Source organism: Sturnira hondurensis, unplaced genomic scaffold, assembly GCF_014824575.4.
Source record: "Sturnira hondurensis isolate 20B ecotype Veracruz unplaced genomic scaffold, ASM1482457v3 Scaffold0006829, whole genome shotgun sequence".
NCBI lineage: Eukaryota > Metazoa > Chordata > Mammalia > Chiroptera > Phyllostomidae > Sturnira > Sturnira hondurensis.
Genome location: NW_028079460.1, coordinates 1077820 through 1202638, shown reverse-complemented (window position 1 = coordinate 1202638; position 124819 = coordinate 1077820). Strand labels below are relative to the sequence as shown.

At 47.1% G+C, this 124819-nt stretch overlaps 2 protein-coding genes across 3 annotated transcripts in view; one reads left to right on the top strand and one right to left on the bottom strand.

Annotated features, from left to right (window-relative positions):
• Window positions 1–35420: 35420 nt before the first annotated feature.
• Window positions 35421–89074, top strand: IL6R (interleukin 6 receptor). 2 transcript variants are annotated; one of them, XM_037050650.1, is made up of 10 exons: window positions 35421–35862; window positions 54525–54773; window positions 55899–56022; window positions 58321–58502; window positions 58744–58910; window positions 59520–59661; window positions 76907–76959; window positions 77818–77884; window positions 80353–80443; window positions 88898–89074. In XM_037050650.1, exons 1-10 carry the CDS (start codon window positions 35778–35780, stop codon window positions 88911–88913), a joined length of 1176 nt encoding a protein of 391 aa, XP_036906545.1. In that variant the 5' UTR covers window positions 35421–35777; the 3' UTR covers window positions 88914–89074. The 2 variants fall into 2 exon arrangements, with proteins under 2 accessions (XP_036906545.1, XP_036906544.1); XM_037050649.1 differs by having other exon boundaries at window positions 35423–35862; window positions 85424–89074.
• A 22007-nt stretch (window positions 89075–111081) lies between these two features.
• SHE (Src homology 2 domain containing E) overlaps window positions 111082–124819 on the bottom strand; it is a 16551-nt gene continuing 2813 nt past the window's right edge. Inside the window, exons 2-6 of the mRNA XM_037050648.1 lie at window positions 124631–124757; window positions 116593–116898; window positions 115113–115269; window positions 114675–114794; window positions 111082–113440 (exon numbers count right to left, since the gene is read on the bottom strand). Of these exons, the coding sequence (XP_036906543.1) occupies window positions 113254–113440; window positions 114675–114794; window positions 115113–115269; window positions 116593–116898; window positions 124631–124757 (897 nt within the window). The 3' untranslated portion in view covers window positions 111082–113253. The remainder of the gene's footprint in view (window positions 113441–114674; window positions 114795–115112; window positions 115270–116592; window positions 116899–124630; window positions 124758–124819) is intronic.

The window sequence follows — 124819 nt, the reverse complement described above, 5'->3', positions numbered from 1 at the left end:
GCGTGTGCAGGGAGCACCAGGCAAATATTTTACTTTGTATATATTTTTGCTTTTCACCCAAAACCTTTTCCACTGGTGGCAGCCTCACAGACTAACATCTCCCTGGCTTTTCGTGGGAGTAAACATCAAAGGGGCTAAGGAGTGCAGATAAGACTGCAGGAATTCAAGGTTAGTAAGTAAGGTGAGCTCCCCTCTAGGGGAGAGAGAGTCGGGTGAGGACCTTTGTCCCAGGAGAGCTCAGGACTAGGGGCCCCTACCAATGTCCATCCACGGCCCCATCCCCCAGCCTGGTTTCCCCCCTGACCTAACCAGTCTTTTCTGTCACAGGGACGATCCCCCCCTTCTAATCCTTTAGAATACAGAGTTGCAAATAGCTCAGGACAACACCAGGTTTTCTCATGGAGAAAGTGTTAGGGGAGGGACAACACAGACCCCTGGGACACAAACCAGCCTTTTGCCTGGGTTTTCCTGGTTCTCTCAGGTAGCAGGTGATACCTGGCTACCAAGGGTACCAGTCCCCTCACCCCCAGGATGCAGAAACAGGCCTTAATCCCTTGAGGTGGATTCGGCTCCTAGCATGTTTGTCTCTGCCATCTTTCACCCCCACCAAAAGGCTGACACTCTCCTCGCCCCATGACAGACCTTCAGGGCTGTCATTCAGCACTGCCTGTGCTTTTGTCCCCACTTTGTCCCAGCGCTGACCTGCAAGGGAGGTTTCAGAGAACAGACAAAATCCTCTTCAACTGTGGAGAGAATGTTCTTCTTTGCCCTTCCTCAGATGAGCCTAGGCTCTCTGCTCACCCAAGACCCCGTTATACAGATCTGGGGGAGGGGCCAGCGTTCCTTTTATGCTCATTGCCATGTCCAGACACTTCTTTCCGCCGCCGGATAAACGTGCTTCCTCTGAGTTTCTTGCCACTCAGGTCCCCCCTTTTCTTCCCTTGATCTCCTGCTTCCTTCATTGAGGATTTGGGCAGCTGCCTGACTGTCTTCAGTCCCCACCCGCCATTACCCTGGTGCCTCCTCCCACTGTGTGGGTGAGAAGCTTCTGATGCCCTGGCTTTGTTCTTCCCCATTCTGAGGGCATTCCCCGCCGTGTACTAAGACGGCACACTCCCGTGGACATCCACTGTCCCCAGGAGTGCCTCTGCCGCTCAAGAGTCACAATCCACTACTTGACCCTCCTTATCTTTCAGTTCTTCCACCTTTCATATCTGCTCCCAACACGAACTCCAACCTCCTGCCTTTTCTTACGGTCACCCACCTCCTTTGCGTGGGCTCTTCCTTGCTTCCCAGCCCAACGCAGAGCTGACACAGGGTCTGCTGTTAGCCACTCCGCCCAGGAACACTCCAGTCATTTCCAGCCTCCGTCCCTCACTGACTTTTCCTGACCTGCCCTCGGCTCCTTCCAACACCTCCTACTCTGCTCCCAGCAGGTGGCCCGCCTCCTACATCACAGAGGAAAATAGCTTCTCGCTTCCTGTCCAAGTCCCACTGGGCAGAGGAGGGCCTGGCCCCCGACTGCTTGTGCTCTGGCTCCTGTACTCCCCGGCCTCAGCGCTTTGCACTGGCCTCCTTCCACTTTCCCCCATTTACTTCCCTTCACCTCCCTCTCTGTTGATTCTTCCTTTCGCCAAATAAGAATGCTCAGGTTTTGTCACACCTAGCCCAGTCCTCACCCCTACAAACTGCTTCGGGATCTGAGTCCATGTCGTCATCTCCCTCACTGTGCTCCGGCAGTGCAGCTTCTCCTCCACCTGCCCCCGACACACTGCCACCAAACTTGCCTTTCCTCCTCACGCGGCTGTGCCCAGTGGTGTGTGCAGGTCTGGTCTTGCAATTCCTTAGTCATTTGACTTTATTGACCACTTTCTTCTAGGAGGTCTGTCCTCTGGCTGTTGTTTTTTTTTTAAGATTTTATTTTGGAGGGGAAGGGTAGGAGAGAGGGAGAGAAATATCAATGTATGGTTGCCTCTCGTGCGTCCCCTGCTGGGAACTGGCCTGCAACCGAGGCATGTGCCCTGACTGGGAATCGAACTGCGATTGTTTGGTTTGCAGGCTCTTGCTCAATCCACTGAGCTACACCAGCCAGGGCAAACTATCCAAATTTTTTTTTAAAATCTTCACCCAATAATATGTTTATTGATTTTAGAGAGAGGGGAAGGGAGAGAGAGAGAAACATCAATGTGAGAGAGAAACATCAACTGGTTGCCTCCCACACATGCGCCGATCAGGGATTGAACGCACAACCTACTATGTGCCCTAACTGAGACTTGAATCCACAACCTTTCAGTGTATGAGATGACGCTCTAACCAACTGAGCCACCCAGCCAGGGCCTAATTAATTTTAAATTACTTTTTCTTTTTCTGTTCTGATTGGGTGTTTTCTGCCACTTTGTCTTCTAAATCACTGATTCAGTTCTCTGCTTTATCTAGTATGTTGTTGATTCCATCTAATGTAGTTTTCATTTCAGTTATTGTATGCCTTGCCTCTGACTGGTTTATTTTAATGTTTTCTATCTCTTTTCTAAAATTTAATTTTAATAATATATTTTATTTATTTATTTATTTATTTATTACAGTTTTTTTTAAGATTTTATTTTTTATTTATTTATCTTTAGAGGAGAAGAGAAGGAGAGAAGGAGAGAAATATCAATGTATGGTTGCCTCTTGTGAGTCCCCTTCTGGGAACTGGCCTGCAACCCAGGCATGTGCCCTGACTGGGAATCAAACCGTAATCGTGTGGTTCGCAGGCCTATGCTCAATCCACTGAGCTACACCAGCCAGGGCAATTTTAGTAATATATTTTATTTTTAAAAGATTTTATTTATTTATTTTTAGAGAGAGGGGAAGGGAGAAAAAAAGAGAGGGAGAGAAATGTCAATGTGTGGTTGCTCTCATGCACACCCTACTGGAGATCTCACCCACAACCCAGGCATATGCCCTGAGTGGGAATTGAACCAGCAACTCTTTGGTTCACAGGCCGGTGCTCAACCACTGAGCCACACCACTCAGGCCTAATCTGTTTTTTAATGTCTCCTATCTCTAAGTTAATGTTCTCACTGAGAGCATCTATTTCCCCCCTAAGTTCACTGACCATTTTTAGCACCAGAGTTTTGAATTCTGCATCTGGTAGATTGCTTGCCTCCGTTTTATTTAGTTCTTTTTCTGGAGTTTCGTTCTGTGCTTTCATTTGGGATGTGTTTCTTTGTCTCCTCTTATTGGCTGCCTCCCTGTGTTTGTTTCTGTGTATCAGATAGATTTTCTATGTTTCCTGGTTTTGGCAGAATGGCCTTACGTAGTAGGCGCCCTGTGGGGCCTGGTGCCTGCTGAGTCCACTCTTTGGATGCGTCATTTGTGGAGCTACTTCAGTAGGGCTCTGGTGTGCTCTGAATCTGAAGCCAGCCACCATATGCTTGGTTCTGGGGCCTCTTGGTAGGAGCTCTGGTGCTGGCCTGTGCTTGGCCTGGGATCACCTGGTAGGACCTACAAAGTGATCTGCAGCTGACAGATGCCTGCACTGAGCTTATAGGTGCCTGGGAGTGGTTATGCTCAGAACTGAGGCCGGCTGCCATTAGTGCTGGCTTTGGGGACACTTAGCAAGAAGTACAGGGCACTCTGAGGACAGCCTCTATTTATTTGGTGTTGTGGCACTTTGACAGATTTTAGGAAAGTTTATGACACAGGCCTAGGCTAGCCAGTTGCATGGATTAGCCTCTGAAAGAGATTCCATGGATTGGGTGGGGCAGGGTCTCAGAGAACCAATCATCAGAGCATCATAAGAGCCTTGTTAGTGAGTGATGGGGACTCAGATCTGGTGCCTGCACCTGCTGGCTGTGTGTTGGGGGTGGGGGGGCATAACAAAGAGACAAATGCATCTGCTGGCACTTTAGTTCCAGAGAGACCTGTTCCTGTAGCCCTCACTCTGAAGCCAGGCAATTTGGTTCCTCCGGGTATGTCCCTGGCACTTTGCAAGCTGCTAGAGCTTTCAGTGAGTGTTTGTGAGAGAATGAGTCTGTGCTTGGGCCGTTTAAGAGGAAGCCTGGGTCTACAGCAGCCGTCTGTCTCACCTGCACTGAGTTCCTGCTGATTTCACAGCCAGTTGCAGGGACTCCTCTTCCTGGCACTGGTGCTTTGGGCAGGGCAGCCTGTGTGGGGCTAAGACCCCTCGCTCCTCAGAAAAGCCTGCAGAGCCAGGACAACCCTCCCAATTCTGACCAGCCTGTTTTATGTCTCTGTCCCACCGACCAGTCTCAATGTGGGACCTTCTTTATATTGTTTGTTATGAAAGTTCTGTTCAGATAGACTTCAGGAAGTTCTCAGGGTGGTCATTCTATAATTTACTTGTAATTTTGATGTGGTCAAGGGAGGAGGTGAGTACTGCATTCACTGTGTGGCCATCTTGGCCTCCTCTGGCCTCCTCTGCTGGCTTTTTTGCTTTTTTCTATAAACATTCTATTTATTTATTTATTTATTTAGAGAGAGAAAGGGAAGGGGAAAGAGAGGGAGAAACATCAATGTGTGGTTACCTCTCATGTGCCCCCCACTGAGGACCTGGCCTGCAACCCAGGCATATACCCTGACTGGGAATTGAACCAGTGCCCCTTTGGTTCACAGACTAGTGCTCAATCCACTGAGCTACCAGCCAGGGCTCTCCTGGCTTTAAAAAAACCCTTCTCTTGGTGTTGCCACAGCCTCTCTGAGTGCTTTTCTCAGCCTTCTTTCCTGGATGCCTTCCTCTGCTCGTCTCTGCTCGTTTCCTCTAGTCTGTGAGGGTCCTTGAGTGGCCCCATCCAAACCCACAGTTTAAAGGAGGTTTGGGAGAGTCGCCGTTGTTAGCCTCCAGGTTGGACTCTTGCCTATCCCCACACACTCCAGGCCCCTGGGAGTGTGCGGGGATGGGCACACTACCCGCTGGAGCTCTCCACTTGGGTGACCATCCCAGCGCCTCACACAGCGTGCCCCAGGTAGGGCATTGCATTCCCTGATACCTGCTCCTCCCCCCGCACACATCCTCTCGTTTGGTGAGAGTCGCAGTACCCCCAGGCACCTCAGCCAGGCACTGCTCTGGTGCCACCATGCTCTGTATCATATCTTCCATCCTCCTCCATGTCAGGCACAAAATGAACTGAAAGGCCATGACCCAAAGCACTCTTTCCAGTGGCTGCGACCTGTGATGACAGACATGTTTCTGCCCCAACGAGGAGCCACCCAGGTTGGGACTCAAGACACAAAGACTCTCTTCTGCCAGAATGAATCAACACCACCACACTCCTTAGTCCTGCAGGAGAAAATGGGCAGAGACCAGGGCACTGGGGTCAGACAGGTGGGCAATGCGGCCTCACGCTGCTGTCACCTGCTGGAGCACGAGGGAGGCAGTCACTGATAAAGAGCCAGGACTATGGACTGTGGTCTGCACTTAGGAGGGGTCATCTAGTGAGAGGTTTCCTGCACGAACAGCCGAAGGGCAGAACTGAGTTCTCCCTTATCTTTGTTCTCAGAACAAAGTGGGGAGGGCGGCCTGTGTTTTCCCCATTGTGTGGGGGAGTGTGGGTTTGGAGAGCTCCATCCTAAGGTCAGGGGTGGGGCTGGAGGTGGGGGTGGTGGGTGGCTCTGACTGGGTCCAGTGAAAGAAAAGGCCATCTGGTGAAGGCTTCAGGCAGATTCTTCTCTGGGGCCTCAGTGGGCCATCTTGGAGGATGACCCCAGTGGGAGGCGCTGACCTCCTGTCTGACCCTCCCACTCCCAGTGCTGCAAGCTGCCCTGCAGAGCAGCTGGTGGACAGCTGGGGTGGGCGTGCTGTTGGCTTCATCTTGTTGGGGTGAGAAAGGGAAGTCTTTCCAAAACATTTCCTTGGGCCTAGAATCTATTAAAAACCAAAACAAATAAAACCCTATGGTGGGGTGTTTCCCCTTAGGAAATGAGTGTTTCTGGGTATCGAACATGGGTCTGCAGAAAACGTCCGCCGGCTCTGACTGCAGGGCCGGGGTCTGAGCCACTCTGGACAGGACCCTCTCTGTCTCCCGGGGCCCTGGCAGGAGGCGGAGAAGACACCCAGGTTTAGTTGACGGCCTGAAGGGCAGGTGGAAGGAAAGGACCGTGGCCCCTGCCCACTCCCTGTGTACCCCACTCTCTTCCTTGTGCTTGGCTGCTGCACAGAGACCCCTATCCTGTGCCCAGTCTCCCGGTGACACCCTGCCACAGCTGCAGCAATTCTGCAGGAACCCCTGGGTGAGGGGCTATTGTGCCTGGGTCTCCAGGTTGGGGGGCAGTGTGGGGAGAGGTTCCCAAGGTACCCACCGACTGGGACTGCAGGCCTGGCCCCTGGAATGCCCCCCAGGAGGGCAGCCAATACAGCACGGCTGGGCTGGGAGGAAGGCGGGTGGCTGCCCATGCTGGGCAGTGGCTCCTACAGCACCTAAAAACGGGGAGGGGAGGGGGGTGCCTCTAGAAACACAGGAAGTCTGCTCTGTGGAGTTATACAGGAGAGGGGAAGAATGTGGAAGACACTGACCATTGACCATGGTCTTCCCCAGGTCTGACCCCATGCCAAGCAGAGGAAGGCACAGCCTTTGCCCCTGTCTTTGGAACTGGCATGGTGGAACAGGACAACTTATCAGATTTTCCACTAAGTCTTAGCTAGCAGTTCTTAGTCGTATTGGCTCAGGGCCCACTTGGAAGTATGCAGTAAAATGATTATGTGTATCGACCAAGGGCACGCAGGCCAAGGGGCTCTTCAGCTATGCACCCGGGATGCCTCGGGATGAGTCCCAGGGCAAGGAAAAGGCAGAGGCCCAAATACTGCTGGTCTAGTGAGAAGGCGCCCGGCATCAGGTTTGCAGACCGTGGAAGTGTCTTCTGTCAATCTACCTGACAGGTATATCTTCATAACAACTTGTGAGGCCAAGTTTGGATTTAGAACTTGCCACCCATAGCTCCCTAACCCTCAGCCTGCCCCCTTCTTCCCATTCTCTTCCCTTCCCCCATTCTGCGCCGTGAGGGGCTGGCATCACACAAGTGGCCCCCCAGCCCAGAAGTCCAAACTTCACCCGCACCCCTGTGAACCATAGCTCCTGGGGCCACCATGCGGGCCAAGCATGCGCGATTGCAGGGGGGTCTGCCTGGCCGAGGACCCCTGAGGCAGAGGCTGCAGAGACCCTGCAAGTAAGTGCACGTAGGGCTATCTGGGCAGAAGAGGCCAGGGTCCAAAACATTGCTCTTGGTGAATGGTCGGTCAGCTTTTTAAGTTTCCAACTGCAATGGATCGATACTTTTGTAAAATACAGTGTATTTTAGTAACAGTACTAACAATATAATGTATTATGTTAGCATTGCTGGGAAAATGGAATATAATCAGGAGCTTTGATGTTGCAGCAAAGTCACATTGTGATAAAATGTTCTCAGTTTCTCATGCTTGCGTTCAATTTCTCCTTTGCGTGCTGTGCGCTGGGAACAGGCAGTGCGTTAACTGCTGGCAGGGAGAGGACTACACTCTGGGTGGCACTGGCCTGAAAGGAGTCAGTGGGGGCTCCAGGAGGCACATCTCTAGGCCCCTCTGATCGGTCACTATGGGGAGGGAGGCCAGAGGAGGGACTGTGGTGGTGGTAATGAGGGGCCGTTCTACGTCGACCTAGAACAAGCAGTACCTTTCTTGCCTGAGAGTCTGAGAGTGGCAGATGGCTTTTGGGACAGACTTTTGAACTGTGTGGAATTCTAACATAACTTATCAGAAAGTCCAGAGTTGCTTATGCAACATCATGGCACCAGGCCTCCCCTGGGCCAGTAGACAAGGACAGACAAGAGAATAAAAGGCAGAATACATATCCCTAAGTGAGAAAATCTGTATACGACAGAAGAGCTAACGATGAAGCGCGGGCTCTCTGGAACGCGAGTCACCCAGGCGCTGCTGGGAAGGGGTCGCTGACATCTTTGCCTCGTCCCAGCTGGAGTCGCTGTGGGGCCACCTGCCTGCTGCAGCTGGTTACTCATGCTGTGCCCATCATGTCTCTTTCTAAAACCTTAACAAAATTAATAAATTTATATATTTTTAGAGAGAGGGGAAGGGAGGGAGAAAGAGAGGGAGAGAAACATTGACGTGTGGCTGCCTCTCACGCACCCCAACTGGGAACCTGGCCTGCAACCCAGGCATGTGCCCTGACTGGGAGTTGAACCATGACCCTTTGGTTCGCAGACAGCCACACATTGATGTTTCTCACTCAAGCCACTGAGCCACACCAGCCAAGGCTATTACCTAAGTTTTATACAAGAAAGAATATTCAAAATTGTCTTTAAAAGCTATTAAAATACTCTTCTGTTTTCCAATTACAATGTAAATGCCAAACTTTCTTCATATACCTCAACTAAAACACCATATATTAACAGATTAAACCATCAGCTGTATGAGACTCAAGCTGTCCTTAATAAGCCAAAGATTAAAATAAAAGCAAAAAATGTGAAATGCCTCTCATTTGTTTTTTTCTTAAGAAACAACTTCCTCCAATGTTATTTTTAATGGTGTAATTACTATTATTTTAGAATGAGTTAATGTATACATATATATTTTTTACTTATCACCCCAGGATGTGTTTATTAATTTTAACCTCTGAGCCACCTGCCCAGGGTTAATGTATACATATTTTTAAATTCTCTTTTTTAGTTTCTAATGTGACAAATATTGTTAAATACAATCCACACAAAAAAAGCTTTCTGAGGTCCTCTATAACTTTTCAATTATAGTAAAATAGATAAACATACAACTTACCATTGTAACAATTTAAAAGTGTACAATTCAGTGGCATTAAGTACATGCACAATGTTGTTCAACCATCACCATCACCTAATTCCAGGGCCCATTTATCACCCTGTGTGGAAACCTCGTATTACTTTTTAAAAATATATTTTATTGATTATGCCATTATAGTTTTGCCATTTCCCCCCTTCATTCCCCTCCCCCCTGCACACTCCTCCCCCCACATTCCCCCCTCTAGTTCATGTCCATGTGTCACAAGTTCTTTAGATTCTATATTTCCCCCACTATTCTTGCCCTCCCCCTATCTATTTTCTACCTACTGTCAATGCTATTTTCTGTACCTTCTCCCCCCTTCTCCTCCTCCCATTCCCCTGTTGCTAACCCTCCATGTGATCTCCATTTCTATGGTTCCGCTCCTGATCTAGCTTAGTTTGCTTTTGTTTTAGGTGTGGTTGTTAATAACTGTGAGTTTGCTGTCCTTTCATTGTTCATACTTATCTTATTTTTCTTAGATAAGTTCCTTTAACATTTCATATAATAAGGGCTTGGTGATGATGAACTCTTTGAACTTGGCCATATCTGAGAAGCCCTTTATCTGCCTGTTCTCCTTTATTATTTGTTAAAATAAGTTTTCCACTTGTGGCTGTTCCTCTTCCCTTCTGGTACCCCTATAATTCAGATTTTGGAACGTTTAAAGATGTCCTGGAGGTTCCTAAGCCTTTTCTCATTGTTTTGAATTCTTGTTTATTCATTCTTTTCTGTTTGGTTGTTTCGTTCTTCCTTCTGGTCCACTCCATTGATTTGAGTCCCAGTTTTCTTCCCATCACTATTGGTTCCTTGTGCATTTTCTTTCATTTCACTTAGTGTAGCCTTTGTTTTTTCATGTAACTTGTGACCAAATTCAACCAATTCTGTGGGCATCCTGATCACTAGTGCTTTGAACTGTGCCTCTGATAGGTTGGCTATCTCTTAGTTGCTTAGTTGTATTATTTATGGACATTTGATCTGTTCTTTCATTTGGGCCATAATTTTTTGGTCAGGTTGCACCTATTATGTATGAGGGGCAGAGCCTTAGGTGTTCACCAGGGCAGGGCAACCCAAGTTGCTGGACTGTGACGCTATATGTGGGGGCGGGATCAGAGAGGGAACAATGGCGCTTGCTCTGCTCTCTCTCAGATTTCAGTCCCTTCCGCTGCTTCCCCCAAGTGAACTGGGCCTTTCTGGTGCTGATTCCCAGATGGGTGGGCTTGTGTACGTTCTGGGACCCTGTGGGTCTCTCCAACAAACTCTCCTGTGAGGCTGGTCTTCAACTCCCACAAGTGTCTTCAATCAGTGCTTTGAGGCTTTGTTACCCGGCGCTGGGACTTTGGGTTTCGTGGTTTGTCTCACTCCCCAGTTATCTACGCACAAAAGTGGGATCGCCAGGTCAGCCAGCCGCGTTGCGCGCAGTGCTCTGCTTCACAATCATCTCCTCTCTGGGTCTGCCATTGCCACCTGGTGCCCAGGGTCTGCCAGCTGCCACCTGCACGCCCAGGGTGCCTTGCATGCCCGGTGTCACTACTTCCTGTGCCTCAACCCCTCTCCCTCTCGACTCTGCCCCTCCTACCGGTCTGGATGAATGTGTCTATTTCAGCTCCTTGGCTGTTCAACTTACTTACAGTTCAATTTTCTGTCAGTTATGGTTGTTATTTTGTTTCTAAATTTTTGTTGTCGTTATTTTAGTTGTGCAAGGAGGCATAGTGTGTCTACCTATGCCTCCATCTTGGCCAGAAGTCGACCAAGCCCTTATTATGTGAAATGTTACAGGGACTTATCTAAGAAAAAGAAGATAAAAAGATGAACGATGAAAGGACAGCAAACTCAGTTATTAACAACCACACCTAAAACAAAAGCAAACTAAGCAGACAGCTAGATCAGGAGCAGAACCATAGAAATGAAGAACACATGGAGGGTTAGCAACAGGGGAGTGGGAGGAGGGGAGAGGCGAGAAGGTACAGAGAATAAATAGTATAGACGGTGGGGAGAAAATAGACAGGGGGAGGGCAATAATAGTATAGGAAATGTAGAAGCTAAAGAACTTATGACCCATGGACATGAACTAAAGGGGAGAATGTGGGTGGGAGCGGGTGTGCAGGGTGGAGGGGAATGAAAGGGGGAAATGGGACAACTGTAATGGCATAATCAATAAAGTATATTATTTAAAAATATAAGTAGAAAATCTACAAGTGGTTGAAAATTAGGCGATAAACTTCTAAATAACCCGTGAATAAAGGAAGAAATAACAATAAAATGGGAAAATAGTTTAAATTGAATGGCAGTGGGATACTGGAATTATTAGGGGCATCATTTTGAAAATTATATCATTGTCTATGCTGTACACCTAAAACTAATATAAAATATTATCAACTAATACACTACAAAATAATATTGAATGTTAATTGCAACTGAAAAGTAAAATAAATGACATTGAAATTGCAATATACCAAGACTTATGGGGTGTCACTGAAGCCATGCTTAGAGAAAAATTTATAGCTTTCCACACAGATACTAGAAAAGAATAAAGGCTACAGATCAGTGATATAACAATCAATTTTCAATATTAGAAAAAACTGCCCCGGCTGGTGTGGCTCATTAGGTTGATTTCCAGCCTGTGAACCAAAAGGTCACTGGTTTGAACCCTGTCAGGGCAAGCGCCTGGGTTGCGGGCCAGGTCCCCAGTTCAGGGTGTGTGAGAGGCAACTGATCAATGCTTCTCTTGCACATTCGTGTTTCTCTTCCTCTTCCTCCCTCCCCTCTCTCAAAAAAATCTTTCTAAGAATATCAGGTAAAAACAGCCAATTCAACCAAAAGAAATTAGGAGGAAGGAAATAACAAATCTGAGCACATGTAGCAGTATGAGTCAATAGAGCAAAAGTCGGTGTTTTGGAAGGGCTGATAAAATTGACCCCCTGGCAAGGCTGGGAAGCATTTTGGAATAAAGGCCCAAATTATTAATATTAAGAATGAAAAGGGAGATGCCACAAAAGACAATAAAAAGATAAGAGGTTATCATGAACAATAATAAATGTGAAGTTTTTAATGGAATAGTCAAATTTCTTGAAAAACACTTTTAAAAACAAACAAGTAGAAATCTGAATCTGAAGAATCTTATATCTGTTCAGGAAATTATATCTAAAAATTAAGAGCCTTTCAACAAAGAAAACCGCAGGCCCAGATGGCTGTCCCCAAACGTCTAAGAGAGAGCAGCACCAGCCTGGTCACGTGGCCTGGTGGCTGGGGTGTCCCAACAGCAAGTGTTTGGGGCCCGGAGCACCGACCGGGAGACCGCAGGGAGGCAGCGGGTCAGTGTTCGGTGTTTCTCTCTCTCCCATCCTCTCTCGCTGAAATCAAGAAGCATGTCCTTGGGTGAGTATTTTTGGAAAAGGGCAAAATAACCTTTAAAAAAAAGTAACACCATGAACACCATCTTTACTCAAACTCTTTTAATTCATTTTGTGAAACCAGCAGAACCTTGATAACAAAAATTGACAAGGACATTAATAAGAAAAAGAAGTTGCAGGCTAATCCCTCTTTCAAACATAAGTACAAAAAATCCTACATAAAACATTAGTGAATCAATTCCAACTATACTGTATCACAATAAATTTGAATTTATTCTAGGAAAGCAATGCTGTTTTATGAAACCAGGAAAGTCGGCCTTTGTGCTGCCTGTTGCTACTGGAACCAGTAAGTAGGGACAAGGATTGAATCTTTCAGGGCAGTTTTCAAATGCCAGCAATCAGAGAAGACAGCAGGTTAAGTGCCATAAAAACCTTCTTAATATCTCACCTCAAGATGACCTTTTCATAAAGAAAGAAAAGGGCAGGTTAAAGGTTTGGAAAAGGGTTGCTCAGATAAGAGTTTCAGCAGAGCAGCGATTTTTCTAATATTTCTTTACCTGCTGATCAACAATTCATACCTGCACTGTGGGCTAACCACTCCTTGGAGCACAATGACTCAGGTACCAGCTCCAGATCCCCTGGGGCACAAAGGCTGAATTCCTGGAGTGACATAGGTCATGCCTTCCAGTTCCTGGAATAACAGCTTTTCCCGTGCATTAATCACGCAAGCCAATCAACTGTAACTGAAACCTTTAGCTCTTGAGTTTCTCTATTAGTAAGAGTTAAAAACTTATTAGTGTAACTTATCACATCAACAGAATAAATAAAAAAACACAACACACGGTTATTTCAGTAGATAAATGTGTTTAAAAAATTCTATACTATTTATAATACAAGCTCTTAAAAAACTAGGAATATAAGGACAATTTCTTACTCTGATAGACAGTATAATTTTAAAAACCCTACATCTTACATCATTACTTAACAGGGAAATATTGAAAATTTTCTGAGGTAAGGATGAGACAAGGTTAACCACTCTCATAACTTGCAGTCAATATTATTGTTCTGGAGGCCAATGAAATTAAAGCAAGAAAAAGAAATTAGAAAAAGAAATTAAAGTTGCGAGTATTGGAAAAAAAGAAATAAAGTGATCTTGTTGCAGATAACATAATTTTGTATATAGAAAACTCAGAAGAATCTACAGATAAGCTATTAATATTCATAAATGAAGTAGTAAGATTATGAATATAAGGTCAAATAAGAAAAAGAGTATATTTCTCTATATAATAAATAATTAAATGATCTTTTAAATAAATAGTGCTGGAGCGATTAGGTATATATGGGAAAAATAGGTGCTCAGCCTTACAATACATACAAAAAATTAATTCAAAGTGAATCATAGACAATATATAAAAGATAAGAAAATAAAGCTTCTGTAAGAAAACAAAGAAGACTATTTTTAGGAGCTTGAGGTAGAGATTTTTTAAACAGGGCACAATGTTTTATTAACATTAAAATATTAATAAACTACATTTTATTAAAATGAACAGAACTCCTATTTACCAAAAGATAGCACTGAGAGAGTAAAAATGCACTTCAGACTGGCAAAATATATTTGTATTACATATGTTCAACAAAGAATTATATCAGAACATATAAAGAACTACAAATAAATAAGAAAGCAGACAGCCGTGACCAGTGTGGCTCAGCTGGTCGGGCACCACCCCGCAAGGCAAAGCGTCCTGGTTTAGATTCCCCATCAGGGCACGTGCTCGGGTAGCGGGTTCTGTCCCCAGTTGGGGCACGTACTAGAGGCAACCTCTCGATCAACGTTTCTCTCTTACACTGATTATTCTCTCCATCTCTTTCTCCCTCCCCTCCCCTCTCTCTAAAAATAAGTAAATAAATAAAATCTGAAAGAAAAGAAAACAAACAATTCAACTTAAAAAAGAGCATAAGACTTGAGTGGGCATTTCAAAGAGGACCAATGAACATATGAAAGATGTTTAACCACAGAGAAATGTTCATTAAAACTACTACTCCATACTACTGCATACTCACAAGAAAAGCTAAACTAAAATAGACGGGCAATTCCCGGTGTTGGCAGGGAAGTGAAGCGACTGTGACTCTTATCTTGTTGGTAGGACTACAAGTTGGTTGGTGTACTTTGGTAAACTGATAGGCAGTATCTAGCACTAGCTACTAAAGTTAAACACACACCTATCCTCTGATCAGAAAATTCACTTCTAGGTGATATAAACGTGTGCCTACATCCATCGGAAGACACGTACAAGACTGCGCAGCAACTTCATTCACAATAGCCAAGAAGTCAAAACCGCCCAGGTATCTCCCAGCAGAGCAAACAAACTGTGTGCGGGGTCAGCGGGTACACCCAGTGCTGTGGACTAACCTCATGGACATTCTGTTGAACAAGATAAGCAAGACACAAGGGACAATGTTCTGCATGACTTAATTTACGACCAAAGTAAGAAAAGGCAGAACTAGCAACAGTCATTCTCAGAGTAGTGGTTACTCTTCTGTGGGATGGTGCTGGGGAAGAGCCTTGTGCGATGTTAGAAATATTTTATATCTTGATTTGGGTGGAGCTTTCATGGACATACATCTATGTAAAAAAATCATTGAACTATATATGCTTAAGGTGGCTATAAATAATGTATTTCAATTAAAAAGTATTAAAAATGCCATTTAAAACAAGCTTTGAAAACAAATATCTAGAAATAACTCCATTAAGTGCAACTACCACAGGGAACCTCGCTCATGCCGGGCTCCAGGCACGACCCCCCGTATCCCCAAAGGTTCCTGCTGTCCCGACCCCACCATCACAGGTCGGTTTTGCCAGCGTTTGTGCTTTATATAAAATGGTCATGTAATCTGCCTGATTTTGTGTCTGGCTTCTTTTATGTTGATGAGACTCATCCACAATGTGCTGTGTAAGAGGTCAGTGTGAGAGGTCAGCCCACCAAACTTTGATGAGTGGGCTTTAGCTCAACCTTCTCTGGTTGTCTTCTGGGTGATGGGTGCCAGGGGGCAATGATCCCAGGTTGGCTCTTCCCAGAGCAGTAAAATAGCTGTACCATTTTCCAGGCCTCGTGCCTCTACTCAGCATGATCCATAACAAGGGGAAGGTGTCTGCTTGTCACCCATCATGGCTGTCCTCAAATGGGACCACGTGCCCTCTCCATCACCAAGCACTTTGACCGGTGCCTTCTGTGTGTGTGTGTGTGTGTGTGTGTGTGTTGGGGGGAGGCCTCTCGACTGGCTTAGATGAATTTGGGCCCCTCCCTAGGTTTGGGGGTGGGGGCCGATCCCATCAACCCCTGAGGCTGCTCCAGTACAGAGAAGGGCAGTGGGTGTCAAGAAACAGTCTCAGTGACCACCAACCCCTGCAAGTAGAGATTTAAGGTCTGGAGTCACTGTGTGCTAGCAGCAAGTGACACAGGAGCTTCTGTGTGAAATAAATGTATGTGTGCATGTGTGTGCACCATGGGGCTTTTCCAGTGTGGGGCCCAGGGCGAGAGCCCAACACACTGTGTAAAGCCAGTGTTCTCGAAGCGAGAACATTGTTTATTGTGGCCTGAACCCAAGTGGGGAAGAGACAGCGGCCAGAGATGGGGTCGGAGATAGAAGCGGAGGTGGTTTCTGAACTCTTTGCCCTGCCCAGGTATTTCAGCCCTGTCCTGGGAATGAGCCAGAGCCCCTGGGCTGAGTCCAATGGAAAGTCTGCCCCACCTGAGTTCAATGGCGTTTCGGGTCCTTCTGATACTGCCATTTCCTATTTCTCAGAGATAACAATAGGGCCAGTTTCCAATTCACAGTCATGTGTGGCTTGACAACGGGGATACGTCCTGAGAAATGCATCATTAGGTGATTTCCTCACTGAACGAACATCACAGAGTGCTCATACGTAACCCACACTGTACGGCACGCCCTACTGCACATATTGTCCCCAGGCTACAAGCCTCTACTGCACGCCACTGCACTGAACACTATAGGCAACTGTAACACAACAGAATCTGTGTATCTAAACACGTGTAAACATAGAAAAGGGACAGCTGACATGTTACAAAAGATAGTGTGTGCATGCACGTACGCCTGGGGCGGCAGAGGGCGGGCTGTGAAGAGACGCCCCACCAGAGGGAGAGTGGACACCAGGAGGAGGAGGGAAGGGGGAGAGGGAAGGTAAAGAGGAGAAGAGATTGAATAATACCCAGAGACACAAAGCTTGAGAAGAGAAATAATAGAAGGGTGGGGGAGGTGAGAGAGAAACGGGACTGGGAGGAAAATGGAACGACAAGTGGAGGAAAGGGAAGTGGGCCGTGGGCACAGTCTGTGTGTGCTTTCTTGTGGTTGGGGGCGGCTCCCAGGCCCCTCTGCTCCCTGGCGCACTGCTCTAGCTCCCGGACGACTTTGGGCCCTAGCTGCAGGAAGGTGCAAGGGGTCATTTATGTGAACCACTGCACGCCAGCAGTAAATTCAACATCTAGTTGGGTCTAGCCTTTCTCTCAGTGTTGCAAGCAAACTTTTTGCTTATAATCCATTATAATCTTATGGTACCACAGTTGTATATGACAGAAGTGGTGAATGACTGTATTCATTTCTCAAGTTACTCATGCTTTGGAGCTCTTCCCTTCTACTCCCCTCACCCCCATCAGCTGCAGGAAGGGCATAGGGTGTGGTGCCTGGAAGTGGAAGTGTGTGTCTCCATTGTTTAACTTGGAGGTCCTGAGAGCAGAGGGTATGGGGGCGGGGCCATTCACTAACCGCAGCTGAGCATGTCTGGAGGCCAGAGGCTGGTTCTGAAAGCAAGGAGGAGTGGTTGGCTGTACCATAGCGGGAAGAGATTCGCAGGCACATCTGTATATAGGTAGATGCAGGCTGGTTCTTGCTAACTGAGCCCACCGCCTCCCCACACCCAGGTGGGCCTGAGGCTCTCTGCTGTGGCCTGTTCTGATGCTGGCCCCATTTTTGTGTGATGCTCCAAACTTTCACAGGTTGATGTTAAATGTCCTTATTCTATCCTTATACATGATTTATATTTTGGCTGGATATAGAATTCTAGCTTAAAAACACTTTCCCATCACAATTTTGAAAGCATTGTTCCATTGCCTTCTATCTTCAGTATTGCTATTGAGACCAAACCATTCTGATCCCTGGTTCTCTCTCTGGGTTCAATCAAGAGTGATTTAAATCAAGAGTGACAGAACCACAGAGCGATTTAAACAGGAAAGTTTACTCTACAGAAATACTAAACTATGTCCAAAGAATCATTACAAAATGTAAGAGAACTCTGGTACCTGGGAGCTGAGAGAGATTTCCAAGAAAGAATAAATTTGGAAGGAATCCTTTCCCAAGGCAGGGGTTCAGACCTTGCTGCAGAAGGTGTAGTTGTAGCCCAATGGATGGTAGATAAATTTGTTGGTTTGCTGAGCCAGAGTAGGAAGCAACCCTCGCCTGTGGGCACAGGTGAGCCACAGATGCAGAGTGGGTGGGGACACCGATGCAGTCAGGGCTGCAACGGCCAGGGGAAAGTTGGGCATGCCCGGGGCAGTGTCCCAGGATGTCCTCCTATCTGCATCTCTGACCTGCAATGCAGCTGCTGAAACTGGCAGGAAAAGCCTCTTCCTTCTGCAAAGGCCCTCCAGCATCTTCTACCTGGAAAGGTTAACACTGTAATCACTATGAAGGAGAAATGCTTAAAAGAATCTCACCCAGCCCTGGCCAGTGTGGATCAGTTGGTTGGAGTGTCATTCCATAGACTGAAATGTCACCTGTTAGATTCCCAGTCAGGGCACACGCCCAGGTTGTGGGTTTTATCCCTGGTCAGGAGTGGACGAGAGGGCAGCCAGTCGATGTTTCTCTCTTTCCCTCTCCCTTGCTTTTTCTCTCTAAAAGCGCTGAAAAAATGTTCTCAGATAAAGATTTTAAAAAGGACAAGAATCCCATCCATTATCACTGAGAGGTATTACAGGGTAAATTTGGAACTGAGAAGTGATAAATTGATGACTGGCACCTTGGGCCTTTGTGGTGACTATTTTTTGTCTTGCTCTGAAAATCAGTCAAGTCTTTCTTTGGCTTTCGAGCTGCCTCACTGTGGACCTAGTTTCGTCTCTATATTAGGCACTCAGCTGGCTCTTTCAGTCCAGAAACTCATGTTCTTTAGTTCTGAGAAATCTGGAATTATTTAAATTATTTCTTTCACTCTATTTTCTCTCTTCTCTCTTATGATGCAAATGTGGACAGTGCACCTCCTGGAATGTTTCTAATTTTCTTATCTTTTCCTTTTGTATTCTCTTCGTGGTTTTTTTTTTTTTTTTTTTTGCATTACCTTTTGGGGCATTTATCTTTTAACTCTTTTACTGAGTTTTTTGTTTTTCCTGTCATGTTTTGAATTTCCAAGAGCTCTTTTGTGATCTTCGAATGTCCTTTCTCTTTTTAAATAATGCCCAGTTTTGTTTCATGAATGCAATATCTTTTAGTGTCTCTCTGAGGATATCAGCGATCCTTTTTTCAAGTTTTCTTCCTGCGCAGACTCTGTTTCTGCAAGTCGTTTTCTGTTCTGTTTCTGTTGTTGTTGTTTTGGTTTGCTTGTTTCTATCTCCCATGCTTGGGCTTTTCGAGCTGTCTGGTGACCCTCGACCCTCTGACCACTTATAAGAGGGGGATGAGGGAAGTTGTGTCCCAACAGTAAACCGACAGATGGTTTGTTCAAATTAAAGTGATTTCAGGAGGTTTTATTTTACAAAAAGGCTGAATGCAGGAAGGAGGCCTGTGACTTCGGTTGAGAGACATGGCAGCCTGAAGTGATCCATCAGAGAGGAACAGAAAAACAAATACCATATTTTTGGACTATAGACTCACTCCCCCCAAATTTGGGAGAGAAAGGGGGTGCATCTTATAGTCCGAATGTAGCTTACCTGGCTCACTGAAGGGGGGCCGGTGGCCTACGTTATTTATGTTATTAAATATTTTACCACATTTTTTGCTTCAAAAATTTTTTCCCTATTTTCCTCTTCTAAAAGCTAGATGTGTTTTATGGTCTGGTGCGTCTTACAGTCCAAAAAATTCAGTAAATGACTGACCTCACTTTCCTCCCTCCCTCCTGTTTTCTTCTGGGTTCCACATTGTCCAAACCAACCAGAAGTCGGCGGGAGGGGGAAGGGCCAGCTTCTGCCGTCCACAGCTGGGAACTTCACAGGGCAGGGGAAGGGAGAGAGGAGCTATGGAAGAGAAGAAGGGAAACACCTGTCCCAGGAACCAGAGTGCTGATTGGACACTCTGTCTTTGGATGGGGCCATTTGCCAGGAAAGTTCCCAAGTGTCAAGATCTTTAGGTTTCTCCTCTGGGGATAGTCAGATTTCCCAGGGAAGAATCTACCAATCTCCTTCCAGGAGGAAAAACATCTGGCTCTCAGTGCTCTGGTTGCTGAAAGTAGACAGAAGGTCGTGGACCTCAGCGGGCAGCATTCCGCACAGGCACGGCAGGTCCGCTGGTTTAGAAACCACACCTATGCTCTCAAGTGGGTGTGGTGTCCTGCAGTTCAGAGACCCTGTGTTTTGCCTTTTCTAGGGGATAAACCTGAGTTTATACTCTAGATAAAGTGTTGAGGTGAAGCGGGGACGGTCCTCGGCAATAAACACTGGAGGGAAGAGGTCTGGTGATCTGCTTCTCAGCTTTCAACTACACCTCCTCATTCACACACACACACCCTCAGTTCCTGGTGAGCCTTTGGAGGACTTCGTGGAATAAATCAGTAGCTTTTTTGCTTTCCCTGCTGGCAGGTTAGGATTAGCTTTTTTGTGTTGGTTAGGTCACTGACTCACAGGCTCCTCCTGGACTCTATCTGGAAATCTCAGACCTTCTTTGGATGAATGCAGAACATCTAGAGAGGTATTATGGGAAAGAGGAAGAAAAGGCATTCTGCCCAGGCTGTAAAGTGTCTTGAGTGGATTATACTTAGCTCTAGAACAGGGGTGTCAAACTCATTTTCACCGGGGTCCACGTAAGTGGTTGTGGTCGGTCCTTCAAAGGGCCAGATGTAATTTTGGAACTGTATAAATGTAACTACTCCTTAACAGTTAAACAAGAGCTCAGCGCTGCCTCGGGGTAGAAACAAGGTGGAGGGCTGGATTCGGCCCACGGGCCTTGTGTTTGCCACCTGTGCTCTAGAGGCCGTGGGTTTGGGGTATGAGCTAACAACTTAGGTCTCTCTGAGTGGGATGTGTGGCAAGTTTATTCTCCATCTGGGTCCCTGCTTCTTCTTGCTTCCAGTGTGATGACTCATTAGGGCGTGTAGAAGCAAGCAATAAACTACAAAGCGGTATGCTATGATGTATTGTCACAAACTCAGCCAAGCATTTTCCTGTTTTTATGTCTTTGCTTTTATTATTACTTCTGCTTGGAATGTTTTCCATCTTCTCCCTCACCTCTCCAGCTCTTGCTATAGAAATGGTGCCTTTAGGGGCCAGCTCAGCGTCAACCCCACTATGAACCTGCTGCCCTCAAACTAGATAGGAGCTCCCAGACTCCCAAACCTTTAATGATGGTCATGTTTTTCTCATCTCTGTTCCTGCCTGCATTGGTCAAGGTTGTCCAGAGAAATAGAACCAGTAACACGTGTGTGTGTATAAACACACACATGCTATATATATGTATAAATATATAGATAGATACACACATACATATATATCCTCAATAGGTCTATTTATATAAATGGGTGTATATTTCTTATCATGTACATAATAAATCTCTTGACATAATTTATTATATTATTGATGATAATATATAACAGATTTATTATGAGGAATTGACTCATGTGATTATGGAAGCTGATAAATCTCGAGATCTGCAGGGTGAGCTGGCAAGCTGGAGATCCAGGAGGGGCAGTGTTTCAGTTCAAGTCCAAAGGCAGGGAAAACTCCACTTTGAAGGACTTCAGACAACACCCATTTTTCAAAATGCAGATTGTAGCTTTTTGAGATGCTACTACATATAATTAGATTCTAAGGCTTTGGATGTTAAATGTTTCTAAATATTTAATGGTTTCTTTAATTTCTTGACTTGTATATGGTAGCATTGTAAACTCATAGGAATTAGTATCAATAGTAAATTTTTTTTTTTTATAATATTGCACCCTGGCTAGTGTGGATCAGTGGATTGAGTGCCAGCCTGCAAACCGAGGGGTCATGGGTTTGATTCCCAGTCAGGGCACATGCCTGAGTGGTGGGCCAGGTCCCCAGTAGGGGGCATGTGAGAGGCAACCATGCATTCATGTTTCTCTCCCTCTCTCCCTCCCTTCCCCTATGTCTAAAAATAAATAAATAAAATCTAAAAAAAAAAGAAATACAAAACACATACAATCTGGGGTTATTACATTTAACCTCTGAGAAGCCTCGAAAAGGTTAATCATCCCTTCCTTTGTAATACACTCTTTTGGCTTCCTTGGTATCACACTTTACTCCACATTTCTGGCAGCTCCTTCCCAGTTTCTTTGATAAGTTTTTCCTTTTCAACCTGATGTTTCAATGTTGGAGTTGCACCCTAGGCCACCTTTCCCTCTGAAACATTCTTTCCCTAGTCAATTTCATCACTTCCCTGACTCTCAAATATTTATCTTTAACCCAAATATTTCCTTTGCACACATGACCAACACAGACAACTGCCTACATTGACATTTCCAGTTTGAGGTCTGATGTGCATCTCAAACTTGATGTATCCAAAACTGAAATGTTACCTTCCTCTTACTGTGTGATCCTCCTCCTATGTTCTCTATCTCAGGTACTTGCTCCACCATTTGCCCATGTCAGAAACCTAGAGGCCCCCTTAACTCTTCCTGCTCCTCTTCTCTGCCATTCGGTTCATTACAGCAGCACTTCCACCCCCAGAATAGATCTCAAACCCGTCTGTCTCTTCATGGTCCCTGCTAATACGCTTGTTCAGTCCTACCACCTCTCTCTTGGACTTGAAAAATAGTGTCTTAAGCCCTGGCTGGTGTAGTTCAGTGGATTGAGCACGGGCCTGTGAACCAGACGATCGCGGTTCGATTCCCAGTCAGGGCACATGCCTGGGTTGCAGGCCAGTTCCCAGCAGGGGCCAGTTCCCAACAAGGGAACGCATGAGAAGCAACCATACATTGATGTTTCTCTTCCTCTCTCCTTCCCTTCCTCTCTAAAGAAAATAAATAAAATATTAAAAAAAAATAGTGTCTTAATTGATGTCTCCCATCCACTATTGCCCTTCAATCTGTTTTCCACACATATGCTGTAACAGTTTTTAAAAATGCAAATTTGATCACTTATGCCATGTTTCTGCTTAAAATACTTAATGCCTTCTCAGGGGTTCCGTGTCCGTCTAGTCGTCACTGTATCTTCAGCGTGTAAAACAAGTTTCCGGCACATCCTAGGTGCTCAGTGAATGTTTATGCAAGGTAAACAAAATGAGGGCTCATGATCTTGTTCCAGGAAACTTAGTTTTAATCAAATTGAAGAGGGAATGAAATTCATGTATGAAAAGCTTACTTACAGCTAACATCATACTTAATGATGAAAGAATGAAAGCTTTCCCCCAAAGATCAAGAACAAAAAAGGGTGCCCACTTTTGCCACTTCTATTTACTATCGTACTACAAGGTCCAGCTAAAGCAAGTAGGCAAGAAGAAGAAGCTAAAGGCATCCAAGTTGGAAAGGGGTAAGTAAATTTACCTCTGCTCACAGATTACATAATCTTGTTTTTAAAAAAATTGAGAATTTTTACCCCAAACCTGTCAGAGCTAATAAATGAATTCAGCGGTTTCAAAATATAAAATCAACACACAAAAATCTGTTGCATTTCTATAGACTAGTGATAAACATCAGAATAGGAAATTAAGAAAACAATTTCAATTATAATAGCATCAAAAAAATAAAGCACTTAAAAATGAATTTAACCAACAGGGCAAAATGCTTGAAAACTGAAAACTACAAAACATTGTTAAAAAAATAAAGACCCAAATAAATTAAAAGACATCCTATGGGGGGGAGAGGGAACTAAATGGTAATAGAAAAATACAATAAAAATTAATAAAATGAGTAAGAAAGACAGCCTGTGTTCATGGATTGGAAAACAATACTGTTGAGATGACAATACTGCCCAAAGTGTCTACAGAGTCAGTGCAGTTTCTATTAAAATCCAAATGTCGTTTCTTAAAGAAATAGAAAACCTGGTACTAAAATTCATGTGAAATCTCAAAGGATCCTGAATACTTAAAACAATCTGGAAAAATAGAACAAAGGAGGACTTTGGAGGACTTTCACTTTCTTATTTTGAAACTTACTATAAAGATACAATTTTTAAAAAGTGTGATACCAACATAAGGACAGATGCATAGACCAATAAAATAGATTAGAGAGCCCAGAAATAAATCCTATGTATATGGCCAATAGATTTTTTCAGCTTTATTGAAGTATAATTGACATTGCTGATTGATTTTTTAATATACATAATTTTATTACAGTTTTTAAAAAATGCCACATTCTTTTTTAATTAAAATTTTATTTTATTTATTTAATTTTAGAGAGAGGAGAAGGGAAGGAGAAAGAGAGAGAAACATCAATGAGTGGTTGCCTCTCATGTGCCCCCTACTGGGGACCTGGCCCATAACCCAGGCATGTGCCCTGACTGGGAATCAACCAGCAACCCTTTGGTTTATAGGCCGGTGCTCAATCCACTGAGCCACACCAGCCAGGGCTGTTTTTGTATTTTTTAGTCTCGGTGGCAGTACATGGATGTTCACTGTATAATTTTTTTACCTTTATATATATATACAGTCATATATATAACACATATAAAAATTAGCACATTGAAATTATATAAAGTCAATAATTACAGGTATAACTAATATTAATATAAATATGTTAATACTAATATACTAATATGTAGATTTGATATATTAATTTTCGTGTATTAAGTATTGAATATAAGAAAAGAAATAAGGATTAAAAAGCTCTAGAAACATTAAAAAGAAGGACTAAAAATATAAATATTTTAAATATTTGAAAGAAAATAAAGTGTCCATTGGATTAAGTGACTTGGAAGTTACTTCTTGGCTCTTGTCATCTTCTGTGATTATCTTTTTTCTTTGTTTGTTCTTTTGTGGGTGTTAATTGTCTCCTGCAAATGCCATCTCATGAGGGCAGGGCCTGGCTTGGTCACTGCTGTTCCTTGTGCCTAGGACAGACAGGGCTGTGGGATGAGTGGCGCCTTTAAAGAGAGCGGGTTCAGGGCAGGGGCTGTATGAGAAGGGAATGGCGGTGAGAAAGAAGAGACAGTGAGTTCCACACTTCCAATTACTAGAAGGAAAAAGAAGCTTGGCCGTAAGTAGAAAAGAGACAGGGAAGTAGAGGGAAAGTTGTTTGTTTCGCAAGCTGGGAGAGACTAGAGAAGTTAAATAGCGATGGGGAGAACTCCCTGGAGAGGGAGAGGCTGAAAACAACAAATTCAAAAATAAAAACAATCAGAACTACCAGAAAATCGAACTGTATGGAAGTCTGACAACCAAGGAGTTAAAGACCAAACATTCATCCAGACTGGTAGGAGGGGTGGAGAAAATGAGTGGCGGCTGGAGGACCGTGTGGACGTGGCAGCAGCTGGCAGTCCCACATTTGTGTGCGGATAAACCAGGAGGAGCAACCTGGGAGCTAGACAGACCTCGAGACCCAGGATTTCAGTGCAGGAAAGGAATGCCTCAAAATCTCGGACTGTAAAATCTGTGGGGGTTGAGGAGGTGGTAGAAACTCCCAGCCTCACAAGGGAGTTTGGTTGGAGAGACTCACAGGGTCCTAGAATGTACACAAACAACCCACTGGGGAATAAGCACCAGAAGGGCCCAATTAGCTTGTGGGTAGAGAGGGAAGTGACTGAAAGCCAGCTGAGAGCTGAGCAAGTGGCATTGTTCCCTCTCAGAACCCTCCCCCACATACAGTGCCACAGCACAATGACCTGTGTTGCCAGGCCCTGGTGACCATCTAAGGCTCTGCCCCTTACTAAGTAACAGGCATGCTGAGACAAAAAATTATGGCCCAAATGAAAGAACAGATCAAAGCTCCAAAAATAGAACTAAGCAATGAAGAGATAGCTAACCTATGAGATGCAGAGTTCAAAATGCTAGTAATCAGGATGCTCACAGATTTAGTTGACTTTGGTCACAAACAGAGGAAAAAGTGAAGGCTATGAAAAGTGAAATAAGGGAAAATGTACAGGGAACTAACAGTGAAGGAAAGGAAACTGGGATTCAAATCAATGATTTGGAACAGAAGGAAGAAATAAACATTCAACCAGAACAGAATGAAGAAACAAGAATTCAGAAAAATGAGGAGAGGCTTAGGAACCTCTAGGACAACTTTAAACGTTCCAACATCCAAATCATAGGGGTGCTAGAAAGAAAAGAGGAAGAAAAAGAAGACTGAAAACATGATGAAAAAGAACTTCCCCAATATGGCAAAGGAAATAGACTTCCAGGAAGCCCAGGTAGCTCAGAGAGTCCCAAAGCAGTTGGACCCAAAGAGGAATACACCAAGGCACATCATAATTACATTCACCAAGATTAAAATGAAGGAGAGAATCCTAGAAGCAGTAAGAGAAAAGGAAATAATCACCTACAAAGGAGTTCCCATCAGACTGTCAGCTGATTTCTCAAAAGAAACCTTACAGGCAAGAAGGGGCTGGAAAGACGTATTTGAAGTCATGAAAGGCAAGTACCTACATCCAAGATTGCTCTATCCAGCAAAGCTTTCATTTAGAATGGAAGGGCAGATAAAGTGCTTCCCAGATAAGGTCAAGTTAAAGGAGTTCATCATTGCCAAGCCCTTATTATGTGAAATGTTGAAGGACTTATCTAAGAAAAAGAAAATGATAAAAATATAAATAGTAAAATGACAACAAACTCGCAACTATCAACAACAGAAACTAAAAAAACAAAAACAAACTAAGCAAACAACTAGAATATGGACAAATTCTCAGAAATGGGGATCACATGGAGGGTTATCAGTGGGGAGGAGGAGAGGGGAGAAGGGGGGAAGGTACAGGGAATAAGAAGCATAAATTGTAGGTACAAAGTAGATGGCGAGAGGTTAAGAAGAGTATGGGAAATGGAGAAGCCAAAGAACTTTGAACTAAGGGGAATGCTCATGGGAGGGGGGTAAAGGGAAGAGGGGAATAAAAGAGAGAAAAAAATAAGGATTATAAGCTTATAAGTGTTTCACTCTTGCTTTGTGATCAAAACAGAAACATTTTTATATATATATATAAATATATTTATATATATATAAATTTATATAAATTTTATAAATTTATATAAATGTATATAAATTTATTAAATATATATATTTATATATATTTATATATATAAAATTGTGTGTGTGTATACACACACACACTTATTATTAATAAATTCAGATGCACTTTTAAAAAAGTTGTGTGCAGGACTTCTGCCAAGATGGAGGCATAGGTGGAAACACTGTGCCTTCCCCCACAACCAAGTTTGAATACAACAAAGGTTTAGTAAACAAAGATGCAGCCAGAGAACAGAAAATTGAACTGTGTGGAAGTCCGACAACAACGAACTGTTCAACCGGGACTGGTAAGAGGGGCAGAGCCAGCAGCAGAGCTGGGTCGGGTGGGAAGGATCCCCCTACCCAGGCGACCCAGGCACACAGGCAGCCGGGGTAGCATCTCGGACCCTGCGCAGCACACATTCTTGCGCAGATAAACCAGCAGAGAAGTGAGCAGTGAGACGGACCATGCAGGCCCCAGCGGGCGAACCCAGGGAGGGTGCAAGGCAGTGGGCTGACCGCGGTGGCACATTCACGCACAGAGGGACAGACCGTGCTGGCTCCGGCAGCGGGAGGCAGCAGAGGGGACTGCCTTTGCTTTCCTTTGACTCCGCCCCCACATACAACATCACAACCCAGTGACTGAGTTGCCCCACCCTGGTGAACACCTAGGGCCCCACTCCTCATATGTAACAGGCACGAACAGTCCAAAATATGGCTCAAGAAGAACTCAAAGCCCCAGAGCCGATAACCCTGAGCGAAAAAGAAATAGCAAACCTCTCAGATGCACAGTTCAAAATACTGGTGATCAGGATGCTCACAGAACTGGTTGATTTTAGTCACAAATTAGAGGAACATATGAAGGCTAAACTAATTGAAATGAAGGGAAATGCACAGGAAACAAACAGTGATGGAAAGGAAACTGGGGCTCAAATCAAGGGAGTGGACCAGAAGGAAGAATGAAACAACCAAACAGAAACGAATGAAGAAACAAGAATTCCAAAAAAATGAGGAGAGGCTTAGGAACCTCCAGGACATCTTTAAATGTTCCAACATCCAAATTATAGGGGTACCAGAAGGGGAAAAGAAACAGCCATGAGTGGAAAACTTATTTGAACAAATAATAAAGGAGAACTTCCCCAAGCCCGTATTATATGAAATGTTAAAGGGGCTTATCTAAGGAAAAGAAGATAAAAAATAGGAACGGTGAAAGGACAGCAAACTCACAGTTATTAACAACCACACATAAAACAAAAGCAAACCAAGAGGACAGCTAGATCAGGAGTGGAACCATAGAAATGAAGATCACATGGAGGGTTAGCAACAGGGGAGTGGAAGGAGGAGAGGAGGGAGAAGGTACAGAAAATAGCATAGACAGTAGGCAAAAAATAGATAGGGGGAGGGCAAGAATAGTAGGGGAAATATAGAATCTAAAGAGCTTGAGACATGTGGTCATAAACTAAAGGCGGGGAATGGTGGGGGAGAGGGTGTGCAGGGTGGAGGGGAATGAAGGGGGGAATAGAACAACTATAATGGTATAATCAATAAAATATTAAAAAATAAAATAAGATAAGTTTGGTGCATGGCTGGCGTTCAGTAAATATTTGTTAGAAATACAATGATATTTTCTAGCAATATGCTGAGTTAATGTGTGTCTGGAACTGTGCTAAGTGCCATTTACATTATCTCACACGTAAGCCTTATGTCTGCCCTATGATTGGGGCCTAGTGTTGGTTCTATTTTATTGATAAGGAAGTCAAATCTGGTAAAGATTAATTTACTAATACAAGGATTTTAACCCAAGCCTTCCGGAAGCAAAAGCTTTAAAAACATCCAGTTAGTTTTATTTATTCCTTTAAATAGCATTGTTAAAATATAATTTACATAATGGAAACCTCCTATTTAAAATGTACAATTTAGGCCCTGGCTGGTGTAGCTCAGTGGATCAAGTGTGGGCTTATGAACCAAAGGGTTACCGGTTGGACTCCCAATCAGGACACATGCCTGGGTTGTGGGCAAAGTCCCCAGTAGGGGCATGTGAGAGGCAACCATACATTGATGTTTTTCTCCCTTTCTTTCTTCTTCCCTTCCCTTGTCTATAAAAATAAACTTACAAATCTTTAAAAAAATAAAGTGTACAATTCAGCCCTGGCTGGGTAGGTCAGTAGTTCAGTTTGTTAGAGTGTTGTCTGGGTATTCTAAGGTTGTGGGTTTGATCCCTGGTCAGGGCACATACAAGAATCAGCCAATGAAGGCATAAATGAGTGGAGTAAGAAATTAATATTTCTCTTTCTCTCTTTCTTTCTCTCTAAAGGCAATGAAAAAATTAACGTGTATGATTCAATGGTTTTTAGTATGTTCGTAAATATGTGCAGTCATCACCTCTGTAAATTTTAAAACATTTCATCACCTCAGAAACAACACTGTAACCTTTAACTCTCACCCCCTTTTTCCCTCATCCATCCCCACGCCCCCAAGCGCTAGACAGAGAGGAATTACTTTCTCTCCCTGTAAATCTCCCTCTTCTGGACGTTCACATGAATAGAACACTAAGATACGCTGATCTCTGTGGCTGGCTTCTTTCATTAGCACAGTGTTTGAGGGGTCGTCAATGTTGTGGTGGGTGTGACTGCTTTATTCCCTTTCATAGCGCAGTCATATTCTGTCGTATGAAGACACCACGTTTGGTTTACCCATTCTTCTGTTCATGGACACTTGGGCTGTTTCTGCCTTTTGGCTGTTGTGAACGGTGCTGCTCTGAACATTTGTGTGCACATGTTTGTGTGGACGTAAGTGTTCGTTTCTTTGGGTGTATCCTTGGGAGAGAAATTGCTTGGTCATACGGTAACTCTAAGTTTAATCATTTGAGGAACTTCCATAACATTTTCCAAAGTGGCTGCCCAAGTCTGCATTCCACCAGCAGAGGGTTCTGACTTCCTCGTGTCCTTGCTAACACTTGTTATTGCCTGACTATGACATTCTAGCACACTCAAAAGCTTTAAATCTCTATGCTATGTGGCTTCAAATGTAATAAAATTATGTTCAACATGATCCATTTTATGGACCAGAAATTATATACTATACACAGAAAGAGACTATTGAAATGGTCAACATAAATAAAGTTTTTCCCTTGGAAGAAAATGTCCATTAATAGGAAAAAAATTATATGTAACATGTACCTTCTTCCTACTCCGTGGAATGGGTGAGTTTCCCCCAGGTACAGATCACTGTTGCCCTCAGGCTGGCTTTTCCTGAGCACGCACCGGTGCCAGGACTGCACTGAGTAGACTCCAGATAGTTTTCTCCGTTAACCCTCACAATAACCGCATGCAGTGGAAACTCCTTCGATTCCCATGGTACAGGTAAAAATACTGATGTTTAGAGAAATGGGTGTAGAAATCGTCCAAGGTCCCAGCCAGCCAATTGGCAGAGCTGGATTTGATGTCAGGTAGTTTGGTTCAGCAATCTGCTTATATCTAGCCATATATGACTATACGTATAAGAATGCTTGCTATAGAGCCAGCTAATGGATGTGAATGGAGCAAATGATCAGCGATGTGAAAGGTAATTATTACTTAACCCTCATTCTGCAAACACCCAGAGTGTAATGCAGCCTCTGCTGGGAAGTCCAAGTTTAGAATGCCTTCCAGGAAAGACGAAATGGCCGACAGAGGCAGTAGCTGCAGTGGCCCCAGGCTGGGACGAGAGATGACTGTTGATAGCCGAAGCAAACCCGCTGGGACTGTTAAGTCAGCCGGTAAATTGCTCTTTAATGAGAACATGGTTAAACCCAGGGAGTGAGACGGGGACTCCAAGAGCAGCTCATGACCAAACTATATTTCAACCTGCTCATTTTATAGGTAATATAATAAGCTGTAATTTAAAAACACATTCAGATGGACTCTTCTGTCTAGAAAGAAAATGTTTGGGGAAAATGTACTTATTTACATTTATTTAACAAACACTCATATAGGACTTACCATGTGTTGGGTATTGCTATAAACATTTTACATATGTTAACTAGTTTAATTCTCATAAGAATTCCATGGAGGAACTTTTATTTTCCCTATTTTATAGATGAAGACACTGAAGCACAGTGATATTAAATAAGGTAGAGCTGAAATTTGAACCCAGGCAAACCGGCCCGAGTCTGTGCACATAAAATTATATTGTACATTGTATTTTAATTGTTAAATTATTTTTTACTTAAATTTTTTAAAGATTTTTATTTATTTAGTTTTAGAGAGAGAGGAAGGGAAGGAGAAAGAGAGAGAGAAACGTCAGTGTGTGGTTGCACCTCACATGCCCCCTACTGGGGACCTGGCCCACAACCCGGGCATGTGCCCTGATTGAGAATCGAACCGGCCACCCTTTGGTTTGCAGGCCCGCACTCGATCCACTGAGCTACACGAGCCAGGGCTGTATATTGTATTTTTGAAAGTCCACTCTCAAAAGAATTTCATGTTATATCCTTTACTAACATGAATCGTCTCCCCATCCCCACTGACTCAATAGTGTATTTTGTATACCAAGAATTTTCAAGTTCCTCACTTGTTTAGTCTTATCATTGTGATGCTTCTTTAAAATGTGGTAAAACATACATACTGTAAAATGTACCACTTTAACCATTTGTCAGTGTACAGTTCACGGTGGTAAGTACGTTCACGTTGTTGCACTCCATCACTGCTACACCCATCTCTAGAATGCTTTTCATCTTGCAAAACGGACCCTGCACACCCAGCAAACAGTAGCAGCCGTTCCGGTCCCGGTCCCCACAGCCCCCGGCAACCATTCATCTGTCTCTGCGTTGTGACCACTTCGAGTTGTTAGTGTAAGTGGAATCATACAATAGTTGCACTTTTGTGTCTGAATTATTTCACTGAGCAAATGTCTTTAAGGTTCATTCATGATGTAATATGTGTCAGAACTGCCTCCCTTTTTAAGCCTGAATCATATTCCGTTGTATACCTGTGTATCACATTTTGTTTATTCATTCATCCACAGATGGAAAGGGAAACACGGGTTGCTCCCACTTCTTGGCTATTATGTATCATACTGCTATGAACATGGGCGTACAGATATCTATTTGAGTTCCTGCATTCAATTTTTTCTGTATACCCAGAAAAGGCATTGCTAGATCATATGGTAAGTCTATATATAACTTTAATCGAGCTTTTGAACAGTTATAAAATCATAATTCTATAAATATTAGAAGAAGGGGAGAAATTTTATAACTGCTTTCTGAGAATGGTGCTAAATCCCTTCCGGGGAGTAAAGTCAGCTGGTGATGTGAGGGGAAATGGAACAGAAAAGGTTCTGAAGCTGCCGCGGATGAATGCAGCGAGCCAGACTGCTTTTTGCCAGAACCGGGAATGCCGAGGCCTCCATTCTCGGTACAAAGTCCTCCCAGGCAGGCAGTGAGGGTGCTGGCCCAGCTGGGTCTTGATTCTGCATACGTGCTAATGGCCCAGGATACTGAGTTCTGCTCATTGGACAGGCCCCCACACTATACCTCAGCTGGGGCACAGACCTTCAGCCTCCTCTTGAGCTAAAGACAAAGGGGAGGGGAAGGTTTCTGGGAATAAAGAGCACCTTCCAGTAATTACTGATTAGTCAGGGGCAGAGGTTAGGGGAGGGGTCTGCATGTCCCACCCCATGCACTTCTTAGGATTATCATTGTCCCTAAAAGGTGAATAGAGAACAAAACGTATTGTTTTAAAATCTCCCAGTTGAGAATAGCCCAAACACATCAGCCTAAACCTGGGGCTAGGGACAGTGTGGGAGTTAAAAAGAAATGACTCTGCTCCCGTCACCTTTGACAAAACGCCTCCTGAGGCCAGGGGGAGGAGGAGCAGAAGAAAAATAAACGCCTTTTGGATTCAAAACAATCTGTGAATTTATTCTATGGGGCCTCCAATAGACCTCCGACTGGCAAACTTTAAGAAGCTAATCTCTCCAGGTCAAAGGTGAGAGAGGATGAGCTTGCCGGAAGGAGGGGATGGAAGCCGAGGCAACCCGGGGCTTCCCCCTCTAGGGGAGATAGAGGGCAACTGCAGGAACTGGTTGAGGGGAGAGGGTCCAGGAGGTCCAAGAAGGAGGGCGTCCCAAATGCCAGCCTCTGCTCTTCTCTACTTTTCTCTCTTGCTCTGTCTACCCCCGAGTGCCTGCCATAATGGAGGGGACAGCTGTCCTGCAGTGTCCTCGGTCCTGTGTCCACTGCCCCCTCCCTCAGTAAGAGTTCTGGGCCAGGAGCCAGACCACACTCTGGAGCTGCCGCTGACCGGCTCTGCGGTCCTGAACAAGCTGTGCCACTTCTCGGAGCCCCAGGGCACTCACTGGAAGCTGAAGACGGTCTCCTAGCCCTCAGGGTGGAAGGGGGAGCGTTCTGTAAGAGGCGCCCTGGTGGAGGCCCTCCTTGTTCCTTCCGCTGCGTGACTAAAGTCCCCAGCCCTGTCTGGTTCTCAGATCTGCTTGCTGGTGACTCCATATCTCTGGTTCCACCATGGGGCTTTAGACAAATCTAGATGGGGCTGAGTCTTCTCCCCTTCCCGAGTCCAGAAGCCAGGCCAGAGGCCTGGTGACCCCACAGGTGCTGACATTTGAAACCAGGAGTGGGTAGGCTGCGCTGTACACGTATGTTTTCTTCTCTTCCTCATCAGTGTTTTCCATAGTAAAACACTGGGATGCTGCCTGTGAATTCTGAAACTCCACCTGGAGTTCAAGTGGGGTTAGACAGGGGCCAGAGGCACTGCAGGGGCGGCCGCAGCTCCAGATGAAGGCCCTCGCTCTGTGCCGGGCCCTGCTCGGCAGCGGCAGCAGGAGCCCTATGGTGTGGCAGAAAAGACGGGGTGGTGGACAGAGTCGGTAGGTGACTTTGAGGTAGCACAGACAGAGACAGCCTTGTGGATAACCGGATTCCAGTGAAGTAGGAAGGAGACCGTCTCAGAGGAAACATCCCAGCGAGTGTAAGGCAAGGATTTCTGGCAAAGGGAATAGTTTGAACAAAGGCATGGAGGTGAGAGGCCATAAATAATATTGTAGAAACATAATTGTATTCAAAGCACAGAGATGCAGAACTCGAGGCCGAGGGAAAAGAGATGGGCCAGATCTCTTCACTGGAACCACGATATCAATACTTTGCATATTGTTGCTCTCACATTAAAAAGATCAGGCAAGAGAGAGGCTCAGAAAGTTTAGGTAACTTCCTCAAGTCACACAGCAAGTGGTGGAGCTGGGATGGGAACGTGATCTGTCGGACTCCAGAACGAAAGTTGCCCCACTTGTGGGTTAGAAAGGGAGACGCACCTTGGGGTCTGGGACACTTGTTCCCGGGCTTCAGCACCCTGTTTCAACTCTCCAGTCTGAGCAGAGGGCTTTCTTCAGCCTCCTGGTTTCAGCCTTGCAGCTTCTGGTCCCCCTGTGATTACTTTCAGTCTGCAGCTTCCACAAAGAGACGGGAAGCAGGCAACCNGAGGCTCAGAAAGTTTAGGTAACTTCCTCAAGTCACACAGCAAGTGGTGGAGCTGGGATGGGAACGTGATCTGTCGGACTCCAGAACGAAAGTTGCCCCACTTGTGGGTTAGAAAGGGAGACGCACCTTGGGGTCTGGGACACTTGTTCCCGGGCTTCAGCACACTGTTTCAACTCTCCAGTCTGAGCAGAGGGCTTTCTTCAGCCTCCTGGTTTCAGCCTTGCAGCTTCTGGTCCCCCTTTGATTACTTTCAGTCTGCAGCTTCCACAAAGAGACGGGAAGCAGGCAACCACAGTGGAAACCACCTTCCAGCCCAGAGGGCTATGGCCAAAGATCTGCCTTCCAACCTGCCTTTCTTTCCCTGTCTGTGAGTGTGGCTGAAGTAAACCCACCCCCATTAGCCTCCATCACAGGTGGGTCAGGGCATATGCCTGGTTCTGCTGGCACTGCTGATGGGCGGGTGATTCCCTGCCCAGGTGCCAGGGTCTGAGAGCTGCATTTCAGGAGCTCTGTCCCTTCATGCCAATCCCATCCACTTGGGGGCTCCTCTGGGCCACACCCATCGCAGCTGTCCCAGGAACCTTAGTCCTGGTTGGGATCAGCCTGAAGACCAAAGCGGAAAAGCCCATCCTAATTAGCAAAAGTTGCTAGTCCGGAAGCTTCTCACCCTAACCTTATTAGTTCAGTACTTTTCTTTCCCTTCAAATTGAGCTTCAGGGCCACCATATCAGCCTCGGGACCCCTGGAGAAACTTCGTGGGCCCTTTCATGAGGTTTTCATGGTTGCTCCTGAAAATCAAGTACAGTTTCTGTCAGATCAGGATGGCGGGCATGCAGGTGTGGACATCTACTGAGCACCTGTGGCCTGGACCCCGTGTCAGGTGTGTCCATGCCATCTCCTGGGCGCAGACTGTAATAAAAGTCTCTTTCTGACAGATGAAGAAACAAAAACTCAGAGACCTGGAAGAGCAGTCACAGACAGTGGGCGGAGATCTGGATGGAGCCAGGTCTCTCTCTGCTGGCCTCCAGAGCCCCAGCGTTTCCTCGTGGGTGCTGCAGCCTGCGAGCGACAGACAGGCACGGAGAGGAAACGTGACTTTCCACTAGGAAGCCTTTCAGTGCCCAAGCCTCAAGCGAGATGGATTAAATCAGCATCTCTGGGGTCCAGACCGACGCACCGATGGTTTCTAGGGCTGCCTGGGAGATTCTGGGGCACCCGGCGCAGCAGCATGCTTGACAGTGATGGCGAGGGGCGCATGGCCTCCTCCAGAGCTCTCCAGGTGCTCCATTCACAGCGTCATCCAGTTCACGAAACCAAAAATCAAAAACGACCAGTGTTGGCTAAATCCCCTCCTCTCATCAATGGAACCTAGGGGAGGGGCCCTGCCCATCCCCCCCCCCCCCCCCCCCCCCCCCCCCCCCCCCGCCCCGGGCTCGGGGTCTCCAGCCCTGGGACTCAGGTGTGGCGCCCTGGCAGGAAGCCTGTGATCGGTCGGGGCGCGGGGCTGTTGCGCCATCCGCTCCGGCTTTCGTAACTGCACCTTGGGGCGGCCCAGAGACGCCCCAGCGCGAGTTCCTCAAATGTTTTCCTGCGTTGCCTGGACTGTCCGCGGCTCTGAGTCACGTGCAAGTGGGAAGTCGCACTGACACAGAGCTCGGCCAGAAGGAGCCCAGCCGGGCACCGCGCGGGGCTCGAGGACTCGCCCTGCGCGCCGAGCGCGGGCCCCCCAGGGATGGGGGCTGCCCTAGGTGCCTGAGCCCGCCCGCCGCCGCCCCGCCCCGGTCGCCTGGTCCCGACCCGCCCGCTCGTCCGCCTGCCCGTCTGGAACTATGGGCCACTAGCCAAGGAGAAAGCATGCTGGCGATCCGCTGCGCCCTGCTCACCGCCCTGCTGGCCGCGCCGGGGGCGGCACTGGTCCCAGGGGTCTGCCCCGCGCTGGGTAAGGGCCTCGCGCGCACCTGGAGGGCTGGGCCAACTGGCGGGTGGGGGAAACCGCTGTGGCCGCCGCAGATGGGGGCTGGTGAGCGGCCTGAGGAAGGAAAGGAGGGGTGAAGGCTAGCTTGGGTTCCCGCGGGCACAAGGTGCGGGCTCCGAGTGGCCCAGCTGTTCCGTCGCGGGCGGGGGGCGCCCGTGCTCCCTGCTGCGTCCTGCGCCTTCGGAGGTGCGGTCTCTGCTGAGACTGCCCTGCGGCCGGGAAGCACCCTGTGGTCTACTCGCAGGACTTGGTGTGTTCTCAGAAACCCGATTCTCCGGTCTCCTTCCAGTGTTCCTTACACAACTGGGTACTTGGTGACTCTGAGGGGAAATACCCCAGCGGGGTGGAGTTCCCGCCTAAGGCACCCCTCCAGCCTCAGCTTCGGTTCGGGGGGCACCTTGCCTGGCTCTCCCCTCAGCCCCCTAGCTGTATGTGTGGATGACAGCGCCCTGACTGTTGAAGGGACTGACTTCATGGGCGCTGAGTCACGACCCTCTGGCTGCTTGCACAGGCTTCCGCAGACACCAGCTCTACAAGCTGTGTGCCCAGCCCTGGGACTTGAACCTAAGTGGGAAGGATGATGGCCAGGGATGGGGACGCCTTGAGGCTGGTACACACTGGACTCCACTTCCAGAGGACAGGAGGAGGGGTGAGGCAGAGGCCAGGGGGCACTTTTGCTCCTGTTGACTGTAATCTGCCCCTGGCAGGGTGCCCGACTCTGGGTCTAGTCTGTCCAGTCCAGCTGGGCCACTGCCTCTCCAGAGGTTTATTTTAGGGTCTGAGGACTTCTCTGGAGACAAAGCGGAAAACCAAGGGGGCAGGCTGATGTCCCCGCTGGGAGATAGCGCTCTGGAGCTGGGGGCCGGTTCCTCCATTGCATGGAGGCGCTGCTGGTTGAGGCTCCTGTGCTTTAAGGCATGTTTTCTAAGTCTCCACTGGGTCTAGTATGCTCGAACCTTGTTTCAGAGAGGAGACTGAGGTTCAGAGAGCTTGGGGTGGGAGAGGCCCACCCCTCCGTGCCCCTGAGTTCCAGTGCAGCAGGTCCCCAAGACTCCCAAATGTAGAACTAGCACAGCAGGAAGAGCTGAGGGGTGGTTGGTGCCAAGCTGAGCGTGACCCCTGGCTGGCTGAGCGCTGGGGCAGAAGAGCCCGGGGAAGGGAAGTGGAGGCCCGGGCTTGCCCATCATGGTGGCAGAGGGATGCGAGGCAGAGTTGAGGCTCCTGGCAGGAGGGAGCAAGGCTCCCCTCCCTGCCTCTGCTGCTGCTCACACCGCAGCCAGGGCCCCTACCCCAGGGGGTTACTGCTACCTCTCTGGAATCACTGCACTCCTGAGCGGTTAGGCGCTGTGAGGGCAGCCAGTGGCCATCGTTTCTCCATTTCTCTGGTGCCCAGGCGGGGTGGACAAGGTGGTCTCAAGGCGTGGACAGGCTGTGAATTTAAGGCAGAACTGAGAATTTGGGGAGGAAGTGAAAGCCCTCGCAGTTCAGAAGGAAAATGCAGAGAAGTAGAAAATACCCAACTCCCCTCTTACACCCACGCAGACGCAGCCCACAAACTTGAGAGTAAAAATAAAGACATTGTACAGGAAGCATGGAGCAAATGACTGAGATATCTTGTTTTGGAGAAGTGAGGGGCCAAGGGTGAGCAGCAGCTGGAGTGGGTCTGCAGGGGAGGTCCACGGGCTCTCCGGGCGGTGGGGTCTTACAGCCAGCAGACCTGCCTTCCTTGGTGGGGGGGTGCTGCCCACACACCCTGGAGCTCACATGCACTGGCCATGGACCCGGGCTGCGCCCGGGTGACTCAGGGTCTCCTGCTGCCTTCTGCAGAGTGACAGCACACCGAACACACACACATACCTTGCTGTCATTCAAATTCCTGGCTCAGCTCTGAGCTTGCCTTTCAGGCGATTTCTTCCTGCCCTCCATGTCTACCCACTTTCCTGCCCTCAGCCTGCATCAGTATTTCTCAAAGGATTAGTTCTGGGTCTGATTGCATCAGAACTGGTGTGTGTGTGTATGAGAGAGAGAGAGCGAGAAAGAGAAAGAGGGTGGGGCTGGGGGCAAGCCCAAATGCCGATTCTTGGCTCCAGATATACCCAAGAGAAATATCTGGGAATGAATCTTGGGAAATGTCTTTTTCAACAAATGTCCTTTGTGATCGGCAAGTTTGAGGATGGCTGGCCAAACAGCGAGATTGAGGAACTGAACTAAAGCCCCTGCCAGGGGCCGCGGCTTCCACCAGCTGGAAACCTGCTCCTGCTTTGGCTCTGTCCTTGAGTATTGAGTGCAGCAAACTTTTGTTGAGTCCGTGTAAACCCTATGGGGCCTGTGTGTGGTCAGCCACCCAGACTCTGCCTTAAAGGAGCTTGAATGTGGTTGGGTGTCAATCCCTGAGAGGGACTGAGGAAACTCAGCCATGTGACATGCCCTGCTCAGTACCCACCACTTGATGATGAACTGTCTGGGGGTGGGGGTGGGGAGGAAGCCGCTCTGACTGAGGACCAAGACCCCAGGCAGCAGGCACCTCGACCCCGGCCCCGTCACTTCATCCTGGGACTGGGCCAGCAAAGCCTCCCCTCTCAGGGTGGGGGTCACCCAAGGTGGCCTGGGTTCCCGCAGTTGTGAACATGCACCCCTCTCCTTTCCTTGCTGCTGTCTCAGCAGGCCTGCAGGCCACCAGCCCTGTGAGGGACAGGATTCCTGTCACGAACCCGGGCTTTTCCAGGTCAGTCTTAAAGGCTACAGCTCTCCTCTCTAACATGGTAGCTGCTTGCTAAGTATGGCTATGTAAATTTAAGTTAATTGATATGAAATCAAATTGAAAGTGTGGTTTCTTAGTTGCGCTAGCCGCGTGTCAAGTGCTCGACAGCACCCGTGACTAAAGGCCTCTGAGCCGGACAGAAGAGATGAAAGGCATTTTCCTTCGCGGGCTCGGGAGAACTTCCAGAGGCTTCCTGTTGCTTCTTCCTTTGTCCCTGTCTAGTCCTTCTTTCCTCCTGCACCCGAACGCAGCTTGTCTGGTCTGGGTGGTGGCTGAGGCTGTGGCGCCAGGCAGACCCCTGCCTGCCCTGCCACGCAGAAAGGGTGTGAGCTTGGGCGAGTGGTCTCACCGCTCAGAACCCCTGTTCTCACCCGGAAAACACAGGTAATTACATGACCGTACAGAGTGGAAGGGGAAAACGGGCCAGACTGTATTTTAGAAGAAGTCCCTGGTGCAGAGCAAGTGCTTAAAGAGGAGTAGCCAATAATTCATTCGTTTGAAAAAGTGTTTTCAACCGCTGCTGGGTTCCAGGCTCTGTGCTAAGAGCTATAGATACAGCCGGGAGCAAAGCAGACGAACTCTCCTGCCTCGTGGGAGCTTCGTTCCAGTGAGGATGCAAATGAAATATGTAGTGTGATTGTGGCCCAGGCAGAGGAGGAAGAATGACTCCACGTGGAGGGATTGGGGGATTGGGGGAGTTAGGAGTCGTGCGTTTGTGTTGAGGGGGCAGGTTCAATGGATCCCTTCGGGGGGAAGCCAGGGGAGTTTTCACCGAGATGGTTATGTGAATGAAGGCCTGAAGGAAATATAAAACTATTTAGAGATTCCTTATGTACCTGTCAACCAAAACACTTCCACAGCCAAAAGCTTTTCTGAAGCAAAAGTGTTTATGGAGCTAAATGCTGGCAGGGAAGGACCAGGTGCTAGGCGTGTGGGCGAAACCGCCCCCAGTGGGCAGGGTCTGCCCTCCTGGGCCCTCGACACATTCGTATGTTGTATTGGGGCGGGAGGGAAGGAAGAGATGTAAGTCGTTTTGACACTGGCTGTGGGTGCCGAGGGTGGGGAAGGTGGGAGCCTGTAAGGAGTGTGTGCTCCTTTGGACTGGGGTGGGCAACAGTCTGGACAGTTCACGCGGAGCAAGAAATGGGAGCCTGGTGGTTGGAAACGCCTGCCTGTTTGCTTTAGATAATTGTGAAAATAGTCACCTGAAAGTTAACTCACTGTTCCAACACACTCTGGAGAGCATGCGCAAACTTTCGCTGGTCGTCCTGCAATTGATAACTGATTAACTTCTCTTGTCTCTCCCTCCCACCCTCCAGCTGTAATTTAGTTTAGGACCCTTCAGAATTTCCTCCTTGTTACTCTCATCTTGGGCAGGAAAATTCCTGCCTCCTCTGGCATTACCTGTGGGTGGCCCTGGTGAAGCTGCAGCTGTCTCTGGGGAGCCCAGGCCTCAGCCATGGGGCTCCTTGGATTGGTTCATATCACTTTGTCAGGTCATGAACTGTCACTGAGGCTCAAGTCTTCAGGAGAGAATCCTTGAGGGCTGCAGGGGCCAGGGGAACGCAGCGAAGAGAAGCTTTGATCTTTCTGTCTGGTGTGGCCCAGGGAGCTTCTTTCGGGTAGTTGACCTGTGTGGTCTAATCTTGTCTCTGGCCTTGAGATCCAGAGAGGTCCCAAGGCTCTGGCAGAGTCAGGGATTTTTCTGCATGGTCCTGGGTTCGGCCTTGACTTTCAGCCGCACCTCAGTGGGCTCCCCTGCTCCCCCCGCCCCCAGTCCCTGCCAGCTTAGCCCGAGGGCTCTACCCTTAGGTGTGTGTCCCAGAGGCTGTCATCCAGGCTGTCCCCTAGCACCAGTTCTCATTCCCCTCCACCTCCCAATTTCCTTTTCTGAAAAACATCTTTTGGTCTTTGCCCTCTTCATGACGGTGATGACAGTGTCTGTTGCATATTGAGTGCCAGCTGTGTACACAGAACTGTGCTGGACACTGCGTCTGTGACCTCCTTTACCCTTCCCAGCAGCCTTAGGTGAGAGGGGGTTACAGCCATTGTGCCGACGGGGGAGGTAGTAAGACAGGCAAGGTTTTATTGGAGGTGATGGGGTCAGTTTTGGACATGTTGCCACTGAGGTATCTAGAAAACCAGGAGAAGACGCTGAGGAGTTAGATACAGGAGTCTGGAGTTTGAGAATGAGGACTGAGCTTGAGGTTTGAATTTGGGAGTCTTGCGTGTTGATGGAAATGATCTAGTAGAGACCAAAAATTGACACAGAAAGGGAGGTGAGAATTGCTGGAGCAATTCCCCAGAGTAGGCAAGAGGAAGCAGAAGCAGAAGCTCAGAGAAGGTAACTAACTTGCTCAAGGTCGCACAGCAAGGAAGTGACAGACCAGGCTCTGAACCTTGCTACTTTCACCGTATCACTGTGTCACTAACAACTCCCACTCTTTAAAGGATGGGGACCTTAAGGTCATCTCTCTTCAGAGTGTCCTCCTCGATACCACACCCACTGGTACGGCAGGGGTGGCCCCACTTTCGTCCCAGGAAGTGTGTGCTGCCTTCTCTTCAGTACTGAGTATACTAAAAGGCCGCAGTGTATATTTCAGCCTTTGCGCCGTAACCCCATGTTCATTCATTCATAGCACTTTGAGTCAGGAGAATGTTTTGAACCATATGTCACTATAAGTGAGCTTTCTCCCTCTCTAAGAGAGGCAGCTGGTGCAGCAAAGTGAAAACAGCCTAGTGGTTGGACAACCCGGGCCTGCCTGCTGGCTGCTCACTTCACCAGCCAGCCCACCTTGGGGGCGAATCACCTCGAGCCTCGGCAAGAACAGGTGTCTAGACCCTAACAAACAGTAGTGGGTGCTCGATAGTTGTAACTGATCCCAGGAGCCTGTTTTGGTGGGAGGAGGGCAAAGCTATTAAATTAATACTTTTTCATAGAAAAGGGGAAAGATGCACTAATGTAGTGTGAATAATAATTATAATTGTTCATGGTTTTTGAGAGATTAGGTATGTCCTAAAAATAGTACTAAGGTTTTAACATTAATTATCTAATGTAATTCTTGTGACAACGCTTTGAAGTAGCTATTATTATTAGTTCCATTTTATAGATGGAAAAAATGAGGCCTAAAGAGGTGAGAAACTAGACCAACAACATCACACAGCCAGTAAGTGGCTGACCTAGAGTTTGAACTTGGGTGTGTCTGAATCCTGGGCTTGAACTCTTGACTACTGCACCCAATGGACTAAGAAAAGTTTACTTATTTCTATTAAATAAAGAACTTCCTCTTTCATTTTTTGATATTTCATTGTATGAACACATTGAGTTTATTTGCCCAGTTTCCTTTTTTTTTTTAAATCTTCTCCCAAGGATATGCTTATTGATTTTAGAGAGAGAGGAAAGGGAGGGGGGAGAGAGAGGCGGGGGAAAGAAACATCGATAGTTGTTCCACTTATTTATGCATTCATTGGTTGCTTCTAGTATGTACCCTGACCAGGGATTGAACCTGTAACTTCGGTGCATTGGGATGATTTTCTGACCAACTGAGCTACCCAGCCAGGGCCAATTTTTGCATTTTTAAGAAACATTTGTGGACTTCTGGCTAAGATGGAATCATAGGTAGACACACTATTCCTCCTCGAACAACCAAAATAAGGACAACAAAAATTTAGAAACAAAGTAACAACCAAAACTGAAAAAACTGAACTCTATAGAAAAGTCCGACAACCAAGAGGTTAAAATAGACACATTTACCCAGACTGGTAAGCAGGGCGGAGTCGGGCTGCTGAGCAGAGAAGGGTCACGGCACAGGAGGTAGTGACACTGGGCACGCAAGGCACTCTGGGTGGACCCTGGGCACCCAGGCTGCGGCTGGCGAACCCTGGGTGTGGGGTGGCCATGGCAGACCCAGCAAGGCGGCGATTGAGAAGTGGGGCACCGTGTGCAAAGTGGCTGGCTGACGGGCAGTGGTCCCACAATTGCATGCAGATAACTGGGGAGTGAGACAGATCACACAACCCAGGGTCCTAGCGCTGGGAAATAAAGCCTCAAAACACTGATTGAAAACATTTGTGGGGGTTGAGGCGCAGGGAGAGACTACCACCCTCACAGGAAAGTTTGTCGGAGAGACGCACAGGATCCTAGAGCACGTGCAGGCCCACCCACATGGGAGTCAGTACCAGAAAGGCCCAGTTTGCTTGGGGGAAGCAGGGGAAGGAACTGAGGTGCAACAGAGAGCGGAGCAAAATGCCATTTTTTCCCCTCTCGGGCCCCGCCCCCGCACACAGAGTCACAACCCAGCCACTTGAGTTGCCCCACCCTGGTGAACATCTAAGACTCTGCCCCTCATACGTAACAGGTGGGAACGGACCAAAACATTATGGCTCAAGTAGAAAAACAGCTCAAAGCCCCAGAGCCAGTGCTTCTAAGTAACCAAGAAATAGCCAACATATCAGATGCACAGTTCAAAATGCTGGTGATCAGGATGCTCACAGAACTGGGTGATTTTAGTCACAAATTAAATGAACAAATGAAGGCTACACTAAGTGAAATGAAGCAAAATGCACAGGGAACCAATAGTGATGGGAAGGAAACTGGAACTCAAATCAATGGAGTGGACCAGAAGGAAGGAAGAAACATTCAACCAGAACAGAATGAAGAAACAAGAATTCAAAAAAATGACAACAAGCTTAGGAACCTCCAGGACATCTTTAAATGTTCCAACATCTGAATTATAGGGGGTACCAGAAGGGGAACCAGAAGGGGAAGAGAAACAGCCACGAGTGGAAAACTTACTTGAACAAATAATAAGGAGAACTTCCCCAATCTGGCAAAGGCAATAGACTTCCAGGAAATCCAGGAAGTTCAGAGAGTCCCAAAGAAGGTGGACTCAAGAAGGAACACACCAAGGCACATCATCATTACATTAGCCAAGATTAAAATGAAGGAGAGAATCCTAGAAGCAGCAAGAAATAAGGAGACAGTAACCTACAAAGGAGTTCCCATCAGACTGTCAGCTGATTTCTCAAAAGAGACCTTACAGGCAAGAAGGGGCTGGAAAGAAGTATTCCAAGTCATGAAAGGCAAGTACCTACAGCCAAGATTGCGATATTCAGCAAAGCTATCACTTAAAATGGAAGGGCAGATAAAGTGCTTCTCAGATAAGGTCAAGTTGAAGAAGTTCGTCAGCACCAAGCCCTTATTTTACGAAATGTCAAAGGGACTTATCTAAGAAAAAGAAGATAAAAACCATGTATAGTAAAATGACAGCAAACTCACAATTATTAGCAAACTAAGGTAACAACTAGATGGAGATCACATGGAGAGTTAGTAACAGGGGAGTGGGAGGAGGAGGAGGGGAAAAGGTACAGAGAATAAGTAGCATAGATGGTAGGTAGAAAATAGACAGGGGGAGGGCAAGAATAGTATGGGAAATGTAGAAGCTAAAGAACTTAAGACACATGGACATGAACTAAAGGGGGGGAATGTGGGAGGGAGAGGGTGTGTAGGGTGGAGGGGAATGAAGGGGGAAGTGGGACAACTAATGGCATAATCAATAAAATATATGTAAAAAAGAAACAATATAGAAAAAAGAAACCTTTGCATAATCTAACTTACATAAACTGCCTATTTATATTCATTGCTCATTTAAAAAATGGGTGGTTGGTCTTTTTTTTACTGTTCACAGGAGCTCTTAATATATTAAGAATCTTAGTTCTTCATCTGTGATACAAGTTGTGAATTTTTTCTCCAACTTGTTATTTGTCTTTTGACTCTTTTTTTCCTGGCAGAAGATGGGTTTTGCCACACAAATTTTTAAAAAAGTAGTTCAATATATCAGGGTTTTTAATGACTTCTAGGTTTTATGTCATACTTAATAAAGTCTTCCATATGTCAATATTACTTTGAAAGATTCTAATTTGTTTTTCTGGTACTTAAAAGTTTTTTATATTGAAACATTTGATCTATTTTCGTTTCTCATAGAGTGAGGAATGAGGTATGGCTCTAACTTTTTCTCCAGTGGAACCTATTGTTCCTTTACAGTTTATTGAGTCTTTTCTCTACTGATTTTAAAAGTCACTTTTCAAATCTATCAGATCACTGTGTGTACTTGGTTTTATACTGTTTCTCAGCATAGCAGGTAGTTAAAGACAAGTTCTGAAACCCAATGGCCTGGGTTTGGGACCTGGCTCACCCCTGATCAGCTGTATGGCAGTGTTCTGCTCTGTAAGATGGACTGTTGGGAGGGCCCAGTTAGGTGATCCGGGTGCATTTGGGACAGTGGGTGTGTGTAGCTAACAATCAGACTAAGCTAGTTTTTAAAAATTGTGGGAAAATATGAGTTGCATAAAATTTGTCATCTTAGACATTTTTAAAGTGTACAGTTCAGCCCTGGCTGGGTGGGTCAGTTGGTCGTAACATTATCCTGTGCATCAAAAGGTCTCAGGTAACCCATGGATGTTTCTCTCTCACGTCAATGTTTCTCTCTTTCTCTCTCTCTAAAATCAATAAACACATCCTTGGGTGAGGATTAAAAAAATTAAATGATACAGTTTAGTAGTGCAGACCAGGCTATTTTTGGTTACTATTACTTCTGAATTTTCTAGCATCTTCCATAGTGTTGTTTGTCCGTGGGCCAGTGGCACACTGTTTCAGTTATGGTGGCTTTACACTTTCCTGCACAGGCCTCCCCTGTTCCGACGTAGGAAGACTCGGCATTGCAAATAGGCTCGTGTTCCCTAAGTTAGACTCTAAATTTTCTTGATCCCAATAAAAATACCAACAGGACTTTTTAAAACTAGGCAAGCTGATTCTCAAGTTCAGATGGAAGAGTAAATAGGCAAGGATAGCCAGGACAGTTCTGGAAAAGCAGAGAAATGGGAGGGGAATTAGCCCTACCAAACTTTGAAGCGTATTATAACCCCACAGGAAGGCTGGAATCAGGTTCACAGCTTCACTGAGGACAGGTGTGCCTGCTCGTCCATTCCGAACTGTTTCCACGACCTCATGGCACGTGGGGTGGCAAGGGGGACACAGGCCTGAGCTTGGGCAGAGGTGAGAGTGCAGGAGGGGGCACTCGAGGTCCTTTGTAAGAGTGTGCATTGCAGTGTAACACGCCTAGAGGAGAGTGCCCTCGGCAAGGTTCTGAGAGCTGGATGAACTGCCATAAACCGCTTACCTGTGTAATCCCCATGGAGATACAGGGCGGAACATGACTGGCCCGGAGCCTACCCTGGGGTTCCCTCCAGTCACTCCCTCCCACACCTCCGCTTCCTGACTTCGTCCATGTGTAGCTTTGCTTCCTCATATGTGAAAGGGTAGGAGACGGTGCTGGACATGTTCAGGATGAGATGGGGCCATATATCAGGTCCTTTCTTCCTGCTCCCCCTTGCCAAGCCCCCTCCGCAAACACAGAAAAAAGTCCTCATAGGGGTCAGGCTCCTGGTTAGCCTTCCGGTGGGAAGACAGGTCCCTTTGTGCCCTTCTGTAGGGAAGGTGTGGGCCACAGGCCCTGGGCCAAGCATGACTGAGGGCTCAGGGCCCTCAGGCTCAGGGCCCAGGGCTCCAGGGCTCCAGTCCTAGCTACATGACACACTGGCTGCCTGACTGGGCCCTGGTGCTCCTGTAAAAAAGGGCAGATTGTCCCGAATCCCTTTTAAGGGCAAAATAGCCCTTCGCCCCTGTAGCCCGAACTCAGTTGCGCTGTGGACCTGGGTCCCGCGTGTGTCCCCATGTGGGCATCCATGCCTTTCTTCACCCCATGCTCAGTCTTGCCTTAATTTCTTCATCTGCTTCCTGGGGCTTGGTGGGGGTAGGGGAGTTGGATTGTTTGCCCTCCTTAGACAGCTTTTCCTCTAGTTAGTTTATATTCTCTGAGAGGTGATCCAGGCCAGACCTCTGGGCCTGGGCCAGCTGATTACCGCTGATGCTGCCAGAGGAGGATTAAGTGTTTTTCTCTTGAGGATTGGTCATATGCTAGTCCCTGATGCAGCAGCCAGCACTACCGCTCTGTGGGTCCAGAAAGCCTCCAAGGCTGCCTCTCTCCAGGTAGTATGCAGGCCATTGGGCGGAAGGATAGGAAAGGCTGTGCCAAGGCAAACACTGACACCACCCAATACAGGGTAGATACAAGCAGGCACAGGAGTGCAAACACATTAGTGAGGAGGGCGGGGGCTGCCAGTGGGGCCGGCAATCCAAGAAGAGGGACTGGGTTGGGTGGCGCTGGGAGCTGAGTTTCTGAACTTGGCAGGGGCCGTAGCTTAGACCCTGAGGGCTGGCCTCTCCCTAGAGACAGAGGAGGGCATTCCGGGGGCTGTGGGGGAAGAGAGTGGGTGACCTGGTGAGGGTCAGAGGTGGGGGCACTTTGAAACTCTGACTAGTCATTTGAGTGCTGCTGTCAGGGGAGGGGTTGAAAGGTCAAGGGTGCTAGGCTGCTGGCTCTGGGAAGAGACCCTTCTGCAGATACTCGGTGTGGCAGAGCTTGCCTCTCCTGCCCACCAACACACATCCCGCAGCACAGACCCCCCTTCCCGGGGCTCTGTGGAGGGTGGACAAGCATGAGAAGAGAAGGGCAGTGGAAACTGGGAGGCAGGGAGAGACGCAGGGTTGTGGGCAGCCCGGAAAGGAGGGCCTGGGGCTGGAGCACAGAGTGACACCTGGCCCTGGCAAGGTGGAGGCTTGGGCCAGACTCCCTCCTTCACTAACTGTAAGCTTATGGGCAAGTCCGTCACTTCTCTGAACTTCCCTGCCTCAGCAGTGGAGTGGGGCCAAGCCTTCCACATGCAGGGCTGTTGTAAGGTGTGGAGAGCTCTCAGGTAAAGCACAGGTACGTGGCGGTAAATGCTAATGAATGTTAATGAATGCTATGATTATTATTACATTGGAAGTTGGGAGGCTGGTCCCAGGCCTTAGGTTGGGAAGGCAGGGAGGGGGGTGAGCCCTGGGAACTGGTCTGGGGCCCCGTGGGGCCAAATTCTGCATTTGTTTCCGTTTGGACATGAAGGGCCCACATTCTTCTGGAGACTTCTCAACAGCCTTCTCCTTTACCTCTGAGATGGGACCTTTAATCCCCTGTGACCTCTTCTGCTATCTTGTGTCTCTGCAACCTGAGAGGCCAGAGGCCTCCTGTGCTGCCGGCCACCCCGCAGGCCCTGTGGGCCCGCATCTCTGCTCAGAATGCAGGGCGGTGGGATTAGCAGGCCTGTGCTAAAGCCGTGTCCCCAGTGGCTCACTGGGCAGCTGGTTCACTGCTTACATAATTGGGGCCAGGGACCTGAACTTGTTTTTGCTGGCAAGAGCAACAGCAAGCTGCGAGAGAGTTGAGAAATATGTCTCTGTGTGCTTTTTTCTCTGGTTATTGACATTGCAAGTTTACTTGAAGAGGGGAAAAAATAGAAAAACAACAAAGCTGCTTTGCTTTCTGGCACCCAACCTTACTTAGATTCAGAATGGGGAAGAACCCCATTCTCAGGGCTGGGCTGCAAAGTCCTGGCTTGAGGGTTGTCACAGTGGTGCGGGCCCAGTGCCCCAGGGGTGGGATGACGTGGGCATCAGGCTGGTGTGTGGGATCTGTTGCCAGGGGTGATGAGGACCTAAACTCTCCTTCCCTTAAGGAGTAGATAGTGAGGGAGGGTGTGGGAGTTTCTCCCAGAGCTCTCCAGAAATGGGAGAAGCTTTTGTGTGAGGGCACTGGGATGACCTGGCTGTCATTCCTCTCCAAAAATCATTAACTGTTAGAACAGTGAGTCCATAGATTAATTATGTGTTTTCGGGCAGTGACTGAGACAAACAGACACACACGTGCTTCTGGGCCTCAGAGCTCTAATTACTTGTACGTTAAGAGGCAAGACAGTAGGAACGGGGGCAGCAGGGAGCTTCAGATTGCAGTTGGAACCCTCATCTCACAGGGAGGGCTAGTCGGGCTGTGCCAGGGGCCGTGAGGCGCCCAGGGCCGCCCAAGTCATTGGCAAGACCAGAAATAGAACTCTGGTCTTCTGAGAACACAGAGCTGTTTCCTCTGTGCCAGTCTGCCTCCTGCTCTTGGAGTTGGACTTGACATGAAATAAATCACAGTGAGACTGTACACGGGTGGAAAGTGTCATCCTGTGGAGAACACCAGCTACCTGCCTCTCCTGGGTTCTTGCTTCTTTTTGCCCCCTGGTCCCTTCTCATAGAATGCTGCTCCCTGAGGCCCCACTCATCAAACTCCCACTCGCTTCTCAAGGCCCTGTTCACACGTCTCTTCCCTTGGGGCCCCTGCCCACGGCCCTTTTGAATGATTTCACCCTCACGACTCCCTTAATATGCCAGGGTGGCCTGTGTTATAGGTAGTTTTAAGTTCTCTATGGGGTCTGTGGAGGTTAAATAAGATTGTGATCTGGAAGAGGTGGAGAGGCATGTCAGTGCATAGTGGATCTTCGATAGCTATCAGGTCTGTCACCTAGATTAGCAATTTTTGGCCTTGCACCTGATGGGTGCACAAAACTTCTTGAATTCTTGACAAGAACAGGCCTGCAACCCTGGCCTCAGATGGCTGAGCAGTTGCTCAAGTACAAATGTTAAGTAGTGTGCTCTTTGCTGAGTGTCAGGGTGTGCCAGGCCAGCCCCTCCCTGCCATGGCCCCATCGCCCAGGGCAGGGCTGCTGGTAGGGCTGGGGCACCTCCGCGAGGAGCAGAAAGGGGTGCTCTCAGGAGCGCGCACTCTCCTCACCTGTTGCCTGCCGTCTCTTCTTTGTCAGTGAGGCCTGGCAGATTCCAGGGAACAAATAGTGGCAGATGGGTTGAGATGGTGACCTTATGTCCTCTAGAGGACCAGGCCCGCAGAGCTGAGGGCTAGGGGTATAGACTACAGAGAGAGTGACAGAACCCACAGCTGCAAGGGGTGGAGGGATGGCCACTTTCAGGCCTGGGTGGTGCTCTTGGAGCTGCTTGTCCTGAAAAATCCACCCTTACTCCACCCCTATTCCTGGTGCCCACATGCTCAGCTCCACCTCCGCCCTCTGCCCCCACCCTCCGCCCACTGCCTTGAGCCCTCAGTCCTAGACATCATAACTTGGACATACCCAGATTTTTTGTTTTAAATATATATATTCATTGTAAGAGTTATACAAGCAACTTACAGAACATTAAAAAACTACAGGAAGATGAAGGGAAAGAAATCATCTCCTGTCCCCTCACCAAGTGAGGGGACAGAGATACCAGGAGGGCATGCTGTGAACATCGCTCCTTCCTCCTCACAGAAAAGCCACGGGGCTCCCTGTGGCCACCCGGCATCAGGGTCTGACTCCGAGGTGGTTCAGGTCGGTGCAGAGTATGAGGAGGCAGGTGGGGAGGGGCAGCACTGCCCACTCTGACTTCAGCAAGTTTATTTTCTCGTGGTATTTCCTCTGAGTATTTGTGATTATCTTGCATACAGTGCTTTAAAAAGCCTAGTTAACACAGTGCTGTTCAGGGTCTAGAAGGAATACATTAGGAGGAAATACTCGCCAATGGCACAGGCAATACTCGCCAATGGCTTGTTTATAATTAATCATCTCCCATTAAAAAAAAAAAGACTCAGTTTTAGAGAAAACCATTACTCAAGTCCCTTGGCAGAGGAAGTGGCCATTATGTTGCTCCCGCAGCTCTGCTTTTGTGGAAGAGAAAAAAGTCTTTTTATTTGCTGTTTCTCCGAGCTGCACAAATAGCTTGGCTATTGTTAGTGAGTGCAGGAACAGAACAGCCCCAGCTATTGTTCAGGCCGGTCGCTAAACACAGCAAGCAAGAGCTCCAATCTGAACCGGGGTAAGGGAAGTGACCAGAGAAACCTATTTCCTGGCAGAAGCAGAAGCAGATGCGGAAAAGAGCGCTGCCTGTGGCTGCGGACACAGAGCCGGAGGGAGGTCTTTTCCCCAGCATCTCTGGGCTGGGGCTTGATGGCCGCTCTGCCGTCAGCATAGAGCCTGTCGTCGCCGGAGGGGGCACCTCCGACCACCCGTGNCAGGCCGGTCGCTAAACACAGCAAGCAAGAGCTCCAATCTGAACCGGGGTAAGGGAAGTGACCAGAGAAACCTATTTCCTGGCAGAAGCAGAAGCAGATGCGGAAAAGAGCGCTGCCTGTGGCTGCGGACACAGAGTCGGAGGGAGCTCTTTTCCCCAGCATCTCCGGGCTGGGGCTTGATGGCCGCTCTGCCGTCAGCATAGAGCCTGTCGTCGCCGGAGGGGGCACCTCCGACCACCCGTGTCAGCTGTGAGTCGTGCTCCTGGGAGTTTTCAATGTGGGGGCCCTGACGCTCCGGTCATGTTTTCGGCACCCTGCATTAAACAAACATTTATTAAGCACCTTCTGAACTCTCTGATGAGGGCTAGCAGGAGCTCACAGTTGGGGGAGGGGAGCCCAGGACCGTGCCACGTGGAAAGTGCCAATGAAAGGGTGAGCCATTCACCGCCCTTGACCCCTCCTTGGACCTTCATGCAGCCTGCCTGTGTCCATTTTGTGTCGGTGCTCCCAAACTGCCTTGTGAAATCTGACGTCTGCTCATCGCCTGGTGGGGGATGTTGTAAGCGCTGCGCCCTGGGGCCACCCGCCAGCAGATAGCCCTGCTCTGGCAACATCATCATCTGTGGGAGATGCCCTGTCCCGCAGACCTCTCTCAGCCGCTGCGGAAGAGAACAAATTGTCCCCGACACAACCTTATTCCAGGGGGAAAGGGGGTGGTGATTCCCTCTAGCAGGGAATGCCCCCAGCCCTTCTCCCAAACAGCTTTTACTGCGAATGGTTTGTGTAGGGGTACACAGCATACAGGCATAGCTCATCAATCAATGTCAAAGGCTACAGTCATACAGAAACAGGTATTATCCATAGATAACAATTGAAGAAAAGCAGAGATCTGCCTCAGGTTAGTCATGCTGACACTAGAGGGTCTTTAAGGCGAGTTTCATGAGATAAGGCGTTTACTCTTTATGCCTTGAACTTAAACATCCAGCTTATATCAACAGGGCCATACAAAGCAAAACAGAGCAGGCTTCAAAGGATGCAATGTATTTATCCGGCCTGGTTTCCCATGGAGCACCCTCAGTGCGGGGTCAGGTGGTGCCTACCCCCTGTGTTTCCTGGTCTTCCAGGGAGATGTCCTGGCCTCTTTGAAGGCTGCTCTCATGGGGCTGCAGTCTCCAAAACCACATAGAGTGGTCCCCAAAACTCATCTTTGTTCCTGCAGTGAAAATAACCTGTGTGTGAGCGCATAACCTGTGTGGCCCTGTTGGGTTTTATGCGTACAGCTGCTTTATCAAGGAGAAAATGGAAAAGCGTACATATTGATGCAGAGCTTAGAAGCGTTGGTGTGTCTTCCAAACATAACCTCTTTTGGGCTCAGGTGGAAATCGACACTTGGACCGAAGGGGCAAGCTGCTGCCTTCATCAGGCACTGTTCGGGCTTAGGCCCATTGGAGTTATGGAGGAAAAGGACACGTGTAACATACACACTGGGATCAGCGGTTGTCCTCAGGGAAACCCGGGAAAATGCACCAAAGCTACGTGTGAAGAAGTTGACGGCCACAGTCTTTGACATAGTAAAACCACTGGAAATGACCGAGACTTCCATCAGTGGACGATGATCTACTGTATTTGCACCATGGAATTTTATGTAGCAGTGAAAATGAATGAACTATAGCTACATGTAACTGAGTCATAGAAACATAATGAGTGACAAAATACATCCCGGAAGAGTAAATACAAGCCACTTATAAAAAGCTCAAAAATCAAGTGAAATAAGAAAAATGTAAGGATCCATAAGTAGTGAACTTATTATTTAAAGTAAGGAGTGCTAACCCCCAAATTCACACTGTGTGAGGTGCAGAGGCTGGAGGCTGCAGAAGCAGAGGGGAGCCACAGAGACAATGACTGCACTAGTAGGAGACTGGTAGGAGCTGGGGATGCTTTCTGCTTCATAATGTTTGTGTATTTGCATATTAATTTGCATGCACTCAATGTTATCTATTTAAAAACAACATCTGAAATGATAGAAATATATTATTGACTATTATGTATGAAAGGTGTGCTGTGTTATCTACAATAGCCAAGACGTGGACACAACCTGAGTGTCTGTTGCCTGGTGAGTGGATAGAGCAGGTGTGGCGCACACGTACACCCAGACTGGGATATTTTGTCCTCATACAAAGGAAACCCTGCCATTTGTGACCACATAGATGGATCTCGAGGGCATTGTGCTAAGTGAAACAAGTCAGACAGAGAAACATAAATACTGTATGATCTCACTTCTATGTGGAATCTAAAAAAAAAAGCAAAAACAAGGACAAAAAAACCAAAGCCACAGGAAAAGAGATCAGATTTGTGGTTACCCAAGGTGTGTGTGTCGGGGAGGGGTGAATTAAGCAGACCCTAAGAGTTCTCATCACAAGAAAAAAGAAACATTATTTTCTCTTTTTTGTGTCTATATGAGGTGATAGATGACTAAACCTATTGTGGTAATCATTTCACAATACGTGTAAGTCAGGTCACGTGTGCAACTTACACTGATGCAGTGCTGTGTGTCATCTCAACAAAACTGGGGGAGGGGTGTGTGGGGGAACAGGGTATAGGAGAGATAAATGGTGATGGGAAAAAACTGGGGTTGGGAGGAACAGAAAAAAAGGTAATGAGGGCTTTTTGTGACTCTTGTGAGCCCTCTGGGCACTCCGGTGTCCTCAATGAACTTCTAGGGACTGGGATTATGCTGAGGGGCAGGGAGCCCTGTGTCCCCACTGGTACCTGGCTCTGGCACCTCCTTGAGTGTTTGTTAAATGTGGGGCGGGGGGGGGGACTTGCCCACAGTGGTGAAAGCGAGGTCTAAGGCACCTGCCCAGACTTGCCTGCTGCACGGTGGGATTCAGTGCTTTTCTCAGGGAAAAGGAAAATCTCTCAGGTGACCGGCTGCTCCCTTGGCCTTGAGCAGTGAACTCATTGTTCACTTACTGAGTAGTGAGCTTGGTCACTACGGGTGACTCTGGCTCCAAGTGCTAAAGTGAGAAGGGTATTTGAAGGCAGTCTGGTAGCCGGGCAGGACCCAGTGCCAGACAGAAACCGTCTCTGTCCCTTTGATGCCCATGTCCCTGGCCCCTGGACTGTGGCCGTGGTCAGTTTGTACAACCAGCCCCTGGCTTTGGGAGTGTTGATTTCCTGAGAGTCACTGATTCTTAGTCCCTTCTCCCTGACAGTTACCTTGGATGGGGTGGGAGGAAGGACAGGTTGACAAATGTGACATAAAAACTCTCATCCTGAGCAAGAAGGCTTTGCAGGCCAGAGATACTGGTGCTTGTTTGTCCTCCAGGCCCAGGAGCAGGGGTGGGGGGTGAGTTCAGATGCTTGGGCAGCTGCTGGGCCTGTGGAATCTTGGGCCAGACTTATTGTCGCTGCTCACCGATAAGTGGTTATACATTTGGTTTGAAGGACCATATGTGCTTAACGTGAGACTGGCTATATTTCCTGGCCTCGGTGCCCTTAGCTGATTGGACTAATTTACTAGACTGGTTCTTGAATTAGTCCAGTCTTAGAGTTTATGAATCTATAATAAAAAGGAGTTTGCTTGTTCCTTTAATTTTGGACTCCACACTGTGAACAGTGGCAGGCTCTTAAAGGGTTTCTAATCAAAGGTGTTGGGTGGCCAGACTGAGGCTTCCGAAGATCAGTTGGATAGCTGGGTGGAGAGGGCCAAGGCTGGCGCGTGGGGGCTGCTGGGAGGCTCTTGCCGTAATACGGGCAGAGGCCTGGACCGTGGGATGAACTTGGGAGGTGTTTGGTACTGAAGCCTCTTGTGGCTTCCCCAGATCAGAAATGAAGTTCTTTCCTCAGTTTGCTGTGGACTTACCGAGTGTCTTCTCTCTCCCCAGAGGTGGAGAGCGACGTGCTGACCAGCAGTCCTGGAGCTAGCGTCACCCTCACCTGCCCAAGCAGCGATCTGGAAGACAATGCCACGGTTCACTGGGTGCTCAGGAAGCAGGTTGAGGGCTCGCACCACAGCACGCTGACTGGCGTGGGCAGGAGGCTGGTTCTGAGGCCCGTGCAGCTCAGCCACTCTGGAAACTACTCGTGCTACCAGGACGGCCACTGGGTTGGAACTGTGCGCTTGCTGGTGGAAGGTGAGTTGCGCTGTCGTAGCTCTTGGGGACAGCTCCCTATGCAGCTCTGTCCGTTCCAGATCCCTGGCCTGACCCTTGGAACTCCTGTTACTTCCTTGGCCTGTGGATTTTGGGAAAGGCCCACTGATGCCTGCCAGAGAGACCGGCAGAAATTCCTGCTGGGTGGGGGCAACTGGCTGACTGCTGGTGACACCGTCCAGCTGGCCTGGTTGTGCAGTCAGGGCGCGAGGTGCACTGGTTAGTAGCATGGGACTGGGAGCAAGATGGCCTGCATCTGACCCCTCCTCCTGCGCAGCTCACTGCTGCTCCTCTGTGTGCTCTTCAGTAGAATAAGGTGAATTTGATGACCTTACCTCAGGGTTAGTACAAAGACTAGATGAGTGTGTTTGTTTGTATACTCACACACACACATATGGCGCTGAAAACTCTGCATAGTCTAAAATTTACTATTTTCTAAAAGATTTTAGTTTTTAATTTATTTTCAGAGAACAGGGAAAGGAGGGAGAGAAACATTGATATGTGGTTGCCTTTTGTACACCCTTAAATGGGGGCCTAGCCTGCAACTCAGCTATCCATGTGCCTTGACTGGGAATCGAACCAGCGACTGTTTGGTTCACAGGCTGGTGCTCAGTCCACTGAGCCACACCAGGATTCAAATTAACTATTGTCAAAATTAGCAAGTTCTTAACTCCCTCACATCTAGGTGAAGATGTCCTGGAGCCAGATGCCTTGTGTGTCAGGCCCTGTACTGAGGTCTTGTCTTCCTTGGTGTCCTGATGCCCCTGTGAGGGAAAGCAGTAGTATTGTTGTTATTTATCATCATTTAATTTTATAGTAGGAAACTGAAAAGAGTTTGGGACTTGCCCAAGGCCACACAGCAGGCCTGTGTGACTCCAAAGCCTCTAGTTTTCTGGGTGTTCTGTCTCCCCTTTAGACAAGTGAGCCTTGGGCATCTCCCTTCACTGTAGTGAGACCCTTTACTTTCCTGGCCAAAATTGTGTGTGTGGCTGTTTGGCGCCGGTTCTAGGGCTGGAGGGTGGGGAGGTGGGGAGGGTTGAGCCGGGTGCTCCCCTGAGGAGGAAGGCGAGGTGAGCTCACCTCACACCTGGTGTGCTGGCCTTTCAGCTCCTCCAGAGAAGCCCCAGCTCTCCTGCTTCCGGAAGAGCCCCCTGAGCAACGTGGATTGTGAGTGGAGTCCTCGGAGCGCCCCCTCCAGGAGGACTGAGGCTGTGTTACTGGTGAGGAGGTTGTAAGTATCCTGGGCTGGGCTGATGTTTGTGTCTGCTCCCCCTTAACTGAGGCCCTCGGGCTGGGTGAGGGGGTCTCAGAGGAGACAGTGGGACTGGCCAGCCAGTGATTCCAAAACTTTATTATTAGAAAGTAATTCTTTTGGGAGGGAATGAATGAGGGAACTGAGGCTTGAATTCAAGTACTTACCTGTGCTAGAATATATTTGTCCTATTAACCATCACAATAGCCACGGGAAGTGGGTGTTCTTTTTCTCCTTTAACAGATAGAGAAACTGAAGTTCTGAGAAAGTGATTAAACTGTTTAAGGTCATCTGACTAGTAACGCTGCTAGGAATCAACCCCAGTCTGTCTGATTTCATTCACAATACACAGGGTTTGGGCGTCTGAAGAAGATGCAAATGTCCCTGGGTGGGGAAGGGCTGCCAGTTCATTATCCTGTCCTGACCCAGTGAGCTTATCGGGCTCTTTCCATTAGAATGGCAGGTGAGAGGAAGTGGTGATAGGGTGGGGAGGGAGCTGGGGGCGGTGGGGTGGACCCACACCTGCCTGGAGTCTCTTAGCACCAGCAGATGGCATAAAGTGGGAGCCCTGGGGTGCATTCAGGCAGAGGTGCAGAGAGGGGGGATGTTGAAAACCAATACACCTGTGCAGTTTGTCTGTCTCCATCCCGGAGCCAAGAGCCCTTTAGCCCAGGCGTTTCTTTCTGAGTTTGGACTGTCAGTCTTCAAAGTACCAAAAAACCTGGGCCCTGGCTGGTGTGGGTCAGTGGATTGCGTGCTGGCTTACAAACCAAAGGTCACCGGTTCGATTCCCTGTCAGGGCACATGTCTAGGTTGTAGGCCCGGTCCCCAGTTGGGTACTCTCAAGAGGCAGCCATGCACTGATGTTTCTCTCCTGCCCTCCCCTCTCTAAAAATAAATAAATAAAATATTTTTTAAAAATCTGAACAGTGAGTTCAACAGGCCAGTTTGGTTTCTCCTGCCCTGACTAGCACATAGCAAATTTATTCAATTGACGGTTCAACTAGAATATTCTGTTGCCTTGTTACCAGCATTTTGACAGCAAGAGTGCGAGAGAGAGCAAGGCATTTCAGCTCACACCCTACTCCTGCCAGCAGCCTCTGGCACTGCCATCCTCCCACTGGGCGGGGTGTCTCTACCTTGAACTGAGGAAGTGGGGTGGGGAGCAACTGTGAGAAGCTGGAGACCTCAGAACCCACTCAGGCCCTACTCAGCCCCTGGCACTGTGCGGGGTGAAACAGGCCCCTCAAAGGCGATTCTAAGGAGATTCTGGGCACACAGTCACGCCCTTGCTGAAATGTGCTTGCTCGCTCATTCATTCCAGGAGCATTCGGGGAGTTCAGCATCTGCCATGGGTTAGGCACCATACTAGGGCTGAGGGAGACACAGCAGGTGCAGAAGGCTGGGCCCTGCCCTCCAGCCCCACAAGGGAACACACCTGGAAGCATGCAGCCCAGGACCCTGCCTTCCCAGGGTTAGGTGGATGGAAGTCTGGGTGGTGTTAAGGGAGGGAGGGAGGGAGGGAGGGAGGTTGGTTGGTTCTAACCCAGACTGGGAAGGTTGAGGCAGGTTTCCCAGAACGAATTTGCTCTGGGTCTGGGGTTTAAGCCCATAGCAGAGGTTAGTGGGTGATTTGTTGCCCCAGCAGCAGGGCGAGTGGCTGCCATGGCCTCGCATGCCCAGGCAGGTCCTAAGTGAGGGAAGTCTGGGGCTTCCAGGCCAGATGAGACGGTGTCCGACTCACCTTGAATCTCTTTGGTCTCCCAGATTTCTCTTCTGGGCTCTCCTGCTGGAAGCACTGCCACCTCCTCTTAGACCCCTAGCACTTTGTGCTTCTGGAATGGCATTTCTACTGGCTGTCCCCTTTGTCTGACAGCAGGCCTTGAGGTCGGGGCCTCCCTTGATTCATTTCTGCAGCCCTCACCTTGCCAAGAGTGTGCATCTGGCAGGAAGCTGAGGAACCGCATTTCTGATGCCTCAGTGACTGAGTGCACCCACTCTCTGCACTTTGGCCTGCCAGGCACAAAGCTGTGTGTTTTTCACTCGTTTTTCACAAACCACTGTGAGGTAGGCACTACTACCAGGTCCCCATTTTCAAACGAGTGGACACAGGCTCAGAGAGGATTGTTTACACCAAGTCCCAAGAGCTACCAAGTGTGCAGCCAGGATGCAGACCCCGGGGGCAGGCCGCAGAGCCTGGCCCCTCTCCCCACACCTTCTCCCCTCCTGACTCGGTGCAGAAGCTGAGTGGGCTCGCTCTCGTTTTGTGCCTGGCAGGCAGCATGGTCCGGTAGAAGACTTCCAGGAGCGGTGCCGGTACTCTCAGGAGTCCCAGAAGTTCTCCTGCCAGTTGGCAGTCCCAGAGGGAGACAACTCTTTCTACATAGTGTCCCTGTGTGTCGCCAACAGCGCTGGAAACAAGTCCAGCAGACCCCAAACATTTGAGGGTTACGAAATCTGTACGTAAGCTCTTGTAGGCCACCCTCTGCACCTCCAGGCTGTTTCCTGCTCATTTGGTTGCTCGTGGGCTTCTTGGGGAAGGGAGGGGCCGGGCTGGGGCCTTTGGAACTTTACTTGACAGGTCCGACTGTGGCTGACCAGGGAGTGCTCCGGGGCTGGGGTGGCCTCCTGCTGTTGGGGGGGGCTTTCCTCGGCAGTGCACTTGCCACCTTATAAGAGCCATGCACCCTTTTCCCACAGTGCAGCCTGACCCGCCTGTCAACATCACCGTCACCGCCGTGGACAGAAACCCCCGCTGGCTCAGTGTCACCTGGCAAGACCCCCCCTCCTGGAACTCATACTTCTACCGGCTGCAGTTTGAGCTCCGATACCGGGCTAAACGGTCAAAGACATTCACGACATGGATGGTAACTTTTTCTACTTCTGGGTAGAAAAGTACCCTTGGGGGAAAAACACAATAAAAGAATATACCGTTAAAACCCCACCCCCCAAAATATTTTTCCTTTCCAAAAAGAACAAAAAAGAAAAAGAAAAGTACCCTTGGGCCCTAAGGGGTAGTGGAAAGGGTACTAGAAAGAAGCAAATGGGTTCTGGGTCCTCTTCTGCACTCACTGCCACGTGGTCCCGGGTAGGTCAGTCTCTGAGCCTTTATGCACATCCGTGGCATCATCTATAAAGGGGAACAGCGATGCCAGACCAATCTCCCCTTTGCAGGCCTGTTTGTAAGAGTGAGAGTGACCTGGGAAATGCGTGGGGGCTATGAGCATGTCAAGGGAATGGCTACAGGATCCCACAGTGCATGGGCTGGGGTGGTTACTTCCAGCTTCTACCTGTGTTGGCCCAGAGGACATCCCTGTTCTCTCTGCGCTGCCGGGGTGGTGTCAGCCCTCGCGGTGTCTGTGCCCACCTGGGTCACCCACTAGACTGAGAGCAGGGGCTGCTGAAGGGCAGGAGGCAGCCAGGACGATCCATGTCCCCGTGGAGCTGCCCCCCAGTAACTGTGCCGCTGCCCTCAGGTCAAGGATCTCCAGCATCACTGCATCATCCACGATGCCTGGAGCGGCATGGAGCACGTGGTGCAGCTGCGGGCCCAGGAGGAGTTTGGGCATGGCCAGTGGAGCGAATGGAGCCAGGAGGTCACGGGCACTCCCTGGACAGGTACTAGTGGTCACGGAATGGACGCTTTACAGTTGCTGCTGTGTCAGTGACCTATTTCTATGTCACAAGTCATCCCCAAACTCATGGTAAAACAGAAACCATTTATCTGCTCAAGATTTTGAAAACGAGCCAGCTAGGCACTGCTTATGCTGGTCACACCTGAGATAGTAACGCGGTTGTTTGGCCCGCGTGGCCCATGGCGGCCTCTCGCACAGGTCTGAAGGCTGGTGCTGGCCAGGGGCTGGAGCCCTTGGTTCTCGCTGGAGCCTGGCGTCTTCCGGGAGGCCAGCCTAGACTCGAGGAGAGGAAGTCAGTTTACAGCTTGATGGCAGGAGTTGCAAAGGATATGCTTTGCCACTATGCTTTTTATTATGCTTTTTTAAAACATATAGCATATTTTCAAAAATATTTTATTTATTTATCTTTAGAGGGGAAGGCAAGGAGAGAGGGAGAGAAACATTAATGTGTGGTTGCCTCTCGTGCCTTCCCTGCTGGGAACTGGCCTGCAACCCAGGCACGTGCCCCGACTGGGAATTGAACTGGGATCCCCTGGTTCGCAGGCCCATGCTCAATCCACTAAGCTACACCAGCCAGGGCTTGTTAATGCTTTTTATCTTTAAAAAGCTGTTAAAGGTAATAATAATTGTCTTTGGGGAATTTTTGAAATTAATGTGTTTGTTATAGAACATAAGAAATTTCAGAAAAATATGAAGAATAATTATCACTGTTATTCTTACCACCCAGAGAAAGCCAGTGAGAACGGTTTTTTCTTTTCTTTGTTTTTCTAGAGAACTCTTTTAAAAGATGATTTATTTATTTATTTATAGAGAGAGGGTAAAGGAGGGAGAAAGAGAGGGAGAGAAGCATTGATATGTGAAAGAAACATTGAGTGGTTGCCTCTTGCAAGCGCCCAAACCGGGGACCAGGCCCACAATCCAGGCGTGTGCCCTGACTGGAATCAAACCAGTGAGCTTTGCTTTCTGGGGTGACAACCCAACCAACAGAGCCACACTGGTCAGGGCTCCAGTAAGAACATTGTACATACGTCTTTCCTTTCTCTAGGTGTATTTGTGTGTTTTATATATGATATAAACAGATCATATACATACACCACACACACACACACACACACACACACACACACACACACATATATATATGATCTGCCCAGAAGGTATGCAGCCATGTAATATGAAAAATAGAGACATTTATTGAAGAAGATACAAGAAACACTGTACATAGGACAATGACACTTCAGTCCCCTTCAAAGTAGGCACCTTGGGACCTCACACAGTTCTCCCAGTTGCCATCAGCTGCCCCATCATAATTTCCTGAATCTCATCAATGGTCTGAAATGTCTTCCCTTTCTAAGGTGATTTTAGTTTTGGGAAAAGCCAGAAGTCACAGGGTGCTGTAGGGTGGCTGAGTCACTTGAGTGATTTGATGTTTCACCAAAAAGCCCTGCACCAGATTGATGCATGAGCGGGCACGTTTTTGTGATGAAGCTGCCAATCACCCATTGCCCGTAGCTGCAGCTTCCGAACCATCCAAATAGTTTCCATGGAGGAATGTTCAAGCTTAATGCAAAAACTGATGCAGATTTGTGGCTCTACTCAGTCGGTCATTTTGGATGTGACTACTACACAGTACATGTGCTCACTGCATGACATCTGCCGCCCTCACTGACTGGTACAGTGAAGTTGTCATTGTTCACACATGCACCTGCCAGTCCACTCTCCTTGGCTGTGAGGTTACATGTATGCCATGCAAACTGTTTTCGTTATATTAACAATGGCTGGACATTTTCTGACAAGACTTTGTTTTGTGTGTGTGATATAAAATATTGTGTGCCTTCCCATGTTATTAAAGGTTACTAAATATTTTTCAAAATGTATTGTTTAGTAACTAGATGATTAATGTTTTTTCTTAACCCATAGGAATTTTTTTAAAGCAAAGAGGCATGTCTTTTTTTTTAAATTTAATTTATTTATCTTTAGAGGAGAAGGGAAGGAGAGAGGGAGAGAAATATTAATGTATGGTTGCCTCTCATGCGTCCCCTGCTGGGAACTGGCCTGCAACCCAGGCATGTGCCCTGACTGGGAATCGAACCGTGATACTCTGGTTCGCAGGCCCGCGCTCAATCCACTGAGCTATACCAGCCAGGGCAGGAATTTTTTTAATTTTTAAAATTCCATCACACTAATGTACGCCCAAGGCAAATAAGCAAAGAAGAACTTGTAACAACCAGTGTCCCTTGCCCCACCCCTTCCCATTTCTAGTCCTTTTTGCTAGAGGAAGCTGCTTGACTTTCTGTTTCTGTTTCTTCTGTTGGTACCCTTCTTAATTCTGAACAACTTAATCTGGCTGGGTTTTTTTCCTGAGAACACAGTTTGAGACATTATCTTTGACTCTTTCCTGTGGAGGACGAGACTGTGGCAGGCCTGGCCCCCCCTGCGGGAGTGACTGCGGCCCAGAGACTGGCGGCCCAGCCCCTGCTCCAGGCTCCCAGACGCCGCTCCGCTGCCCCCAGCACCCTTCCTGGAGAACGGCCTCCAGGCTTGCTTCGGTGTCACACCTCTTTAGCCTGTTAGCACAACTGAACCACATCAGTCGTTCTCAAATACTGGGGAATTCTAAAGAGAATAAAGTACCCATTTATTGACTGTGTACAGAGGAAAAGGTAAAGATAGAAATGACATCCATTGTCCAGGCCTAGGGACCCCTGCCTCTTCCTCTGCCTCCGGCCTCAGGGAGAAGGCTTCTATGTAGGGTCTGCACGTTCTTCCCCCAGAACGGATGCTGTGATGTGAGGGTGTTTTCTGTGACGTGACTTTACAGTCTGAGGTCCTTGTCCTTCTTGTTTTGGGAGAACCAGAGAAAGGGCTTGGGGCTTGGGGTGCCTTCCCTGCCGGATGTATGCGGGGTCAAGTGCAGCCTCAGATCTTTGTTGGTGCGTTCTTTGTTTCTGACCATCAAGAGTGGAGGCAGCCTTCTGTTGGCCCCTCTTCTCAGATCCTTGTTTCTTGCCAAGACCTGGATAAGAATGGAGGCCTGGCCTGGCTNTGTCCAGGCCTAGGGACCCCTGCCTCTTCCTCTGCCTCCGGCCTCAGGGAGAAGGCTTCTATGTAGGGTCTGCACGTTCTTCCCCCAGAACGGATGCTGTGATGTGAGGGTGTTTTCTGTGACGTGACTTTACAGTCTGAGGTCCTTGTCCTTCTTGTTTTGGGAGAACCAGAGAAAGGGCTTGGGGCTTGGGGTGCCTTCCCTGCCGGATGTATGCGGGGTCAAGTGCAGCCTCAGATCTTTGTTGGTGCTTCTTTGTTTCTGACCATCAAGAGTGGAGGCGGCCTTCTGTTGGCCCCTCTTCTCAGATCCTTGTTTCTTGCCGAGACCTGGATAAGAACGGAGGCCTGGCCTGGCTGGTGTAGCTCAGTGGATTGAGCGCAGGCCTGCGAACCACACGATTGGAGTTCGATTCCCAGTCAGGCCACATGCCTGGGTTGCAGGCCAGTTCCCAGCAGGGGACTCACAAGAAGCAACCATACATTGATATTTCTCTCCTTCTCTCCTTTCCTTCCTCTCTAAAGACAAATAAATAAAATCTTTAAAAAATAAAATAAAATTCTTAATGTTTAAAAAAAAAAAAAGAATGGAGGCCTAACTACTATACCGCAACTTGGGAAGTCCATTGAAAGAAGCCACAGCACCCTTCAATCTAGGTTGTGTCGGCCCACCCCCGGTTGTCTTTGGCTTGTACACACTTGGCACCGCAGTGCACTCGTGTGAACACTCAACGATGATACGGCCTCGGAGGCCTTTGCAAGGGAAGAAAATTACTTACAACATTGTGCAGAGGACATGTTCTGGATGTAGGGTTAAGAAACCCTGTTTTTGTTAGAAAGGTCTTTATTTCTTTAAAAAAATTTTTTAATTGGCCCTGACTAGTGTGGCTCAGTTGGTTGGGTGCTGTCCCGAAAGGCGAAGGGTTCTGGTTTGACTCCCAGTCAGTCTGCACGTGCCTGGGTTGCGGTTTGGTTTCTAGTCCGAGCATGTATGAGAGACAGCCAGTCGAAGTTTCTCTCTGACATGGATGTTTCTCTCCCTCTCTTCCCCGCTTACTCCCTCTCTCTCTAAAGATGAATAAATAAAATTTAAAATGATTTTTTAATTGTGGTAAAATACGCACTTTAAAATTTGCCATCTTAACCATTTTTAGGTACATCGTCTGTGGCATTAACTGCATTCACGTTGTCGTGCTCTATCACCGCCCTCCGTCTCCGGAACTCTTTTCGTCTTGCAAAACTGGGACTCGGTTCCCATTAACTGGTTTTCTTTTTTTAATATATTTTATCGATTATACCATTACAGTTATTCTATTTCCCCCTTCATTCCCCTCCACCCTGCACACCCCTCCCCCACCCTTCCCCCTCTTTANCAGTCGAAGTTTCTCTCTGACATGGATGTTTCTCTCCCTCTCTTCCCCGCTCACTCCCTCTCTCTCTAAAGATGAATAAATAAAATTTAAAATGATTTTTTAATTGTGGTAAAATACGCACTTTAAAATTTGCCATCTTAACCATTTTTAGGTACATCGTCAGTGGCATTAACTGCATTCACGTTGTCGTGCTCTATCACCGCCCTCCGTCTCCGGAACTCTTTTCGTCTTGCAAAACTGGGACTCCGTTCCCATTAACTGTTTTTCTTTTTTAAATATATTTTATTGATTATACCATTACAGTTATTCTATTTCCCCCTTCATTCCCCTCCACCCCACACTCCCTCCCCCACCATTCTCCCCCCTTAGTTTATAACCACGTGTCTCATGTTCTTTAGATTCTATATTTCCCCCACTATTCTCGCCCTCCCCCCTATCTATTTTCTACCTACCATCTATGCTATTTTCTGTGCCTTCTCCCCCCTTCTCCCCCTCCCACCCCCCTGTTTCTAACCCTCCATGTGTTCTTCATTTCTGTGGTTCTTCTCCTGATCTAGCCGTCCTCTTGGTTTGCTTTTGTTTTAGGTGTGGTTGTTAATAACTGTGAGCTTGCTGTCTTTCACTGTTCCTATTTTTAATCTTCTTTGTCTTAGGTAAGTCCCTTTAACATTTCCTATAATAAGGGCTTGGTGATGAACTCCTTGAATTTGATCTTATCTGACAAGCACTTTATCTGCCCTTCCATTCTAAATGAAAGCTTTGCTGGATAGAGCAGTCTTGGATGTAGGTCTTTGGATTTCATGACTTGGAATACTTCCTTCCAGCTCCTTCTTGCCTGTAAGGTCTCTTTTGAGAAATCAGCTGACAGTCTGAAGGGAACTCCTTTGTAGGTGACTGTCCCCTTATCTCTTGTTGCTTCTAGGATTCTCTCCTTCATTTTAATCTTGGCTAATGTAATTATGATGTGCCTTGGTGTGTTCCTTCTTGGGTCCAACTTCTTTGAGACTCTCTGAGGTTCCTGGATTTCCTGGAAGTCTATTTCCTTTGCCAGACTGGGGAAGTTCTCCTGTACTATTTGTTCAAATAAAGTTTCCACTCGTGGCTCTTTCTTTTCCCCTTCTGGTACCCCTATAATTCGGATGTTGGAACATTTAAAGATGTCCTGGAGGTTCCTAAGCCTCTCCTCATTTTTTTGAATTCTTGTAACTTCACTTCTTCCTGTTTGGGCATTTCTTTCTTCCTTCTGGTCCACCCCCTTGATTTGAGTCCCAGTTTCCTTTCCATCACTATTGTTTTCCTGTGCATTTCCCTTCATTTCAATTAGTTTAGCCTTCATATGTTCCTCTAATTTGTGGCTAAAATCAACCAGTTCTGTGAGCATCCTGATCACCAGTGTCTTGAATTGTGCATCTGAGAGGTTCGTAATTTCCTGGTCACTTAGAGTTATGGGCTCTGGGGCTTTGAGTTCTTCTTGAGCCATATTTTGGACTGTTTGTGCCATTACATATGAAGAGCAGAGCCCTAGGTGTTCACCAGGGCCAGGCCACTCAGTTGCTGGGTTGTGACGCTGTATGTGGGGGTGGGGCCAAAGTAAATCAATGGCGGGCACCCTTTGCTTCCCCCCGCCACCACCAAGGGCCGCACGATTCATCCCTCTGAGTGCGAATGGGCCTCGTGATTCGTCCCACTGCTCGCGAATGTGGGACAGCGGTCAGGTGCTGTTGGGTTCGTTGCTGGGGGCTGCGTGGTCCGTCTCACTGCTCACTCCCGCTGTCTGGAGCCTTCACTGGGTCCGCCCGATGCTACCCCAGATGCCTGGGTCCTGGGGTCAGGGGATCTTTCCTACCCAACCCTGCTCCACTGCTGGCTCTGCCCCTCTTATCTGTCCGGTAGAAGGGTTCGTTGTTGTTGGACTTCCGTATAGTTCAATTTTCTGTTCTTTGGCTGCATCTTTGTTCTCCAAACCTTTGCTGTATTCAAACTTGGTTGTGGGAGAAGGCACAGTGTTTCCACCTACACCTCTATCTTGGTGGACCGTTCCCGTTAATTGCTAACTTTCCATTCTCCCTCCTCGGGCCTGGCCATCACCGTTTTACTTTCTGTCTCTGAGTCTGACTCTTCTAGGTACTTCATATAAGTGGGATCACATACAATACTTATATTTTGTTGTGCCTGGCTTATTTCACTTAGCATAACGTCCTCAAGATTCATCTATGTTGTAACATGTCAGAATTTCTATTACAGAACCAGACGGGGTTTGACTGCCTGCTGCCACAATAGGAACATTCTAGAGGCAGAGGCTGGTGAGAAAGGAAAGAGGTTTTTATTCAGATGTTGCATCATTTGGGAGAATGGTAGACTCTTGTCTTAAAGCCCATCCTCTGTGAAAACCCCCAAGGAAAGCCCAGTTGTCCTCAGTCAGAGGACTTTGTCCTCTGGACAAAGCCAAAGGCAGTGTCCAGAGTTCCCCCCCCGCCATTTAAAGTACTGCCCTTTGGGAACTGCAGGAGGCTGCCGCGTGGCCACCCAGGCAGTTCTGCTTGTTACTGACTACTCTTCAGCTTTAGGCTCCCTCCTGGAACCCACAGGTGGGGCCAGGGCCACCATCGGTCCATCGGTCCCTATGCAAGGGGTCTCACAAATGCACTGGCTATTGTTTGCCAGGTGGGTAAGAGAGCATCTCCTCCTTCCCTTTGATTTATTTTAGTTTTGGGTGTGGGGAGGACCGACAGACGTTTTCTTAGAATGCCCAATTAACTCCCCAAACTTCCCAGTGGGTCCAACCCAACCAGTCCCTTCTTTCTCCCAGGCTAGACTGACAGGCTTCTTCCATCTAGCACTTCTGCCTGCTTACATTCTGACCTCTACGGCGCATGTGCCTGCCTTCCCTTGGTCCCACTCCCAGGCGGGTGCAGAAAGGAGGCAGGAGAGCTCTCCCCTATCCGAGTATCTTGCTGACCTTGCGCACACTCAGTGCAGTGCCTCCTCCTGCCCAGGGGTCGGGGCTCTGCCCCCAGGAGCAGAATGTTCTGTTACCTGGGCAATCTGGCCCCACCCTCTGCCTGCTCCCATTGGTCCAGCCAGGCAGTGGGTATCAGTTCCTCCCTTTTTAAGGCTGAAGGACATCCCACTGTGTATATATATCTATCACGTTTTGTTTATTTTTTCCTCTGTGACTGGACATTTGAGTTGTTTCTACCTTTTTGCTGTTGTGAGTAATGCTGCTGTGAACGTGAGTGTGCAACTATCTTTTCATTCTTTTGGGTGTAAACCTACAGGTGGAGTTGCTACATCATGTGATAATCCATTTTTAATTTTTTAAGGAAACACCATACTGTTTTCCAAGTATTTGTACCATTTTACATTTCTATCAGTAATGCACAGGATTCCAATTCCTTCACATCCTTGTCAGGGGGTCATATTCTGTTTTTTTTCCCCCTTACAATAGTCACTCTAATGGTTATGAAGTGGTATTGTAGTTTTGGTTTGCATTTTCTTTTTTTTTTCTTTATTTATTTTCCAAGTACAGTTTTCTGTCTATTGCTCGCCTCCCATCCCACCCCCCAGGTTTGCATTTTCATCATGCTTAGTGCTGTTGAGCATTTTTCATGGGCTTATTGGCCATTTGTTTCTATTTTTTGGAGAAATGTCTATTTAAGTAGAAAGAGCTTTCTTATGTGAGCGACTCTGGCCTCAATGGGGCGTGCTCCCTGGGGTAATCCCTGACAAGTCTGCTAGTCTGCTCTCTCCGGATTCTTCTGGAATTGCCGGTGGATCTGCATCTGCTTGGGCTTCGGTACCAAGTCTGTTGTAAGGGGTAGTTTGTGGTTCCTCACCTCTCCAGTCACCTTCCCCTGTACCTGGTCTCATCTGTGGATGTTTCTTTTAAAACTATTGATGCTCTCCCCACTAGTGGGAGATGATGTAGCCAGGGCATAGTTTCCAGCTTTCAGGCGTGGGTGAGGACCACGTGAGCTAAGAGAGAACACTGGGCTTCTTTTCTCATGAGCAGCTGAAGAGGCTAAGGTACCCACCCTATACTTGTGTGCTTTTGGCGGGGATTTTCAAAACCCCAGGAGTGAATATATCCAAGAGAGACACCAACTGTTCCCTTCTCCCCTGTGGTCAGAGCAGGAAGGATGTGGAGATTCTGATACAAGAAGGATTTAGGCTGGAAATTGGGGGTCACTCCCAGAAAATGAGAGGGGGTGTAGGATGAGGTTACATGTGTGTTACTGACGGGAGTGATTTGTCTGTTTGGGAAACATAAGTGCGTTAGGTACAGCATCATTGGGCCTCCCGACCCTAAGCACCCCAGCCCTCAAAGCCCAGACCCACAGCCCCTGCCTGTCAGCCTAGGTGTGGGGGTGGTGATGCCTAGGTCATGGGAAGTACACTGGACCTGGGAAGCAGGGTGTATGGCCTTGGCAAAGTTATTGACCTGTCAGAGCCTCGGTCTTCTCACCTGTAAAGCGGAGATAATATGACCTTGTTATCCTCTTCAGAGAGTTTTTATGAGTCCACTGAAAAAGCATTCTCTAGCAATGTTAACCCAAAAGCAAACGTAGGGGATTGGCAATTAGAGTGCGGCATTGGTTGGTCCTCGGGGTGAAGAGAGTGGGGCTACGGGCATCCCAGGATCGCTGCCCTGGACATCATGACTCCGGATCCACTGAACAGGAATCTGGAGGGGCATGTGGTGTGGGTATTTTGAGAAGGATTTCGCAGCGATTATAGAATGTGCCGGGGGCGGAGGGAGCATCATGCTATCATATAGTGCAGTAAGGCTAGGGAGAAGATGGTCCTTGGGTGGTTTAGAGAGAGCAGGAAAGCTTCTTGGAGGAGGTGACATTTGAGTGTGTCTTGGAGGATGTGTAGGCAGAGGGGAGAGCAGGTGCAAAGGCAGGGACTATGAACAAGGGGAACAGCACGTTGCTGAGGCCGGAGCACTGGTGTGGGTGGGAGAGCCAAGTTGGGCAGGTGGAGACAGACCTCGGAAGGCCTGCATGAAGGCAGGGTGGACAATGTGGGGTGAACAATGTGTGGTGGAGGGCTGAGGAGGGGCCTGTCCGGTTTGGCCTTCAGCAGGACCTGCCCCCTTGAGGCTGGGGCCTGGCTGCACATGAGTTTTGGTCCCAGCAAGCTGTTTGAGGGCAGGGCTCTGAGAGTTACACATCTTGGGGTCCATACTCCAACCTGCTAGGCCGGGTCACTGCTGACCACACCTGTGGCAGTGACTCATCCAGACTGTGTTGCTCGGGCAGGAAGCAGAGGTTACTGACAGGGCAGCTGGTCAGCAGCTCTCTGCAGGGACAGCTGGCGTCATCAAGCGAGTCTGGGAACAGAGCTTGCAAGTGAGCTTGGGGCAAGGTTCCTGGGGAAAGCCCACTGGACAAAGAGGGTTATTTCTTGCTCCTCACAAATTCCTGTCACTTCGTTTCATACCCTCTGTAGGTAGAGAGTAGAGGGGGCCCATTCTCGAGAATCACTGGTTGGAGGAGGTGGTAGAGGTTTGCATTTGCAAGGCCTTTGGGGTGCCCTGAGGCCAGGGTTGGGGGCACTCTCCAGGCAGGTGGGTCTCCCAGGCCTAGATCTCTGCAGCTGTACACATGTATTGTCTTTTAAAACCCTCTGGCCATCCCACGTTGCAGGTGTTCCTTTTACAAGCACCCCTCCTTATGACCTGCTAACTCCGGAGTGTGAGCACTGTGCGCCCTCCACGCCACTGCTGCAGGCACCGTTCCAGATCACTGCCTGCACAGCTGCAGCTCCCCATTACTGTCCCTGTGACGTCCAAACTCCCGAGCTAGTGCAGAGGGCCTTCCTGGGCTGCCTGCCTGCCCTCATGCTGGGTCCTCCTTCACTTACCTTGTTCCCACTAGCTGGACTGAACATGACTCAGCCGAGTGCATGTCCTTCTGTCCTCATGCTGTGCAGTCATCTGGCGAATTCCCTCTTCTGCCCAACTGCATCACCTCCTTTCTCATCCCTGCTGCCTGCCCAACCCGTCCACTTAGCTCAGAGGTTCCTGGACTAAGGGCTCTCACAGGTCTATAACATTTCAAAAAGGAATTTTGGGGACCCAGTAAGATTACCTACTTTTAATTTTGCTAAGTACATGAAATTAAACAACTAAGTAAACAATAGGTATCACTAGTTAATTACCATCATCATTATTTCATGAAAGAGGATGAAACAAGGGCATGAGTTCGGCATAAAGGACACTCAGGCGACCTTCCCCAGGCATGCACCCACACGGCCCTGTCTGGGTGTTTCTCCTTGGCCTCAGCCCGGCAGGCTTGTCTGCAGACCACCCCCAAGGCTGCTGGGACCCAACAGGCTGTTAACTACGTCTCCTTGGGAGACTGTCAGCTTCTCAGTGAGGTTTTTTTATTTTCTTTTTTTCTTGAATGGTGGAGTAAAGATTGACTTTCTGGTTGGCAGTTTACAGGCTGTGATGGAAGGTGTGAGGTTGAGGGAGGGAGCGGGTGTGTGCAGAGTGGAAGGCGTGTGTGTCCCTGTCTCTCCCTCCCCCGCCCCCACTGTGTGGTCTGGCTTTGTGGCTCCTCCCTCATCTCTCTGCCACCCTCTGGCCTCCCTGGTTTTTCTTTCTCCTCTTTTCATTCTCAGCGCGTCCCTGTATGTCCTCTCTGCGTGCCAACTCCGAGCCCTGCCCAGTAGCCCGTATCTTAACTTCTCATGATATACCACTTACGCATTTTTTAGAAAATGTTCTCTGTTCTTTTTCCACCTAATTTTACTAGAATGTAACTGACCCATAATGCTTCAGTGGCTGCAGGTGTGCCACACGGCGATCTGATTTACATACATACTGTGAAATGATTGCAAGTGGTCCTAGTTGGTTTTTTTTGTGATGAGAACTTTCACAGTCAACTCCTAGCAACTCTCAAATGTATAACGCAGTGTTATTAACTAGACACCATGCCATACTTTACGTCCCAGAAGTTACTGTGTTCTCTGTTCTTAATTTTGAGACTTGGGTCAGTTTTTATTTTTTCCTCATCTGAGGATGTTTTTTTTTTCTTGCTTTTAGAGAGGAAGGTGGGGAGAGATAGAGGTCGAGATGATAGATAGATAGATAAAGAGAAACATCCATTGGCTGCCTTCTCACATGCGCCCCGGCAGGTGATGATCGTACCTGCAACCGGGACGAGTGCCCCAACCAGGGGTCCACCCGCCCCCTTTCAGTCTGTGGGATGATACGGTCAACCAAGCCACACCGGCCAGGACCGGGTTGGTTTTTAAACAAACATTATTGTGTACCAGGCAAGTGCGAGGTCCTTTCAGTGTGTGACCTCAGGTGATCTGTGCAGGAGGAAGCCACCCCCTTGCTTAGAAGTCTAAGAAATGAGGAAATGAAGTCTAAGAAAGAGGTTCAGCCCTTGACCGAGGTTTCACACCTGGTGCGAGGAAGCCTCGTTCATATTGGGTCTCTGCATTCCAAAACCCAAGCGAGCACACCCAAACCAGTGCTCAAATTAATGGGAATCAGTTTCCTGTTTTAGAATCTTGTGTTAAAAAAACAAACAAACTGCAACTCACATCTGGTCTTCTATGAATCTCATTTACAGTATGATCATTCATTCAGTTTGTTATAAATATAAAAATACCTCTTGTAACTTTAGAATTTTTAGTGCAGGGAAACCACACAGTGGCAACCACTGTTACTTTTCCAATGGTGTTCTTTCCCAGGTGGTTTCCCCTGACTGAAATTTTCAGCAAGATGCCAGATAAGATGTGTACAGGACTGGGTTTACAAAGACGAGTAGAACCTGGCCTCTGAATTTGAGAAGTGTTCAATCTAGAGATGATATTTAAAATAAAGGAAAAAGCCCTGGCTGGCATAGCTCAGTGGATTGAGTACGGGCCTGCGAACCACATGACCGTGGTTCGAGTCCCAGGCAGGGCACATGTCTGGGTTGCAGGCCAGTTCCCAGCAGGGGACGCATGGGAGGCAACCATACATTGATATTTCTCTCCCTCTCTCCTTCCCTTCCCTTCTAAAGATAAATAAATAATTTTTTTAAAAAGGTTAAATAAAGTATATATTAAAAAAATAAAATAAAGGAAAAAAATTTATTCTTGGAGCCAGAAAGCTTTACATTTTTTTTCTCTCAAAACATCTGGGCAAGCTATCTAACCTCCCCTGCATCAGTTTTCTCATCTGTAAAGTGGGAATAATAACAGGACCTACCTCAGAGTATCATGAATTGATTCAGGTAAAGTAGTGAAAATGGTGCCTGAATTGCTCAATGCGTGCTAGGCAACCACCACCGCAGCTGTCGTTTCGTTGCCGCCGTCAGTATCACCACCGCTGCCAGTCACCTCTTGGCACACAGGGAACTCCCGTGGGGCGGTGCCTGAGAGCGGCCCCTTCCCCCCTCTCACCAGCCTGCTAACCGGAGTGAGGCGTAAGGAGAGAGAGAAAAAGTACTGTCACCTGAACAGAGAAGGAACGTGCTCCTTGATGTTATGACTTCCCACAGCTGCTGTGAGGCACGGTGTCCTCGTAAAGTGGGCTGCGTGCCGGCCTCATCTGATGCCGTGAGGGCGAAACGAGATGATAACGGGCAAACGAGAGACTGGGAACTGGTGTGCAGAGAGCCTCTACATGTTGGTGCTAGAAATGCTAGTAATATTAATAAAATGCTGATACAATTATATTAGCTAATAGAATTAATAGTTTCATTATTAATCTTATTTCCATTAAGCCCCAGTTTCTTCATCTAGAAAGTGGAAATGATTATTATTAATAAAGGTGCAAAAGTTGCCCCGCCTTCCACCTCAGGGGACAAAGTGGTCTGAATTAGGGGTCCCCAGGGTTATCCAGGGAGATGTTTTTAAGGTCTTATTATATAAGACTTAATTTTATTCTGCACTAAAAAGCTTCTACTCATTTGGGGAACTTTCCTGAGTTATTTGAGATGACACCAAAGTAAAATTCCTGCTTTACCCCCGGAACACTGAGCCACCAAAGGTAAAACGCCCCTCTCTGGGCTGCCTGTCACACTGGGGTTCGGGGCTGACGGTAGAACTCCATGCGTCTCCCTTTCTTCCTGAACATCTCTTTGGGTCTGGGGGACCTTTCTAAAAGCCCTCATGTCTGGGTCCCATCCCTAAGATTCCGAGGCTGTAGGTCAAGGGTGAGCCCTAAAGGCCACAGATGATGCTGACCGTGGCTGGGTTTAGGACTCACTGGGCAGAATGACCATCTGTTCTCAGCCGTATTTCCTGTTCAAGCTTTCACTCCCACACTCCCGTGCCCTGCAGTCCCCTCCTGCTGCGAGTCACCTCTGCTGGACTTGGCAGTGAGGAACACGAAGGGCTGAGGATAAGGACCCCTCCATTTATTCTAGGTTGGTTTTGGGTGCACTGCCTGTGTGACCTTGGATAAGTTGCTGTCCCTCTCTGGGTCTTTGTTCCCTCTTTGCATGATGGGAAGAGAGGGTGAACATGCTCTTCTGTCCCCACCGCCGCCAGTGCTGCCATGTGTGGTGTGGCCCCGCTCCTGCTGGAAAGTCTGTCTGGGTTGGGAGCAGGGTTGCCTCTTCCTCCTCCCCATTGCTAGTTATTTCATTCCCGCTCAGGGAGGCTCGACATCCTTGTGTAAACAGTTCCTGTGGTATTTTAACTTCTTCATGGTGAAGTGATAAACTGAAAAGAGAATACTTTAAAATCCAGAGCATTCTGCCCTGGCTGGTGTAGCACAGTGGATTGAGCACGGGTCTGTGAACCAGAGGGTTGCGGTTCGATTTCCAGTCGGGGCACATGCCTGGGTTGCAGGCCAGTTCCCCGCAGGGGATGCATGGAAGGCAACCATACATTGATGTTTCTCTCCCTCTCTCCTTCCCTTCCCCTGTAAAGATAAATTTTAAAAATCCAGAGCATTCTCTCTGTTGCCAGTCACAGTTTAGCCCCCAGTACCCTGGGCCCGTGTTTGCTGCTGAGCCCAGCCTCCGGCCTCACTCCCGCTTTGTTGGCCCTGCTCCCGTGGGGGCTTCTGCAGACAGTCCCTCGGAGGGGAAGGGCCTGGGGGGCACTGGTCCCTTCCTTCTCGAGCCATGCGTCCTGAATCCACCCAGGCAGATGAGAACTTGTTGCATTAAGTACTTTTTATTGCAAAAAGGTGCATAGAAGGAAATGTCAATGTTTGTTTTTATTTTATTTTCAATTTTGTTTAATTCTTTCCAGTTTTATTGAGAAATACTTGACACCCATTACTGTATAAGTTTAAGGCATACAGCATGACACTTGATTTAACACATTGTGAAATGATTACGATAGGTTTAGCTAATATCCTTCATCCCACACAGACACAATAAAAAGAAAAGAAAGGAGAAAGGGAAATAGAAAAAAAAATTTCCCCTTGTGATGAGAACTCCTAGGATTTATTCTTTTTTAAAAAATATATTTTATTGATTATACCATTACAGTTGTTCTATTCCCCCCTTCATTCCCCTCCACCCTGAACACCCCTTCCCCCACCCTTCCCCCTCTTTAGTTTATGATGTGTCTCAAGTTCTTTAGATTCTATATTTCCCCTATTATTCTTGCCCTCCCCCCTATCTATTTTTTACCTACCGGTCTATGCTACTTATTCTCTGTACCTTCTCCCCCCTTCTCCTCCTCTCACTCCCCTGTGGCTAACCCTCCATGTGTTCTTCATTTCTATGGTTCGCTCCTGATCTAGCTGTCCTCTTGGTTTGCTTTTGTTTTAGGTGTGGTTGTTAATAACTGTGAGTTTGCTGTCTTTCACTGTTCCTATTTTTCATCTTCTTTTTCTTAGATAAGTCCCTTTAACATTTCCTATAATAAGGGCTTGGTGATGATGAACTCCTTGAATTTAATCTTACCTGAGAAGCACTTTTATCTGCCCTTCCATTCTAAATGAAAGCTTTGCTGGATAGAGCAGTCTTGGATGTAGGTCTTTGGATTTCATGACTTGGAATACTTCCTTCCAGCTCCTTCTTGCCTGTAAGGTTTCTTTTGAGAAATCAGCTGACAGTCTGATGGGAACTCCTTTGTAGGTGACTGTCCCCTTATCTCTTGCTGCTTCTAGGATTCTCTCCTTCATTTTAATCTTGGCTAATGTAATTATGTTGTGCCTTGGTGTGTTCTTTCTTGGTCCAACTTCTTTGGGACTCTCTGAGCTTCCTGGACTTCCTGGAATTTTATTGCCTTTGCCAGACTGGGGAAGTTCTCCTTTATTATTTGTTCAAATAAGTTTTCCACTTGTGGCTGTTTCTTTTCCCCTTCTGGTACCCCTATAATTTGGATGTTGGAACATTTAAAGATGTCCTGGAGGTTCCTAAGCTTGTTGTAATTTTTTTGAATTCTTGTTTCTTCATTCTGTTCTGGTTGGATGTTTCTTCCTTCCTTCTGGTCCACTCCATTGATTTGAGTCCCAGTTTCCTTTTCATCACTATTGGTTTCCTGTGCATTTCCCTTCATTTCAATTAGTTTAGCCTTCATATGTTCCTCTAATTTGGGGCTAAAATCAACCAGTTCTGTGAGCATCCTGATCGCCAGTGTCTTGAACTGTGCATCTGAGAGGTTTGCTATTTCCTGGTTTCTTAGAGTTATGGGCTCTGGGGCTTTGAGTTCTTCTTGAGCCATATTTTGGACTGTTTGTGCCTGTTACAGATGAGGAGCAGAGCCCTAGATTCTCACCAGGGCCAGGCCACTCAGTCACTGGGTTGTGACACTGTATGTGGGGGCGGGGCCAAAGGAAATCAATGGTGGGCCCCCTCTGCTGCCTCTCGCTGCCACCGCGGGCCAAGCGGTCTGTCCCACTGCAGGTGAATGTGTGACCGCAACTAGCCTGCCTCCCCAAGCTCTCACTGGGTCAGCCCAATGAGGAGCTGTCTGTGCGCCTGGGGTCGGGGATCTTTCTTGCCCAACCCTGCTCCGCTGCTGGCCCCGCCCCTCTTACCAGTCCCCGTTGAATGGTTCATTGTTGTTGGACTTCTGTATAGTTCAATTTTCTGTTCTTTGTCTGCGTCTTTGTTCTCCAAACCTTTGTTGTATTCAAACTTGGTTGTGGGAGAAGGCCCAGTGTTCCACCTACGCCTCCATCTTGGCAGAAGTCCGGATTTATTCTCCTGACAACTTGCCTGTGTGTCACACAGCAGTGTCAGCTGCTGTCACCCTAATTGAACCGGGAGCAATGCTCACGTCTGGTGCTGTGTGTCCTTAAGTGTTGTTTTTCCTGTGTGTGTATGTGCCTGTGGTGAACAATGTGACAGACAGGAAACAGAGATGGAAATAAGTTTCTTTTGAAATTATGGAATCAACTATATGGATTTTTTCTTTTTCTTTTTTTGCTTTTAATCCAAACCCAAGGTTATGATTTTATATATCTTTATCGATGTTAGAATTTCAGAGAGGGAGGAAGAGAGGGAGAGAGAGACTGATATGAGAGAAACATTGCTCCTTGCTGCCATGGGCACCTTGACCAGGGACTGAACCTGTAACCTTCCCCTCTTGGTGGACAGGACAGTGCTCCAACTAGCTGGGCCACTTGGCCAGGGCTGGAGTTTTCTTGCCTTGCATTTTTAATATAATGTGGCATGTCCTCAACATTTTTCTAAAATATTTTTAAAAGCTATTGCAATGTATGGCTATGTCATAATTTATGTAGCTAGTCCCTTACGGTTGGATGTTTGGTTATTTCCAACACTATGCTTTTTAAAATAACATTGCGATGAACTTTATTCTGCTTCTGCAGCCCATCAGACAGGACCTCAGGGTCCATGCATCACTAATAATGATTATTTCTTCTATCCACAGAGCCCGTGAGTGTTTCAACTGAGACCACGGTGGAGGTGTCTCCCTCCATGGAGGTAAGCTGATTAATGTTCTGTGGAAGGGTCAGGGCAGCAGCACCTATTGGTTAGCATTGTGGCCGGTGCCAGGCAGCCTTCGGTTCAAATCTCAGCTCTGCCACTTACTACACAGGAGACTTAGCTTGAGCCTCCGATTTAGTTCCTCTGAGCCCTTCCCTGTGGACTCCTGGTGTCATAATGGTCTGGGAAGAGGATTACCTCTGAAGCTGCTTAACAAATTCTCAAGTAATCCAATTTTCTACTTAACTGCTTCTCCTCCCTGGTTCTCAATCCCCAAATGCTAAATTGGCTGGAGCTGGGCAGCACAGAGGAGTCCAGGGCTGGCAGAAGCAACTCCAGGGTGGATTCCAGGCCCTTGGGGCCAGAGAGCTCCCAACACAGGGTGTAGGGGCATCAACACTGACCGAGAACCTGCCGAGGCACTGGCTGAGCCTTGCATCTGTGATCTCATTCAATCCTTACATTAACTGAGATCCCAGGTGGAATCCCAGTTAATTTCAGATTAAGAAATCTGTCCAAGGTCATATAGCTAGCAAGTGGTGGATCCAGGCTTCTAACCTGTGATTTTCCCAGTAAGCAGTGGCATGTATGGCCTGGTGTCAGGCCGCTAGGACAACTTACACTCCCCACCTTTAGTAGGCAAGGTGTAGGTACAAATAATGCAAATAACAGTGCAAACATTGAAAGTGATGAGTCAGAACTGAAGAGGTTCACGATTGAGAGAAAGGAATGGCTCAGGCAAGTGGTAACGGGGTGGGGGGGTGTGTTGAGGAGTGAGGGGGTGGTGCCAGCGCTGAGTCCTGAGTGATGGTGCAGTCTGCAGAGACGGGCTTACCCGATGAATGTCTCTTTTAGGCACTTATTCTTGGTAAAGATGATGAAAATACTCTCAATCATTCTGCAAATGCGACAAGCTTCCCAGGTAAGCATTGGATAGTTTTATGTTCCTGTGACCTGAGGAGCCCAAAAGGCTCATCTCTGCAGAAAGTTCTTTCTTATTTGGAGATGTTGGGAGATGCCTGTCTATTTAATGAAAAGCACCAATGGCAGAAATATTCTTTTATTACCATATATGCCCAAGTTTGATATCACAGCTAAAATATTATAAGAGGACCACAAGTGTAATGAGACAGATCAGCAAACAGTTTCACAATTGACTGGAATACAAATGAATATGCCACAAACAAGGTGATTGGGGTCTGAAATGGGCGCACAGGGAGGATGGTTTTTGTTCTGAGAGCCCCTGGTTTCAGTGTTTCTGATTCCCTCTACCTGCAAGACCAGGCAAACTTACACATTTGCATAAAAAAAGACCACAGGCACCGTGTTTGTTTTACTATTTGTTTGGGACTCCTGGAGTCCAGACTCTGTGGATTCAGTATTCAGGGAGCTCTGACCAATGGCTGTTGGGCTTCCTGAGGGCTCCTGCCCCTGACGTAGCTGCACGGTCTGTGGCAGAGCCCCACCTCAGGCAGTGCACCCAGAGCAGACCTGCCCAATACCCTCGGGCTAAGCTTGGCCTGGCTGGGGACTCCCAGGGAACTGAACCCATCTCTGCTCTGCCAGAGTCTCTGACAAAGTGAATGTAACTGAGCAGAGTGGGTTCCAGGCCAAAGGGAGGCATAGATAAAGTTAATGAAATTTAGAGACTTGAGAGGGCATGTCCAGTTGGGAGAATCAGAGAAAATTCAAGGAGGTGCCATTTGAAATGCACCTTGAATGGTATGGAGGGGACGGCAGAAGGGTAAGGCAGAAGCTGAAGGGTGATTATGAAGGAGGGACCCTCTGCCCAGTCTCAATGGTGATCTCATCCAGCCCCTTGTAGTTAAAAACAGCTGATGACTCCCAGATTTATACCTCCACCCCTGACCTTTCCACCAAGACCTGGGCTCATGTATCCACTGCCTTGCTCACATGTCTGCTTGGATGCCCTACTAGAAGCCTCAAGCTTATGTCTGAAACACTGGGTGCCTCACTGCCTCTCCAGCCCAAATCTGTTCTTCTCCATCCTCCTCATCTCAGTAACTGGCACCACATTCTTTGGGTTGCTCAGACCCTGGAGATCAGGCCTTTTTACCTCTTATCTCAGGTCCAGTTCCCTGTCAGGTCCTGTCAGTTGGACCTTGAGACATGCCTAGAAGCTGACCATCTCTCACTATCTCCACTGCCAATACCCGATCCAGCCGATGCCGTCTTTCATCCTGTGAAGCCTTAGGAGCTGCCCACTGGTCCACTGCAACAGTCTCTTCCAACCAGCGGCCAAAACAGCTTTTAAAACACAAACCCAAGCTCTCCTGGTTCATACCATGTTCCCCTGAGGAAAAGCCAAAGTCCTATCAAAGGCCATAGTCTCTACGGGACCAGGCCTCCTATCTTCAGACTGCGCCTCCTCCGTTCTCCTTCTCACTTGCTTTGCCCTCCTTGCTCTTCTGCACATGCTCTACTGCAGGGGGAGTAACAGTGAAAGGACTCCCGTGGTCCCTGCTTTCCCGGGACTTAGACTGGAGGTAGAGCTGGAGGTGTAACCAGGAGGGCATTTACCCAATTTGAAGTAGGGTCACAGCCCAAAGGAAGCGACCTCATCTCATCTGAGACCAAAAGGCCAAGTAGGGACGGGACAGAAGCGGGGTAGTGAAGGCGGGAGGAGCATTCTGGGGGAGAGGTGTGCAGAGAGCCCTGGGAGGAGAGGGAACGGCGTGCAGAAGAGTGAATGAAGATCTTAAGGCTGGGGCTTCAGTACCAAGTGGGAAGGCGGGCAAGAGTTGATGCCCTATGGAGAACACTGGACCCGAATACTTGATTTAAGGCACTGAGCCTCCCTGACATTGTCCTCAATGGAACTGCCATCAGTGAGGTCCCCCAAACTTCCTACTTCTTGACCCTCTGTACCTTGTGGGGACAGGCTGAATGCCACTAGAAAAGCCACTCTGAAAGTGAGCGGGAGTCTGTGGCTGGCCACAGGTCTCTGAAGCTGTGAGCTTGAGCTGTATATCTTGCCAAGTGGCAGAATCCTGGGGTCTGTCAGAGTCTGCTGGGAGTCTGTTTTGGCCAGAAAACTGGCAAGTGGCCTACTGGTTAGCAGAGCTGTTTCCTCCTCTGGGGGTGAGGTTCCTTTGAGACTTTTTAAAAAGATTTTATTTATTTGTTTTTAGTGAGGGGAAGGGAGGGAGAAAGAAAGGGAGAGAAACATCAGTGTGTGGTTGCCTCTCACGCATCCCCTACTGGGGACCTGGCCTGAAACCCAGGCATCAACTCAAGACCCTTTTGTTCCCAGGCTGGTGCTCAATCCACTGAGCCACACCAGCCAGGGCTCGTTTGAGACTTGATAGCACCAGCTGAGTGGTTTATTTTCTTCTCTTCTTTCTGCTCCTCTTTTTTTTTTTTCTCTAGTGCAAGATTCTCCAATCCCACTGTACACATTCCTGGTGGCTGGAGGAAGCCTGGCCTTTGGGACGCTCCTTTGCATTGGCATCGTCCTGAGGTGAGATGGGTCCTGGGTGTGGACCAGGGTGTTCTCCTATTTCTTACCTAGCCAGCTTTGCCTGTGCTGGGGCAGTGGCGATGAGTTAGAGAGCCACGGACCATTCAACGTATAGTTCAGAGGTAGAATTGACAAGATTTGATGACATTAGATGAAGAAAAGGAAGGAGGGGAAAGAGTCAAGTCTGACCCTCAAGTTTCTGGCTGCAGCAATTGGGCAGACGGTGGGGTCACTCACTAAAATTGGAAACGCTGGAGGAAGAGCCACTGAGTGAAAAACAATGATTCTCGTTTGGGGCCAGTGAGTTTGAGGTGCCTGTGAAAACCCCAAGTGGACATGTTTGGTGGACAGTTCTGACCAGTGCTGTGTGCAGATGGCAGAGGATGGGGACAGGGCCGGTGACGGCACCCGGGGGAATTCCAGGGTTGCAACGTTGAACAGCTGTGTAGAGGAGGAGGAGCTGAGAGAGGGGCCGAGGGTGGGGGAGGGGCACCAGGAAAACCTGGCTGTGAAAACCAGAGGGAGAGTGTTAGACACTGAAGAAAACCCTGGGCTCTGGGACTGTGAGGTAAATGTGGCCTTTCCTCTCCTCAAAGAGCCGCACACTAAGGTGATTAAGGTACCATGTGGGAAGCACCAATATGCACACAGGTAAATCTCAGGTGCATGGTCAGACCTCCTTGGGAACATTCCCTGTCTCCTCTGGCCATGGTTAGGAAACACGCAGGCCGAGCTGGGGCCCTGGCTGCTGTAGCACTGTGCCCATTTCATCCCACTCCGTCTCTCCATTAGCCATTGGTTTTGCCACTGACTCACAAGCTTGCAGAAAAACCAGCTAACAGTGCTCTCAATGAATGGGCAGTAGAGAAAATTTCCACTGTTCACAATTTTACTGCAGAACTTGCACTTTTGCATGTACTAAAGCCCTACAAGAAGTCAGGCTGTGGCCTGACCTTGACAATGATAATGCAATGGAAGAAAAACTTCTGTCTTTCCTTTCTCTTGCCTCATGTATAACTTTCAAGAGACTCTCGCTGGTGATTGTGGGAGGTTGTGTTTGCTGGTGTTTGGGAAAGAAGGGTAAGACCATGGTAGAGAGATTTCTGCAGGTTAGCTCACTGGGTCCTCACAGTGACCCTGAAATAGCCTGACCACAGGTGTTCTGGGCTGGAGGATTAGCCAATGATGACTCAATGTGTCCAGGGTTGTTTTCATCTTGATTTTCCAACAAAGTGGTGCTCAAACTGTCCAAGTGGTGTGCAGAAGATAAAGTTCCTCATGAGCAGAGTTAGTGCCCTGGAGAAGCTGGAACTCACTGCCCATCACACCTTTGGGCCAGCGTTCAGGGGTCCTCTACTGCTTTCTTAGGGGGTCCTTGCTCTCACCTCAGGCACTTGCTTCTGTGTCCTACTTCTATTTCAATATCATTAGGGCTTCGGTAGGCCTTTCTCATAGCCCACCACAGACCACGTAGAGTAAATATCATGATTTCCACTTGACAGATGAAGAGACTAAAGCTGAAAGAGGTGGGGTGGTCACAGCTACTAGTGGCGAGGTCAAGATCCAAGCACAAAGCTCTGCTCTATGGATAGGACAGCAGAGCCATTTAGTTGAATTCTTTAATTTTATAAATGAGGAAATAGCCCCAAGAGGCAAGATGACTTGCCCGAGGACACACAGTTTGTTATTAGCAAAGCCAGGGCTGGAACCCACGTCCTGAGAGTCCCAGATAACCACTCTTGCCTGTTGTCAGCTAATAGGTAGATCCAGGTGGTCCTATCAGCCCACCATTGGCCAGTGGTGCCATTTACAAGCAATGCCGTGCTGTTGGGCTATTAATCGCTAGCAGAGAAGCATTGGGTTGCAGCTGGTCACAGAGCTCATCATGGGCCTAGTTTGCTCATGTGCTGATAGTGCTTGAGCACTGGCTGGTTGCTGCACAGCCAGGGTCTCTAGAGGCTCCATGCCCTGTGCTGGGAACATATCTGTAATTTATTTCCTAGCCTGGCGAGTTTCCATCTTCTCCCATATAAAGCAAATTTATTTGAAAAGAGGCCGGTTATTTCAAGTGATGAAAATTCCCTTTACTCCCCAAGTCCTTCATGTCAAGAGAAAAGTATAAACCCAGAGACCCCGTGGGAGTCTAGGATTGCCAAAATGGCCCCACTGCAGTGACCGCTGGGATGGCCGCACTACGACAGGCAGACTGAGCGGCGGGTGGAGGTACATCCTTACAGTCCATGGTACTACATTTTTCTTCTTAATGCATTTGTTTGGTATTTCAAGCAAAGTATGGTAGTTTCTGAAATATTTTTCACTAATACCAGTGATAATTTTTAAAAATTTAAGTATGCCATTCAAAAAGGTGGGCCACCTTCCTAAGTGGCTGTTGTGACTTACGGGGACCAGTCCTCCCCACCCTTCCCCCAGGCTCTGCCACTTCTCTGTTCATTTCGGGCTGTGCTGCTCGGGGAAAGTGGGGCTCCCAGAGCAGAGAATTCTTTTTCTGTACATCTGTGCAGAATGGACTGTCACCTAGGTGAGGACTTCCTCTGTGTATGTACCTTTGATTTAGAGAATTTTGTACTGAATATAGTCTCACTCCAACATTTCAAAACTGGCAGACTCTTCTGCCTTCATCGGGGGCAGGGACTCTCAGATGGCCTTGGGGGTGGGGTCCCTTCCCTCTTCTTGGGTCTTAATTTTTTTATCTTATTTTATAAAAAGAATGAGTTATTATGAATATTTTTACTTTTCAAACTTTCTTTCAGCTATAGAAACTTTGTCTTTGAACAATCATTCTGAAGCCCAAATATGTAAACTAGATAAAAGGTGGAGGCCGAGGTGACAGCTTGTCTGTCTTTCCTTCTCTCTGCCCTGGGCCATCTCGCGGCCTCCCCAGACCCCGGTCGGCGCAGGGCTGTGCCTGTATGGACATGCTCAGGCTGGCTGGTCCAAAAGGCCCTTTGAGCTCAGAAATGTCTCATTCCTTCCCCAAAATATTTCAAGAGAAGGAGAGCTCATTTTTCTCAGTTACTTATCCAGTTTGCTTTGAAAAAAACTGAGGGTGGAGACTGCTTTCCATGTTGGTTAAATAACATCAATAGAGATTTAAAAAATTGTGCTATTTTATATTTGCTAAATACTAGCCATTTGCTAAGTATTTTGACAAGGAAAAAATCATAGATTATGCAAAGAGAGGCACTGTTAATTTTTAAAACGTAAACGTGTGGAGGAAGTCTAACAGACATGCAGAGAGGCACGCACCTCGCGAGAGCACGGCCCCGTGAGTTTTTGCGGGTGAGCACAGCCCTGCAGCCGCACCCAGCGCGAGAGCGCTTCGTAGGTAATGAGTTTCCGGAGTCTTTCCCTCTGCATAGTTTCTTGTTTGCTTTTATGTAGCTATGATGAATTTTTCTGAACCTAAAACTCTGATTTCTGCCTTTTAAATTCAGCATTAATTACAACATAAGCATATTTCACATCACATAGTCTTTTCGAGCCTCACCTCTGTAGCTGCAGACGCCTCCATCAGGCGACGTGCCCTAGTTCACTTCACCAGCCCCCTGTGATGGGGCATTTGGGGGGTTGTCTTGCTTTTATATAAAGCATTATATTGAACATCTTTGTGCATAAAGCTTTTTCCACAGCTAGGTTATTTCCTCACAGCATATTCCCAGCAGTGGAATTCCTGGGCCAGAGAGTTCGAATATTTTGGAATCCAGCAAGTGATGACTCTGGCCTCCTTCTTCTCACGGGGGGCAGAGAATTCCATCCAAGGACCCAGCGTAGCTCCCGTGGGACCCTGCTGTGTTCCCTGTCTAATGCCTGCCTGGTGAAGCCCTCGGGAACATTCTATACGTTCGTTGTTTGTTTCATTGGGATGACAGGCTAAAAGCCACTGGCAGATTTGGTGCCAACTATCAATTATTTATCAAAACAAACACAGGAATAGCCTGTCAATATAAAAAGAAACCCAAGAAAATCCCCAGGCCTTGTTTTCGTCTTTGGTTTCCCCTCCTGCCTCCAGGCCCTTCCGGGAGTAGCCAACATTGGTGGGGAGACCACCTTGCTTTGGCTGTGGGGGGCTGGCCAGCAGCAGTAAGTTAGTCAGTGACAAAGCGGGAGGCAGGAGGGAGGAGAGGAGTTGCCAGTCGCACAGTCACACAGTCACGCAGTGGCACAGTCAAAGGGCCCCTTAGGAAGGAGACCTGACTGTACCTTTAAAGATCACTATCATCATCTCATCTTTCTTTGGGCCGTCAGGTGACTTTTCACAGCTTTGGGCCCAGAAGGGAGCAGGGTGAGAGAAGCTGTGATCAGAGAGATGTCTATCTCCTTCCTGTTTAACTTTGACTTTCCTGTCAGATGAGTCACTTGAGCCCGAGTGGTGGCCACGGCTGAGCCATGAGAACCCCCAGTGTGGTGGGAGTGGCCCGGGTGAGGGAGCACTGAGCAGGGGGCGCTGCTGGGAGCAAGAGGAGCCGGCGCTGTGCTGTTCGGGGAGCAGTGCGGCCCCTTTCCTGCTGGGAAATGGCGGCTGCAAATTATGTGCCTCCTGCCAGCCCTAATTTCACTGAGAGGCCCATTTCCTTTCCCCACTAAAGAATACACTCTTTGTCTCTTTTAAGTAAGTGAATTTGGGGCTGATGTGTGCCTATGGGCAACCTCTGGAACAGGACAAATTAAGTTCCCGCTGCTATAAGGAACACTCATGGCCACGTGTGCCTCAGTTTCTCCAACTGTACATTTAAAACATACCTATTCTCTTGGAATGTTTTTGGAACCCCAGCTCCTCGGAGTCCTGTGTAGTGCCTAGTGATGAAAGAGCGGGCGATGGAATGAATAGTCATCACTCTTTTGAGCTGGAACTTGGGGCTGCCAGGCCACCAGGTGGCCAGCTGTTGGTGTTTTTTACTTGGGTGCAGCACAGGGGGAGCTAAACATCTGTGTGGTTTGTCTTTGTGTGTCTGTGTGAAGGTTCAAGAAGACGTGGAAGCTACAGGCTCTGAAAGAAGGCAAGACAAGCCTGCACCCACCTTACTCTTTGGGACAGCTGGTCCCCGAGAGGCCCAAGCCCACACCAGTGCTTGTTCCCCTCATCTCCCCACCAGTGTCCCCCAGCAGCCTTGGGTCAGACAACACCTCGAGGGACAGCCGACCGGATGCCAGGGGCCCACAGAGCCCTTATGACGTCAGCAACAGAGATTACTTCTTCCCTCAGTAGCTGGCTGGGTGGCGTCTGGCAGGCTGGGGTGTCACACCTGCTGAATGAACTGTGTTGATGACAAAGCACATGCTGGCTTGTCACTGTCATTCCAACTCAGCTCTGGTGTGTGGGGCCTCTGGCTTCACTGTAACAGAAGGGCCTCACAAAAGGTTCAACACTGGATGAAAATAGGTTTGCTATGCCTGTTCAGAAGGAAGAGGTGGTTGAGTTTTTGAACCACCCCTCTCTAAAGCCCCGCTTAAAGGGGTTAGAATGAACTTGGGGCCTATGCAGAGAGGGTGTCAAGAGTCCCCTGGACATTGAGGTGGGCAGAGCAGGGCGGCTGCAGAGGCCTCAGACCCCGGCTTTGTGTGGACAAACTGCCGGCCACCTGCATGTGTGACACAGCTCCGCAAACTGTGCCCTGAGGAGATAGGAGAGATTTCCATCCAAAGACCTCCAGTTGCCTCTTTCCTGGCCCACTGCACAGTTTCATCTTCTAGCTCAGACTCTTGAAACCGAAGTGCCTTCTCATTTTAGTTTCTCTAGGCCTGAGGACGGCTCTTCTCCCACCGCCCGGGCTGCGGAAGCTTTCAACTGCCTTTCCTCCCCACGCTGGAAAAACAGCTGAGAGGGGAGGCGAATAGTGTCTCAGGACCAGATGGTTTGAAGCGGAATTGTAATTAGTTCCTCATTAGCATTTTGCTAAATGTGAATCTTAGCCCAGGCACCTGCTGAATCCAGAAGCAACTGCACTGACTCAGTTTCCCTCTCTGGATCCCAGGACTTCAGGAGGAGAGGAGAGAAGCAGAGAGGAAGCAGGGACTCAGGGACAGAGGCCGAAGGAGACACAACCTCTGAAAACCAGTGTTCTCTATGGCCCTGTCCCTCGCTCCCCCCAAAGGGAGGACTGGCGGGGCGGGGAGGGGGCGCTCCTGCCACTAGGGAGATCAAAATGTTCGACTCCTGCCCTGTTTATTTTGTTTTCACCTGAGCCTGAGTGACAGGGAAGGACATATTTATCTGAAAAGACAGAAAAACCCAACAGGAATGTGTTTTAATTTGCTTTCAAAGAACTGCTGACTATTCTTCTCGAGAGGATGGAGGATCCCATCCTAGCTGAGGGTAGGTGTATGACTTGGGGAGAAGCCCAGTGACTTCGGCATGCAACCGAGTCAAGTGAAAAGTGCTGTTCCTTTCTTAGAGAATAGACTCTGGTTCCATTTTAAATTGTGTTTTTTTGTCTTGAAAAGTGAAGAAAAATGCCTGCTTCTTCTCTAATTTGGGAGAAAGCAGCTGTTACTACTCCTCACTGCCATTGTGAAGGGCATGGTGTCCATCTCCTGGTGGCCACGCTGGGGAGCCCGCTGCCCACCGCTGCCAAGCAGGGGCAGTTGGAAATCCCCACCCCGACAGCCCTCATCGGTGGGAGGGCGGTTCATTGAAAAGCCCCCCAGTGCCGACCTCTTTTTATTTAGTTCCTTGAATGTGATTCAGTTCAGTTAGTATTGAAGCTGCAGCTAAATGTCTCCTGTGTCTCTGAGACTAACCACTTCAGCTAACTTTCCTGTCCGGGCTTCGAAAATTCAAGGATGAGAGTGGTTACCCAGACAAGTGCCTTCATGTACCACGGGTGCCCAGAATGAAATATGATTCAAATCAGTTGTGTAACCAAAAATTTACCAGACCACAGACTGGTAAAGTAGTAGTAGTAGTCCAGCCTTTTAGAAAAACAACCATCGGTACCAGACAGGTGGCAAAGGATGAAAATGACTGTGCTTTATTTACTGTTTGCGAGGTTCAGACTGTTACTATCTTGGGCGGGTAGTGATTTTCATTGCTGGCTTTGTCTGTCGGTTGCAGGCCTGTTGCTGCTTCAGGAAGCTTCCTTAAGCTGACAGAGGCCTGGCAGGTGGGGCTTTTCCTACAAAGTTTCTTTGAGAACAGCAAAAATGCTGTTAAAGGGAAATATTAACAAAATGAAAATTTGCATGAGAAAGGGTGATTTTGTGCCCACGGTTCTTTAACTCTTTATGAAGTTTTACCCACAAGTGATGTTACCAAAGCCAGAGGTGCTGGTGGAAGATGTGAAATTAGATAACTCATGATTACTGAGAGGTAGGCAGCTTTGATCTCCAAACTGTTTTTGCTTTCATTATTATTGTAATGGAACCACTTTTTTTTCCTGTATTGAACAGGGTTTTTCCCCCCTTACATTTTTATAAGCTAGTGTAAATGAAGGACAAGTATTTCTCTTCTCTGGGTTGTGGGCTTTTCTCAGTGTGCACAAGTATACATACACCTAAGCTTTCTCTGCCCTCCAGTCTAGGGTCAGTCACCTCGTGTTTCAACCTGCAGGTCGTTCTTACCTGTGCTCTGCAGATCATGTGCCTTTTATCCTCAATGACGATGTTACTCACCTAATACCCGCAGCAATCTGCCACACAGTCAGATGTGAAATGTTGGGGTGTGATAATTATATTAAACATGACAGTGTATCCTGCTGGGTTGGAAAAGTTAAAAATATGCTGGTTCAAAGTCTAAACTAAAGTGGTCCTTAATTCTTGTAGCATTAATAAGACATTTTTTTCAGATGCCAAGGGGGTAGCATTGGCTGCATCTACGAAGCCATGAGTGACGTGGAGAGCCCTTTGTTTTGATGGAGCCCTAGGCCCTGTGGTTTCCTGCCAGGCTCTGGGCTCACTTCATTTTCATTCCCCTACTCTCCTGGGGAGAGGGGGAGGTATGGATCTGCTGCTGGGTGGGTCTGGGGTGGCAGGGCCCTGGTGGGGAGCAGAGCCCAGGGCAGCAGGCTGGGAGTGACCGTGGCTCGTGGGTTTCCTGCAGGACGTCCAGGAGTGTCTTGCCCTTCCTGCTTCAGTGCTGAGCTCTGTTGCCTCCTATAAGGTCGAGTCAGCTGGGGAGGAGTCTGGCATCCAGCTCCAGGCGGAACTGGTGGGAAATTTATCTTAATTTGGAGACGCAGGGGCAACCGTGGGGCCTTTGGAGCAGGAGCACAGAAGCCAGCTTTCCCAGGCGGGCCCTGGGGCTTGGCTGGAAGGCCAGCTGGCCCAGGTGCTGCACCGGACGCTGCTGAGCATCCCCTGAGTTAGGTCCTTCCAACATCGTCTCCTCTGTGTGGTCTGGTGCTAGCACCAGTACATTTCTATGGCAACCTTAATGATTTTGTATTTGCTAATTTTAATTTTTTTCAATTATGGTTGGCATTCTATGTTACTTCGTGGCCTTAATGATACATGAAGAGACATGGTTTCATGGGCACACGTCCAGCGGACACGTGCTCTGGCAGGAAAGGGGTGGAGCAGCATGTAGCCAGGCTGCTCACTGATGGAGAGACTGTGTTTGGTTGGAGACCACATGTCTGTTAAATAAATACCTCAACTTTGTATTTTGGAGAGAAATAATAGTTTTAAGCTTGTTTTTATTTTTTTACCTAATTATCTAAAAGCAAATATCAGAGGCCGATGTCTGTCTATGGGGCAAAGGGTCAGTATGATATGCTTTTCAATGTTTTTTTTTCTTTTTATCAGCTATTTTGCATTTAAAGTGAAAATTGTAAATGTTAGAAATAAAGAATTCCTAAAAATATGCTTGCGGTGTAATTATGTTTGGGGCTCCTGGGTCATTTAAAGGAAAGATTAGGAAGGACTATTTTGGGGTGGGCCTCCCCTTAATGCAGGATGAAATTACCTCTGGAAAAATCAAATTAGTTTAGCCCTGGCTGGTGTGGCTCACTGGATTGAGTGCGGGCCTGTTAAACCGGAAGGTTGCCGGTTTGATTCAGAGTCAGGGCACATGCCTGGGTTGTGGGCCAGGTCCCCAATAGGGGATTGATGTTTCTCCCTCTTCCTCCCTTCCCCTCTCTCTAAAAATAAATAAATAAACTTTAAAAAATCAGATTAGTTTTAAGAAGCAAGTAGAAGTTTCTTTCCCAAAAGACACTAATTGTGAAAGTGTTTCCCAAAATGAGGCCTGGGGTTCCTGGAAGGGGTGTGGGTGCTCCTGCCACGTTTACCATCACGACCAGCCGAGGGAGGGACCTGTAGGGAAGGAAACGGAAGGGCCAGTATTCACCAGAAGCCTGTTTATTGGACAGGGGGTGTTAACACTATCTCAAAGGCAACCCTGCCCTCTCCTTGATCATCAGATAGCTTAAATCAGTCCCCTGTTTAAAAGGGTCTTTGGTAGGAAAATCTTGGAGCACAGCCATCCTACATCCCCTAGACAGAGGACAGCCCTCTGGGGCTGCTTTGTGGATAGGAGGAGCTTTGTAAACAGCTCAGGGCTCAAGAGGAGGGAAGTGTACCAGTGTGACTCAGACTGAAAGTCGGAGGGTGAGGCCCCTTGTGTGCTGCCCCCCACCCCATCCCAGGGAGAGGGAAGCCACATTACCAAACCTACGGGACCTGTCTTCTTGAGGATCTTTTTTGAGGTTGGTCCCTGTCTTGCAGGAAAGGGGCAGGAAACATGCCCCCCAGGATGTCTGGGCTATGTGGCTCGTGGAGAAGGTTGCAGGGTGGGGATGAGGAGCAGGAAGGAGAAGGTGCGCCCCTCCTCTCCACAGCATTGCTATTAGGACGGCGTGGTTGCAATGCTCTTCCCAGGAGAGTTTGGGAGAGCAGATGGTGATTCTTGCAGAGGATGGGAAGGAACACTAAGTCACTGGAACAGCCACTGAGGAAAGCATTTTTCTTATTTACTGAGGCACAGGACCCCAAACCTTTCTCCGTATCTGTGAGAAGTGCAGACTAGCAGCCGGAAACTGCCTTTCCGAAGTAGCAGAAGTGTGCTGTTGGAAGACGGACAGCTGTGTGCGAGGGCTGGGCACAGGGCAGCCTCTCAGGCAGAGGGTTGCTAGGTGGGCTGGCTGTGTGGCCTGCCGCTTAAACAATCATGGGCAATGACAGCCAGCCCTTCACCATCCTTCAAATACCAGCCAGTCCTGATTTCTTTATGAAAGTTCCTGTCTTCTGCTGATGTATGTCACCTAAAAAACAAAGCAAAACGAAGTAACAGCAACAATTCCTCAGCCTGGCCCTATTTCATGCCAACAGTTTTTTTTTAATCCTTGCCCAAAGATATGTTTATTGATTTCAGAGAGAGGAAGGAAGGGGGGGGTGGAGAGAGAGAGATATGAGAGAGAAACATTGATCAGTTGCCTCCTGTGCACGCCCTGAGCAGGGATCGAACCTACAAAGTAGGTGTGTACCTGACCAAGAATTGAACCCACAATCTTTTTTTTGGTGTACAGGACAATGCTTCAACCACTGAGCCACCTGGCCAGGGCCATACCCACAGTTTTAGGTGACAACCCAAAACATGAGTAAAATCAAGGTTTTCAGTAAAATTATGAAACATTCATAGGTGTATGTAATTTTTCATCAAGGGCGTTTCATCAAAGAAAACTTCAAAGTGCTTAATAAAACAGCCCAGTGTCTACAGGAAAGCAGCATACTGAGTAACGGGAAGCTGCATTTTAATATTTCACTGTGATTTTTTAAGAAATGGGATTTATTGGGAGGACAGTTGTATTTTATTTTGGTTTCACTGAGGTAGAAATGACACAGTGTTATGTCAGTGTCAGACGCCTACCATCATGACTCAGTCTTTGTAGAACCTGCAAGACGGCCACCACAGGAAGCCCAGTTAACATCCGCCTCCGTACATTGAACGTAGAAAAGTTTTTTCTTGTGATGAGAACTTTCAAGATCTACCCTCCTAGCTACTTGCAAATGTGCAATACAGTATTATCAACTATAGTGATTATACAGTCCATTATATCCCCATGAATTATTCATTTTATATTCAGAAACCTGTACCTCTTGATCCCTTCGCCCACTCTGCCCACCCACCTGGGTCTTCAAATGTGCGTGCTGCAGTTTCGGTTTTAAGTGATGGGCCGTCTCAGTGGGACACGCTGGCGAGACGCGCTGGAGGGGGCGGTGTCTTCCCCGACTGGCGCGGGCAGCATGTGCACCCCGCAGGCACACGGACGCGCTGGTGTCCGCTGCAGGGATCCCAGATATGTCTGACGTGGACTCCAGAACACGGAATACGCTCCCAGACGGTTCTGAGGAGGGCGATGACGGCCCCTGGGAGTGACTGTGGATCCTGACGGTTTCTATGACGAGGCGAGCTCTACGAGGGCCTCACATTTAGGACTTGGCATACCTAGGTGGGCCACACCTGGGGACAGGTCCCTCTGAATCTCGATAATGGGTGGTGTCTGTCCTGGAGTGTAAGTCACTCAAGTTACCCTGCTGTGCAGCTGGCTTTGAGGGTCTCTGTGCCGCCCCAGGGCTGGAGGGGAGGCTCCGCAGTGGCATGTTGCCGTGGGTATTAACCGGAAGACAAAATCTGTGGGCAGCAGAGAGCTACGCCACTGGCCCTGCTGGTTACATAGAAGTCCACAAAACCTTTTTCGGTAGAGACAGTCTATGAAAAGTAGCTAAAAATAAAGGCCGCATTTGCAGACTGCCCACCAGGTGTTTTACAAGCAGGGTACTCTTTCTCATCCTAATGATCCTGTGAGGTGTTTTCGCCTGTTTATAGAGGATGCCACTGAGGCTCCGTTGGTAAAAATAGTGGCCTAAGAAGCCCAAGCTAGTGAAGAGGCTGAACTGGACCTCAAACCTGGGTCTGCCTGACTCTGAGCCTGGCGTTCTTTACCCTGCCCTATGTCCCCTCCGCCACTGGGGACTACCTGGGTGGGCCTCTTTCCAACCGCTTTCCCAGGCCAGGTGCCCTTGCCCTGTGTGGATTGGGGCCTGGCCTGGCCCACTTTCCTCAGAAGGGAGAGGGGCATGGATTCCTGTTAGTATGGGAAGGCGCTAGAGTCTAGGCCCAACACACCCATGTCCTGGGGCTCCCATGGGTGGCCCTGAGGCAGCCAGGCCCCAGCGCTGCTCACATCATAGGCAGCCACCAGATCACAAACCCAATCAGGCCACTTCCCTTCCATCCATATCAGCCCATATGAACACTTTGTGAATGATGTGGTTTTCTCCTGTTGCTTTCCTTGGTATGCATTTTAGTGAACCTCCTTGAAATCCTCGAATTGTGCTTTCTTTATGGCTCAGAGACCTTATCCCATCCACTACCTCTGGAAAGATGAGCAGTCACCACGTTGTGAGTACTGGTTCCCTCTGGGTGGTAGGAGTCATTCAGGGAGTGTTGACTGAACCACAGCACTGCCTTTGAGGGTACAAGGCAATCTGATAGCTTCCTCAAGAGGCTGGCAGTCCATCCAGTGGGCCACACAGTTACTAGCACATGCTGTCTCTGGGAGCAAATGACTGATATGGTTTGGGGAGTCAGGGAAGGAAGGGGTAGAAATGGGGAGAGCAAAGATGGAGGAGGAGAGTCCAGGTAGAGGGCACTGCACAGGGAGAGGCTGGCCAAGGACTACGGGGAGGAGTGGGGACGGGGGGAGGGAATCTGCCTCGGATATAGACCATGTTGAGCAACGGTGCAATGTTCTATTAGGAAGTCACTGCAGACCAGATTTGCTCCTTTTTTTCTTTTATGCATATCTATATTTTTGCATGCATGTGTATGTTTTTACAATTAAAAATATCTTCTTAATTATATTTTACTGATTATGCTATTGAAGTTGTCCCAATTTTTCCCCCTTTGCCTCCCTCCAACCTCCGCCCTACTCCCTTAGGCAATCCCCCACCGCTGTTTGTGTCCATGGGTCATGGGTATAAGTTCTTTGGCTCCAGGGTTGTCCAACCTTTTGACATTTTGGGGCTACAATGGTAGAGGAAGAGTTGTCTTGGGCCACATATTAAATGCATTGTGACATATAATCACAAAAAATATCTCAATGTTTTATGTAGATTTACGGCCATCCTGAGCTGCATGTGGCCCACAGGCCACAGATCAGAGACCCCTGATACTCCGTTTCCTACACTGTACAGAACAGTCCCATGGCTATTCTGTAATTACCTATTCATACCTTTTTTAATATAGTTTATCGATTATGCCATTACAGTTGTCCTATTTCCCCCCTTCATTCCCCTCTACCCTGCACATCCCCTCCCCCACCATTCCCCTCCTTTAGTTTATGTCCACGTGTCACAAGTTCTTTAGATTCTGTATTTCCCATACTATTCTTCCGAGATCAGACGAGATCCAGCGATCTCATACTATTCTTGCCCTGCCCCCTGTCTATTTTCTACCTACCATCTATGCTACTTATTCTCTGTACCTTCTCCCCCCTTCTCCTCCTCCCACTCCCCTGTTGCTAACCCTCCATGTGTTCTTCATTTCTATGGTTCTGCTCCTGATCTAGCTGTCCACCTGGTTTGCTTTTGTTTTAGGTGTGGTTGTTAATAACTGTGAGTTTGCTGTCCTTTCACTGTTCATATTTTTCATCATCTTTTTCTTATATAAGTCCCTTCAACATTTCATATAATAAGGGCTGGGTGATGATGAAGTCTTTTAACTTAACCTTATCTGGGAAGCACTTTGTCTGCCCTTCCATTCTAAATGGAAGCTTTGCTGGATAGAACAATCTTGGCTGTAGGTCTTTGTATTTCATGACTTGGAATACTTCCTTCCAGCTCCTTCTTGCCTGTAAGGTCTCTTTTGAGAAATCAGCTGACAGTCTGATGGGAAGTCCTTTGTAGGTGACTGTCCCCTTATCTCTTGCTGCTTCTAGGATTCTCTCCTTCATTTTAATCTTAGCTAATGTAATTACACTGTGCCTTGGTGTGTTCCTCTTTGGGTCCAACTTCTTTGGGACTCTCTGAGCTTCCTGGATTTCCTGGAAGTCTATTTCCTTTGCCAGGCTGGGGAAGTTCTCCTTTATTATTTGTTCAAAGAAGTTTTCCACTTGTTGCTCTTCCTCTTTCCCTTCTGGTACCCCTATAATTCAGATGTTGGAATGTTTAAAGATGTTCTGGAGGTTACTAAGCCTCTCCTCATTTTTAAAAATTTTTGTTTCTTCATTCTGTTTTAGTTGAATGTTTATTTTTTCTTTATGTTCTAAATTATTGATTTGAGTCCTGGTTTCCTTCCCGTCACTGTTAGTTCCCTGTACATTTTCCTTTATTTCACTTTGCATAGCCTTCATTTTTTCCTCCAGCTTATGACCATATTCAACCATTTCTGTAAGCATCCTGATTTGAACTGTGTTTTGAACTGTGCCTCTGATAGGTTGGCTATCTCTTCGTTACTTAGTTGTATTTTTTCCAGAGCTTTGATCTGTTCTTTCACTTGGGCCATTTTTTTTCTCTCAGTGTGCCTGTTATGTATAAAGGGTGGAGCCTCAGGTATTGCCAGGGCGTAGCAATCCACATCACTGTATTATTGTGCTATACATGGGGGGAGGGATCGAGAGAGAATGGTGCTGCTTGCTGTGCTCTCTTCCGGTTTTCAGTCACTTGCTTCACTACCCACAAGCAAATTGGACCCTTCTGGTGCTGATTCTCAGGTGGGTGGGTTTGTGTATACCCTAGGACCCTGGGGGTCTCTCCAACGAACTCTCCTATGAGGCTGAGAGTTTCTCCCACTGCCGCCTCAACCCCCACAGATGTTTTCAGTCATAGGTTTGAGTCTTTATTTCCCCACACTGGAACCCTGGATTGTGGGTCTGTCTTGCTCCCTAGTTGTTCCTCCCTATTTATCTGCACTTGGATGTGGGACCACCCAGTCCAGAAGCCACATCCTCACCGGGTTCACCAGCTGCTGCATTGCCATGAGTCCTCTCCACACAGCCCCTTCTGCTGGTCTGGATGAATATTTCTTCTTTAAATCCTTGGTGGTCACACTTCCATGCAGTTTGATTTTCTGTCAGTTCTGGTTTTATTTTTTTGGTTTTTAAATTTGTTGTTGTACTTTTGCTTATGTGAGGAGGTACAATGTGTCTACTTATGCCTCCATCTTCGCTGGAAGTCTGACCTTCTTTTTCTTAAATAAGTCCCTCCTCTTTCTTTTTTTAAATGTTTATTATTTTAAAATTTTTATGAATCTTATAGTCTTTTATACCTTACACTTTTAAAATTTTATATATATATATATTTTATTGATTATACCATTACAGTTGTTCTATTCCCCCTCCTTCATTCCCCTCCACCCTGCACACCCCTCCCCCACCATTCCCCCCTTTAGTTTATGACCACGTATCTCAAGTTCTTTAGATTCTATATTTCCCCTACTATTCTTGCCCTCCCCCTATCTATTTTCTACCTACTGTCTATGCTATTTTCTGTACCTTCTCCTCTCTTCTCCTCCTTCCACTCCCCTGTTGCTAACCCTCCATGTGTTCTTCATTTCTATGGTTCCACTCTTGATCTAGCTGTCCTCTTGGTTTGCTTTTGTTTTAGGTGTGGTTGTTAATAACTCTGAGTTTGCTGTCCTTTCACTGTTCATATTTTTTATCTTCTTTTTCTTAGATAAGTCCCTTTAACATTTCATATAATAAGGGCTTGGTGATGATGAACTCCTTGAATTTGATCTTATCTGAGAAGAACTTTATCTGCCCTTCCATTCTAAATGAAAGCTTTGCTAGCTAGAGCAATATTGGATGTAGGTCTTTGGATTTCATGACTTGGAATACTTCTTTCCAGCCCTTTCTTGCCTGTAAGGTGTCTTTTGAGAAATCAGCTGACAGTCTGATGGGAAGTCCTTTGTAGGTGACTGTTCCCTTATCTCTTGCTGCTTCTAGGATTCTCTCTTTCATTTTAATCTTGGCTAATGTAATTATGATGTGCCTTGGTGTGTTCCTCTTTGGGACTCTGAGCTTCCTGGATTTCCTGGAAGTCTATTTCCTTTGCCAGACTGGGGAAGTTCTCCTTTATTATTTGTTCAAATATGTTTTCCACTCGTGGCTCTTTCTCTTCCCCTTCTGGTACCCCTATAATTCGGATGTTGGAACGTTTAAAGATGTCCTGGAGGTTCCTAAGCCTCTCCTCATTTTTTTTGAATTCTTGTTTCTTCATTCTTTTCTGGTTGGATGTTTCGTTCTTCCTTCTAGTCCATTCCACTGATTTGAGTCCCAGTTTCCTTTCCATCACTATTGGTTTCCTGTACATTTCCCTTCATTTCAATTAGTTTAGCCTTCATATGTTCCTATAATTTGTGACTGTAATCAATCAGTTCTGTGAGCATCCTGATGACCAGTATTTTGAACTGTGCATCTGAGAGGTTCGCTATTTCCTGGTCACTTAGAGTTATGGGCTCTGGGGCTTTGAGTTCTTCTTGAGCCATATTTTGAACTGTTTCTGCCTGCTACGTATGAGGAGCAGAGCCCTAGGTGTTCACCAGAGTGGGGCAACTCAGTTGCTGGGTTGTGACTGTACGTGGGGGCAGGGTGAAAGAGGAGCAATGGCTGTCCCATCTGCCACCCCCGCCGCCGCCACTGCATTCTGTCCCACTGAGCGTGAATGTGCAACTGTGGTCAACCCTCTGCCGCCAGGTCCTTCTCACTGCTCACTCTGCTGATTTATCTGCGCGCGAATGTATAACCTTGGTCAGTCTTCCCCGCACCCTCACTGGGTCCGCGCTGCTACTCTGGCTGCCTGCATGCCTGGGTCAGGAGATCTTTTCTGCCTGACCCTGCTCCTCTGCTGGCTCCGCCCCTCTTACTGGTCCCGGTTGAATGGTTCATTGTTGTCGGACTTCCGTATAGTTCAATTTTCTGTTCTTTGGCTGTGTCTTTGTTTACTAAACCTTTGTTGTATTCAAACGTGGTTGTGGGAGAAGGCACAGTGTTTCCACTTACACCTCCATCTTGGCGGAAGTCTCTTAAATAAGTCCCTTTAACATTTCATATCATAATGGTTTGGTGATGATGAATTCCTTTAGTTTTTCTTTTTCTTTTTAAAAATATTTTATTTATTTTTTTAGATGGAGGGGAAGGGAGAGAGGGAGAAAGAAAGGGAGAGAAACATTAGTATGTGGTTGCCTCTTATGTACCCCCTACTGGGGACCTGGCCTGCAACCCAGGCATGTGCGCTGATTGAGAATCAAACTGGCAACCCTTTTGTTCACAGGCTGGCACTCAATACACTGAGCCACACCAGCCAGGTCTCCTTTTTTTTTTTTCTGGTCTGGGAAGCACTTCATCTGTCCTTCGATTCTAAATGATAACTTTGCTGGGTAGAGAAATCTTGACTACAGGTCCCTACTTTTCATGACTTTGAATATTTCTTATCAATCCTTTCTTGCCTGCAAAGTTTCTTTTAAGAAATTAGCCGACAATCTTATGGGAATTTCCCGGTAGGTAACTAGCTGTTTTTCTCTTGCTGCTTTTAAGATTCTCTCTTTACCTTTGACCTTTGGCATTTTAATATGATGTGTTCAAGTGCTTTATAAAGAGTAGCCCTCTTCATAGCCATCTTGTTTTAAACTCTCTGTGCTTCCTGGACTTGCCTGTATATTTCTTTCACCAAATTAGGAAAGTTTTCTTTCCTTATTTTTTTTCAAATAGATTTTCAACTTCTTGCTCTTTCTCTTTTCCTTCTGGCACACCTGTGATGCAAATGTTGGAATGCTTGAAGTCCCAGTGGCTGACTATACTCATTTTTTGGATTATTTTTCTTCTCATTTTTCTAATTGGTTGTTTTTTGTTTTCTTATGTTCCAAATCATTAATTTCATTCTCAGCTTCATCCACTCTATTGTTATTTCCCTGAAAGTTTTTTTAAAAATTTCAATTGGTGTATCCTTCATTTCTGACTGAGTCTTTTTTAATGCTGTGAGGTCCTCCCTGAGTTTCTTGAGCATCCTTATAAACAGTGTTTTGGACTCTGCATCTGATAGATGGCTTATCTCCATTTTGTTTAGCTCTTTTTCTGGAGTTTTATTCTGTTTTTTCATTTCAGCCATGTATCTGCGTTTCCTCATTTTGGCAGCCTCCCTGTGTTTGTTTCTAGCTGCTATGACTCCCTGTCTTGGTAGTGTGGTCTAATGTAGTAGGTGTCCTATAGGGTCAGGTGGCACTGCCTCACTTATCATCCAAGAAGGTTATTTGAGGTATGCCCTTCCTGTGGGCTGAGTACTCCCTTCTCTTGTAGTTGAGACTTGATTGCTATTGGCAGGTCAATGGTAAGAATTTACCCAGGCCAGTCAGCTGCAAAGTCAGGCTGTGACCACTGGCCACAAACCTCTGCCCTCCATGGAGGAGCAGGGTGGTGCTGCTGCAGTGTGATCTGTAGCTGTCTACTGGATGCACAGGCTCTGGGGTTCCCCAGGTGGTGCAGACCAAGATCAGCCTTCACCTGTGTTCTGTCCTAGGCTACCCTGAATGAGGTATGAAGCAATCTGAGATGGCTGGTACTTGTTCTTGGTTTGGAGATTCTCAGGTGAAGCCAAGCAGTGAATCTAGGCTCGCTGCTGCTAGTGCCAGGCCTGGGGCCACTTAGCAAGAGCTGGGGCCCCACTGAGGCTGGATGTTACTTATTCAACAGGATTTAGAAAATTGTGAAGCATGAGCCAAGACCAGCCATTCATATAGAAAAGTCAAAGTTAAAAGTTTGGGTGGGCCTGTAAGTCTCAGGGAATCTCCAGGGTGGGGCAAACAGTGTTAGCCAGGTTGATGGAGTCTCAAATATGGCACCTGCCTGCTGGCTCTGTGGCTCTGTCATTCTGTGGGAGGAGGGCTTAGAAAAGGGACAGTGGCCTGTGCCTGCCTTTCTGTCTGAGGGAAAGCTGTTCTCCAGCTCCTGCTTTGATGCCAGTAACTTCAGCTCCTCTCTGTATGCCATGGTGCCTTTCAGCTGCTATCCTGGTGCTGGAGCTCAGAGGGAGTGAGTCTGAGTAAGTCCGTGCGTGAGTTCTTTAAGAAGAATTGCCTGGGACTCCAGAAGTTTCTTCCACCGACTCAACCCTTGCTGTTTTTTGCAGCCAGAAGTTATAGGGGCTTATCTCCCTGGCACTGGAACCCTGGGTTTGGGAGCCGGTATGGGGCTGGGACTCCTTGCCCTTGAGCTATCTCTCCCGAATTTTTATCCTCCACATGTGGATGTAGGACCAGTCCATTCTGTGTCTCTGCCCCTCCTACCATATGGATAGATGTGATTTCTTCAATTCCATAGTTGTCAGACTTTCATTCAACTCGATTTTGACAGTTCTGAGTGATGGTTGCTCTATATTTTGGTTGTAATTTTGATGTGGTTGTGTGAGGAGGCAAGCTGTGTTTACCTATGGTGCCATCTTGACCTGAAGTAAGACATCTTTTATTATACAATTATAATTCTATTTTGGAATAGTTCAACCATGTTGTATTGCCTGTAAAAACTGTTTATTAAAAAGTGCAAGAAGTAGATGTGGATCATAGATAAAACAAAATTGTCTATGAGACAGTAATTGTTGAAGCTGAGTACAGAATGATTCATTATATTGATCTTTAAACAGCTTTGACATTCTCCAGTTTAAAAAGATCAACGATTTTAGGGAGATGTTTTGCTTGCAAATGTACCATCTAAAATAATTCAAAATGAATATTACTACACCTTTCTTAACTATCCTTTAATGTAAACTATGATTCTCACTTATCAACAACACACTGCTTGATACCTTGATGAATGAATTGGCTTTTACATGCACATTAAGTAATATATCTTCACACCCATTAATTCAAACTAGTACTCCTATTTGTTTATGCACATAAGTCGGAAGGCAATCTGAATCATTGAAAAAAATGTCACATACGAAGCATTTTTAGCTTGAGTCAAGATGATACAGTGACTCATACTCTATGATTCACGAGGTAGGAGAAGTGATTCTGGTGCTATGTGGAGACTTTGCATATGATAATCTGCATGTCTCAGCGTGAACCTCCTCATGTATAACCACATATTGATCACCAGAGCTCAGGTTGCCTCCCAGGACTTCAAACTGCCCAGATCCACAGGAGGAGCCTCCCCTAAGCACGGAAAAGGACACTGCGGCTCAAGGACATGCCCTACCTGGCCCAGCACAGGGGTGTCCTGGCAGTGGACTTGGATCCCTAAACCCAATTCCTGTCCCCTGACTCAAGTCCACAGGCACATCTATGGGGGACAGCACCTTGGTTGCACCTGGCAACCTGGATGTCCAGTCTGCTAGATACATTCTCACTGTAAGATAGTGAACTGGCATAGTTTAGTTTTGTTTTTAACTGTGGTGAAAGACAGATGACACTGAATTTGCCATCCTATCCATTTTTAAGTATAGCATTTAATAGTGTTAAGTATATTTATACTGTTGCATAAATAACCTTGAAATTGACTTCCGCCAAGATGGAGGCATAGGTGGAAACACTGTGCCTTCTCCCACAACCAAGTTTGAATACAACAAAGGTTTGGAGAAACAAAGACACAACCAAAGGACAGAAAATTGAATTATACGGAAGTCCGACTACATCTAACCGTTCAACAGGGACGGTAAGAGGGGTGGAGCCAGCAGCGAGCAGGGTCGGGCAGGACAGGTCCCCCGACCCAGGCGCGCAGGCAGCCGGAAACACTTGGGGTGCGGGGCAGACTGACCGCGGGTGCACATTCGCGCACAGTGAGAGGGACCATGCAGGCCCCAGGGGGCGAGGGCTGGCGGCGGTGGCACATTCGAGTGCAGTGGGACGGAATGCATGGGCCCGGTGACGGCCGCAGCGGCAGGCGGCAGAAAGGACGCCATAGTCCCTCTATGACCCCGCCCCCACATACAGCGTCACAACCCAGCGACTTAGTTGCCCTGCTCTAGTGAACACTTTAGGGCTCCGATCCTGCTACGGAACAGGCATGAACAGCCCAAAAGATGGCGCAAGAAGAACTCAAAGTCCCAGAGCCAATAACTCTAAGCGACCAACAGATTGCCAGCCTCTCAGAAGCCCAATTTAAGACACTATTTATCAGGATGCTCACAGAATTGGTAGATTATAGTCACAAATTAGAGGAACATATGAAGGCTAAACTAATTGAAATGAAGGGAGATGTCCAGGAAACCAATAGCGATGGAAAGGAAACTGGGACTCAAATCAATGGACCAGAAGGAAGAACGAAACATCCGACCAGAAAGGAATGAAGAAACAAGAATTCAAAACAATGAGGAGAGGCTTAGGAACCTCCAGGACATCTTTAAACATTCCAACATCCGGATTATAGGGGTACCAGAAGGGGAAGAAAAAGAGCCACGAGTGGAAAACGTATTTGAACAAATAATAAAGGAGAACTTTCCCAGTCTGGCAAAGAAAATAGACTTCCAGGAAATCCAGGAAGCTCAGAGAGTCCCAAAGAAGTTGGACCCAAGAAGGAACACACCAAGGCACATCATAATTACATTAGCCAAGACTAAAATGAAGGAGAGAATCCTAGAAGCATCAAGGGATAAGGGGACAGTCACCTACAAAGGAGTACCCATCAGACTGTCAGCGGATTTCTCAAAAGAGACCTTCCAGGCAAGAAGGGGCTGGAAAGAAGTATTCCAAGTCATGAAATCCAAAAACCTACAGCCAAGATTGCTTTATCCAGCAAAACTTTCATTTAGAATGGAAGGACAGATAAAGTGCTTCTCAGATAAGGTCAAGTTCAAGGAGTTCATCTTCACCAAGCCCTTATTATATAAAATGCTAAAGGGACTTATATAAGAAAAAGAAGATAAAAAATAGGAACAGTGAAAGGACAGCAAACTCAGAGTTATTAACAACCACACCTAAAACAAAAGCAAACCAAGAGGACAGCTAGATCAGGAGTGGAACCATAGAAATGAAGAACACATGGAGGGTTAGCAACAGGGGGGTGGGAGGGGGAGAAAGGGGGAGAAGGCACAGAAAATAGCATAGATGGTAGGTAGAAAATAGATAGGGGGGAGGGCGAGAATAGTGGGGGAAATATAGAATCCAAAGAACTTGAGACATGTGGTTATAAACTAAGGGGGGGGGAATGGTGGGGGAGGGAGGGTGTGGGTGGAGGGGAATGAAGGGGGGGAATAGAACAACTGTAATGGTATAATCAATAAAATATATTTTAAAAAATAACCTTGAAATCATTTTCATTTTGCAAAGTTGAAGCTCCACTAAACAATTCCCTACTTTCCCCTCCTCCCGGGTCCTGGCAGCCACATTCTACCTTCTGTTTCTCTGAATATGAGTCCTCTTGGTGCCTCATATAAGTGGAATTGTATGGCATTTGTCTTTCTGTAACTGGGTTATTTCACTCAGCCAAATGCATCCATGTTGTAGCATGTATCCGAATTTCATTCCCTTTTAAGGTTGGATAATACTCTACTGCATGCGTGCACCGCATTTTGTTTATCCATGATCCATCCATGGACATTTGGGTTGCTTGCACTTCTTGGCTATTGTGAATGTTTTTTTAAACTTTATTTTTCGCTTGTTAACTAAAACAAGGTGGTTAGTTTATTACTCCTTGCCTAAGTTTTACCCATTGTATTCTTCAAATGGAAGAATTCTGCAGGCCAAGTACACTCTCTCAAAGGAAAAGTACAGGTATAGTAATTAAGAGCTACTCTAGAATTCGACCGGGTTTCAACCTGGGCTCTACAATTCGTCATGTGACTAACCCAGCAGAAGCTCTTGGATTACTCCTAGCACCAGGTCCCTATGTGAAAAGCGAGGCCACCACCTGGCTCGCTAAGCTGTGGAGAATTAAAACAAGACAGTGCAGTATGAAAACATTTGTTCAGCAACGCACCTGGTAAGAGTGCATTCTCACTACTTATGTCCTGGCCTCTCACAGGGTCTGAATCCAACACTCAACACTCAGAACCTTGGGTTCTTAAGATCTTGTGATCAACCTGAATTCTGAAAACCATTACTCAGTTGCTTTGCTTGGGGAGTGACAGCGAGGTGAACATTTCTCAATGCAAACTTCCTGTTCTGTTAACAGAGATGGGGGAACACAATAAGCACTTGCCACCTGGTGGCAATTTATATAAATGTTCAATGGAAATTTAAAATTTGATATCAAAAGACTCAACACTATAGCCTTATTCTAGAATCTCAAATGAACTTATTTGCAAATTTCTAAATAGTAGCTTCCAGTGGTGATTCTCAGCCATAACTGAGTATCAAAATCATCTGCTGCAGGTTTAAAAATATATAGATTTTTACAATACACTACAGTAGCAAACCCCACAGACAGGATGAGGACATCTGTGTGAAGAGCAAACCACAATGAAAGAGCAGAGCTCTTCACATCTGTGTGAAGAGCAAAGCCACAACTGTGACACCCCATCAGGGATGGTGGCAAATTCAACAGCTGTCTGCTCCGGAAGAAGGTGGTCAAGGAGACAGAGTACAACTTCAGTGTGTTTCTGTTTTATGTGGGAATTAAAACATAATAGAAGAGCTCTAAAGAAGAACTGAGAAAAAATTAAGGCCAGGCCCTGGCCAGTACGCCTCAGCGGGTTGGAGCGCTGTCCCACACCACGCAAGGCTGCAGGTTTGACCCCTGGTCAGGGCACACGCCCAGGTTGTGGGTTTGATCCCGACTTAGGGTGTAAATGGGAGGAAACTGATTGATATTTATCTGTTATATGGATATTTCTGTCCCTCTCTTTGTTTCCTCCCAGAAACAACCCCACTCCCCCGGCATCTGTTTTACTATGGTTCTTCTTTGCCTGCTGCCGTGTTAGGAACTGTGGCTCTCAAAAACTCTCATGCCAGAGTTTGGTGAAAAGGCAAGGAACTATTTATCAAAACTTATACAGGTTTAGAGTAATGGTGGAATGTCACCGTTAAAACCCCAAAGTCCTTTTAAAACACCCACCAACACACACACACAGTCTTTGTCTTCCCCTCTCTGCCCAGTCAGGCCAGTCAGGGTCACTGTATCTCAGGAAAAGAAAGCAGAAGTCTGTAGCTCAGCTAGGCTTTCGTTCTTAATCCAAAGCTCATCCTCGTGGTGGGCGGGTGGGAGTCCTTCTGAATTCTTTCAAACCCCTAAGAGAGAGCTCTCTGCATGGCCGCTGCATCTGACTTTCCTGCTCCCTGAGCCACGTGGTCAAGAGACCCCCCTCTCCTCTTCCCAAAACTGCATAGTTAAACCCCAGCATGGCTGCCACACCTGGGTTTGAATCCTGGTGTGGATCTTCCTCCATAACCCTGTTTCCAACTCCTCCCACAATCAGCTACACACACTCCTGTATTCTCTGCCTTTCTTGGCTGCCATAGTTAGTTCAGGCAGGTGTGGCCCCAAGGTGTGCAGCGAACCACCTCCACGCTCGTGTGCAGGCACTGCAATCGCTGCAACCTGTGGGTTGGGGGGTGGCGGGGAGCTGCCTCCCAGCTACATCACAGGTCAGTCACGCATGTCTCCCTGGCTCTGCGCAGGCTGTGACGCTAGCCTGCTGTTATGAATATACAAAAGAACTCTCAATCCCTGCTGCTGCTGCTTTTCCCCCCGCTCCCAAGCTAGGCTTGTGGGGGGCCTTGGGGCCTCTCAGCCTACACCCGGGTACTTCTCCCCCCCCCACTCTAATATCAATAAGCCTGTCTGTGGGTAAGGATAAAAAAATCAATATCAGGTCTGGTTATGTTCAGTCATGATTTGCTGGTACATTTCATTAACAATGATTACAAATGAAATTTTGATCCTCTTTGCTGTAGTTGTTACCACAGAAAGGCCTTTGTTTTTATGAAGGGGAATGATCCTCAAAACTAAGCAAATCAAGCAAGATGAGGTTTTCTTGAAGTAATGTTTATTTAAAGTTACACTTCAGCCCTGGCTGATGTAGCTCAGTGGATTGAGCGCGGGCCTACAAACCACACAGTCGCGGTTCGATTCCCAGTCAGGACACATGCCTGGGTTGCAGGCCAGTTCTCAGCGGAGGGCTCACAAAAGGCAACCAAGCATTGATATTTCTCTCCTTCTCTCCTTCCCTTCTCCTCTAAAGATAAATAAATAAAAACCTTAAAAAAAATAAAGTTACACTTCAGAGTAAACCATCTTTAGGAAGGTATGCAGCCTATACTGGCTATTGCAATACATCCAGAATTTTAAAAAAACCTTTCTGATATAATATAAATTACTAAAGCTCTACAGATAGGCACCTGTATTACATGTAACCTTCAAATATTTTCAAAAGTTGAAATTATGTATTCATCGATATTTAAAATTTTAAAGCCCACGGACAAGTAATGAAATGGTTAAGAACTTGACAAACTGAGATGCTTGTCTCAATTGTTTGTTGCTAGCATATTCATTAACATACAATTTGAGATTCTAAACGAGGCGATTCAGCCACAGTTCCGGGGCCTCGGGTTGAGAGTGGTGTTAGGCTATAAATCACCCTTTCCACAGGAGAAGACAGATTCGAAGAGGGCAACTGCTGTGTCATCATTTTTCACGCTATGGACTGGATCAGAAATCCTTTAGAAAACACCCTAGATGTGCAGCTCATTTTCCCACTGCAGTTTGCTCTCTTTCCATTAGATGGCAGTAACACACCATTGCTCTAACTATAAGGTCAGAAATTAAGAAGGCTAAATTAAGGTCCAGGTTTCTTGGGGGTTTCTTGTTATAACCCCCAAGTTAATGGGGTTATAACAATTCGAGAGGAGAATGAAGAAAAGTGATTTTAAAGAGACCATAGGGCCAAAATGGGGCTGGTTAAGGAAAATAAGAGAGACAACTAATGAATAAAAGACATCTATGGGAAAGGTATTAAAGAAATTCTGCTAAATATTAAAAGGATGCAGAGGAGAAAGGAAATTAAATCTAGACATCTTGGTCCCCACTTCAGGCTGAAGGAAAAATGAGGCATTGACTTTTGACTTAAAAAAGAACAAATTAGTAGAATACAAAGGCTACCCTCATTAAAAAAAAGATTTTATTTACAAGGTCTGTCCAGAAAAAGTCCAGCCATTGTTAATAGAATGGTTGGCGAAACATCAACAAGATGCAAACTGGCAGCCAAGGAGAGTGGACCGGAATGCGCATGTGTGAACAATGATGACTTCACTGTACTAGTCAGTGGGGGAGGTAGAAGCCATTGAGTGAGCATGCGTACTGTGTGGCCATCACATTTAAAATGTTTGAACAAGTAAAGCACCGAGTCTGCATCACATTTTGCATTAAGCTTCAACATTCCTCCGTGGCAACTACTGGGATTATTCAGAGGGCTGCAACCATGGGCAACTGGTGACTGGCAGCTTCACCATGGCAGTTCACCTGCATGAATCACACGTCTTGTGCAGAGTTTTTTTGGTGAAGCATCAAACCATCCAGGCAACTCAGCTATCCTACAGTGCCCTGCAACTTCTGGTTTTTCCCAAAAGTAAAATCACCTTTGAAAGAGAAGAGATTCCAACCATCCATGAGATTCAGGAAAATATGATGGGGCTGCTAATGGCGATTGGGAGAACTGTGTGAGGTCCCAAGGTGCCTACTTTGAAGGGGACTGAGGTGTCATTGTTCTATATACACTGTTTCATGTATCTTCTTCAATAAGTGTCTCTACTTTTCCTATTACATGGCTGGATACCTTCTGGACAGACCTCGTATTATATTTTTTTAGAGAGGGGAAGGGAGGGGAAAAGAAAGGGAGAGAAACACTGATTGGTTGCCTCTTGTACGGCCCCAACTGGGGGTAGGAGGGCGGGGAGCCTGGGCCTGCAACCCAGGGATGTGCCCCGACCTGGAATCAAAGTGGCAACCACCCTGCTTTGTGGGATGACACCCAACCAACTGAGCCACACCAGTCAGGGCAAGGCCACCATCATTTGAAAAGCAACTGATTAGTACTATTTTCCCACCTTTGCCAAAATTTTCCGGCCGTCTCCAGAAATTATCTGTTCACTTCCCCATTCTGTGGCAGATGCCAATAATAAATATCAACTCAGCAAAATATGGAGACGTCAAACAGTAAAAATAAAGGCTCTTTTTATAGATGCTTCTTAAGAAAGGAGTTTGAATAACTTCAGAGGACACATCTGTCCCTCAGAGAGAGTAGGCATATCAATATTTACCTTTCTGTACACATATTAACATTTCTCCATTATTTTATTCCAACGTATTTATTTATTTTTTCAGAAGAAGTTGTAAAATATTCCAACGCATTTAAATAAACACAATTCCAAAGGTTGAAATCCAACCTGATAGAAATAGCTATGGTAGGAAAGTAAATAGAAAAGTCCTTTTCCCTCTACTCTTATAGGCCTGAAACAGAACAATTAAGTAAGCTCATCCAATATTAACCTGGAAAAGGGAGTTACTTTTAAAAAGGGGCGTGATAGCCCTGGCCAGGTGCCTCAGTTGGTTGGATCGTCATAGAAAAAACACAGAGGCAGGAAGCTCTATGGATGCAATATTCAAGGCAAGCGAGTACAAATTTGTTCAAAGACATTATTTTCTCCAGAAAGAATCAAAAAGCATTCCGGGAGACATAATTAACTCAAGAGAATGAAGACTACAGGAAAACACGTATCAAGACAAAATGACGAAAAGCCCAAGCGTTCAGAGTTCAGAGAGGAAACTTGTCAACGAGCTTCAGATCATCTGGCCCAGGAAGCTTAACAAGGAAGCCAGGAGGGACACCCTGCTGGGCCTGACTGTTTTGAGAAGGAACGGTACTTTGTGCCACCACCCGGCTGTGAATTCCCTGGCTCCTGTCAGCTTGTGTCACAACCTAAAGAAGAAAACAGTGGCTTCACCCCCGTTACTCGTTTACTGTATTTCTTATTACAACCTCCTGTACAACTGTGAAGAAACTGGTCTATAAATAAACTCCACATCTCTACTTTTGATTATATAAGCAAAATGGTATGCCTGTCACAAAAAAAATTGTATAGAAAAAGCACAATACTGAGCATTTTCTATACGATTTGCTAGAAGCTCAATAAATAATGTATCAGGTCTGCTTTCAAGGTGCTATTTCATTGCACATTCATCACAGTTGCTGGGTGTGGGCCAAGAATCATTTCATGCACAAAGAAAATTTTTGCAAAGCTTTTAGTATTTATTAAAATTAGGATAACTGGTTTATTTGCTTTGTAGAATAAGTCTAAGTAAAAAATAAGGTTTCATTTCTAGAACATTGAACTAAAAATAATTTTAATACAATGAACTTTTTGTATATGCAAGGTAATAAATATTTGTTGAATGGAATTGGGACTATGGATGCTAAAGATTAAAAAAATCTTGTATTAAAGATAGAGTATATGAGCCAATACACATTTAAACAATTCTATCAGTACTTGAAAAACAGAACACTCTTTATCAATACAATCATTGGGGTCCGGCAAGAAAAAGTTTCAAAATTTTAAATCAAAGATCACACAACCCTTGGGCTACAATCTTAACTGAATAAGGAAGCAAATAGTTACTAACCTCTAAATCATAATTGTAAAATGATGACCAATAACTAGAAAGATATGTTTTCCCCCAAATTCCCCAAATCAATACTTTTTGGTGTGTGTTTCAAAGAAGCTGCACAAGTTAACTCGTCATTGGTGACAGCCAGCACATGTGCACCTGGACTGGCCCTGAGAGCCCTGCTACCACCTCCAGGGCAGACTCCTGCTCAGCTGTAGCTACAGAGCCACCCACCACGGTGGTCTTCTCACAGCATGCCATTCCCACCTCTTTTTTCACAGTAAGTAAATTGGCGACATAAGTTCACAATACTTAAGGATAACAATAGTATGAGTATTAATACCTTAAGAGAGTTAGAGAAAAATCTCAAGTCTTTTAAAATATTTTTATACAGTGTGAATGGTCTGCCTTGTACAGCATGAGAGACTTTGCAGGCTTTAGTGACCCAGTTCATACAATCAGATCCTAGAGTTGCAAACACATGTTTAACTTACTCTAAAAATACAAGGCAAGTGTAATTTTAGGGACAAAAATTAAAAAATTTCATAACAACCATAATGCACAAAGATGAAATCAAAGGTATCAGAAGTTCTGTATAATTATCCAATGAGAAAACAGTTGCTGAGCTTTGTAAATTTTCAAATTTTTAAAAAAATCAGAAATCATTGTTGTGTTCATGATACAGTTCAGAATTATAATAATGCCAATCTTTAATTACATTGGTGATTGTTTTTAAATAATTTTTAATATTTCAGTTACAGTTGGCATACAGTATTACATTAGTTTCAGGTGTGCACCCCAGTGATCATACATTACACATCTTACAAAGTTATCATCCCAATGTGTCTCGTACCCGTCTGACACCATATAGAGTTACTAGATTATTGACTGTATTCCCTATGCTGTGCTTTTCACCCACATGAATATCCTGTAGCTACCAATTTGTACTTCTTTTTTTTTTTAAAAATTTTATTTACTTATTTTTTAGAGGGGAAGGAGAGAGGGAGAGAAACATCAATGTATGGTTGCCTTTTGTGCCTCCCATGCTGGTAGTTAGCCTGCAAGGAACCGGCCTGCAACCCAGGCATGTGCCCTGACTGGGAATCGAACCGCGATTGTCTGGTTCGCAGGCCTGCGCTCAATCCACTGAGCTACGCCAGCCAGGGCCAATTTGTACTTCTTAATCCCTTCACTCTTTTCACCCTCTCCTCTCCTGCCCATCTGGCAACTGTCAAAATGCTTTGTCTCGAGTCTGTTTCTATTCAGTTTATTCATTTTGATTTTTAGATTCAATTGTTGATAGATATATATTTATTGTCATTTAATTGTTCATATTTTTTATCTATTTTTTCTTCTTAAAGGAGGCCCTTTAATATTTCATGTAATACTGGTTTGGTGGTGATTAACTCCTTTAGCTTTTCATTGTCTGGGAAACTCTTTGTAGGTCCTTCAATTCTAAATGGTAGCTTCGCTGGGTAGAGCAATCTTGGTTGGTCCTTGCTTTCCATCACTTTGAATATTCCTTGCCAATTCCTTCTGGCCTGCAAAGTTTCTGTTGAGAAATCAGCTGATAGTCTTATGGGAACTCCCTTATAGTTAAGTAACTGCTTTTCTCTTGCTGCTTTTAAGAGTCTCGCTTTACCTTTAACCTTTTGCATTTTAATTATGTGTCTTGGGGTGGACCTCTTTGGGCTCATCTTGTTTGGGACTCTCTTCACTTCCTGGACGTGCATTTCTATTTCTTTCACCAGGTTAGGGTAGTTTCCTTTCATATTATTTCAAATAGGTTTTCAATTTCTTACTCTTCTCCTGGTACCCCCATGAGGGAACGTTGGAATGCTTGAAATTGTCCCACATGCTCCTTATACTATCCTCATTTTTTGGATTCTTTTTTCTTCCTTATATTCCAAATTGCTGACTTGATTCTTGGCTTCATCCATTCTACTGTGAGTGCCTCTAAGTTATTTTTCATTTCATTTAGCATATCCTTTACTTATGGCTGACTTTTATGGTTTCCATGTCTTTTTTTATGCTGTTTAAGTTCTCACTAAGTTCATTAAACATCCTTATAACCAATGTTTTGAATTCTCACAACCCTTGGGGGTACAATGTACCGATTTGGCACATTGCTTGCCTCCTAAAAAATATTTACTATTTTTTTCCTTGAGTTTTGTTCTTTCATTTGGGACGTGTTTCTCCATCTCCTCATTTTGGGAGCTTCCCATGTTTGCTTCTATATATTAGGCAGAGCTATGTCTCCCAGGCTGGTAGAGTAGCCTAATATAGTAGGTGTTTGGTAGGGTCTAGTAGCACAGCCTCCATATTCACCTGAGCTGGGCACTCCAGGCGTGCCCTCCCCCGGTGTTTGTCCTGTATACACCCTCCTGTTGTAGTTGAGCCCTGTTTGCTGTCGGCATGTCAGTGGGAGGGGTTGCCCCCCAGGCTGATCAGCTGCAAGGACTGGCTGTAACCACCACGGAGGATCGGCTACACAGGGGCCCACCCCATGGAACAGGACTTACTTCAGTAGAGCTCTGGCACCTGCTGAGTCTGCCCCCTGACTGTGTTGCTTGTGGAGGTGGCTGGGTGGTGCTTCAATGTGGTGTGAAGCTGTCTACTGGGTGCAATGGCTCTGGGGTCTCCCTAGAGGTGCAGGCCAAGGTCTGCTGCCACCTGTGTTTTGCCGGGGGCCTCCTGGCATGAACTACACAGTGATCTGTAGATAGCTGCTGCTTGTGCTGGGCTTGGAGGGCCCAGGAGATGCCAAACTGTGAATTAAGGCCACCTGCCACTAGTGCCAGGCTTGGGGCAAATCAGCAAGAGGTACGTGGCACAACAAGACTAGATGCTACTTTTTCAAGAAATTTTAAGAAAGTCTGAAGGAGGTGCCAAGACAGGCCATTCATATGGAAAAGCCACAGGAAACAACGGATGGGCCCGGTGGGACAGGGTCTCGGGGAATCACCAGGGCAGGGCAGCGACGGCCAGGTTGAAGGAGACTCAGATATGGGGGGAGGTCTCAGCAAAAGAACAAGAGCCTCTGCCAGCGCTTCTGTCTGGGAAAAAGCTGCCCCTCCAGCCCTTTTTCTCATGCCAGATAATTCCACTCCTCCCCATATGTCCCTATGTCCCTGGTGCCCTCTGAGCTGTTGCCCTAGTGCTGTAGCTTAGAGAGAGCGAGTCCATATAAGTCTACGCACAGGCCCTTTAATAGGGACTGGCTGGGAGCCCAGAAGCCTCTGTCTCTCTGAGCTGATCCCTGCTGGTTTTTAGAGCCAGAAATTATGGGGACTGCTCTTCCTGGCACTGGAACCCTGGACTGCAGGGCCTGGTGTGGGGTTGGGACCCGCTGCTCTTCAGGGTGACCCCCGCAGCCAAGATACCCCTCCTATTTTTATCTACCACATGTGGGTGTGGGACCAGCCTGTTCACGTCTCTGCTTCTCCTACCAGTCTTGATGTGGCTTCTTCTTTATATCCTTAGTTGGAGGACTTCTGTCCAGCTAGATTTCAGCCAGTTCTGGATGATGGTCGTTCCATAGCTTAGTTACAATTTCGATGTGGCTGGGGGAGGATGCGAGTACCACATTTACCCTCTCCACCATCTTAACTGGAAGCCACAGTTGGTGATTCTTAACTCATCCTTCCTATTTATGTTTATGTTACCGATTTGCTGAAATGATGAAAATGCTTACAGAGATAGAGAAAGCACAAATTCCCTTAGAAGGCTTATCACAAAATAACCCTTATGCCAGACCCTAAAGTTGTGAATTTTCATGGACTGTGAAGCTGAACTAGCCACCTGAGAAAGACAGCTTTCTCTAAGGTCCACTCTTCACTTACTCTCTGCCATTCAGCCTTTTGTCCAAGAAGGGATCCGGTATCATAATCTCTTCTGGTCCACCCGACCATTTTTTGCTGTCTTATGTAAGAGCCAAGTATGTTTGTGTTGGTGTGTTTGAAGACCAGGCGTTCCAGGAGACAATTAGTGCACCTCTGGAGAACGTCGATATTCCTGGACTCCTGACTTGCCTTCGCTGAGGGCCACACCACAGAGAGAGAACACCCAGTCCGGAGAGTGGAGGCGACTGGTAAGTTATAATTTCTTCCTACAAAACTAGTTAGCAGGGAGAAGAGGGACAGGTCAGTAACCAAGTGTCACGGAATGGATTCAAGCCCAAAGACTTTCTGACTTATTAAGGAAGGAAGACTTCCACTTCCTACCAATCATTACAGCACAGTCCAGCCTTGTGCCCTGAAACGCTGGTGGAATGCTGATGCCCTCCTAGGTGTGAGAGGCCCAGCCAGGGCTTTCCGTGGCTGAACCTTAGTGTAGCTTGTTGTGCACGGGGTAGAGTAAGGTCATGTGTTCTGCCCCCTTGAAAGGCAACTTCTCATTGGAGTAATAGTGTACCACTTCGGGGATGCTGTCAAAGACTGCGCTGGTCTGGTTCAGCGTGTACTTGTTGTCCTTGGTCTGAGCCACTATGATGTGGACGCATCCTTGACTAGTCCTGGAACAAACAAATCAAGGAGGGAGACGTGAGTGAGTGAACAGGGGAATCCCTCCCCACTGAAAACACCCCAGTTAGATTCAAAGGCGGACAGGCTTTCATCCATTCCTGGAACTGTTATACACAAGTGCAGCCCTTAACAAATGTGTGTCCTCTTTGCACTGTCTATCCTTAGTACATACAAGTCGTCAGATACCAGACAAGAAACACAAACACCACAGAGAAGTCCAGTCCCTCCTGGCCCCCAAATTGCCAAACTAGTGCCTAAGCCCAAGCACCAGTCGGCTAAGGTGAGGTTTAAACTCATGCTCCTCACCACAGCCAAAAGGACGTGTATAAATTTCCCTCCTTCTTTCCTCCCCAAAGAATGCATTAAGAATAATAATTTAAAAAACTGTTCCTCCTCCCCCTCTCTCCCACCCCACCTCAATCTGGAAAGACTGTTCCTGGTTCCATATAATGACAGCGGGCACCGAAGGCTCCAAGATCTAATCCGCGAGTGCTGGTTTCAGGAACACGGCACAGCTATTCCTGGTATTGTGTATCTGCCGGCCTGTCCCGCTTTCCGAGCCGCTTTGCTCAAACGCCCTCCCGCCCCAACCCCTTCCCCCCCAGCCTGATTGTTTCAGCTGCAGGGGCTCAGCTTCCTCAGGAAGGAAATGCCGCTAGGGCGCTTGACAATGATCCTCCAATATAGCACCGCTGGGCTGGCGCAGCCGCGAGCGTTTCCATGATTCAAGCTTCACTGGGCCTACCAGGCAAAAATGGATGTTCTGTGTACAGTGAGACAAGGAACTCATAGCAAGTCAGCACTTCCTTCTTCACCAAAAGAAGCTGGTATCAAAATTGACCTGACATTTGAACAATCAAGGGATCTAATTTATCAAAATCCCAAAACACTAGGGAGTAAAAGAAGAATGACTGAAGTATCCTGTAAGATATTATTCTTTTTATCAGGAGCCACTTCTCTGGTGAGGGGGCCTACTTTAGATGGAGTAATACAAAGTAGAAATTGACTAATGTACAAAACCAATTTTGTATTCTAATCAGAGCGTTTCCTATCCATTGTCTAAGCAAATGCATCTTTTCTGGCAACAAATGCCCCTGTGAAACACCTGGAAATAATATCTCTTTTGACTGGTCATCTGATCAGGATAGGAAAGACCAACATGGCGCAACCCCTGCCCCCCCGCCCCTGTATCCAAACGGGACACCAGGAGGCCACCGCACTCACTTCAGTGCAATGGAGTACCGACTGGTCCCTGATTCGCTATTCCGAACCAGGTAACCGGCTTCTTTGCAGGGTTGTAGTCGACTCTCAGCCTCAGCACGGGTGATGGCACCATGATACCAACTGAAAAATGGAGTTGGGGGAGACACCACAAGCGTCAAAACAGAAATCCAGGAGGGAGCTACTGGGCTAGTGTCATTTTAAAAGTTTCTACTCTACATAGGAGAATGAAATTTAAACTCAGGCTCTTGGGATGTAGTATACTTTCCATTCTGCACAAGTGCACTGGGCTTTGAAAGTGGGTCTTTATTACCAAGCCCACCCAGACAAGTCTTCCTGAGCAGGAATAATCAGGTAAAAATGGGCCAGTGCTCCCCCCACCCGCAGGCTGTGGATGAGCTGCCAGCTGCTGTCTGTCACGTGGCTGTGCGGGGGACTCACGGCTGCTTCTCCAGCGGCAGGGCGGGGTCCACTCTCTCCCCCTCACTGTGGTCGGAGAGGGCTGGCTTCAGGATCTTCGGGGTCCAGCTCTTCTGCCGGTGGTGCTGCCTCACTGTCTCCTCCTTTGTGGAAGGTCGCTCAGAGCCTTCAAACTGAACTGGAAGGAAGGCTCCGTTTAGCATCAGAGGCCACTGAGGCGAACCACGAAAACTTCAAGGGAAAAACCTCTTTGTCTGGCTCGGCTGGAGAAAGCAGCTCTCACCGTCCCTTTACTATTTGTTCTACAGACACCGGGGTAGCTGCGCCCGCTGTCTTCGGTGTCTGATGCCTCTGCAAGCACCCAGACAGCTACATTTTCCGTGAGATACTCACCACCGTAAAGCAGTTTTACAATATGAAAGGGAACCACCTTAATATATTTCAGCATGTATTTTAAAAAAACTCTTAAGTTGTGGTATATTTCGAGTAAAAGACTAAATGTAGTCTTTTAGGTTACAGGTGATGATTCCTTGCAAGAGTGTGTTTCATTCTATGAAATCCAGAGAAAAGTTCTTACTATGAAATAATGAAACAAAAAGAAAATAAACTGTGACTACTAAAGTTGCAGAAAGTAACTACTGAATGTTGCCTTCCAGATGCCATGACATGTAGGCTGGAGAAAACAGAGGGAGGGGCAACGGGAGCCCCCCGCGCAAGTGGCCAATGGAGATCTGTGAAAGGAAGACGAAAGGAACACTCGAAGTGACCTGACTGCTGGCTGTCAGGTGTGCTACCTTCTCTGCTCACCCTTTACACTGACTAAACATTTAATCACAAACTGGGCTTTACTACTGGGAGGAAAAGACATCCCTAAGTTTAAAAATCAAAGGCAACAGAATTTATGTGGTCAGTCAAGTAGAAAAACTATGTCCCGGGAGAAGCAAGATGGCCAATTACCTTTAATAACTACTGACAACCTATCACCTTCCTCGTCAGTTACTTTAAAAATTCATACTTAAGAATGGATTCCTTTAGAATTTTTTGCCAAAAAGTAACAATAAAAAAAAGCTGGCTTCATTCAGCTTTCCAACCACCTCTACCTGAAATCCATTTGATGCCATTTTATAAATAGGGATTTTAGTACCAAGTAAGAGCTAGAAAAGCTGCTGGCTATTCGAACGATTCGGTGATCTAGTAAGGTTTTTCAACAGTCATTTAAAGCATTTCCAAAAACAGCTGTGCCCTGTGAAGAGAAAGGAAAACAAAGATGCCCAGAAGGGTGAGAGAGAAACGCAAGATGAAGGGCTCTTCTTCAGTCCTGGTCTTCCAACTAGGCCCAGTTCTTGTTTTCCCGACCAAATTCCTAGGAAACAGACTTGCAGTCGAGGAAGTAAAAAACGTGGCTCTGGCTGAAGGGTCTGGAGGGCGCAGGTCTCCCAGCAGGGCAGCAGGGAGGCAGGGGGCACCCTTCACCTGACACGCGCCCCAACCCGCCCCTCACCTGAAAGCGCGCGCACGATCTGCTCCTTCTTCCACTCCCACGGCTGCTCGTACTCGGCCGCGGGCCGCTCATCATCCTCGGGCAGCCGGCCGTGCGCGTCCGGGGGCCGGGCCTTCCGCTCTGGGCCCCCTTCGGCCGGCTCGTAGGGCGTGTCGTACAGCTGCGGCGGCTTCCCCAGCAGGTCCTTGGAGCTCCGTCTCTTGGCCAGCACCTCGGGTTTCGTGCCCGCCTCCCCTGGCTCACAGGGGCTGTCGAGCAGCTGAAGGGCCTTCACCAGGGGGTCTTTGGACCCTCGGCGTCTAATTTCTGAAAAACACGCAGCCCACAGAACACTTTGAAAGAAATGTGCCACAGAAGCCTGGTAAATCACAGAATTCCCTCTTCCCCCAGGACAGTCTGTGTGGAGGAAGGTGACCGCCAACATTGTTCCTTCAGGGCCGGCTACTTCCCGGCTGCAGGACCGAGCCTCCCTCCGGGCCAGGCAACGGGATGGGGTCATACACAGCATTAGAGACCACGTGCGAAGACAGGCGTGCGCCAGGGGCCGCCTGCAGTTTGTGGGAGCGGAAGTGTGCCAGTCACTGGGCCCGTGTTGGTTCTGAGTGTGGTTCGCCTGCAATTTTCACATGTTGTTAGGAAGCTGGGATAAAAGTATTTTAATAAAAATCGATGGAGTGTTTACTATCTTCAAAGCACTGGGCATTAGAGTTCTTGACCTCTGGGTAGTTCCAATATGGTGGGAGAAGCCAGACACACTCACAAATAACACATAATGATGGTGTACTATGCATTAAGCACTATTCTAAGTGCATTGCAGTTTTCATAGCCACTCTATGAAATGGGTACTAGCACCATATTTTTGGACCATAAGACACACCTAGGATTCAGAGAACAGGAAAAACATTTTTGAAGCAAAAAATGTGGTATTTATTAATATAAATAACATAATATTTCACCAATGTAAATGTAATGCTACATTCGGACTATAAGACTCACCTCCCTTTCCCTCCCAAATTTGGGGGGAAAGTGCATCTTACAGTCCGAAAAATGTGGTAGTTCCCTGATATCAGAGCAAACTGAAGCCCAGAGAGTTGAAGGAAATTGTCCAAGCTGTTAGGTGGCCTAGATTCCAAAGCAGGAAGTTGGGCTCCAGAAGCCATACTCTTCACCACTAAATTTGGATTGGCTCCAAGTGGAAGAGAAATGGAAGATGAGTTGACGCTGATAGAGGAGGTCATTTCCAGTGGAGGAAGCTGCATGAGTGAAGATACGGAGGTGGGAACCATGGAGGGCTTGTTCCCAGAAGGGACAGTTGAGAGATAAGTTCAAAGGACAGAGGCCAGGAGGGGGCAGAGGCCGTGGGGGAAGCTGCCGGGGGACAGGCAGGCCAGGGCACCGCAGTGTAGGGGTTGTAAAGGCAAGGGTGCACTGCAGAATGACTGTTTTTTAAAAACAGGCAATAACAGTTATATTTTATTTTGTTGGAAGATAACTCCAACACAGTATACAGTATAGAATATGCCAGAACGATATGGTCTGGACTGAGGCATAGAAATAGATGCAAAAAACCAGATGCAAACCAACCAGCCCTCACCCAACCTGCCAGCCAACCACAGTGGGAGAAATCAGAAGAGCCCAGGGCCTGACCAGCTTAGAGCCCAGAGGCCTTGGCAGGTGGAGCGGACGATGCTCACAGTCTGGCCAACCAGAGCTGGTGACGCAGAGCAACAGAAGCATTACAGGCTCTTCCAAATGTCCATCAGGAAGCCTTCAATCTGCCCACTTGCTCACAGTCAAAGAGGACCTTTCTAAACACAAACATCTCACCTCATCCATTAATACCCCGATAAACTCTTAGCTGTCTACTTAAAAGGTACAGACTGCTCGGCTTGGCATGGGAGGCCTTCTGTGACCAGGTCACTGTCTCCCTCTCCAATTTCTTCTCTCAACACTACCATTCCTGTCCCTCTGGAATCCAATTCTTTGTTCCAACAAATGGAACTTGTGAAGTTCCCTGAGTACCACACTGCCTTATACCCAGTAATGTCTGGGTGATTTTCCACCCTTCGAAAGCTGACCAAGCTTCTCTTCCTCTAACCCCCACCTCTCCCAGGGACCACCACTTCCCCAAGCCACTCTCACCTCGCACTTCCCCCACTGCTCGGATCTGCTTGTCCCTGTGCCTGTGTTTCCAGTTTGGTGGAGACCACCAGGGCAGGGGCCACCCCTGTCTCGTTTATGTTTGTAGGACAGAGTTGTGCTAAATAATAATTGGATGGATGGGAGGAGAAAGAGAGACAGGTAGGAGCTTTCAGAGTCCTTCCAGCAGGTGACAGCACAGACCCAGGGCTCAGCAGAGAAATGAAGGACAAAGTTACATGTCAAGCAGTTACTCACCAACGAACTTTGTCGTCAGTACCGTGAGTGAAAGGAGGCAGCTGAAAAGAGGATGGAAGGCAGGGTCTGGGGCCTCTTCAGTGAAGGGTGAATGGAAGGAGAGTGCTGGCAAAGAAGACTGAGGAGTGGTCAGGTGAGGAGGCAATGCCATCGAAACCAAGGAAAGGGAGAATGTCCACAGGTAAAACGGGCAGGGAGACACTCTACGGAGAAGAATCACTGACTCAACAAGACTTCTATAACAAGGAAAGGACAACAAATGAAACATTCAAAAGAAAAGGTACTAAAATCAGGACACTAAATTAGAAAGGACAGAATTTACTAATAGGGTGAGGCTGTGACTCTGCTGGATAGGGTCCCTGGCGGCAGCCCACTGGAAGCTGCCTGCTTTAACAGCCATGGATGCCCGGGTCCTCCTACCAGAGCCCGATTTAACCGGTCGGTGTTCAAAAGCTCCCCCAGGTGATTCTAATGAGCATCGAAGCCTGAGAGGCACTGCCACGCCTCCTGGGTGGCCCTGGCCGCNCTGGCCGCCCCCCCCCCCCCCCCCCCCACTCCTTTCTGCTCTCCAGAGCTCTCGTTGTCTCTGCTAGCCCCATCCCAAACGGAAGGGTTCTCCTCTGTCTAAAGCCTCGGAGGCAGCAGAACGGGAGCACCGGAAGAGCCGCCCGCCCCAGGCAGGAAAGGCGCCCGGGGCTGCCTCCGGCCCAAGCCTCTTGACTCTCAATCCAGCTGCGTTTTTTCTTCATTGCTTATTCCAGATGGAGTTATGGAAAATAAGAAACAAAAACATGCTCTGCTCTTGGTTCAGTTAAGATAAGGCTGGGGTTTTTTAAAGGAAAGAGAAAACACAAAGGAACTCAAGGGACGGATTTGGAATTTTTGAAGTTTCTGATCAAAACCTAAGTCTGCCCGCAGTTGAGTCTAGCAGTCTCGGGGAGCCTTCCCCATTTCTCGCCTCTATCCCAGCTGCACTACATGCAAAGGAAGTGACTGCAACCTTAAGATAGAAGGAGTCCCCTCATAAGAAAATTTCAATAAATTGTGTTAAAACAATATGCAGTGATTAGAATCCTGAGTTCTTATGACAGGTGTGTTTACGTTTTTGCTTTTGAGATGAGGTCTTGCCCTTCTATTGTAGGCAATCTGCGCACACAGCCCTCTGGGAAAAACAGTGGGGAAGCACAAAACTGAGAATGTCCCTTCCCAGGATGGTCCTGGAATTGGGCAAAATCTGCAAAGTTTTATCATCTTTTTAAACAATGTTTAATTAGGGGGGGGAAGGGCTTGAGTGCAGGGCCCCTCCGCCCCTTCAAGGGAAGTAACCTTCCAGTCCATTCCAACACCTGGCTGCCCCCAACCTGAGGCGCCATAGAAACAGAAACAATCGTGGGGCTGCAAGCCGACCCTTCCTGCAGGGAGAATAGCCCCTGACGTGCAGAGCTGGCTCTGAGAGGAAACGAGCCTGAGAAGGAGGAAATGGAGAAAGGAAGCTACACCCTGGCTCTGCCGATAGAGGCCATTTACATGGCAGACAACAGAATGTGGCCCCGGGCTGCAGATAAACACCCATCTGCAGCTGAAACCCAGGCCTGACCCGCACCGGCTAACTCGACAGTGTGAAACACAGTATGGGTCTCCGTCTTCCCTTCCCTATTCCCAGCTCTGGCCGTGCATAATTTGCCACTTCTATTTAAAAACATAGCAGAAGACTAAGACTTCCTTCAGCTAAGTTAATTGTAGTTATCAATTGCTATTTCTCGAATTGTCCAGAATTGTCTTTGAAAAAGAAACTCTCTCTCTGAAGTGTCCAAATAATGGCTGAATTCACTGGATGCGCACATGCTGGCACGTGACACCCAGTATCTCAGGGAAGCCTCAGGGCGGGGCGAGGGGGCAGTCCCATCTCGCAGGTGAACAAACTGAGGCTGTGCGGCAGTCAACGGGGGCGCCATTCTGCACGAAGGCCAGAGCCTTCTCTGTCACTCCTCACTGGATGCCCAAAGATCTCATTTAAAACATTAAGTACAACTTCTATAATGCACCTTTTCCCCTCATTCATAATGTTTTCAAAACTAAACTTAGAGCCTCATAAGGCTCTTTTTCACTCTAAGAATCAGAAGGGGTGTTCGATAACTTTACTCACATCTTTTATCAGTGCTCAAGCTTTTGATTTAAAACTACTTCAACATTTCCTGAATGAAAACAGATATAATTCAGAAACCCTGAAATTTAAGTATAACAAGGAAAGTATAGACATTAAGGAAATCAAAAATAGTCTTCTATTAATATTTTTTCAAAGTGGTTAATTTTTTAAATGGAGACCCGAACAATGAGATTCTCTTTCAGATTGTATTATTTAAACAAACCAACAAAACCATTTGGAGGCAAAAATTAAAAAATTTAAAACCACTTGTGGCTGGAACGCTGTAACTAAAACCAAAGGTTGGTGAATGACCTGTATTTCCACCCATATAATCTGGACAAGTTTTTGAATCTTCTGAACCCTGGCTTCTTCAATGGTAACACACAGACTTCTAAGACCCACTTCTCTGGGTTGTAGGGCCCAGTGCGGGGACCTGGCAAGTTCGGCACCTCACAAGTGCTCAATTTGTGTGATAACCAGCTGTGGGAGGAACTTCGGGGCTGAACAACGGCTGTTGTCTTAGGGAGCTTCTAAAGACCCTTTTAATGCTTAAGTTTTTACTTGGTGGCTAAAACCCAGAAAGCTAAATTATACAGAATATTTCTACTAATTATTTAGCTACAATGATCCTGCTAATTTATCAGAAAAGCGAAGAAGTTTATACTATTACTGCCTCGTATTTATAGTCATATCTTTTTATGAACAATTCTTTGAATAAATCTAAGTGAGAATTTCTTCATAAATTTATAAATTTTTAGCTGTTAAAAGTTGAGAACAAAGTCTTGGAAGAGATCCAGGGCGCCTAGATCCCAGTTACGTGGCCACAGGAAAGTACTAAATGCCTCTTAATTTCTGTTTCTTCCTCTATCCCTGAGGCCAGCGATGTTTCTAATTCTCTAATTCACGACACTTACCACACCTTTCTTTAAATTTTTTTTTTCCTGACAACACTATTACAGATGTCCCCTAACCATACTTTTTGGTGACATGCTTTCTTCTGTGCTGGTGTTAGGTTTGTTACCCTCTAGGCTGGGAGGGTCACACGCCCCGGGCCACGCGGGTTTTGTTCTCTGTATGCCCAGCTCCCAGCACAGGGCCTGGTGCTTGGTAAAGCAATACTTGTTGGATGTTATAACACAACCTCACGAACAGTGTTATACACCCAAGGTACTGTAAAATCAGGCATGTTGTTTCCACTTCACAGGCACCAGAAAGGCAGGACAGAGGCTGGGTGCTCCAGAGTTAAACCCCTCATTAGCACTGTCTCCTTCTCCTACAGAAATGCTGAAACAAACCGAAAAGAAATCCCTCATGTTTCTCAAGAAATATGGGGCATTTCTGAACTTGGACTTGACAGCAAATCACAAGGAGCAAACTGAACAAAAAAGGTAAAAGGTTTAAAAAAAAACAAACCAGCGCAAAACTTTTATTCCCAGCTTCCGATATACTCACTTCCTGTTATTCTGTCCAGCTGTGTAACCTATGGGTAAAATAAGAGGTATATTCTCTACACTGACTAAGAAAGTGCCTTTTAATATATTTTAATATATTATACATGAAGAAACTTTAAAACTCACCAATATTTTTAAGAGCATAGAAAAAATCTAGTAATTAGAGAAAGTAATTGATATTTTAATAAGCTTGAATTTATTCTCCAATTGATTAATTCCATATTCCTAAATAATTTACTCATGTAAGTGATTTAAAACAGAGCCTAGAACTTAATAAATGCTTGAATATTAAATGCTATTATTATTATTATTATTATTATATTTGATGTTGGGCAATTTTGACTTTTCACTATAACCGTCTTTTCGAGTCTCAGTGGAAAGGGGACTTACTTATCAGCACAGTTCAAAGTGCTTTTGCACACATCATTTCTTGTCTTGGGGGAACCTGGTGTAGGAAGCAGACCACCCCACCTGGCATGGGAAGATCTGAGTTTTAATTTCTGCTCTGTCTCTTAAAAAAAGGTTTGTGACATAGGCAAGTTAGAATCTCTGTAACCAGGGGACAGTACTGGAGTCCCCTAGTTTATAGAGTTTTGTGGGGATTACCTGGAAAAAAAAGATACATTCATTTTTAAAAAGCACAGCATTTTCCTGATGACCAGCGTGGCCCCACAAATGAGCAGCTGGGCCAGTTCATATAAACGATTTATTCCAGTGAGAAAGAAAGAGGAAACTAAAATCCAAAGGACAAAGAAAGGTGAATTAAAAGGAAGCATTGTTTTTTTAGAATATCTTTTTCCTCAATTTATGTGAAAGTAATTCTTTCCCCCGATTTCTTTCAAGACTCCAATATTTTAAAAAATTCTGACTAAGTTCATTTTCACTTCCTTTCATTCACAGATTTCATTAGAGGTCACAGTCCAGTGACCTTCAGGGTCACCGCCTGGCCAGGGCACACCCTCCGCAAACCCACGCCTTATCTCTGCAAGCAGAGCGCAGGAAGCAGAGCAGGGCTTTCCTGCGGCAGCTCATTTTCATTCGAAGCCTGTCTCGACCCTTCCAGGGTGCTGCCGTTACCGTCTGCTCCACTTTTCTGAGACTAAGCTTATGGAGTCTGAGCCTGACAGCTTGTCAATCTGTTCTTAAACAGAAGAGACCATCTTTAACGCGTGACCAGTTATTAACCTTTTCCAGGAATGAAATCTATGACACTCAAACAAGGCTACCTTGAGTCAGCACTTGGAAACTTCCTTTCTCATTGTGGATTAAAGAATGTTTAAGGACAGTTAGGTGAATAAACAACTTACTCTAATATTCACAAATAAAGCTAAATAACTAGTAAGTATATAATTTTAAAGTATTGTTTACACTAATTTAAGAGAATTATGAATAAAAGGGAAAAGTTTTTTTTTTTAAGGGCAAAGCTTGATACCAAAAATGACAGGGTGATTGCTTAGCTCACAAGTTGGAACTATCCCACATAAAAAGTTACAAGATTGTCAATTAGTTTTAGGAGGTTTCTCTTGAATAGCTTGGATCATGCTAGTGATTGGTGATCATTCCTTAATAAGTAAATGTTTTGCTCTAATGTTGTAGAGCTTGTCGAGAGATCAGTCGTCTACGCCAACACAGAGGACCTTGTCTTTTTGCATCCTTTAACTTAAAACCTTTTAGGTGTGTATGAGTCCTTTGGTGCAGATTTTCAACTCCCATGATGGATGTCAAAGCTTTGAAAGTGGGCAAGTAATGTATGGAAGTATCTTAAAACTAAAGATCACATCCTGAGCAGATCTGCAAACTCACCATGGAAGAGTGTCATTTTATACAGAATTAGAAAAACTTTAAAGACACCTGAAAAGTCTAAAACTGAAGGAGGCTAACTAGGTGTCTGACTTCAGTTTTGGGTATCATTTCTGTTCCTTCCAGTTGGCAGGGTCTGGTTAAATCGCTTCACCCCTTCCCCAAACAGACAGCGGTCACTGTTTTACACACTCCAAGTGAGTGTGAGATTCCTGCCCCAACTAAGCAGCTCTTGGTTACAAACCTGTTATCATCTGCTGTGCGTCATAGGGTTCCATGTAGCCGTCGTTCTCCCCTACTCTCTCTGCATCCCTTTGACCTTTTGTCCGTTTGGCATCGTACGGGTCAGCATAGTCTTCTAAAATGATGACCTGGAAAGGAGCCGGGCAGGAGAGTTGCTAAGGACTACCATATGCCAGAATGGACGGTCTGC

What these genes read in the sequence shown, in the direction of transcription:
- IL6R (XM_037050649.1), top strand. Translation starts at nt 35,778, where the DNA reads ATGCTGGCGATCCGCTGCGCCCTGCTCACCGCCCTGCTGGCCGCGCCG. An exon ending in TGTGCGCTTGCTGGTGGAAG is followed by an intron (nt 54,774 to 55,898) that starts GTGAGTTGCGCT and finishes CTGGCCTTTCAG; the next exon opens with CTCCTCCAGAGAAGCCCCAG. An exon ending in ATTTGAGGGTTACGAAATCT is followed by an intron (nt 58,503 to 58,743) that starts GTACGTAAGCTC and finishes CTTTTCCCACAG; the next exon opens with TGCAGCCTGACCCGCCTGTC.